Source organism: Lithobates pipiens, unplaced genomic scaffold, assembly GCF_037356315.1.
Source record: "Lithobates pipiens isolate NorthernLeopardFrog02 unplaced genomic scaffold, aLitPip1_a1.2 Scaffold_16, whole genome shotgun sequence".
NCBI lineage: Eukaryota > Metazoa > Chordata > Amphibia > Anura > Ranidae > Lithobates > Lithobates pipiens.
In genome coordinates this window covers 118,905,646-119,049,824 of record NW_027507748.1, presented here as the reverse complement: position 1 = coordinate 119,049,824, position 144,179 = coordinate 118,905,646, and the positions used below count along the sequence as shown (strand labels likewise).

At 44.5% G+C, this 144,179-nt stretch overlaps 2 protein-coding genes across 4 annotated transcripts in view; one reads left to right on the top strand and one right to left on the bottom strand.

Moving 5' to 3' along the window:
* The window catches only part of ABHD15 (abhydrolase domain containing 15), a 16,893-nt gene extending 6,918 nt beyond the window's left edge, over positions 1 to 9,975 (bottom strand). Inside the window, exon 1 of the mRNA XM_077480361.1 lies at positions 8,991 to 9,975. Within this exon, the coding sequence (XP_077336487.1) occupies positions 8,991 to 9,838 (848 nt within the window). The 5' untranslated portion in view covers positions 9,839 to 9,975. The remainder of the gene's footprint in view (positions 1 to 8,990) is intronic.
* Positions 9,976 to 44,699: 34,724 nt separating this feature from the next.
* TP53I13 (tumor protein p53 inducible protein 13) lies at positions 44,700 to 137,365 on the top strand. Of its 3 annotated transcripts, XM_077480358.1 has the most exons (9): positions 44,701 to 44,865; positions 71,137 to 71,211; positions 81,001 to 81,036; positions 89,843 to 89,901; positions 92,060 to 92,138; positions 105,864 to 105,992; positions 110,314 to 110,514; positions 120,084 to 120,960; positions 133,598 to 137,365. In XM_077480358.1, exons 1-9 carry the CDS (start codon positions 44,788 to 44,790, stop codon positions 133,705 to 133,707), a joined length of 1,644 nt encoding a protein of 547 aa, XP_077336484.1. In that variant the 5' UTR covers positions 44,701 to 44,787; the 3' UTR covers positions 133,708 to 137,365. The 3 variants fall into 3 exon arrangements, with proteins under 3 accessions (XP_077336485.1, XP_077336484.1, XP_077336486.1); XM_077480359.1 differs by lacking the exon at positions 81,001 to 81,036 and having other exon boundaries at positions 44,700 to 44,865; XM_077480360.1 differs by lacking the exons at positions 44,701 to 44,865; positions 71,137 to 71,211; positions 81,001 to 81,036; positions 89,843 to 89,901; positions 92,060 to 92,138 and adding an exon at positions 93,059 to 93,254.
* The last annotated feature ends 6,814 nt before the right edge of the window (positions 137,366 to 144,179 follow it).

Here is a 144,179-nt window from a genome sequence, read left to right as displayed (position 1 = left end):
TCTCCCCAAGGTAATACTTTAACCACTTCCCAACCGGTGCACGACAATGTACATCGACAGAATGGCACAGACAGGCAAATGGGTGTACAAGTACCTCCCTTTGAATTACCCGCGGGACCTCCGTGAGTCCGATTGCGGGTCCCGCTGACTATCGCTGTGGGGATAGCCACGATCGTCTCACGGGGAGGAAGAACAGGGTGATGCTGATGTAAACCGCATCTCCCCATTCTGCCTAGCAACAAGTGACACTGATTTCTGCTCCCTGTAATTGGAGCAGAGATCAGTGATCTGTAAAACAGCCACGCCCCCCCCCAGTTAGCAACACGCCCCCTAGGACACACTTAACCCCTACACTGCCACCTCCTGGTTAACCCCTTCATTACCAGTGTCATTTTCACAGAAATCGGTGCATTTGTATAGTCATAATGTCACAGTCACAATAAAAATCGCTGATCGCAACCATTACTAGTAAAAAATTTTTTATAAAAATGCCATAAAACTATCCCCTATTTTGTAAACGCTATAACTTTTGTGCAAACCAATCAATCGCTTAATGCCTTTAAAAAAAATTAAAAATATGTAGAAGAATATGTATCGGCTTAAACTGAGGAAAAAATGTTTTTTATATATTTTTTGGGGGTATTATAGCAAAAGGTAAAAAAGAATGCGGAGTGGCTGCCCTGCTGCATTCTGAACACAAAGTCGGACACTTGGCGCAGGAGCCAGTCAGAGAATGCTTTATATTTTCTCAATAAATGCAAGCATTCCCTACTTGGATGATTTGAAGAGGCAAGAGGTGGTGATATCATGCTTTCCACCTCGTCCAATCAGATTGTTTTGCATTCATTGAGAAAAAGGCAAAGCATTCTCTGAACAGCGATCATACTGAGCAGCCTAACTCCTATGTTCAGACTGCAGCATGGCAGGTGCTTGGCATGGGACTCCACAGCTAGTGGAGATCACTGGAGAGTAGTGGCATCCACTACAGTAATTTCCAGCTTCTAGAGAGATTCCACAGGTATGATAAATGCTTACTTACGTTGGTCCAAGCTGGGCTAGCATTTAATGCTGGCTTACATGTGGGATTTGTGAACAAAGTGGTGCAAGGACAAAAGTTGCAAAGAAGTTAAATCGGGAGTCTTCTAACTTGTAAGTAACATCGTCAGTTTCCTGTAAGTAATAATTAAACTAGGATAATAAGTGCTAGCACAGTTGAAGGTTTTACTCAGTGTCACATATAAACAATAATGGATCAACAGCTCCAGGATAAATACTGCTGTGGCAGATGCAAGCAGGTTGCCATTCTGGAAGCTCACATTAGAGATCTGGAGGAGCAAATTGCCACACTGAGTAGAACAGACAACCCTGAAAGGAGTTTCCTGCTCACTGAGCAGGTGGTTAATGAGGTTGATGTGGAGGATGGTGAGGTAAGTCAGATGTTCAGGTAGAAAGATGGATTAATGTAGCTAGGGAAGGCAAAATCTGTGTTTGAACACCAGAACATATTTGTCAAGCTGGGTGAAGATGTCAGAGCAGCCCATCTAGTAAGGGTGGTGAGGGTGATGAAGGGAAGGCCTAAACCGGGTATCTGCAATCTGGCAATAGCAGGCAGGTAATGGGTAGAATGCATCCCTTGGTTGCCAACCCTAGAACCTGGGGAGGAGTGACGGGCAGTTTTATTTTTAGTCTCAGGACATTTTAGTTTTAGTCCCATTTTAGTCTTCTGCAATTGTTTTAGTTTTAGTCGACTAAAATATCCCGTACATTTTCAGTAATTGCAATTTAGTTGTAGTCATAGTCTCTTGACTAAAATGGCATTTTAGTTTTAGGCTCATTTGACTACAATGGCTTTCGACTAAAATAGTATTAATTTAGTCGACTAAAATGTTTTGGTGGCATTTAGTGGAATCGATCGCCACTATTTTCATCCCTGCAGTACCTGAATGCTTGCTTCCCTCTCTCTCCCCAGCGGTATTCAGGGAGGAAAATACAGCCGATCCATTTCACCAAATGCCCCTCCTTTCCAGGTCTCTTTCCTATGACGCCGGTCCCCCCGTGTTCTCCATTGGCCCCTCCCCCCAGCACTGCCAGTTTCCTCCTCTTATCCCGCCAGCTGCTGCGGAGAATGTTTCAGGATAGAGAGTGAAGAAGCGTTTTCCTGTCCTACATGTCCTCAGCGGCGCCACTGAGGACGTCTATGGCGTAAAGCATACGGTATTGCTACGCTTACTACGTCACTTCCGGGTATCAGAGCTAGTGGGTTGAACGCAGTTGGAACACACTCCACAAACCCACAGCTCTGTCTACCTATGCTGAACTGAAATAAGTCCCACCCTTGCCTCCCTCACCTCCCATGCCTCCTGGTACCGAGTCGGTCAATGAAGATGAACCCATGCACTTGGGCTTCACGCATCTCTCTTTGGATGAGAGAACCCTTAGGAGGAGGGTGACATTGTGCCTTTATTGTGGCCAAGCAGGTCACTTTTTGAACTCTTGTCTTACCTGTCCAGGGAATGCTTGAACCTTGAGGTGCTGTCATGGACAGATCTTAGGTGGCATTGTTTCATCCCCAGTTATCCAGAAGCATAAGCCCCTGGTTTTGGTTACCCTTTCTTGGGCTGAGTCGTTCATCAAGACACAGGCTCTAATTGACTCTGGGGCTGCAGGCCTGTTCATTGATGCTGCCTTTGTATCAAAGCACTTTATTCTCCTGCATCTGCGTGACACTCCATTGATGCTCTTTACGGGAGACCTCTACAGCCTGCCCATGTGACTCATGAGACTGTTCCATTGCCGTAGGGGCTCTTCACCATGAGATAATCCAATTCCAAGTTATGTCCTTGCATAAGTTTCCACTGGTTATTGGTTATCCTTGGTTACAGAGGCACAACTCCCCTTTTGATTGGCTCCATGCTGAGGTTCTCTCCTGGTCGCCACAATGCAGTAAGACATGCTTCCAGAAGGTAGCCAAGGTCCTGTGCACTTCTTCTCTCTCCTCCCTGCCGGAAGAGTACCGCAATTTTAGTGATGTCTTTGACAGAAGTCAAGCTGGTAGTTTACCTCCACACTGGTCGCATGATTGTGCAATTGACCTTCAACCTGGTGCCATAATCCACTCATGACTGGGTTTACCCTTTGTCAGTCTTGGAGGATAAGGCCATGGAAGAGTATGTTGCAGACGCACTTTCTCAAGGTTTCATCAGCAAATCCTAGTCTCCTGCTGGTGCTGGTTTCTTCTTTGTGAAGAGGAGTGGTGAACTGAGACCTTGTATTGATTATAGGGGTAAGAATGCCTATCCGATTCCGTTGAATACGGAATTATCTGACTGCTTCAAGGGAGCAACGTTTTTAGGAAGCTTGATTTGAGCGGGACATACAATCTCGCGAGGATTAAGGAGGGCGATGAGTGGAAAACTGTGTTTAACCCCCCCCCCCCCGGCGAGGTTACCGAGTCTGGCTTGTGGAAGTTTTATACCAAAAGCGGTAACCCCGAGCCAGACTCGGGACCACATCGCTGTATGCAGGAAGAGGTTTACTTACCTTCTCCCTTGGATGCAGCGATGTCCCCACGCTGTTTGAGCGGCTCGTCCTCCGCTTGATTCATCACGGAGCCGATATCTCCGTTCCCTGCGAGTGTTGCGACGCATGGGGACGGAGATCGGCGTCAAATTCAAAAAGTGAAACACACAGTATACATGCAGTAAAATGTAATCTTACAGATTACATTGCTGTATGAAATTATTTCACATCCCCTTTGTCCCTAGTGGGTCTGCCCAGTGTCCTGCATGCAGTTTTATATTATAAAAACTGTTCTTTATGCCTGGAAACTGGAGATTGTCCATAGCAACCAAAACTGTCACTTTACATCAAAAATGATTTTAGACCAGCTAGAAAACAGTAAATTGTAATCACTCGCAGAATTGAGGGATATCGATTTGTGGGGAGATCCGTCATCAAATATTGAAAAATAATGACAGTGACAATTCTGCAACTGAGCAAATTTCTTTTTTTGATTTGAATACATTATTAAATATGTTTTATTATTGTTATTATTTGGTATAATTATTTTATAGTTTATTTATTATATTATAATTTCATTTTTCAAACTTTATCATACCTGGGATGTCTGCTACACTCTGGTTTGGACAGATTTAAGTGAGTTATTCCTAAGAATTACAGGACTACAATATAAAAAACCAAATTTCATGCAAAATAATGGTACCGCTTTCAGCACCTAAAATCCGAAATATTCATACCGCCAGGGAGGCTAATACCGGAACAGGCCATTATGAAGACCTCGGAATGCCTTTTGGGCATTGTAACGCCCCGGCAGTTTTCCAGGAATTTATTAATATTGTCCTCCGAGATTTGTTGCAGTTATTTGTGTTGGTTTATCTTGACGATATCCTCATATTTTCCAAGTCCCTGGAGAGCCACCACACAGTTCTCATTCTTACTGACCAGAAGATTCTCACATTCTTGTCTGAGGCTAAACGTCTCTTTTCCAGAAGGGCACGATGGGCTCTTTTCTGGTCTAGTTTAAATTACATCTCATTCTTACCCGGTAATAAGAATGTAAGGGCTGACACTTTGTCACAATTTTCCTCCACTTTCAAGATGGAGTCGGTTTCAGTTCCTGTGATTCCTCCTGATCGTATTTTGGCTACGGTTTACACCAGTCTCACTTCTCCTTTGGGTGACAAAATTCTTGCTGCTCAGGTTCATACTCCTCCTGAGAAACCTTGTGACTGCTGCTTTGTCCCAGGGAGTCTCCGTACTGCCATGCTACAGACTTTTACCATTCTCCGAAGGCTGCTGGGCACCCTGGGTAGAATCAACTCTTTTGGGCCATTTCCCAACAATTCTGGTGGCCTAGTCTATGTGCTGATTTAACTGCCTTTGTAGATGCCTGTTCTGTGTGTACTCAGAATAAGACTCCACAACGCCTTCCAGTGGGCCTCCTATAACCCATACCCAATGGAGAGAGGTCTGGGACCCACCTGTCTATGGATTTCATTGTGGAGCTACCCAACTCCCAGGGCAACACAGTTATCTTTATGGTTGTTGACCAGTTCTCAAAAAATGTCTCATTGCAGTCCACTTAACAAGTTGCCTACTTCTAAGGAACTGGCTTCCATTTTTGCTTGGAAGATCTTTCGCTTACATGGGCTACCCAAGGTGATTGTCTCGGACAGGGGTAGTCAGTTTGTGTCAAGGTTCTGGCAAGTCTTTTGTGCACAGTTGGGAATTCAGCTTGCTTTCTCCTCTGCGTATCACCCACAGTCTAATGGGGCTGCAGAATGAGCCAATCAGTCCTTGGAGCAATTCCTACATTGCTATATTTCTGACCCCCATAACAACTGGTCAGACCTCTTACCATGGCTGGAGTTTGCTCACAATAGTGCCTTGAATTCTGCTTCCCGATTGTCCCTGTTTATGGTGAACTATGTTTTCCAACCTTCCATGTTGCCTGATTATGCAGAGTATTCCTGCATTAGAGGAACATCTCTTTGGTCTTCATTCCACTTGGGCACAAGTCCAGGAGGCTTTGAGACATGCTAATGATAGGTACAGACTCCATGCTGACCGCAGATGCCTGCCTGCACCTTCCTACCAGGTTGGGGACAGGGTCTGGCTCTCATCTCGCAACCTCTGACTTCATATTCCCTCTCTGAATTTTGCACCTCTGTTTATTGGGCCTTTTTCGTCTTTTTTCACAGGATTAACCCAGTGGCTTATGTATTAGACCTTCCTTCTAATATGCGTATCTCGAATGTATTTCATGTCTTCTTATTAAAACCGTTGGTCTGCAACCGCTTTACTACCTTGAGGCCTCATCCTCAACCTGTACAGGTTGAGAACCATGAGGAGTAGGAAATACAGTCCATTGTTGACTCCTGTAGGTTCCTTGGACGCATACAGTACCTGGTGCATTGTAAAGAGTACGGTCCGGAGGAACGCTCTTGGATCTCTTCCTCGGACGTACATGCCCCTGTCATCCTCCGTGATTTCCATAGATGTTTTCCCCTCAAGCCTAGTGGTCCTCTGAGGGGGGGGGGATAATTGAGGAGGGGGTACTGTCAGGGCTGGGCTCAGCCCTTCCTTCTCTGAGCTGGCCGCTGTCGGCTAATTGCCAGCTACTATCTCTCCACAGAGACTCACCTGTTGATATCCTGCTTGTCAGTCCTGCCTACTTAAGCTGTCCAGACCAGATGATCTCTGCCTTCACCTTGGTCACATCTCTAGAGATGCTCTCCTGTGTTCCCATGAAAGACTTGCTTAGCTGACATTCCTTCTGTATCATTTCTGGTTCCTACACTCTGGCTATGTTTTGTATAAGTTTACCTTTTTTTTTTTATTAAATAAGTGTGATTTAACTTCTGTCTGCATGATTCATGGTTTCTGACATCTGGTCAGATGAGACCAAAATGTAACTTTTTGGCCTAAAAGCAAAACGCTATGTGTGGTGGAAAACTAACACTGCACATCACCCTGTACACACCTTCCCCACCTTGAAACATGGTGGTGTTAACATCATGTTGTGGGGATGCTTTTCTGCAGCAGGGACACGGAAGCTGTTTAGAGTTGATGGGAAGATGGATGGAGCTAAATACAGGGCAATCTTAGAAGAAAACCCTATACACACTATCAGATTTTCTGCAGATTTTTTCCTTCAGATTTACCAAAACCATATAATATGAGGTCAAACCTTAAAAGTTTCAATTTGTATGCAATCAGGCATGCCCTTGCACTACATGGTTTTGGTAAATCTGAAGACAAAAATCAGCTGAAAATCTGATAGTGTGTATGGGGCTTTAGAGTCTAGAAAAGACTTGAGACTGGGGCAGAGGTTCACCTTCCAGCAGGACAACAACCCTAAGCATACAGCCAGAGCTAAATACAATAATTAAAACCAAAAAAGTGTGGCGCTTTAGTTGCAAAAAACCTCAACCCACGTGGATACTTTAAGTAGCAGTGAAAATGAATATCAGCAAATGAATAAAGTAAATATGTTAGCACAAATATTGTGAACAAAAAACACAAATAAAGTCTATCAGGTGAGTACTCTTACCACTCTTCAAAGTGTGCAATGTGAATCGGAAATCCAAATGTAAAATATAAGTAAAAAGTGAAGTTCAGCCTCTGATGTGACCTTTGGAAGCATAGAAGAATGATACCACCGCCGTAGTAAGGGAAGGAGGCTTACCAGATGACGTAGACTCAAAGGGGCTTGCGCCTCTCAAGTCATACAGGCCTGTTGATTGTCAAGAACCCAATGGTAAGAAGTCCTATATATGGTATCCCGGAAAACCTCAAACCATGTATTCATCGGGGGTAATACAGCTAGAGCTACAATAGAATGGTTTAGAACAAAAAATATTCATGTGTTCGAATGGCCCAGTCAATGTCCAGACCTAAATCCAATTGAGAATCTCTGGCAAGTCTTGAAAATTGCTGTTCACAGACGCTCTCCATCCAATCGGACAGAGCTTGAGCTATGCACCCTACACTTTTCACATATTTACTTGTAAAAAATGTGGAAAACCATTTATCATTTTCCTTCCACTTCACAATTAAGTGCCACGTTGTGTTGGTCTAGCACACAAAATTCCAATAAAATACATTTGTTTTTGGTTGTAACATGACAAAATTTGGAAAATTTCAAGGGGAATGAATACTTTTTCAAGGCACTGTATGTAAAAAAAAAAGAAAAAAAAATGCATTCAGCTTTAACTGCTTTTACAAAGTGTGGTATTATCCACAAAAAAGTTGGCTTGGACTTTTAAAGTTGTTACATTCAAAAAGTATATTTGAACTCTAAGTGGTTTATCTGCTTCTTTTGGGTACATTACATTAGTGAAAGACTGCACTTTGTTCTTAACTGTCATGTTAAGAGTTTCCAGTAAAGTTTTAAACCTGGGTATTACCAGGCACATAATCTACAGCTTGGATCGCCTCTTGCACTGAAGGAGATGTTGTCGACACTCCTACAGCGATTCACCTCCCTTTGCAACAGGAGCAGATCTGCACTGCTGAGGCCCTCAACTATGCATGGAAGAAGGCGTTAATGAAGTGCACACATGGTCCACGCTAGGCATGGTGGGACCCCATACCATTACCGGGAGTGTGGGAAGTGATATGCTGAACAGGTGGAGAGGGCAAGTACTCTGTGTGTGTCTCTCATAAATGCAGCTGTGACAGTAAAGGTGTGCATTAACATGGGGATGTGAGAGTTAACTGGAGATTAGTTCAGTGTGCCAGTGTATATGGTGTTTGGTACCAGTTAAAGCGGAGTTCAACCCAAAAGTGGAACTTCCACTTGTATTCCTTCCCCCCTCAGGTGCCACATTTGGTACCTATCTTTCACAGGTATCCTGTTCCCACTTCTGGGAGCCTCAACCGTGGGTATTGGCGTCACCGTTCGGGCTACCTCATCCTCCGGCCACTGAGCCAGTAAAAGAGAGGAGAGGAACGGAGCCTTGCGCATGCACAGTAGGGTTCACTGCTGGGTTTCCTTACTCTTAATGGAAGCGGCATGCACCTGACAGCTGATGGAAACATCACCTGCAGTGCCAACATTGCTGGACTCCAGGACAGGTAAGTGTCCAATTATTAAAAGTCAGCAGCTGCAGTATGTGCAGCTGCTGGCTTTTAATTTTTGCAGCCATGGGCGGACCTCCGCTTTAAGGTACCACATGTGTAAGGTCGTGACCCTGTGTTAAGTGCCTAGCGTAGGCTAGAAGAAACCCACCCTGGGGTAAACCACCTATGTGACCCACACTTATGGCGCCCAGTGAGGAGGGGAAAAGGAAGCGTCCCCCACCTGCCCCCCACCCTTGCATATGTATTTCAAGATGTAATTTTAATTTCTGATAGTAAATCATCATTAATTTTAAATATCCTTATTTTTTGTGCCCTAAAGCATTTATATATTCATCCATGAATGTCATCAAAACAAACACAAACTATCTTTACTGGGTTTGCCTTACCTCCTGAGAATAGTTTTCTGATAAAGAAGCAGAGCCCATTCATACAGCCATGGGAGCTTGTTCTCGAACCATTCTTGGCAACGAAACACTGGAGAAATACAGGATACAGCTGTCAAATAACTAGATGAGCCGCATTCTCCTAAATAGGATAGCAGAAGTCCAGACCCCAGCCCTTCACTGACTGCAAAGAGCATGGAACCTGGATGCCTAAAACGAATATAAGTAACTGCTTCTCTCAGATCTCCCGGTTCACCAAAATCTTGTAGCTTGAGGGTTGTTAACGGGCATTCGTTTTGGCCCCGTCTATTAAATATGACAGGGTAGTACCCTTTTTCGAGAGCCTGAAAACAAAGGTTCTGAATGTTCCTTGTTAATTTTCCAAAGGGGTTAGGAATGACCAGGAGCAGTGGTGGGTTGCCTGTAGCATTTGTGCCTCTTCTCATCCTTGAGATTTGTCTTGGACCCACTACCCAATCTAAAGCAACAAGTCCACCATCTGCAAGCTGCAAGTGGTCTCTGCATAACTCCAGCGGCCTGTCGGCTGGTAGTAAGTGTTGAACAAGAGTCTGAAGATGTGGACAGCTCTTCCACCACCAGCGAATTGGCTCTTGTTGTGGCAAACGCTGGATATCTTTAAGAAACCGGTTGGCAAGAGCCGATGATTTGCATATCAATTCATACCCTCTAGGAAGGTAATCCTGGAAACTCCCAAATACAACTCCATGATAGTTATCTCCTTCACCGCCAGTTTTTTTCTTTTTATATCTTGATAGAGCTTTGCTAAAAATGCTAAGCAGAAAAACTAGGAGAGAACAAAAAGCACTCCACAAAGCTGGTACCGCAATCATTTTCTGTGGCTTCTGAGATGATGTGTAATCTTTACTGATGTGTTGTCCTTGAACTTTTCATCAACACAAACATTTTTCCATCTCCCTTACTTAGCAAGTGCTTTATTTATTTAAGTGTTTTGCTCACAATTGGTGTTGGGTTTTAGAAGAGGTTGAACTGATTGTGTGCCAGATTGTTTGAACAGTGATTCATGTTTATGTTTAAAAAAGAGCCTGCGGCTATATCCTCTGTGCCAGTGCTCTTCTGAGCCATGACCTATTAGGAAAGGTACTATTTCCTATTAATGAAAAAAAAATCATTACTGTCCAGTAAGCTGTGCTTCATTTGCTTTTCTTTGGGATCACAAAAGCAAGTTTAAAACATCTAGTGACAAGTGTGGAAGAGCTGATCACATTTTAATGAGGGCTTTGGTTTCTGCTGTACAGTGTCCAAATATGTTTAACAGCAGCAGAGTTTTTACTTGGATCTGTTAAAACAGCATGTGAATCTTGGCTGCATTTGCTGTTTTCAAGTGGTGGAAAGCTATGGCAATAGCAGACGATTTGGTCACTACATGGCCCCCCAGCACAGGCGACCCCAGTAACATCCTCCTGCATAATGATTAAGCCAAACGGCAACAAAGTTTGACTAATTATCTTAAAATGTATGTACAGTTAAAGCAGCAGGAAAGCAATCACTATTCTGTATTTGTGTTGTACTGCCTTTAAAAGAAATCTCTAGACCTCTAAATATTTGTTAGATTCACATGTGAAAGTGATCAGCTTGATCTGCATTCAGGAAAAAAACATTCTGCATACAGCTCCTTCCCCTCCCAGCCTCTCCTTATACTTACCTAAGCCCGTTCTCAATCCAGCAATGTGCATGAGAGCAGAAGCCCTCCCCACTTTCTCCCTCCTCATTGGCTCAGACACAGGAGCAGGAGCCATTGACTCCTGCTCTCAACCACAGCCAGTTAGGAGGGAGTGGGCTGAGCTGCGCTCTGTATGTCAGTGGACACACAGCGGGGCTCAGGGGCGAGCATGCACCAGTGCCCCCAAGGCAAGTGGCTTGCTATGGGATCACTTTGCAGGGGGAGGACCCAGGAGTTCCAGCGGGAGACCCCAGAAGAGAATTGGGGCTACTCTGTGCAAAACCATTGCACAGAGCGGGTAAGTACGTATGACATGTTTGTTATATATAAGATATGTCAGAGAAACCAACCAGGCTTATTAACCGCTTGCTGACATACGGCAGCAGAAGAACATGTACAGGCATATTATGTCCCTGTATGTTGCTCTTTAAGAAGTGGCTTGCGGGCGCGCACACTGTTGGTGGCGAGCTCCACGAGTGTGATTGTGGGTCCCGCGGACTCTATGTCCACAGGGATACCCTCAATCGTCTCACGGGGATGAAGGACGGGGAAATGCTTTTCCCTGTTCTGCATAGTGACACGGATCACCGCTCCCTGTAATCGGGAGCGGCGATCAGTGTCATGTCACACATAGCCCCTCCCCCACAGTTAGAATCTCTCTCTAGGACACATTTAACGCCTACAGTGCCCCCTAGTGGTTAACCCCTTCACTGCCAGTCACATTTACACAGAAATCAATGCATTTTTAATCGCACTGATCGCTGTACAAATGGGAATGGTCCCAAATAGCGCCAGAAGTGTCCAATCTGTCCGCCATAATGTCGCAGTCACGATAAAGATCGCTGCCATTACTAGTAAAAAAAAAATTTATAAAAATTTCATAAAACTATGCCCTATTTTTTAGATTTATACCAAAAATATGTAGAAGAATACGTATCGACCTAAACTGAGGGAAAAAAAATGTTTTTTTATAATTTTTTGGGGGATATTTATTATAGTAGAAAGTAAAAAAGAATGCGTTTTTTTTCAAAATTTACGCTATTTTTTTATAGCACAAAAAATAAAAAACTGCAGAGGTGATCAAATACCACCAAAAGTAAGCTCTATTTGTGGGAAAAAAAGGACGTCAATTTTGTTTGGGGGCTACGTTACAAGACAGCGCAATTGTCAGTCAAAGTGACGCAGTGGCAAATCAAAAAAAGAGCTCTGGTCTTTTGCAGCCAAATGGTCCGGGGCTGAAGTGGTTAAGTAGGATGTCTTTGCAAGATGTCTGAGGCGGTTGAGGGCTCTGCTAACAATTTACGCCATACCTTGTCATATTTTTTAGGGCAACCTCTAGGTACAGCTCTTTGCAAAAGTATTCACCCCCTTGGCTTTTTACCTATTTTGTTACATTACAGCCTTTAGTTCAATGTTTTCTTTTTATATGAATTATATGTGATGAATCAGTACACAATAGTCTAAGTTGGTGAAGTAAAATTAGAAAAATATATGCATAAAACTATTTTTCAGAAATAAAAAACTGATAATTGGCATGTGCTTATGTATTCACCCCCTTTGTTATGAAGCCCATAAGAAGCTCTAGTGCAATCAATTACCTTCAGAAGTCACATAATTAGTGAAATGATTTCCACCTTTGTGCAATCTAATTGTCACATGATCTGTCATTTCATATACACACCTTTTTGAAAGGCCCCAGAAGCTGCAACACCTAAGCACGAGGCACCACTAACCAAACACTGCCATGAAGACCAAGGAACTCTCCAAACAGGTAAAGGACAATGTTGAGAAGTACAAGTCAGGGTTAGGTTATAAAAAAAATATCAAAATCTTTAATGATCCCTAGGAGCACCATCAAATCTATCATAACCAAATGGAAAGAATATGGCACAACAGCACACCTGCCAATAGACGGCTGCACACCAAAACTCACGGACTGGGCAAGGAGGGCATTAATCAGAGAGGCAGCACAGAGACCTAAGGTAACCCTGGAGGAGCTGCAGAGTTCCACAGCAGAGACTGGAGTATATGTACATAGGATGACAATAAGCCGTACGCTCCATAGAGTTGGGCAGAAGAAAGCCATCATTTTCAGCAAAAAACTAAATCGCACGTTTTGAGTTTGCAAAAAGGCATGTAGTAGACTCCCAAAATGTATGGAGGAAGGTGCTCTGGTCTGAGACTAAAATTTTACTTTTTGGCCATCAAAGAAAACTCTGTCTGGCACAAACCCTACACATCACATCACATAAAGAACACCATCCCCACCGTGAAACATGGTGGTGGCAGCATCATGCTGCAGGGATGTTTTTCAGCAGTCTGGACTGGGAAACTGGTCAGAGTTGAGGGAAAGATGGATGGTACTAAATAAAGGGATATTCTTGAGCAATACCTGTACCACTCTGTGTGATTTGAGGCTAGGGCAGAGGTTTACCTTCCAGCAGGACAATGACCCCAAACACACTGCTAAAGCAACACTTGAGTGGTTTAATGGGAAACATGTAAATGTGTTGGAATGACCCAGTCAAAGCCCAGACCTCAATCCAATAGAAAATCTGTGGTCAGACTTAAAGATTGCTGTTCACAAGCGAAAACCATCCAACTTGAAGGAGCTAGAGCAGTTTTGCAATGAGGAATGGGCAACAATCCCAGTGGGAAGCTCATAGAGACTTATCCAAAGTGACTTGGAGCTGTGATAGCCGCAAAAGGTGGCTCTACAAAGTATTGACTTTAGGGGGGTGAATAGTTATGCACATTGACTTTTTCTGTTATTTTGTCCTATTTGTGTTTTTCTTCACAATAAAAAATAAATAGGATTTTTATAACAGCTTACCTGTAAAATCCTTTTCTTTTGAGGTACATCACGGGACACAGAGACACTGGCACACCCTAGACAGGAAGTTCAATCCCCCATATAACCCCTCCTCTTAGTGGAGGTACCTCAGTTTTGTAGCAAAGCAATATAAGTGTATTAGAAGAGGGGAGGGACCTCTGTGTCCCGTGATGTACCTCAAAGGAAAAGGATTTTACAGGTAAGCTGTTATAAAAATCCTATTTTCTTTCTCCCACATCACGGGACACAGAGACTCAGTAATTACTGGTGGGATGTCCCAGAGCAATGCTATCTGAGGGGAGGGGAACCACACAATATAGGGTGTACTCAGACCTGAGGACCCTGTACCGCTGCCTGCAGCACACTACGCCCAAAGGCGAAGTCCTCATGCCTTCTCACATCCACTTGATAAAATTTGATGAATGTATGGACTGATGACCAGGTTGTGGCCTTGCAGATTTAAGCCATGGAGGCCTAGTGATGCACCGCCCATGAAGCACTAATAGCCCTAGTGGAGTGTGCCTTGATCTGAAAAGGCGGAATCTTTTGCTTCAAACCATAAGCTTGAACAATTATTTGTTGAATCCATTTAGCAATGGTAGATTTTGATGCTGCCTGTCCTCTCTTAGGACCCTCTGGCAACACGAACAAAACATCCGTTTTGCGAACCTGAGCCGTCGCTTCCAGATAGGCTTTGACTGCTCTCACTACATCCAAAGAATGTAGTGACTTCTCTTCCATAGAACAGGGATTTGGAAAAAAGGAAGGCAGAACAATATCTTGGTTTAGATGAAAACCTGAGACCACCTTTCGGTAGAAAACTAGGATGAGGGCGTAACACCACTCTATCCTTATGCATTATCAGATACGGTTCTTTACAAGAGAGGGCCACTAATTCTGATACTCTTCTGGCAGAAGAAATGGCCACCAGAAAAATAAATTTCCTTGTCAATAGAACTAAGGGAATCTGATGTATCAGTTCAAAAGGCTGCTTCTGTAAAGCTGACAGAACCAAATTCAAATCCCAGGGGTTCAGAGGCGCCCTAACTGGAGGATTAAGGCATGTTACTCCTTGTATAAATAAAAGTGGTCAGCCTTTGCGCCGCTAAGTGGTAATAAGTGACTAAAGTGGAACAAAATCCAAAATCAGATATAATGAAACACAGATGCTGTGAAAAAGAGCCTGAGTGATATAAAGTGCAAATGCTAACTAAAAAATGCAGCAGGACAAAATAGTGAGCACAAACTATCAAATAATGAATATAAAGGGGTGGGTCCTGCGCAAATCGTGCCACTCAAATAAAATACACAAATTCAAAATAATATAAATATGTGCATACATACAATGCCGTGAAAAAAAAAAATATAGTCCAAAAAACAGCACGCATAAAAATATATTAAAAAAAATGGAAAAAAGGTTTAATGATGGAACAATAATAAAATGTCCGCTACTCAAGGCTCCCAGAACTCTCACCTTTAAACGAAGTGAATAAGCAAATCAAACAAACTCCAGGATTCTCTTATTTCATTCATAAATAATAAATAATAGCCATCAGGAAATCCAAAGGAGGGATGCAATGATACAATTCCGCCACTAGAGGGCCAGTCCCAGCTTCCAGAATAGGTGAAATGGATCTTCACTTCTATTTCACAGTGTATGGCTCAAAATAAGAGAGAGGAGGGGGAGAGAGAGAAACAGGAGACTTCCATAGTGTAGTAGTTTAAAAAACGGCAGGTAGATTTATTAAAAAGCAGTAAAGACTCTCACATTTTAATTGCAAAAACAAGCACAATCAGGAAGAGGTGGGATTGGCCAGAGGACGAACCGGAAGTAGAGTAAGGCGGGAGGAAGTTGTCATTATACCCTCTTCCTGATTGTGCTTGTTTTTGCAATTAAAATGTGAGAGTCTTTACTGCTTTTTAATAAATCTACCTGCCGTTTTTTAAACTACTACACTATGGAAGTCTCCTGTTTCTCTCTCTCCCCCTCCTCTCTCTTATTTTGAGCCATACACTGTGAAATAGAAGTGAAGATCCATTTCACCTATTCTGGAAGCTGGGACTGGCCCTCTAGTGGCGGAATTGTATCATTGCATCCCTCCTTTGGATTTCCTGATGGCTATTATTTATTATTTATGAATGAAATAAGAGAATCCTGGAGTTTGTTTGATTTGCTTATTCACTTCGTTTAAAGGTGAGAGTTCTGGGAGCCTTGAGTAGCGGACATTTTATTATTGTTCTATCATTAAACCTTTTTTCCATTTTTTTTTATATATTTTTATGCGTGCTGTTTTTTGGACTATATTTTTTTTTTCACGGCATTGTATGTATGCACATATTTATATTATCTTGAATTTGTGTATTTTATTTGAGTGGCACGATTTGCGCAGGACCCACCCCTTTATACTCCTTGTATAAAGCTTCGGACCAAAGAATGTGAAGCAAGTGGACGTTTGAAACAGAACCGATAAGGTAGAAACTTGTCCCTTGATCGTACTCAAGGCCAGTTTCATCTCTAACCCATTTTGCAGAAATTCGAGGATTCTGCCTATGACATATTTTCTGGGATGCCAACCCCTGGATTCACACCAGGAGACCTATGCTTTCCAGGCTCTATGATAAATCATTCTGGAAGCTGGCTTTCTTGCATTAATCAAGGTAGATATCACCGGGCACCAAAGCCCACGATTCTTCAGAATGTGGGTTTCAATAGCCAAACCGTTAAATTTAGCGTTTGTAAGGTAGGATGGAATACCGGTCCCTGGGATAGCAGGTCTGAACGGGACGGTAGGGTCCAAGGAAAGCCTACCGCCATTTTCACTGCATACCAAGCTCATCTGGGCCATGATGGGGCCACTAGAAGCACCGACTTTTTTTCCTACCTGATCCTGCAAAGCAGTTTTGGCAGTTGCAGAATAGGAGGAAATGCATAAATCAGAGAGAACGCATCTGTCCCGCATGCAAGAGGATCCCTCATTCTTGACACAAAGTTGTCGACCTTGTTGTTGAACCTGGACGCAAAGAGATCTACATCCGGAACCCCCCCATCTCTGGCATATGGCCAAAAAGACGTTTGGTTGGAGAGACCATTCTCCTGGCACTAACTGCTAAAGTAGTCCACCTGCCAGTTCTCTACCCCCGGAATGAAGACTGCCGATATGCATGGCACATGTCTTTCTGCCCAGATTAAGATCTGGTTTACTTCTTCCTGAGAAGCATGACTCTTGGTGCCCCCTTGGTGATTGATATAAGCCACTGCTGTGGCATTGTCGGACTGGATCCTGACAGGGCAACCCTGCAACCTGAGTGTCCAGGCTTTTAGGGCTAGATACACCGCACGGATCTCCAGAATGTTGATGGGTAAGGCCCTCTCGGTCCTGGACCATTTCCCTTGGACAATCGACTGTTACAAGACTGCCCCCCAACCACCATCTGAGGCTCCGATGCATTGTAGGGGACAGATGCATCGGAAAATCTAACGCCTGAATCTTCTTGTTCCAGGCCGATAGGATACTGTTTTGCAGTAGCCTTGAATGAGACTGAGTGTAGGGAACTGCTTCGAACGAAGCCACCATTTTCCCCAACAACCTCATACAAAGACGAATAGAAGGACCCTTCTTTGCCCTGACTACCTGTATCAGTTCTCTTATAGCACTGATCTTTGCTTGGGGTAGGAATACCCTCTGCTGGGCTGTATCTATGACCAGACCCAAATACTCTAGTCTTCTTACTGGTTTTAAAGAAGACTTCTCTAAGTTAGGCGTTCCAGGTAGTTGTTTGTGGTGACCAGATTTTGGTCCAGGTGGGCTACCGACCAGTCTATCAAGAGCAAGTCGTCTAGGTATGCTATTATCAATATACCTTGGGCCCTTAATCTGGCCAGAGGAGGGGCCAAGATCTTTGTAAACACCTGAGGTGCAGTAGCTAGCCTAAAAGGCAGAGCTACGAACTGAAAGTGGCGTTTTTCTACTTCAAAACGCAGGAACTTTTGATGTGCAGGGAAAATAGGTGCATGCAGGTACGCATCCTTGATGTCTACTGACGCCAGAAGTTCTCCTCCTCGTAGGATGGAGACTACCGATCGGATCGATTCCATGTGAAAGGACCGTATCTCTAGAAATCGGTTTAGATCTTTGAGATCTAGAATGGGTCTGACATCTCCGTTTGGCTTCGGTACCGTGAAAAGGTTTGAATAAAACCCCATTCCCTGCTCTTGCATGGGAACTACCATTATAACTTTTTGCGACAATAGTCGCTCCAACGCTAGGAGAGACTTCTTTTTCTCTGGGTCTCTGGGTACATTTGATCTGAGGAAACGAGGAGAAGGGAATTCTCGGAATTCTAGTTTGTAACCTAGTTATTGTGGAGACCACCCATTTGTCCAGAAATTCCTCCTGCCAGAAGCCCTAAGAACTTTAGTAGTCTTCCCCCCACTCGAGTGAGCGGGGATGCCCCTTCATAAGGAGGTCTTAGCGTTTTTGTCTTGAAGACCTTCTCCCCTAGGACTTCTTTTGCCCCTTGGGTTGACTCTGAGTTTTAACCTTAGAGCTTGATGGAGGAGGCCGTCGTGACTGCCTGGAGGCTGATGCCCCTGGCACTGGAGAAAGTGCCCGTTTAAAGGAGGGACGTTTACTCCTTTTCTTGACTGGTAAAAGGGTGCTTTTCCCACTAGAGATCCTTTGGATATAATTGTCCAAATCCTCTCCAAACAGTTTTGCACCACGAAAGGGAAAGCCCGCCAGGAGTTTCTTACATGGTGATTTGGCTGACCAATTTTTCAGCCACAAGATTCTACGCATGCGTACCAATCCAAGCGCAAGGCGAGACGTCTGAAGGATAGAATCTCTGATAGCATCAACAGCAAAACACAGAGCCACTGGAAGGTTAGCTAACCCCCAGGCTTGCTGTTCAGGTACAGCTTTAAGCACCTGTTTAACATGGTCTCTCAAACCTGCTGCCACTGCAGGTTGTGCTACTGAACCCGCCAAGGAGAAAACATTTTTCAATAGGAATTCCATTTTCTTATCAGTTGGATCCCTAAGCATCTGAGAGTTGTCAACAGGACAAGTCAGGCTTTTGTTTTACGGAGGATATGGCGGTGTCAACTACCGATATACCACACATCTTAGTAAATTTTTCCTCCATAGGATAAAGTGTAGAAAATTTTTTAGGGGGGAAAAAATGTTTATCTGGGTGATCCCACTCACAATAGATAATCTTTTCCAGCAAACCATGCACAGGAAAAGCATGTGCAGTTTGAGGAGGTTTCAGTGAACCCAGAGAAGAAGTGGGTTCTTTAACTGACACAGGTACGGGTAACTTAAACGTGGAACGGACCAATCCAGCAAGAATTTGCACCAACATTTTCTCATCCTGAGAAGCTGAAGAGAGCCCTTCTCCACTAAATTCCTCAGAAGTGGAATCATCAGTCTCCTCCCGATCCTCTCAGGGGGATTCCTCTCCTAATGGATAGTTCCTCACTCTGAGAGTGCTGGGTGACAGAGGGGGGCCTAGTGCGTTTTCTTCCATTGAGTGAAGATGCGATTTAAGGCCACTAATTTTTCCTCTAAACCATTTATGGTTGAGGAAAAAAACTCTTGTGTAATGTACACAGGGGCTGAAGTGCCAGAAGCAGCTGCAGCCCCTGACCCCGGTGGCTCTCTTTGGCCAGCCTCCCCGGGTCCTGCAGGGGGGAAGGTGCTGAAGAGGGGGGTCCTCAGAGCCTGAAGGGGACCCCTTAGAGCCCCTATTCCTCGGGGTACTTGTACCTCTTTTACCCATAGTGCAAAGCAACAAAAGGTAGAGGTAACACAAAAAATGTACTGACTGCTGAGCCCTGTAGTTCAGCAACTGCTGCTGTTACTTTAGACTCAGTCTGGTGCCTAAGTAAATGCTGCCTAGGAATGCCTGTGTCTCCCACATTCACATGCCTGTCAGCTCTGTGTCCTTCTATAGGCTGTGTGCATCTGAAAAAGAGTGCACTCTTTTTCAGATGCAGCCTGTGTAGCCTACTGCTCCGCCCCCCCTTCCTCCGACCACTTCCGCCCCCCGCTCGTTTTTAAAAACGAGCGTTTCCCGCGCGAGCAGAGGCTCTAACTCCTGCTGGCAAGCATGGAGGGGAGGCTGAGACAGAGGAGAGGGAAGGGCCGGTGGATGTGAGGCCGCTGTAATGGCGGTGGTGGACGGGGCGGACGGCGGCGGGTGGTGGTATATTACCGCTCTCTGCCCAGGCCTGTCTCAGCCCCGTAATCTGTGGAGGGAGAATCCCAGAAGGAAAAAAAAACCTTAACTTCATCCTTCCTGGAGCATGGCTTGGAGAAGCATAGAGCGTGGACAGCAGCAGACAGACAAGGCATGAAAAGGTATGTGCTCTTGGCAGCCCCTGGTGGTAACTACAGACATAGCATACATTTACTTAAAGTGGAGGGCCACCCTGAAAACAAATTTTTTTTTAAAATTACAAAAAAATCAAAAAAAAAAAATGAAAACATTTTTTTTTTTTTTTTACTTATCAGAAATGCCTGTTGCTAGGCACATAATCCTAATCTTCCTCTTCCTCCGCGGAGATCTTCTGTCTTCTCTCCTCGTCGCGGCGTCTTCTGGGTAATGGGTCGCGCTGTGTTCTGGGAACTATGTGTTCCAGAACACAGCGCGTCCCATTCAGAAAGCGCTGCAGGACTCGCGCATGCGCAGTAGGAAACGGGCAGTGAAGCCATAAGGCTCCACTGCCTGTTTCCCTTAGAGGGAATGGCGGTGCCGGGACCCGAGAGCCGAGGGACGGGTCGGCCTCGGGCGGCCGACATCGCGGGCGCCCTGGACAGGTAAGTGTGTTTATTAAGTCAGCAGCTGCAGTGTTTGCAGCTGCTGACTTTTTTTTAAACGGACCTCCTCTTTAAAAGGAGAAAACCTACTAGAACTAGAAAAATTCTTGAGGAGTCTCCCTTACCTTATCCAGCTGCAGGGTCTGAATAACAGACCCAATCTTCACCTCTCACGGTGGGCTCCATTAGGAAAAAAACATCAGAGACTGGGGCCCCCTTGAATAGGGGAATCTGCAGTTCTGGGCCTGTAAAGCACCCTGCAAGGAATATGTCTGAAAAAAACAAATACTGGATCCCAGGGTCCAGCTCTCTAAAAAGAGAAGCGTTATAGGTAAAACCTAGTTTCTTCGGACACGAGGCCCGGGTACCATCCAATTCGGCCTGAAAAAGACACCTTGAATGGATCCGGTCACATAGCTGGCCCCAGTAAGGATATTTCAGTGGAGCTAAGCACAGCACATCTTCACTTGTGACCAACACCAGACACTGGCGAAAAAACTGAGGTACCTCCACTAGGAGGATGGGTTATATGTGGGATTGAACTTCCTGTCTAGGGTGTGCCAGTGTCCAATCACCTAGTGATACCCTATAACCCACCAGTAATTACTGAGTCTCTGTGTTCCGTGATGTACGAGAAAGAAAAAATCTTCAAAGTTGTGGGCATGTTCTGTAAATTAAACGATGCAAATCCTCAAACAATCCATGTTAATTCCAGGTTGTGAGGCAACAAAACACAAAAAATGCAGGGGGTGGGGGTGAATACTCTTGCAAGGCACTGTATACATAGTTTTAACCAAAGCATTTGATACCGTACCCCATAAACACTTAGGTCTCGTCAGTTGTCATTGAATAGTGTGTGCAGCCAGATGTTGGACTACAGAAACATGGAGAAGGAGTGTCATGCCTTCGTTAATAAGGCTTGTAATCTTCCTTTGACTTTTTGGTTTAATTAAATTAATCTATGCTGCCATCTAGTGGCCATTTTGTATAACTGTGTTTATATCTATTTCAATGTAGTCATTAGAATAGCTGGTTAGATTTGGTACATGCAAGCCTCTGTACTTTCAATCCCATAAGGCTTTGCATCAGTTTCTTCATGCTTTTTCCCTTTCATCCTGGAAGCAAGCACATCGGCTGCTAAGTTCTGCGCTAGCCATCCGGATCCATCTTCGATATGTTTACTATTTGTGTCTTCAGCTAGACTAGATAGATAGGGAGGCACTAATTGTATGATCTTTTATTAATTGCATTTTGTTTGTATCTGTTACAGTTTTACTCTATCTTGTATCAATAAAAGTTCAAAAGGATTCTGCGCCTTCCAGAATGCATTGGTATGAGAGGAGTTATCAGTGTGCCCAAATACACCTCAGTCACGTGTAGTGAGGGGCATAGCAGTAAAACAAAGGCTTCTAAGCATGACTAGCATACAGAACACCTATAAGACAGCGGTGTTATCAGCTTCCATACAGCCAGACACCATGTCACAGACAAAGTCAGAGCACTTTGGGACAAGGTCAGAAGTTTACACCACGAACACAAGGAGGTCAGTGAAAAGCGAAACAATTGCCATTGCTCATGCAAAAGCGGAATCTGCAAAAGTAAAAGCTGACTTTGCGGCAAAGGAGGCCAAAGTAAAAGCTGTGTTTGCCGAAAAAGAGATGCAAATGCAACTTAAAGCGGAGGTCCACCCTAAAATGGACCTTCCGCTCATCGGAATCCCCCCCCCCTCCGGCGCCACAATCGGCACCTTTCAGGGGGGAGGGGGGTGCAGTTACCTGGATAATCCAGGTAACTGCACCCACTTCCGGGCTAGCTCTCTGCGGAAAGGGGTGTACGTTACGCCCCTTTCCGCAAGCGCCCGCCCCCTTCAGCAAGTGCCCCGCTGCCTGCTGGGAAACACACAGCTCCCAGAGGCAGCGGGGACCGTCCGGATTGCGCCGCGCGGCTCGCGCATGCGCAGTAGGGAACCGGGAAATGAAGCCGAAAGGCTCCATTTCCTGATTCCCATACCCAAGATGGCGGCGGCACGAGCGAGCGATCGGCTTCGGGTGCCGACATCGCGGGCGCGCTGGACAGGTAAGTGTCACTATTTAAAAGTCAGCAGCTGCAGTATTTGTAGCTGCTGGCTTTAAAAAAAAAAAAAAAAAAAACGCGGAGTCCCGGTGGACTCCCGCTTTAAATTAGAAAAGTTACCCATGGTAACTGCATTAGAGGAACTAGCTGCAGAGAAGGAGTCAGTGGCTGCTGCAGCCGAGGCCGACATCTTAGCCCCCGTACACAAGGTCGAACATTCTGCCAACCAAATCCGTTGGATTTTGTCCGACGGATTTTGTCCTACAGATTTAGTCCGAAACTGTGGCATACACACGGTCGGACCAAGTTGTCGGATTTTGCGGTTGCCAAGAATGCGGTGACGTAAGCCGTGTATGGCGGGACTAGAAAAGGGAAGTTCAGCACCACGTCCGGGATCCTTTGGGCTCCTTCTGCTTATCTCGTGTTAGTAGAAGTTTGGGGAGAGACGATTCACGCTTTTCACATTAGTGATTCTGATCGCTACTGCTTGTCTTTGCGTATCTGATAATCAGTGCGTGCAGTCATTAAGTATTTGTTTCTCATTGTGGACTATATCTTGGTATAGTACGCTTTGAAAGGCATTTTTTATTGTCTGCTTGCTTCTGCTATTCAGTTCGTTCTTTCAGGCCTTGCTGTTTATCGGTGCTTTCTGGTGTCCATTCTGACCAGCCGACCATTTTCAAACCATGTTTCGTCTACGTACTCGTCGTAGAGTTTGTGCTGTGCAGGGGCTTTGTGTTGGGGTTCTTACTTTGACACAAGCCCGGTCCATGAGGCGTTTGTGGACCAAGAATTGGTTGCGCCAGCGTCACCAGTTCTCGCACATGCCTTTGCTCCGTGAGATCCGCGAGAATAATCCTGATGATTTCAGGAATTCTCTCCGGATGACGGACCCCATTTTTCACCGTCTGCTGGCTTTGCTGACCCCTTATATCACCAGGCAGGATACGTGCATGCGGGAAGCCATCACTCCAGAGCAGAGGCTCATCGCCAGGTTGCGCTACTTGGCGACAGGGAGAAGCCTTCAGGACCTCAAGTTCTCTCCAGGCATCTCCCCCCAGGCTCTGGGGATCATTATTCCAGAGACCTGTTCTGCCATCATTCAGGTCCTGCAGAAGGACTATATGAAGGTAAGTTTTCTCCTTAAACATCACATTCTATGTATTTCATGCTTGCTAATGTCTTGCAATTCTTTCCTCATTCCCTACTTACCATCATTGCAATATGCTCTAATTCATATACTCTGCCCCTTTGTCCTCATGCAGATTTGCCTCACTGACTTCCCCACCATGCTCTTCTTGGCCCCTCAAACTATAGTCTAGTCACTTACCAATGTCTTTTGTCAGCTCCATAGTATTGCTTTCCCCTAAACACCCCCTAAAATCTCTACAAATGTTATGTGTGTGCTTCAATTCATGCAGAGTGACTTTTTTGAAATGTTTGGGGTTGTGCCAAACTCATTAGTAACCCCCCTCCCCCCAACTGCTAGCTCAGCTGATAGCAATCCTCTATTTGATGACTTTACCAAACCCAATACACACTATACCTACCTTTTTTGATGATCACATTTATGGACGAGTTCACCTAAGCATGTAGTGTAAGGGCCTGCCTCAATACTTTCAAATGCAATTTTTTTTTTAACATATTAATTATCTTGATATGTAATAGCAGAATGTCAAAATGTGCTGACATTTTATTTTATTTTTGTTATTATGACACTTCTTACCTGTCCGGTGGGCTGCCAATAGTGTAAGTAAGGAGTGGCTTCCCAAAGTATCACACATTATTTAGGCATTTAGCTCTCAATCAAGTGGAGAGGGTTACCTGTCCTAAACATCCCCCCTCATTTTTTAGCAAGGGCACATCAGATGGGGGGGGGGGGGGGGATGGTGGATGATGACTCTCATAAGGGGACCTTATACTTTAGGCTTTAAATACTCAGTTCCCAAAATGTTATACTAATTTTGACCAAAAATGTGGGTGTCTAATCTGCTTGCAATGTTGATTTGTCAAATTACTAATTTGTGTTCTTGTTTCACTACACAGTGTCCTTCAATGCCACAGGAATGGCAGACTGTGGCCTCCCACTATGCCAAGTTGTGCATTTTTCACCAACAGTGCAAACCCAAGTTCAGAGCGAGATGAGGGGACAGTCTCTTCTTCAGATAATCTTATTATGTTGTGGGTCTGCTACACACACACCTTGTTTTTGTAACTAATGTATGTAGTGCATTACTGACCAAAATCGTGCTCATTTTCAGCACCATGGCAGGAAAATGGCATGATTGTTAAAATTTACACCTCACTGGGGGTGCTTTTTACTAAAGGCACATCCACTATGCACTACAAGTGCACTGCAAAAGTACACCTGAAACTGCACTTGGAGTGCAAAGTGGAGTTTCCTTTAGTAAATCACACTCCTTCTCAGCACAAACAAAAATTTTACTACAAATACATTTTTTGCGCAATGAAAAAGGAAGCCACACATTGTTGAGAATTAAACTTTTTAATACAAGCACATTCACATGTGTGTTTAAAAAAGTTTTTTTACAACAAACCAAGAAATTGTGTGTATCAAAAACAGAGTTTAATCAGAATTTTGTTTACTTGTTGTTTTTGTGTAAACAGGCATGTATCAAACCGTAAAATACAGAACACAGGAACTTACAAAGTTCAACTTTGAAAAGTGAAGACAATATCAGACATGAGTATGTACAAACTGGGCTGATATTGCCTTCATCACATGGGGTGTGACCCCTGAAAATTCCAAATTTGGAAGATTCACACAGTGCGTCAACGTGTGCTATCTCCCATCATGGGGGATCAATGTACATGCTTTGGGGCTGCAACCCCTTCATCTCAGACACTTTACACAAAACATGTACATTGATCCCCCATGATGGGAGATAGCACATGTTTACACACTCTGTGCATCTTCCAAATTTGGAATTTCGATAAATACAACATTTTTTGTTTCAAATATCAAAAATAAAACCCTATCTAGTTTTTTGTGTTTCACACTCTCCCCAAAACATCAATGATGTTCTTCATTTTATTTTTAACATCACTGATGTTTTGCTGTATATTTTCCAAATCCCGATTGCACCCCATTATCTCCCCAATCAGGATCTGGGCACTTTCACTGGTAAAACGGGAATCTTCTTCCACATCACCTACAAAACAAAGCAAAAAAGCACACCATGTAATAAAAATATGGTGACATACATTGATGAGCTTACCGGAAGCTGTGTTCTCCAACACTCACCTGCTGTGACAATTTGCCCAACCTCCACAATCTCTCCTTCCTCCTCCTCCTCCTGCTCCTCTGTTTCTGCTTTTGGAAGTTGGCCTTCTTTGGGAGGGGTGTGGTCCCTGGTGTCCTCATACTTCCCGAGTCTTCTCTCCCCTATGAGAATGTAAACAAAGAATAATTAGCACACAGAGGGCAGAAATAGGAATCTGAAACATTGCTTGGAAGTGTTGTACAATTGTGTTTTTTGGCCGAGTTCCAAGGTGAGAACATTATTGTGGACACTTTGTTAAGCTGGAATACTTCCCTGCAGAACGATGTTTCTTACGAACGAATGAAACCATGAACTTGAAAGTGGCCATTTTAAAATGCACAACATGAAATCAAAGCACATGGAGCAGTATGCAAGCAAGAATAATGATATGAACACACGACAACTACTTACTTTTTTTAAGAACACGCTTGATCCTTAGGTACTGCTCGTGCTCCCTCAGTTTCAGGTCTGACCAGCGTTTTCTCAGTTGATCCTTATGAAGACTCTTCACAACTTTAGACATGATCTTGGCCTTTCTGATATTTGGATTTGGGTAAGGTCCATACTTCCCATCATAGTCGGTCCTGTTCAATATGTCGACCATCTCCAACATCTCTCCAAAAGACATATTTGAGGCCTTAAATCTTGTCTTCCTGGAGCCGGACGTTTCAGGCTCCGGGCTTTCCTCACTCTCCTCCTCGTTAGTGGAACTATTATTAGTGCGCACCTGCGTTCTCTCCGCCATGTGCTCTCCCCACTGCGCCAGAAGCGAAGGGGCGGGGAATAGTCTAGAAAGAACATCAGGGATGGGCGTAGTTTCACGCATGCGCACTGTATATAAAACGCAACACGCGTGTATCGTCCGTACGATCTGGGAAGAGAGTGAGGCACGGATGCGAACGTGCAAACAAAGGTAACATTTTTAACTTGGTGCTTCACTAGACTAGACTGCTTCTATATAGGCCGATGTTGGGACAAGATTAGGAGGGTTTTTAATGGCATTATTTGTATTTGAGGGTTTGTCTTGTGTTGTGTCTTGCAGACAATATGGATCCATTCCAAAACCCAAATGTTATGGGGCTATTCCTAGAACTCTACAAGGAGATGCCCTGCCTGTGGCAGTTCCACAACGAGTTTTATGCCGACATAACAAAGAGGAACGCAGCGCTGGAGAAACTGCTTTCTTTGGTGCGGATCATGGTCCCCACGGCAGACATGGCCTATCTGAATAGGAAAATTGGGGCCATGAGGATAACATATTTCAGGGAGAGAAAGAAGCACCTGGAGTCCTTGAGAGCAGGAGATACAGATGCCGTTTATTACCCCAGGATGGTTCACTTTGACAGGCTGCCTTTTCTGGTAGACCAGGGGGTACCCATGCCACCACTCAGGCCACCACTCTCCAGTCTTCCTTCAAGGCATCCTTCACCCCCAGCTAAGGCTTCCAACGTCCAACCTGGGCCTTCCAGGCAGCAACATGTGATGGGGCCCAGCTTGAGACAGGTATTGCATTGTTGAACATATTTCTTGTGTTACATTTAATGATGTTAACTAGATGTTCTTATTGATCAGTAAGTTGTGATTTCTCAAAGTGGTTTACATCTCAATAGACAGTAGTGACCAAAAATGATTTGGACGGGAAAGAAAAATGCTGGTCTCAGAATGATAGTCTGTTCTATTTGGTAACATTCAATTATCAAAAGCCAGGAGCACAAAATGGTGTGATTGATGATCAAAAAACTAAAACTATGTCCCCTTTTCATACACAGGAAGACCTCAGTCGGGGGGAGGCTGTGGCAAGTGGCAGCCAGGAGGTCAAACAACGCCCTCCTTCTCCTCCTCCTCCTCCTCCTGCCCCAACTACAGGAGCCCAGCCACCGCCTCGAAGGATGCCTGGTGGGAAGTGCCCAAGGAAGACGAGAGAGTGATGGCCTGGGTTCAGTCTGGTCTGCCAGAAGATGCAGCCTCTTGAAGATCCACATCCTGGGGACATAAATGGCATCTGAATTTCCTGTTCTCTAGGACTTCGGGACCAGACTTCTCTCCCTGAGATATGTACTCCTCAGGCCACCAATTTTTTTATATTCTAATTTGTCCATGTCTGCCCTGGGGGCCAAAGGCTGCACCAAAGTAAGAAGTTTCTCCAGCGCTGCTTTCCTATTTTTATTTTATAGCGACCAAAATAAAGTGTTTTTTTTGTTTGATGAAATACTTGTGTAATGTGTTTTCCTTCCAAAAGGCCAGTTTATTTGTGAGCAGGCAGGTACATTTCAAAAATACAAAGTGAAATGAATAACAAGGGGTACCAACACTAAACAACCTCCTGTAGATTAAAAAAGAAAAACCAAAGATTAAAAATAAAATAATGTTGTTGTGGTAAGTTTACACACAAAAAAACACCCCAAAAAAAGGAGAAATTAGCAAGTTAAAGGAGATTTTTAGGAATTAATAAAAAAAAATCCAAAAAAGAATAAACAAAATCTAAAATTGTGTAGATGTGACGATTTCAAAAATTGTATTGCTGAAATGGTTAAAAAAGACTAATGAAATACGTTCGGGAGAAGTGTGTGTGACTATGAGCATCAAAAGAAGTTCGTTCTTGCAGCATTGTAAAGAACAAGAGAATGCGCTTCATGAAAGAATTTTTAACATTGCAGCGTGACGAATGTGCTATATCGCTTACGAGCAGTAGTTTTACCTGAACGAGCGCTTCTGTGTCGGAATTTGAATGTGAGCATGCGTGGCACCTTGTCCGTCGGAGTAGGCTACACATGATCGGAGTATGTCCGATCGGACGAGTTTGTCGGAAAATATTTCCAGCAAGTTGGAAAACTTGGTCCGACGGATATTCCGACGGAATCAGTCCGATGCATACCACACACAGTCGGATTATCCGACAACACGGTCCGATAGGACACATTCCGACTGATTCTCTGACCGTGTGTACAAGGGCTTAGAAGAACTTGCAAAGCCCACCAGTGAGCGGCTCGGCAACGTACTTGAAAATAAATCCGTTCCTGACAACAGTACAGAGCGTACCTCAGAATATGTGTGGGGACACGCCGACCCAGACAACTGCCCGCTTACAGTGCCGAGAGCGGAATCAACCCCCGCCATTCACACGTGTAGCTGCGGGCTCCTGAAGAGCAAGCGCTATGCCTTTTTCAAAATTAAACTCTACCTAAGCTGCAGTTAGGTTTGGGTATTATTTGACTTCTGTGTCAGTCTGACTGGACTGTGAAATGTTCAGCCTGGCCACAGGGGGCCCGGTCTCTTCTGGCAAGCGTGGAACTAGGGTCTGGTCAGGTGTTTAAATTACTCTTTCCCTTGGAGCCAGGTCAGTGGGAGTGGCCCTCTCGCTGTGCCCTCTGGGAGAGGGTATTTAAGATGCGGACGTCACGTGGTTAGGGGTTCCGGTCCAGTATGATGTGCTGATTACATGGTCCTGGTCCTCCTGACCAGCCCCCAGGAAGACCATGGCCTGGGGTGCGGATCCACCTGACTTTAATGCCTCGGGGCTGGCTAGCCTAGGGCAGGGAAACTAGAGGAGGATTCTGAGGTGGATGGCTGCTGTCTCCAGTTCGGGAGAGACCCAGTGTACGTCAAGCATTCCAGGTGAGGACACTTTAGAAGAACACCATGTACGGGTTGTTTTTCTTAACAAGAGCCTGGAAGGGTTGAAGTTGCCAAAAGAATCCGGTCTTGTGGATATCGCCAAGCAGGCTGAAAGATCCAGGTATCCTACAAGTGTTCTAAAGCTTAGTTTCCCTACATGTTCTGCAACAACATCTGTGACAAAGACTTGTTCCCGAGTAAGCACCTTGTTGGCTGCTAGGCCTTGTGAGGGACTGTCCAACCTGAGTTTTCATCCAGTTGCGAATGGCTATTCTCTGGATGCAGTCAAAGTAAGCAAGTTCTTTAACGTTTTTGGACTTTGACATTGAGAGTACCTGAACTTCCTTTTCCAACCCTCTGATCCCAAGTTGAAAGACTGTTCAATGGTTTGAGTTTTGCAAATAAAATCCATTCAAGTGGATCCATTGTCAGTCTCAAGTTACTGGGTCATCTACCACGGGACATCCCCTAGACATGTCACAAGAAGAACGGAAGGTAACGGTAAGCCTAAAAAACCAGCAGCCCCTTTGGGGGTTAGTGCTACACACGCCTTACATCAAGCAAGAAAGTAAACCCGCACTCAGTCAGTTTTCAGCACATTCTGCATCCAGGCTATTGAAACACTACGTCACAGTTGACCAAATCGAAAATGAAGAACGACGGGTTAAAAGACACAGTGACAGTATCTATGATAACCACAACTACCCAAAGTTCCTGGCACAACAGAGCGCCCCCTGGCTACTCTCACAACGATCAAGGTATGCCAGATTTCTTTAAGTTCTTAGCACGATGTGAACTGTTAGCAAAGGGACTTGCAAAGGTTAACCAATTCCCTGAAAGCTATAGAGCATGGCGTTCGTCCTTCAGAAATGCAACTAGGGATCTTGATTTCAAGGCAAGTGAAGAAGCCAATCTCTTAGTCAAATGGCTGGGGAATGAGTCATCAGAGACATTAACATTAATTACCCAACCAATGGTCTGAGCATGATATGGGAGAGGATTGATGAATGTTACGGTTCCCCAGAAGTTATAGGAAACTCTCTTTTTAAAAGAATAGAGGACTTTCCCAAGATTCCTAACAAAGGCTACCAGAAGCTGAGAGAATTGAGTGACCTAGTGAAGGAACTCCAAATAGCCAAAGCAGAAGAAGACTTGCCAGGCCTTGCCTTTCTGGACACAGCCCGTGGCGTTAACTCTATAGTGCAAAAGCTACCTTACAGCCTTCAAAAAACCTGGGTTACACGAGGCTCCAACTACAAGCAAAGGCACAACATCCCCTTCCCACCATTCTCTTATTTAGTGGACTTTATTCGCCATCAAGCAAAGGTTAAAAATTATCCTAGTTTTCATATCTCCTCATCTGACTCTGCTTTCCCTAGGTCAAGTAAGCCTGCTCTAACCCGCAACTTCAAAGACGCACCTGTTGCAGTACGCAAAACAAGTTGATCCAGAGCTCAGAATCCAAGCAGAAAGTGTCCTCTTCACAAGAAGCCTCATTCATTCATAAAATGTGCAGAAGTTTTAGAGAAAAGACTCTCCAAGATCGCAGAACCTTCCTCAAAGAAAACAGAATTTGTTACAGGTGCTGTGCATCAACGTCTCACCTTGGGAAAGACTGTAAGGTGAGCATCAACTGTTCTGAGTGCAATAGCACAGAGCACAGCTCTACATCCAGGGCCAGCGCCATAGACTCTTACCCCCTCAACCCAGGTGGAAGGGCATGGCGGAGAGCAACAAGACACAGTACCTTCTGTAGTTACACCCCAGTGCGCCCAAGGCTGTGGAGAATGTCTGTCTAACAAATCCTGCTCTAAGATTTGTCTTGCTACAGTTTACCCCATGGGTCGCAGAGAAAAAGCAGTGAAGCTATACGTGATCCTGGACGAACAAAGCAACAGATCACTCGCCAGCTCAGCATTCATTGACACCTTCAAATTCAAGGAACCTGGCTCTTCATACTTACTCAAGACTTGTACAGGGGTAAGTGAAGAAACTGGGAGAAGAGCCATTGGTTACCAAATTGAATCCTTTGATGGTCAGACAACCCTGCCTCTGCCAACTCTAATCGAGTGCAATCAGTTCCCAACTGACAGAGAGGAGATCCCTACACCAGAGGTGGCACTTCATCACGGACATCTGAATGGCATAGCACATCTCATCCCTGAACTGGATCCCCAGGCTGAGATATCACTGCTCCTTGGGTGGGACACCATCAGAGTTCACAAGGTGAGAAAACAACTCAATGGTCCCCACTATGCCCAGAAGCTAGATCTAGGATGGGTCATCCACAGGCAACATATGCCTAGTGTGTTCACAAACCAACCAGCGTGAACTCTCTCTTTACAAAGACACTAGTAGGCGGGCGTTCATCCCTATTTCAGCCTTGCACAAACAGATTCCTCATAAGAGAGAAGCCTGCCAGTGTAATTCATTCCAATCCTTACACCGCTAATCTTCTTTGTGATGAAGACCGAGATCATTTAGGGTGCTCAGTTTTCCAAAGGACTAAAGAAGATCACAAAATTTACCCATCTATTGAAGATCATATCTTCTTGGAGATAATGAGACAGGGATTCTACAAAACCAATGAGAATGGCTCAACTGATCATAACCCCGCAGATCATGCTACAAGGTCTGTACCAGCATCCCGTCTCAAAGACGCTACATGGCTCACAGGATCACCCTTCCTGTACAAGCTGTACGTGCCTACCACTTCAGTAAGGGAGACCTATGTACTGTTAGAACCTGAATCTGACTTGGATATCCGTCCTCAGGTTTCCACACTACATACAACAATTTCTAACCAACTGTTGGGATCCAAGCTCTTCCACAAATTCTCCACTTGGAAGTCCTTACAAAGAGCCACAGCTTGCTTGGTTCACATAGCCATATCCTTTAGAGGCACCCCTACAAGACCAAGTTGTTGCAAAGGCTGGCATTACTGCCACAAGCCATATACAGTAGATGAGCTCACAGAAGCAAAACATTTAATCATCTTCTGTGTTCAACAAGAGACGTACGCAGTAACACTAGAATGTCTTCAAAATCGCTAGAACATTCCAAAGAACTGCCCTCTAAGGAAACTCAACCCCTTTATAGACAATGAAGGACTGTTAAGAGTTGGATGTATTTCAAATGCAGAACTTGATAGTGGTGAAAGCAATCCTGTCATAATACCAAATAACCATGTTGCGTCTTTACTTGTGGAACTCTACCACACACAAACAAAATACCAAGGACGTTTGTTCACCGAAGGAGCCTTGCGTGCAGCTGGACTCTGGATATTGGGAGCCAAGAGACTTGTGAGTAAAACCATTTCAAATGTATCACCTGTCGTAAGCTTCGTGGTATGTTTCAAACCCAGAAAATGGCCAACCTTCCTACAGACCGAATCAGTACAGAACCCGGCCACCTTTTATTTTCTTGAATGTACTTTACTGTTGATAAATCTTTTGTACATTGTGTGATAAACATACAACAGATTGGCTATATGTTGCAATTTGTAAAACGTGAATACAAATATAAAAAAAAATACAAATAAATACATGTAGCACTAACCCCCAAAGGAGCTGCTGGTTATTTTTGGGCTTACCCTTACCTTCTGTTCTCCTTGTGACACGTCTAGGGGATGTCCTGTGGCAGATGGCCCAGTAACTTGAGACTGACAATAGATCCACTTGAATGAATTTTATTTGCAAACGTCAACCACTGAACAGTCTTTTAACTTGGGATCAGAGGGTTGGAAAGGAAAGTTCAGGTACTCTCAATGTCAAAGTCTATAAATGTTAAGGAACTTGCTTACTTTGACTGCATCCAGAGAATAGCCATTCACAGCTGGATGAGCACTCAGGTTGGACAGTCCCTCTCTCACAAGGCCTAGCAGCCAACAAGGTGCTTACTCAGGAACAAAGTCTTTATCACAGACAGGCAGCACAGTGGTGTAGTGGTTAGCACTCTCACCTAGCAGTAAGAAGGGTCGCTGGTTCAAATCCCAACCACGACACTACCTGCCTGGAGTTTGCATGTTCTTCCTGTGCCTGCGTGGGTTTCCTCCGGTTTCCTCCCACAATCCAAAGACGTGCAGGTAGGTTAATTGGCTTCTGTCCAAAATTGGCCCTAGTATATGAATGGGGACCTAGGATTGTGGGCTCCTTGAGGGTAGGGACTGATGTGAGTGTGCAATGTACAGGGATAGGGACAATTGTAGACACTCAGGTTGAACTGGATGGACTGGTGTCTTTATTCAACCTTACAAACTATGAAACTATCATCGACGTTGTTGCAGAAAACGCAGGGAAACTAGGCGGTAGAACACTTATAGGATACCTGTGTCAGGAACCATGAATCAGACTGAGACAGAAGTACAATCAAATCACACTTGTTTATTAATAAAAAGGTAAACCGAAAAAAGCATAGCCAGATAGCCCATGTAAGCAAAAGATCTCCCGAGCAAAAATGGAAGCCAGTTCCTTAGAGGTGGGCAACTTCTTAAGTGGAATACAATGACACATCTTTGAGAACCGGTCAACCACCATAAGGATAACAGTGTTGCCTTGGGAGTTGGGCAATTCCACAATGAAATCCATAGACAGGTGAGTCCAAGGCCTCTCTCCATTGGGTATGGGTTGTAGGAGACCCACTGGAAGGTGTAGTGGAGTCTTACTCTGAGCACACACGGGACAGGCAGCTACGAAGGCAGTAACATCAGCCCGTAGACTAGGCCACCAGAATTGTTGGGAGATGGCCCAAATGAGTTGATTCTTCCCAGGATGGCCAGCTGCCTTGGGAGAATGGTAAGTCTGGAGCACTGCAGTACGGAGACTCCCTGGGACAAAGCAGTGGTCACAAGGTTTATCAGGAGGAGCATGGATCTGAGCAGCAAGAATTTTGTAACCCAAAGGAGAAGTAAGACTGATGCGAACCATAGCCAAGATACGATCAGGAGGAATCATAGGAACCGGAACCGACTCCGACTTGGAAGTAGAGGAAAATTGTCGTGACAAGGCATCAGCCCTTACATTCTTAGTACCGGGTAAGAATGAGACAATGTAATTAAAGCTCGACAAGAAAAGAGCCCATCACGCCCTTCTAGGAGAGAACCGTTTAGCCTCAGACAAGAATGTAAGATTCTTATGGTCAGTAAGAATAAGAACGGGCACAGTGGTACCTTCAAGGTGATGTCTCCATTCTTTCAGGGCTAAAATGATCGCCAACAGCTCTCTGTCACCAATCTCATAATTGCACTCAGCAGGTGACAATTTCTTGGAAAAGTAGCCACAAGGATGCATAGCGCTCTCAGAGTTAGGATGCTGAGACAGAAGGGCGCCAACTCCAGTCTCAGAAGCATCAACTTCTAGGATAAAAGGCAACGTAGGATCAGGATGTGCCAACACAGGAGCAGAAACAAAAGCAGCCTTGAAAGTCTCAAAGGCCTTAATGGACTCCGGAGACCAACTCTGTGGGTTACCGCCCATTCTGGTCATATCAGTCAGAGGCTTGACCCGAGATGAGAAGTTACCAATAAACTTCCGATAGTAGTTGGCAAAGCCCAGGAAACGCTGCAGAGGACGTAAACCAACGGGTTGAGGCCACTGTAGGACTGCCGACGGTTTCTCTGGGTCCATCAAAAAACCAGCAGTGGAAATGACATAGCCCAGGAATGTAACCTGTTCATGATGGAACTCGCACTTCTCCAGTTTACAATAGAGATTGTTCTCTCTTAGTTTCTGAAGTACACGACAGACATCTGTGTGGTGGCTCTCCAGGGACTTGGAAAATATGAGGATATCATCGAGAGAAACCACCACACACAATTGCAACAAATCTTGGAAGACATCGTTAATAAATTCCTGGAAAACTGCCGGGGCGTTACAAAGGCCAAAAGGCATTACCAGGTATTCATAATGGCCTGTTCTGGTATTAAATGCAGTTTTCCACTCGTCGTCCTCCTTAATGCGCATGAAATTGTATGCCCCTCTCAGGTCAAGCTTTGTGAAAACCGTTGCTCCCATGAGGCAGTCAAATAACTCTGTAATCAATGGAATCGGGTAGGCATTCTTAATCTTGACACGATTGAGACCCCTATAATCTATACAAGGTCTCAGTTCACCGCTCTTCTTTCTCACAAAGAAAAAAACAGCAACCTGCAGGAGACGAGGACTTGCGGATGAAACCTCCAGAAAGTGCGTCAGCAACATACTCCTCCATGGCCTTATCCTCCAAGACCGACAAAGGGTAAACCCGGCCACGAGGAGGTATGGCACCAGGTTGAAGGTCCATTGCGCAATCATAAGGCTGGTGTGGAGGCAAACTACCGGCTTGACCTTTATCAAAGACATCGCCAAAATCACGATACTCCTCCGGCAGGGATGGGAGTGAAGCGGTGCACAGGACCTTGGATACCTTCAGGAATCATGTCTCACTGCATTGTGGTGACCAGGAGAGAACCTCAGCACGGAGCCAATCAAAAGAGGGGTTGTGCCTTTGTAACCAAGGATAACCAATAACCAGCATAAATTTGGGTGAGGAAATAACTTGAAATTGGATTATCTCATGGTGAAGAGCCCCTACGGCCATGGACAACGGAACCTTCTCATGAGTCACATGGGCAGGCTGTAAAGGTCTCCCATCAAGAGCCTCAATGGCAAGTGGAGTGTCACGCAGCTGAAGCGGAATCGAGTGCTGCGAAACAAATTTAGCATCAATGAACATGCCTGCAGCCTCCGAGTCGATTAGAGCCTGTATCTCAATGGACGACTCAGCCCAAGAAAGGGTGACCGAAACCAGGGGTTTATCCTTCTGGATAACTGGGGACGAAACAACGCCACCTAAGGTCTGTCCATGACAGGACCTCAAGGTTCGGGCGTTCCCTGGACGGGTAGGACAAGACTTCAAAAAGTCACCTGCCTGGCCACAATAAAGGCACAATCTCTCCCTCCTCCTAAAGGCTCTCTTATCCGCAGAGAGACGCGTGAAGCCCAGGTGCATGGGTTCATCTTCACTGACCATCTCGGTACCAGGAGGCGAGGGAGGCATGGGTGGGACTACAAAGCTCGGAGGCAAACGTACAGGAGGCTTCCGCAAGCGCTCCTTAGGAGAAAGTCTTTTTCTGAGTCTGGAGTCAATGAGAATGGCAAACGAGATCAAGCTCTCCAGCTCAGTGGGTATATCTCGTGCTGCTATCTCATCCTTGATGGAATCCGAGAGACCATGAGAAAAAGCAGCCACGAGGGCCTCATTGTTCCAAGCAACCTCTACTGCCAGAGTATGGAATTCAATGGTGTAGTCGGCAACAGTTCTCATACTCTGTTTGATGGAGATGAGGCACTTGGCAGCAGAAGCGGACCGTGCGGGAACGTCTAAAACCCTTTTAAAAGGAGGCCACAAACTCAGGGTAACAAGACAACAGGTTTTTGCGTCTCCCATACAGGGTTAGCCCAGGCCAAGGCTCTCTTGTAAAGCAAAGATATCACAAAACCTACTTTGCTTCTGTCCATGGGAAAAGCCTGGGGCAGCATTTCGAAGTATATCTCAACCTGATTGAGAAACCCTCTGCATTGAACTGGATCGCTGGGGAAGCGGAGCAGAACCAGACATACCTCTTATAGAGGTACTACTCGAGGTGGGTGCCTGCACAGAGACTGGAGCAGCAGCAGGGACGGCCTGCGACTCAGGTTGTACCGGAGTAACCACCGTGGGGGATTCCAGGTGAGCCGTGCAATTCAGGAGCGTTTGTAACGCCAAGGCAAACTGATCCATGCGGTGATCTTGCTCATCCAATCTGGAAAAAATATTACCAAGTGGATTGACTGTATCTTCTGAATTCATGGCCTTTGCGTACTGTCAGGAACCATGAATCAGACTGAGACAGAAGTACAATCAAATCACACTTGTTTATTAATAAAAATAAAAAGGTAAATAGAAAAAAGCATAGTCAAGCATAGCCAGAGTCCAGTAGCCAGATCGGGTAGTCAGCCAGTCCAAAGTTCATTAACCAGATCGGGTAATCAGCCAGGCCAGAAGTCAGGGATCCAAGGAGAGCAACTGCAAGCAGGATAAGAAGCCAGGAGGGATGTCGGCAAGCCAGTCTTGAAACAAACAGCAGGAGATGGTTCCTTGTGATGTGACCAACGCGAAGGCAAAGGAAGAGTGAGCTGGAAGGCTTTAAATAGGCAGGTCAGACAAGCATCATCAGGAACAGCTGGTAACTGTGGAAAGAGAAGAGAGCCGGCAATTAGCCGACAGCTGAGCGGCCAGCCCAGGGGAGGAAGGGCTAAGCCAGCCCTGACAACCTGGATCTCTCAGCCTGCTTGGTGATATCCACAAGAGCGGACTCTCTCGGTTACTTCAGCCCTTCCAGGCTCTTGTTAAGAAAACCAACCTCATGCGTGGTGTTCTTCTAAAGAGTCCTCCCCTGGAATGCTTGAAGTACACTGGGTCTCTCCCGGACTGGAGACATCACCCATCCACCTTGGAATCCTTCCTTAGTTCCCTTGCCTTGGGCTAGCCAGCTCTAAGGCATCAAAGTTGGGTGGAACTGCACCCCAGGCTATAGCCTTCCCAGGGGCTGGTCAGGAGGACCAGGACCATATACTCAGCACAGCATACTGGACCGGAACCCAGAACCATGTGACGTCCGTGTCTTAAATACCCTCTCCCAGAGGGCACAGTGGGAGGGCCACTCCCACTGTGCCTGTGGGCTCCGTGGGCCACTGGTTGGGCACCCCTGCTTTAACCACTACCCGACCAGCTGCAGTTATACTGCGGCAGGTTGGCTTGGCAAATCGCCGTAGCTGTACGTTGCTCCTTTAAACCGTGACAGCGGGCGTGCGCACGCAAAGGCCCGACACGTGTCCCCGGAGCCGATGCGCATGCCTGGCGGGCGCAATGACCGCCGGGCATCCGCGTTCGCTCGTAACAAAGCGAGAACCGGGATCTGTGTGTGTGTAAACGCACAAATCCAGGTTCTCTCAGGGGAGAGGAGAGAGATTGTGTTTTCATACTAAGTATGAACACCGATCTCTCTCCTCCCCTAGTCAGTCCCATCCCCCTTACAGTTAGAACACACCCAGGGAACACATTTAACTCCTTAATAGCTCCCCTAGTGTTGACCCCTTCCCTGCCAATGACATATATACAGTAATCAATGGATATTTTTAGCTCTGTTCGCTGTATAAATGCCAATGGTTCCAAAATACTGTCAAAAGGGTCCAATCTGTCCACCGCGATATCACAGTCCCGATAAAAATTGCAGGTTGACGCTATTACTAGTAAAAAAAAAAAAAATGACATAAATCTATCCCCTATTTTGTAGACGCTGTAACTTTTGTGTAAACCAATCAATACAGACTTATTGCGTTTTTTTTTTTAACCAAAAATATGTGGAAGAATACATATCAGCCTAAACTGAGGAAAAATGTTTTTTTTTTATTATTATTTGGGGATATTTATTATAGCAAAAACTACAAAATATTGTGTTTTTTTTTTTCTTTCAAAATTGACGCTTTTTTTTGTTTATATCGCATATCTGGGAGGTTTTACCCCCTTCATGACAAGGTCATTTTTTGCTTTTGCGATATAAACGAATAAAGACTGAAAATTTTGGAAAAAAACATTTTTTTTTTTACTTTCTGCTTTACAACCTCTAATAATTTTTTTTTTTTTTTTTTAAATCTAATTTCGTCATAAGTTTTGACCAAAATATATTTTGCTACATATTTTTGATACAAAAAAAATCCTAATAAGTGTATATTGATGGGTTTGCATGAAAGTTGTAGTGCCTACAAACTATGGGGGGTATATATACTGGAATTTAATTATTATTTTTTTTATACTACTAATAGAGGGCAATCAACGACCTATAATGAGACAGAGATCCTGCATTGGGCAATCTGACACTGGGGGGGACTAACCACCAGTGACAATAATACAGTGATCATCGCTAAAACTATACACAGTCATTGTACTAATGACACTGGCTGAGAAGGGGTTAACATGCAGGGCAATCAAGGGGTTAAAAGTGTGCCTAACTGTGTGTAAAGCATGCTACCTTTTACTAATGATCTCTGTTTCTCAGAAACTGACAGATCGCTCTCTCTGTACAGAGCTTTGTTGTTTACCAACACAGAGCTCTGGGCTGTGACGATCAGCGGGTCCTGCCCAATCATTGGCCAAGACTTGAGACAGGCTCCTGCTGTGTACATTCACGGCGGGAGCGTGCAAATTCGGAAGTAGGCAGGGACATACAGGTATGCCTCTTTAACTACAGCGGCTACCCATCCACAGTACATTGCAGGCATTACATTGGTTTTAAAAAAAGAAATATGGCCAAAGCTGTTTTTGGTTATACATCGCTTGCTGGTCACAGGAGTGTATTTACTTGCTGTCGTCTGTGATCCACAATCAGCTGATGTCACAGAGTTTCCCTGGGCTCTGTAAGGATCCCAACCATATTGTCAGGATCAACCTAGCTACCTGATTGACAGCTTGCTTCAGCTCTCAACACTTGCCTGACATCCAAAGCCAGCTGCATCCACCCTGCTCCACTCCGTTGTGTTTCATCAGATTTGGTGACCCGTCAGATTTTGTAACGGAAGTAACGTTCTGCCGCTGCCATCTTGCTACACCCCGCACTTGTCCACAGTAAGGATACAGTGAGAAAGCAGAAAGCGGACATCCTGTTACACCCATGGGCGCCTTGCATTTCACAGTTATCTTTAACATTAATTTGAGCTAACAGAACACCGCTGCCTTTAAAATTCAACATCAAAACAGACGGAATTTTAAATCATGCATTTCACTATAGAAGTTCCATTTACTTTTAAAAATAAGTGTGAAATGCAAGACACTGGTAGACATGTGCAGAGTAAAATATTTCGTTTCGGAATTTCGTTTTCGTCTGAAAACTTAATTTATTTAGTTACTCCCGAAATTCGTTTTTATTTATTTTGTTTTTCGTTCAAAAATTGCATTCGTCCGAAAATCCACATGAATCACGGTCGAATCTGTCTTTGAAGGCTTATGGTGTCTGTTGAATGTATAAAGAAGATTCGACGGAGCTAGTATATAGCATACTTTAGAACCCTATTAAAGAGGAAGTAAACCCTTCCAAACAACTTGGACCTATAGGTAAGCCTAGATTAAGGCTTACCTGTAGGTCCAAGCAATATCTCCTAAACCTATATGGTTTAGGAGATATTTGCCCGAAAATGGGCACCGCTGTCTACGGCGCATGCGCCGTAGACAGCGGCGCGCAGGCGCACTAAATGCGGCAAATCCAAGAATGGATTTGCCTAATTTGTCGACTCCCGTGCGCATGCGCGGGAGTAACGTCATCGCGGCTTCGCCGTATGGCAGCGGCGGAGCTGCGAGACGCGACTCCCGTGCGTACGCGCGGGAGTGACGTCATCGCGGTTGCGCCGCTGTGATTTGTCGGAGCTGCGAGACGCCACAAGCAACATGGATGCGGCGGACTACAGGGGACAGCGGCGACTTAGCTGGCTCCTGTGTCAGGTAAGTGACACATAATGAGCTACTATGCGATGCATAGTAGTCCATTATGCTTTACCTTTGCAGGGAAAAAAAGAGGAAGTAAACCCATCAGGGTTTACTTCCTCTTTAAAGTCTATGGGACTCCAACGTTCAAAATCTAAAGTGCTCATTTTAAAGGCTAATTTGCAAGTTACTGTCCTAAAAAGTGTTTGGGGACCTGGGTCCTGCACCAGGGGACATGGATCAATGCAAAAAAAAGTTTTAAAAACGGCCGTTTTTTCGGGAGCAGTGATTTTAATAATGATTAAAGTGAAACAATAAAAGTGTAATATTCCTTTAAATTTCGTAGGGGGGGTTGTCTATAGTATGCCTGTGAAGGGGCGCATGTTTCCCGTGCTTAGAATTGTCCCTGCACAAAGTGTCATTTATGCAGGAAAAAAAGTCCTTTAAAATCACTCGCAGCTATTATGAATTGTCGGCTCCCGTAATACAGAGAACACTCATTGAAAGTCATTGATAAAAAAATAAATAAATAAATAAAATAAAAAAGCGTGGGGGTCCCCCAAATTCAATTACCAGGCCCTTCAGGTCTGGTATGGATATTAAGGGGAACCCTGCCTCAAATTTAAGAAAATATTTGACGTGGGGTTCCCCCTAAATATCCATAACCAGACCCTTCAGGTCTGGTATGGATATTAAGGGGAACCCCGCGTCAAATTTAAAAAAAAATTGACGTGGGGTTCCCCCTAAAAATCCATACCAGACCCTTTATCCGAGCACGCAACCTGGCAGGCCGCAGGAAAAGAGGGGGGGACGAGAGAGCGGCCCCCCCTCCCTCCTGAACCGTACCAGGCCACATGCCCTCAACATTGGGAGGATGCTTTGGGGGTCTGTGACCCCTCAAAGCACCTTGTCCCCATGTTGATGAGGACAAGGGCCTCATCCCCACAACCCTGGCCGGTGGTTGTGGAGGTCTGCGGGCGGGGGGCTTATCAGAATCTGGAAGCCCCCTTTAACAAGGGGACCCCCAGATCCCGGCCCCCCCCCCTGTTTGAAATGGTAAGGGGGTACAAAAGTACCCCTACCATTTCACAAAGAAAGTGTAAAAAATGTTTAAATAAAACAAACACACTTTTGAAAAATTCCTTTATTAAAAATAAAAAAATAAAAAAAAGATTCCAGCGGCGGTAATCCACTCTTGCTATCCAGCGACAGACGGTCATCTCTCCAGCGATGTCTCATCTCATCCAGCGCAGCGCAGCATCCTTCTTCTGTCTCCGTGGAGGAGACACTGCAAGGATTCCGGCGGCTGACGTTTGTTATATACGGAGGGCGGGGCCACCCGTCACCTGACCCCGCCCCCCTCTGACGCAAGGGGAAACCCGGGGTTCCCCGTGACGTATAGGTGACCCCGCCCCCCTCTGATGTAACGGAAACCTGCCTGTGTTACATCAGAGGGGTGCGGGTCACCCCTACGTCACAGGGAACCCCGGCGTCAGAGGGGGGCGGGGTCAGGTGACGGGTGGCCCCGCCCTCCGTATATAACAAACGTCAGCCGCCGGAATCCTTGCAGTGTCTCCTCCACGGAGACAGAAGAAGGACGGAGGATTCGCTGCGCTGGATGAGATGAGACATCGCTGGAGAGATGACCGTCCGTCGCTGGATAGCAAGAGTGGATTACCGCCGCTGGAATCTTTTTTTTATTTTTTTATTTTTAATAAAGGAATTTTTCAAAAGTGTGTTTGTTTTATTTAACCATTTTTTACACTTTCTTTGTGAAATTGTAGGGGTACTTTTGTACCCCCTTACCATTTCAAACAGGGGGGGGCCGGGATCTGGGGGTCCCCTTGTTAAAGGGGGCTTCCAGATTCTGATAAGCCCCCCGCCCGCAGACCTCCACAACCACCGGCCAGGGTTGTGGGGATGAGGCCCTTGTCTTCATCAACATGGGGACAAGGTGCTTTGAGGGGTCACAGACCCCCAAAGCATCCTCCCAATGTTGAGGGCATGTGGCCTGGTACGGTTCAGGAGGGAGGGGGGGCCGCTCTCTCGTCCCCCCCTCTTTTCCTGCGGCCTGCCAGGTTGCGTGCTCGGATAAAGGGTCTGGTATGGATTTTTAGGGGGAACCCCACGTCAATTTTTTTTTAAATTTGACGCGGGGTTCCCCTTAATATCCATACCAGACCTGAAGGGTCTGGTTATGGATATTTAGGGGGAACCCCACGTCAAATTTTTTCTTAAATTTGAGGCAGGGTTCCCCTTAATATCCATACCAGACCTGAAGGGCCTGGTAATTGAATTTGGGGGACCCCCACGCTTTTATTTATTTATTTATTTAGTTTTTTTTATCAATGACTTTCAATGAGTGTTCTCTGTATTACGGAGCCGACAATTCATTATAGCTGCGAGTGATTTTAAAGGACTTTTTTTCCTGCATAAATGACACTTTGTGCAGGGACAATTCTAAGCACAGGAAACATGCGCCCCTTCACAGGCATACTATAGACAACCCCCCCTACGAAATTTAAAGGAATATTACACTTTTATTGTTTCACTTTAATCATTATTAAAATCACTGCTCCCGAAAAAACGGCCGTTTTTAAAACTTTTTTTTGCATTGATCCATGTCCCCTGGGGCAGGACCCGGGTCCCCAAACACTTTTTAGGACAGTATCTTGCAGAATCTTTTCTCTCTGTCAAATCTTTTTTCTCTGTCGAATATTTTCTCTATATAATCTTGGACTAATAGAGGTAAGGTTAGGCACATTCGAACACAGGTTCTATAGACACAGATTGTTGTCAGAGTCATGTCGAATCTCCTATTCTATATCGAACTGTTGTAACAATGAAAACGAAAATAAAGCATTTATTTATGTCGGATCTTTCGTTTTTCGGATCTTGTGCTTTCGTTATCGTTTGTCAAAACGAAAACGAAAATAGCTGAAATTCGGACGAAAATGCATTCGGACGAAAACGAATGCACATGTCTAGACACTGGTGCATGTAACAAGATGTCTGCTTGCTGCCTTCGCACTGTAGCTTTACTGTGGATGAGTCAGGGGGTGAAACAAGATGACGCTTCCGTTACAAAATCTGCCGCAACCCTGCCGCTCTAGTGGCGGGGGGGGGGGGTGCGGTGACTGATGGTCACTAATCTCTGCTTAAGACCCCTTTCACACTGCCAGCGTTTTTTCAGGCGCTACAGAGCCTGAAAAAAACGGCTCGATTCACTCCAATGTGAAAGCCTGAGAGCTTTCATAGTGGGTGGTACGCTGGCAGGGCGTCAGAAAAATTCCTGCCAGCAACTTCTTTGGAGCGGTGAACTCGCCGCTCCTCCCCATTGAAATCAATGGGGCAGCACTGTGATACTGGTGGCATTTAACCCCTTTTTGCCCACACCGCTAGCGGCCAAATAGCGCTGCTAAAATGACAGTAAAGCAGTGCTAAAAATAGCGTCTCTTTACCGCCGACACTCGGGGCGGCTCTTTGTGAAAGCCATCTAAAGAAGAACCAAGCACGGAGTGCTCAGTGGCCATGTGATCATTCAGTTCTCAGTCTTTGAGCCAGTGGAAGAGAGCTGAATAGAGGTAAGTATGTTTCTTTCACATCCCTCGCCTTCAGTATATAAATGACTCCCTCTGTAAATATCAGCCTTTCTCTATACAGTGCACCAGCTGCACTCTACACACCTAATCAGCACTCTGCATGTAGGTAAGCAGCACTGTATCAGCCAACGTGCTCTCTTGGTCCCGCCCTCTCTCCACCTCCTGGGAGGAAGCGTGTCTTATGAAAACATTACACCGGGTTATGTGACGCGTTGTAATTGGTGGGTGGAGCGCAGAGTAAGCCAATGTGGTTCAGCTTGGATGGCTGTTCTTCCGCTGATTGGTGAAGACGCGGCCCGGCTGGAAAGCGATGACGTAGCGGTGACGCGGCTAGCGGCAGGCCGAGTCTCCAGGATGTTAAGCTGAGAGCGGCCGGGATGTGGCGGGTGTGTGCGCTGTGCGCTCTGCTGGTCTCCCCGGTGCCGGTACGGAGCTCCGTGTGTGATGATGGGCAGGTGAGAGGAGCCATGCTGTGCTCTGTCTGCAGCTCTGTTACTTCCCCCCCTTCATACTGCATGAGAGCTGTGTTATGGAGCGTGCATAGACTTGGGCTACAGGCAAAACTTGTTTAATTTTGGATAGAGTGATGGGTTATAACCTCTGTCAGTTCTCACAGTCTCTCCATGTCCCCTTAGGGAGCTTTCCCTTCACTTCCTGTCCCATAGCCAAAACAGGAAGTGGGTGTCACCCGAACTAGTGTCCCCATTGGAAGATTTCGCACAACTCCTGGTGACAATCCAAAATCTGGGATTTTCTATCCCCACAGGGCAAATTAATCTCCCTAACTGGGACACAGAAGGCAATATAAACCTGACAGGGGTTCTAATCCCCTCCACTCTAGCCAACGCTAAAATAAGATTTACCTTTATTTACACTTTAACCACTTCACAATGAGTGTATGTGCACATGCAGCCTCACGGATATGGATCTTTTATATGTACCACTGTGTTTTGTGCAGAGAGAGCGATCTAACACAGCTCTGATTGGCTATGATTATCAGTCACTGTAAAGCCCGCTGCTGTGCTGCTTTTTTTTTTTCTCCTCCTCTTAAATGAAGAAAAATATACATTGTATACATACGGGATACGTTATCCACTGCAAGCCTTTCTGGCGCTTTCTGTTTACATGTCAAAATCAGTATATATTTTTTTTTGCTAGAAAACTACTTGGAACACCCCCCCCCCCCCCACAAAGAAAAAAAAAATAAAAAAAAAAAAAAAAATATATATATATATATATATATATATATATATATATATATATATATATATATATATATATATATATATATATATATATATATATATATATACATATATATATACGTGTGTGTGTAATATGTATGATTAGGGCTGCGGAAATTAACGATCAATCGTTAATTTTTTTATTTTTTTTTGATCGATCAAAGTTCTTCTGATCAGTACTCGCCTCTCCGCCGGCTTCAGGGAGGTCCGTTGGATTTATGTCGATGTCTGTGACATCACCAGACACCTCCCACTTCCCCAAGTGCCTCTGTCTGCTAACGAAGGCAAAAGGGGGGGGAGGAGTCCGGTGGCGTCGATGTCCGTGACGTCACCGGACAGCCTGGACAGTGATGGTAAATATGGATGTGGTTAACTGGGATCATTCAGTGAGCTAAGTGTAGGCAATTTTTTTTTGATAACCTCCGTTTTTAACATTGTTGTCCTTAGAGGCTGATAAGCTGTGATATTTTTGCCGTGTGGATCGGCTTCTGCTGTTGCCTTGGCGGCGCTTGCTTTTGATTGATGTGTGACGTCCTAGCCATGCCCGGCTATGTCCGGCTTCGGCTGTTGCCATAACAACAGTGCTATTTAACCACTTCCCGACTGACGCATGACGATGTACATCGGTAGAATGGCACGGACAGGCATATCAGCGTACAGGTACATCCTTTTTTAAGAATGCCGCCATGCCATCACGTGCGCGTCGGTCGGGACCCTCGTGAGTGTCACGGGGAGATACGGAAGTAAACAGCATCTCCACGTTGTGCCTAGTAACAATTGACGCTAATCTCTGCTCCCTGTGATTGGAGCAGAGATCAGTGTTCACTAACACAACCATGCCCCCCCCCAGTTAGTAACACGCCCCTAGGACACACTTAACCCCTACACTGCCACCCCCTGGTTAACCCCTTCACTGCCAGTGTCATTTACACAGGAATCAGTGCATTTGTATAGCACTGTTTGCTGTATAAATGACAATGGTCCCAAAAAATCTCAGATGTGTCCGCAATAATGTCGCAGTCACAATAAAAATCGCTGATCACCGACATTACTAGTAAAACATTTTTTTTATAAAACGAACCCCTATTTTGTAAATGCTATAAATTGGTAATCGCTTATTGCGTTTTTTTTTTTTCTATCAAAAATATGTAGAAGCAAAAAAAAAAAAAATGTTTTTTATATATTTTTTGGGGGATATTTATTATAGCAAAAAGTAAAAAATAAGTTTTTTTTTTTTTTTTTTTTTTTTTTTTCCCAAAATTGTCACTCTTTTTTTATTTATAGCGCAAAAAATAAAGACTGCAGGGGTGATCAAATGCCACCAAAAGAAAGCTCTATTTGTGGGAAAAAAAGGATGTCAATTTTGTTTGGGAGCCACGTCGCATGACCACGCAAATGTCAGTTAAAGCGACGCAGTGCTGAATCGAAAAAAGCCAGCAAAATGGTCCGGTCTGAAAGTGGTTAAATAGACTGTAGAGTGATGTCTACTATAAAGTGACTGACAGTCAATATACTAGATAAGTTTTATAATTAAAGTTAAACTAACTTTCTAAGTTTTTCTTAAAGTTTATTTAAAAAGAAATGACTTGCGTCAGTGCTACAGTTTGAATTTAAAATGTATGTGTGTGAACTATGAATTTAAGTCATGGATTGTGGAAACTAACTAGTGTCGGGTGATTGTATATAATGTATACCATATTTACCACTGACTAATGCAGAGTTGCAATGCAAGATCAGCTAAAAGTAGTTGGATCTGTATGTGCGTTTTATAATTCATCGAAATTAGTCGATTTAAATCAAACACGAAAACTTTCATCAGTAACAGCCCTAAAAAAAACACACCTCCCCATTGAAATGCATTGAAAACACAGCAAGACTGCATCAATAACACACGTGTTATGTTGTTGAAACAAATTACCTTAACCACTTGAGGACCGCCGTATTGCCATTGTACGTCAGCACAATGGCACAGGCAGGCATAATCACGTACATCTACGTGATTGCCTTCCAGCGGGTGGGGGGTCCGATCGGACCCCCTCCCGCTGGATACGGCGGTCCGGTTCGTTCCAGGAGCGCTCCGTGATGAGGGGATGGCCACCCCCTCTGGATCGCTCCTGGCCAATGAGAAGCTTCCTCCCCTGTGTATTGTTTACACAGGAAGGAGGAAGTGATGTCATTCTCCTCGGGGCGGTCTTTTTGACCGGACTACGAGGAGAACAGTAAAAGTAAGTGTGCACCAACACTACACTGACATGTAGGTACACACAGGCACACAAACCCCCCCCCGATCCCCGCCCCCCCTCCCCCCCCAGTCACAGTGTCACTGAATGCATTGATCATTTCTTTACTGATCAATGCATTCAGTGTCAGTTGTGACAGTAAAAACTGTCAGGACAGTTAGTGTTAGGTCCAGGGTAGCCCCCTATCACCCCCCAATAAAGATTTAACCCCCTGATTGCCCCTAGAGTTAACCCTTTCACCCCCTTTTGCCAGTGTCACTAAGCGATAATTTTTCTGATCGCTGCATGTGTCGCTAGTGTCGCTAGGTAGCTAGTTATTTTTTTAGGTTCACCGCCAGGTTTTTATATCGCTAGGTACCCCGATATACTACCCAATAATGTTTTTAACCCCCTGATTGCCGCTAGTTAACCCTTTCACCCCCTTTTGCCAGTGTCACTAAGCGATCGTTTTTCTGATCGCTGCATTAGTGTCGCTACAGTCGCTAGATAGCTAGTTATTTTTTTAGGATCACCGCCAGGTTTTTATAGCGCTAGGTACCCCGATATACTACCCAATAATGTTTTTAACCCCCTGATTGCCGCTAGTTAACCCTTTCACCCCCTTTTGCCAGTGTCACTAAGCGATCATTTTTCTGATCGCTGCATGTGTCGCTAGGTAGCTAGTTATTTTTTTAGGTTCACCGCCAGGTTTTTATATCGCTAGGTACCCCGATATACTACCCAATAATGTTTTTAACCCCCTGATTGCCGCTAGTTAACCCTTTCACCCCCTTTTGCCAGTGTCACTAAGCGATCGTTTTTCTGATCGCTGCATTAGTGTCGCTACAGTCGCTAGGTAGCTAGTTATTTTTTTAGGTTCACCGCCAGGTTTTTATAGCGCTAGGTACCCCGATATACTACCCAATAATGGTTTTAACCCCCTGATTTCCGCTAGTTAACCCTTTCACCCCCTTTTGCCAGTGTCACTAAGCGATAATTTTTCTGAACGCTGCATCAGTGTCGCTAGGTAGCTAGTTATTTTTTTAGGTTCACCGCCAGGTTTTTATAGCGCTAGGTACCCCGATATACTACCCAATAATGGTTTTAACCCCCTGATTGCTGCTAGTTAACCCTTTCACCCCCTTTCACCAGCGATCACAGTATAAGTGTCACTGGTGACGCTGGTTAGCCAGTTAGTTATTTAGGTTCCCCGTCAGGTTTTTATATAGCGCCAGGGACCCCCATATACTACCTAATAAAAATTTGAACCACCTGATTGCCCCTAGTTAACCCTTTCACCACTGATCACCGTATAAGTGTTACGGGTGACTCTGGTTAGTTTGTTTTTTATAGCATTTTATATTCAAATCCGGAAGGCAGTGCTTGGTTTTCGGGGTCCCGTACGTGGCTAGGCTCCCAAAAAGTCCCCCACATGTGGTATCCCCGTACTCGGGAGAAGCAGCAGAATTTATTTTGGGGTGTAATTTGACTTCTGCCCATAGCATGTGTGAGCAATATATCATTTAGTGACAACTTTGTGCAAAAAAAAAAAAGTTTGTAATATTCCCGCAACTTTTGGCAAAATATAAAATATTCCATGGACTCAACATGCCTCTCAGTAAATAGCTTGGGGTGTCTACTTTCCAAAATGGGGTCATTTGGGGGGGTTTTGTGCTATTTTGGCATTTTATGGCCTTCGAAACTGTGATAGGTAGTGAGGAGTTAAATCAAAAATTTGCACCCTTAGAAATCCTGAAGGTGGTGATTGGTTTTCGGGGTGCCGTGCGCGACTAGACTCCCAAAAAGTCCCACACATGTGGTATCCCCGTACTCGGGAGAAGCAGCAGAATGTATTTTGGGGTGCAATTCCACATATAACCATGGCATGTGTGAGCAATATATCATTTAGTGACAACTTTTTGTAAAAAAATTTTTTTTTTTTTTTTTTTGTCATTATTCAATCCCTTAGGACAAAAAAAATAAATATTCAATGGGCTCAACATACCCATCAGCAATTTCCTTGGGGTGTCTACTTTCCAAAATGGGGTCATTTGGGGGGGATTTGTACTGCCCTGCCATTTTAGCACCTCAAGAAATGAGATCGGCAGTCATAAATTAAAAGCTGTGTAAATTCCAGAAAATGTACTCTAGTTTGTAGACGCAATAACTTTTGCGCAAACCAAAAAATATTCGCTTATTGACATTTTTTTTACTAAAGACATGTGGCTGAATAAATTTTGCCCTCAATGTATGACTAAAATTTAGTTTATTCGATTTTTCTTATAACAAAAAGAAGAAAATATCTTTTTTTTTCAAAATTTTCGCTCTTTTTCCATTTATATCGCAAAAAAAAAAATCGCAGAGGCAATCAAATACCATCAAAAGAAAGCTCTATTTGTGGGAAGAAAAGGATGCAAATTTCGTTTGGGTGCAATATTGCATGACCGCGCAATTACCAGTTAAAGCAGCGCAGTGCGAAATTGCAAAAAGACCTCTGGTCCTTAAGGTATTTATTGGTCCGAGGCTGAAGTGGTTAAAAACACACCCATAAGCACAGTAAAATCACATTATCGGCACCTTTTGCTCTATCGGCATAATACAGAAAACAATTTTTGGAGATGTATACTCTCTCCCTAGAGAATAAAATAATGGGTTTTGCAATTTTTTTTTTTTTTTTTGTGCAGCGTTTTCTCACACAAATTTTGGGAAAAAAAAATACGCTTTGATGAATTTTTAATGCACACAAACACAATATAATAACTAGAGGTCGACCGATGCCGATTATTTAGAAATCGCAGGGGCCAATGGCCGATATATAGTGCAGTTTTTTTTTTTTTCCTTTCATCTCATAAAATCTAAGTTGGACACCTTTCACACTGGGGCGCTTTTGGGCTAAAAATAGTGCCTGTAAATTGCCTTCAAAACAGCTCCCCTGCAGTCTCAGTGTGAAAGTCCGAGTGCTGAGGCGATGCACTGGCAGGACATTAAAAAAAAAAATCCTGCAAGCAGCATCTTTGGAGCGGTGTAAACCGCTCCTCTACCACTCCTGCCCATTGAAATGAATGGGCACCGCTGCGGAAGCGCATGCAATGCGATTTGGCAGCAGTGCTTCACAATCGCATTTAACCCCTTCCTCGGCCACTAGCTAGGTTATAAGTGCCCCGCTAGCAGCCGAATAGCACCGCTAAAATGACGGTAAAGCGCCACTAAAACTAGCAGCGTTTTACCGTCAACGCCTGCCCGCTCCAGTGTGAAAGCAGCCTTCAGTAATAAGAGATACAGAAATGTTTTTTACATTTAAACATTTATTAAACAAAACAAACCTCCAATCAGTTCACTTGTATGTATAATTTAGATAAAAAAAAAAGAAAAAAAAACACTATACATTAAATACACAAAAACAGGTACTCAAAACTTTTGGACGAAAAAAAGGGCTAACTTTACTTTTTTTTTTTTTTTTTTTTATCGGTGTATTTTTTCCCAAAAAATTGCGTTTGAAAGACCTCTGCGCAAATACCGTGTCACATAAAATATTGCAACAACCGCTATTTTATTCCCTAGGGTCTCTGCTAAAAAATATATATATAATTTTTGGGGGTTCTAAGTGATTTTCTAGCAGAAAATATAGGATTTTTACTTGTAAGCAACAAGTGTCAGAAAAGATTTAGTCTTTAAATGGTTAAATTGAGAACTTTACACAGGGAGTTCAGTCCATTGAAGAAGAAACATTGTATCTCTTTGATCCTTTCTTGGCAGACTGCCCAGAGAGGAGGAAAGCAACTTACATTGACTTCTATTACAGAAGTCTTTTGTAAGTTGATATATTATCAGCACAATCGGCCAATGGCGATTATTTAAAAAATGCCAAATATCAGCCGACCTCTAATAATAACCAATTTTTTGGGTAAATTATAAAAGATGTTACGCTGAGTAACTAGATACCTAACCTGTCACGCGTTAAAATTGTACATGCTCAAGGAATGGTGACAAACTGTGGTATTTAAAAATCTCCATAGGTGAAGCTTTAAAAGCCAGTTTAGTGTTACACAGGTGGTCTGGAGCTAGGATTATTGCTCTCGCTCTTATGTTTGCAGCGTTGCCTCACACGTGTGGTGTGATCGCCATTTACATATGTATGCAGGACCAGAGAATGTATTCAACTTTTTTCATATAATTGGTACAGGTTTTTGTCTGGGGGAAAAAAAAAAAAAGTTAGAGCAGGAGTTCGCATGCTCAAATGAAAAAATACATACAAAATAATTCAACACATGACATCACTTCTGAAGTTGAATTCTGTCACACGAGAATTTTTGTATAAAATGAAACCTCTTCACTTTCGACATGAGACTAGTATGCAACAAAAAACGGATGAAAATTTGTCCAATAATCTGATCATGTTTTTGAGGCTTTAGTTTATCTTTATAACCTTTTAAATGATTCCAATAATGTTCTCCACCATCACAGTACAGTAAAATGTTTACCTATAGCCTGCTAAGTAAATTGTTTTTTCTTTTCCTCCTCTCAGTAAAATGGGGAGACCAACATCTAGAGACTGGAAACCTTTCCACAGCACAGTTTCTGCTGAGAGAAAAGCTTAAATTTCCAAATATTGTGAGAAGAATAAATCTTTTCCAAATGCTACAAGGATGACAAGACACATCCTTGCATGCTAGAGGTGCCCTAAATACATTAAAAAAATACTTTGGAATAAAATGATGAGGACCATACCGAGAGTGCAAGTAGCCCCCCCCCCCCCCCCCCCCCACACACACACACACACACAGTTCTGATTCCAGAAACACTCTTTTTCTGCTTCTTCTGGATCATCACAAAGTGTTTCTTCATCAGCAGCATCTTCAAGTGAGGAAGTGTTACAAACCATGGGCTCCCAAAAATACACTATCCCTTCATTTATAGATAAAACGACACCTGAAAATCAGGAGAAAAGTGATCAAGCTCTTGTAAGAGCAATATACAGCGGGTAAAATGAAGTATTGAACATATCACTGTTTTTCTAGTTAAATAGATTTCTAAAGGCGCTATTGACATAAAATTTTAACCACTTGTCGGCAACAACCCATGGTATCCATAAGTTCAGAAATGAACAACGATTTGAAAGGTTCCACTGCTGAAACTAGACTGTGACATGTCATGCGATATTTGAACTGTCAAATCACATGAAAAATCATATTGGTATGAACTAGGGCTACAATGGATGCCGGGGCTGGCATGTAGGGATAAATACTTGACACTACGCTCTTTCATGTGCTCCTTGCTGCAAAGGCCAGGTATATGTTGGGGTGGTTGCTATTTTTGTACTGTTGGTTAATTGGTGAGGGGTGAACTGGATACCTTCACTGCCATTGTGTGCTTGCTGGGTTTCCAGTGCGTCACTATACCTTTAACTGCTTCACGCTGGCACCTCCCAGCCCTTTAAGAGGTTTATAACTCTGGGAGGCGGGGCTGGTCTTAAGAGCACATGATTGGCAGTCACGTGATCCAGTTAGGCACACCGCATGTGTGCTATCGGCACAGCTGTATTGCCAATGATTCACTCAAATATGCGGCCCCTCTGCAGCAAGGACCATGTGACGAGAGGCAGCATATTTGTGTGTGGCCCGCTCCAAGGGATTAAGGAGGAGTGTACTTCCTCCAGGCATACCCGCCCTTAATCTGTGTGTGTAATAATATATATATATATATATATATATATATATATATATATATATATATATTATAATTATTTATTTTATTTTTTTTTCAAATGGGTGGGGTTACTTTTCTCTTCTTTTCTGCTATTGAAGCACTGTCTCAGGGTGGGCTCCCAATTCTCCACCGATATAAAGATGAGACACGTGCTCCGATGCAATCCTTTTTTTACTTGATCAATTTTGAAAACATGCAAGCCACTGTACAGTTGCGAGCATCACTGCTCTTCATCAGGCTTATCTGACTGTGTAACATACTGCCAAAACTCATATCTTTATCCTAGACACAAGGTGTGCCCCACAGGTGTATAACCCAATTATCAAATCAATTGTACGTTCCTTAACCCCCTAATGCTACATAGCAAACAAACCAATAAAAAAATAAACGTGAACATTACAGGTTGGGGTGGTTGCCTTTTGTACAGTTAACTACTTGCCAAAACAATACCATTCTTCCCTTTTTTTTTTTTTTTTTTTTTTTTTATTCTTACATTTGTCTTTGTTCATGTTTTTGCAGTGCTGCTGATTTCCTGCAGCACAGTTGCAACTACTTCATATCTACACCTCCATGAGACTTCTTTTTTTTTTTTTTTTAAAGCAGACCTTGTAAAAAAAAATAGCAGCTTCAAAGTAGGGGGGAAAAAAGGAAATTTACTACTTGTACTTGCTACCCCCAGCCACCAATTTGCATTGTGTGATGTCAGTCCTGATCTGGGGAATGCCGAGTATCCCATATCTCCAGCACGGTGCAGAAGCAACTTCTGGTGAGACTTGGTATTTCCAGCGTTCCCTGGCATCTCCCCAGGATTGGTCTAGTTGCTGTGGGAAGAAAGAAGACAGTAGGTCAAGATTGTGTGTGTTTTTTTTTTTTTTTTTTTTTTTTTTTTTTTTTTTTTTATATGCTCTTAGAACAGGTATCCACATTTCCACAGTAGAAGACTTCCTCTCATTTCACATTCGGTGACGAGTACAATTTTGGATATCTAACGTGTTCTGTCCCATGTACAGAACCATCAGTGGATTCGTTGCCTATTGGTAAAGTTGTCCTTGGACTGAAGCCACATGATTACGTGTATCTTTTAGCAGAAGATGTGGCTTATTAACCGACTGATTCTCCTAACTTGTTGGTTTTCTCTGAAAACCAGTTTGTGAACCTCTTGTGTCCACCCGGCAGTGTCCATGTAATGGAAACTTTTCTTATTGACCTTTTCCAGCACAATACGATATCTGTAACCACTTTAGAGCTCTGCTGATAATTTTCAGAGCTTGCTTACATTTGGAATAACTTGCTGCATGTAGATTCTGCAACCCTTTGTCATGTTTTATTTCTATGCAAATCAATAATACTCACTAATGCCCTTTCACCTGTGTATTTACCACTGCGCTTCCAGCAAAAGAACCCTTCCCCACTAAGAAGCCACTTAAAATAATGTGTAATGTCTGTGTATTTGTTCCTGTTATAAATAATTGAAACCCGTGGCACTAAACCAAGTGACTATTACACCACTAAATATTATACTACAAAGTGCATCAAATGTAGCTAAAAAAAAAAAATATTAATAGTAAATAAACATTAACCACTTAAGGACCAGGCCTCTTTTTCAGATTTGGTGTTTACATGTTTAAAACAATTTTTTTTTTGCTAGAAACTTACTTGGAACCCCCAAACATTTTATATTGTTTTTTTTTTTCTAACACCCTATAGAATAAAATGGCGGTCATTGAAATACTTTTTTTCACACCGTATTAGCGCAGCAGTCTTACAAGCGCACTTTTTTTGGAAAAAATTCACTTTTTTGAATAAAAAAATAAGACAACAGTAAAATTAGCCCAATTTTTTTTTTTGTATTGTGAAAGATAATGGTACGCCGAGTAAATTGATACCTAACATGTCACGCTTCAAAATTGCACCTGCTCGTGGAATGGCGTCAAACTTTTAGCCTAAAAAATCACCATAAGAGACATTTAAAAAATTCTACAGGTTGCATTTTTTGCGTTACAGGGGAGATCTAGGGCTAGAATTATTGCTCTCGCTCTACCAATCGTGGCGATGCCTCACGTGTGGTTTGACCACCGTTTTCATATGCGGGCGCTACTCGTGTATGCGCCCGCTTCTGTGCGCAAGCTCGTCGTGACGGGGTGTTTTTTAAAACCTTTTTTTTCTTATTTTTATTTTTTTTTTAAATCAGAGAAAGCTTATTGAATAACAACAAAACATTTATTTCACCACTTCACATGCCACATCGTCCCATCCTCCTCATATATTGACACCTTATATTCTAGCTGTACCCTGATTCACCCATACAGAATCATTTACAGTGGTTGTCTAACAGTCACTGCCCCCCCCCCCCCACTCTAACTTCACTTCCCTTGCTCTTATCTCAGCATTCTGTCCATAACTAGATCAACCGGTGAAAGGCCAGGAGTATCCAACCAAAGTGCCCAGAGTTTCTCAAATTTTTCCGGTCGCCCTCTGTGTTGAAAAATTTACTTTTCCATCCTAATAGTATCCCCCATTTGGGCGATCCATTCCCCCAGTGTTGGAGGCTCGGTCGCCTTCCAATGCCGAAGAATCATCTTCGGTGCTTGGAACAGGGCCCTGGCCACGGCCTGTCCACTATTGTTCCCTATGGAAACGTCATCTAGGATCCCAAGTAGACATGGTTTCGGGTCTGAGGGTATGGTAATCTGGAACACTCTGTTAATAGTGTCCAGTACCCCTCTCCAGAATAGGTGTAGTTTGGGGCATCTCCACAGCAGGTGGATCAAATCCCTGTGATCACTTGCGCACCTGGGGCAGTCTGGGTCCTGTCGCACCCCCATCCTAAACAGCCTGTCAGGCGTGTAGTGTACTCGGAGCACAATATATAATTGAGATAGCCGCTGGGCCACATTTAACGAGCAATATTGTACTGCCTGTAGTGCCTCCTCCCATTGCTCATCCTCAAATGTACCACAATCCCTCTTCCATTTATTTAGTGCCATCTGCGGGAATCCTCCGAGGCAGGCAGTTAGGACCATAGAGTAAGTTCTGGAAATAAATCCCTGGAACTGTTAAGTTAGCCATAGATCGGAAGATCGGGGCCGGTGAAAGAGCCCACGGGGTCCCTCCCACCTGCGCCTTCACTGCATGTTGCAGTTGTAGGTAGTAGAAAAGCATGGACTGCAGTAGGTGAAATCTCTCCCTCAAATCGGGGAAGGTAGTCAGCCTCCCTGCTGTAAAAATTTGTCCCAAATGCGTAACCCCGTGTCTCCTCCACCAAGCACCACAATCCGGCAGTAGTAGCTCCTCATAGTGCCTATTCTCCCATATTGGGCTGTACTCAGTGAAGCCCTCCACCCCCTGTATTTGTCGTAGTTTATTCCAGATTTTCTGCATAAGAGCATAGGTGGGCAATCGTTTGTTTGATTTTGCATAGGCCAAGGCCTCCATTCCCGAGGGTACATCGCCGTGGCCAGAGGCCAGACACATCAGGGCCTTAACTGGGTCCAAGCATATGGTCTCCTCCTCTCCCCCTGTCCCCCCCCTGCATAGCCCTTGCTATATGCTGTGCCTGTGCTGCCAGGTAGTAGGCCCAAGGATTAGGGAGGTCGAGGCCCCCCCGCCTCCTTGGACCTTTGTAGTTGTTCTAGTTTAATCCGTGGGGGTCTATCTAACCAAATGAAAGCTCTAAAAATTGAGTTAATAATGCAAAAGAATTTAAGAGGGATTACCATAGGGGTATTGTGCAGAATATATAGACGTTGGGGCATAAAGATCATCTTTATCAAGTTGACTCTTCCGACCAGTGACATCTTAAGACGGGACCAAATTTTAGTTTTGTTTCGAATTCTATTTAAAAGTGGGGTAGGTTAAGGGAAATATAGTCAATAGGTTCAGACGTGACCTGTATACCCAGGTACTTCATACCTGTGGACACCGGCACGCCATGTATTATCCGACCTCCACTGTCCGGATTGGCATCCAGCAGCAGCAGGGAGGATTTGGTCCAGTTTATAGTCAGTCCTGAATAAATGCCAAACTTTCCTATTGTCTCCATAGCCTCCCGCAGGCAATCAGATGAGTCTCCCAGAAGTAGCATGGTATCGTCTGCGTATAGCATGATTTTTTTTTTTCCTGAAATCTCCCATCCTGGAAGCCTCGTATCCTCTGGTTTGCTCTAATCAAGGATGCCATGGGTTCGATGGCCACGGCAAAAAGGAGGGGCGACAGTGGGCACCCTTGCCGAGTGCCCCTGTGCAGGGTGAATGGGGCGGAAATATGTCCCGCCTCTCTGATAGTCGCCCGAGGGGAGCAGTATAATAGCTTCACCCATGACAAAAACCCTTCGCCGAAGCCAAACTTACCCATGACAGCCCATAAATATTCCCACTCCACGCTGTCAAACGCTTTGTGGGCGTCCAGAGAGAGCAAGGCCCTGTCACCCACATTCTCTCCTTGTGTTTGAAGATTTAGGTAAAGCCTACGGAGATTAATGTCTGTAGACTTTTGGGGCATAAAACCTGCCTGGTCCGAGTGTATGATGGAGAGATAACCCCATTCAGTCTCAAGGGCAAAACCTTGGCCAGGAGTTTGATATCACTCTGTAAAAGTGATATCGGTCTATATGAGCCCGGGTCTAAGGGGTCTTTACCTGGTTTTAGGAGAAGAACAATGTTAGCCCTGGTCATGGAGTCAGGCAGGCTCTGGCATTCCCTTGCGTAGTTAAGAACCCTCAACAGGCGGGGCAGAATTGCCTCCCCATATTGTTTGAAGACCTCCATTGGGAGACCGTCGTCCCCTGGGGCCTTTGAGTTCGGAAAGAGCCTAAGAGCCCCTTGCAGTTCCTCCAGACTAATTGGAGAGTCCAGGAGTGCTCTGTGAGAGTCGGAAAGTTTAGGCAGTTCAATTCCCTGCAGGTAATCCCTTAAGTCAGTGGTCGAATAAGTCGCCCTGGATTTGTACAAATCAGAGTAAAATCTCACCAGTTCAGCCATAACCTGAGTTTGGATGTTTACCAGCCTCCCCCCCCCCCCCCCCCTCAGTGCGCAACGCTCCAATAGACGGGGACATCTGGGAGCCAATTTTGGCCAAAAGGCAGCCCGTTTGCTCTCCCTCCTCATAGAAGGCCTGCTTGTTGAAAAATCTTTTCCTGTCAGCTGCTTCCCTGGAAATCCGGGTAACCGCCTCCTGCGCGGCAAGCCACGCCACCCTAGCTGCCTCAGAGGGGTCGGCAATGTAATCTGCCTCTAGTCGACTTACCAGTCGTTCTGTCTGCTCCCTGATAGCATGTAATTTAGATTTAATTTCCGTCACCTCATTGATCATGAGTCCCCTGAGATACGCTTTAAACGTCTCCCATGCAAGCCTTAAATCAGGGTGGTCCTCATGTCGTCTCCAAAACTCAGATGTCAGTCAACACCCTGTCATGAGAAGGAAATGGATTAAGCCGAAACGCATTGAGTTTCCATGGTGCCCTCGGCAAATCCGTGGCCAGCTTGGCAAACAAGGAAACCAATAGGGGCGAATGATCTGATATACCCCTCGCCAGATATTTAATGTCCTCCAATAAATGTGTCGCTTGAGGTGAGCAGAGACGCAGATCAATTCTCGACAGGGAGAGGTGGGTCTTCGAAAAACAAGAAAATTGTTTCTGTAGTGGGTTACGATTGCGCCACGGATCAGCCCATCCAAACTCCTCTGTAAACTTCCGCAGTGCTGTTCGAGCCCTCGTGCTGGAAGCCGCCGGAGGCAGATGCTTTTCCATAACTGGATCCATGTAGCAATTGAAGTCTCCCACAATAATAAAGGGTACATCCGAGTGGCCCAATTGATACATCAGCAGGACCCTCGTCACCTCTGTCGTGAAAGGAGGTGGCACATATACAGCAGCAATTATACAATGCAATTGGTAAATTTTACACAGTAGTATCACATATCGTCCCTCAGCATCTATCAATTTGTCCAACAGTTGAAAATCTATGGCCTGATGCACCAGCACACTCACCCCCCTGGAATACGAGGTGTGAGTGGAATGGAATGCACTACCCACCCAGGAAAATCCCAGGCAGGAGATCGTCTCCGGCACTAAGTGAGTCTCCTGCAGTGCATAAATGGCAGGGGAGTATTTCTTAAGGATAGTGGTTACCATAGATCGTTTCAGAGGATTCTGAACGCCCCTAATGTTCCAAGACAACAAAGATACAGTACTCATTAAGATAATCACTCATAGACATGATAGGGTAAGGCATCGTGTGTACCCTAGGCGCTTTAGGGTGTGCATATGTGTGGGGCGCCAAGTGTGACAAAATCGTGATACCTGAGTTCCAATTGAAGGAGTCCGCTGTGGCATGAAAGGCGAAACGGCATAAAACACAGTTCCTCCTGTACGCCTGCCGGTTCCTACTCAAGCTGAATCTGCGGCAAGAACAGATCAAAAAAATAAGAATCATAACTGCTAAGCAAAAAATCTCCCAGTCCCCGTGGGTGCATAGAGGGTAACACTCTCCAAAGAGTGAGAGTGGTCTCTCCAGCCGACAGAATAGGGGGTAGGTATCATTCGATTGAATGGGGGAAAACCGAGATAAAGGGTATACAAAAAAACGTGGGTTGAACATACCCAAAACTCCAAATGTCTCTGGTTAAACTACTAAATGTTCCAATCCAAAGTGCTACTTAACTGTATTCAAATTAACTTCACTTGCTCTCATCGCTTGTGGAATAACAGTAGGTAATGGCTTCCCAGCCCAATTGTGTGATGATAACCGCTATACGATCGTGCTTAGATGGAGGTCTGGTCAGTCTCCTTCTGCTGCATTTCTTCCCGCTTGACTGATAATGTGTTCGTTGGCATCCAACCACGCGGACGCCTCGGCAGCCGCCTCAAAAAAGTGGGATTGGCCCCCCGCCGTAATCTGCAGTTTCGCCGGGAACAACATGGCGTATGTTGCTCTAAGCCTTTGCAATTGTTTTTTAACATCAGTGAATCTTGCTCTGCGCTTCTGTATCTCCGCCGAGTAGTCAGGATAGAATGATGTGCGTGCCCCGTTATATTGGACATTGCGTCGCTCTCTTGCCTGGCGCAGCACTATTTCTTTATCTTTAAAGTTAAGTAACCTGGCTATCAGTGCGGGGCGGGTGCCCTGGTGGAAGGGGCCTGGGCGGTACCCTGTGCGTGCATTCAACCGAGTACAATGGTGTGAACACATCTTTCCCAAACACCTCCAATCGCCATTGTGCAACAAAGTCTGTGGGGTCCCTACCCTCTGTCTTCTCGGGGAGCCCCACAATACGGATATTATTCAGTCTCAGGCGATTTTCAATTTAGTCAGATTTAAGTTCATTTGCTCTAGCAATCCTGGCTGTAATTTGCGTATATCTCAGCAGGGGTGTCAGCTTGTCCTCTATCTCACTGATGCGGCCTTCCGCCGCGGTGGTGCGCTCCCCTTGTTTTCTGTAGATCATGCCTAATAAACCCCAGTTCTTCCTTCAGACCACCAAACTGATCCTGCAGAGTATGAACTGAAGCTGTGCATCACTGTACTGCCCTTAGTATGTCTGCTACGGAGGAGTGAACTGCTTCCTCTCCCTCATCCTCCTCCATGTCACGAAGGCTCTGGCTGGGGGACGCTACAGGGCCCTGTGCGTTGCTCCCCTCCTGCTGAGTGTGAAACACTGCAGGGGTGGCAGACATGTCCTCCCCACTCCCCTAGGCCGTCTGGGACACTATTTTCCGAGCGTAGTATAGCATGTCCCTCGGGGGGGTCTTTCACTGTGCTTGTAGGGGTCTTAGGAACCTTACCAGAATCTTTATGCTTCTCCTTGCCACGAGCACGCTGTGAGAGAGGAGCTGCGGTGCCATGTTGGGAATCTGTGTCCCGGCCTCCTTGTGTTTTCGGGTCATCATGATCTCCACAGACCTTGGCAGCGACTCCAGGCACACCAGTGGGGACCCCTGTGCTGAGTTCAGCCCGATTTTCGGGTGTTTTAGCTGGCTGGGAAGAGGATCTTTGCAGGATCAGTGTGGGAGCTCCGTGATGCATGTCCTCTCACATGCCGGTCTCGGCCACGCCCCCTTCTTATTTATTTTAATTGATTTTATTTTTACACTGTTTAACCACCTTCAGACCGGACCATTTTGCTGGTAAATGACCAGAGGTCTTTTTACAATTTGGCACTGCGCTGCTTTAACTGGTAATTGCGCGGTCATGCAATGTTGTACCCAAACAAAATTTGCGTCCTTTTCTTCCCACAAATAGAGCTTTCTTTTGATGGTATTTGATTGCCTCTGCGATTTTTATTTTTTGCGATATAAACATAAAAAGACCGCAAATTTTGAAAAAAAAATGATATTTTCTACTTTTTGTTATTAGAAAAATCCAATAAACTCAATTTTAGTCATACATTTAGGCCAAAATGTATTCAGCCACATGTCTTTGGTAAAAAAAAAAGTCAATAATTGTATATTTATTGGTTTGCGCAAAAGTTGTCACATCTACAAACTAAGGTACGTTTTCTGGAATTTACGCAGCTTTTAGTTTACGACTGCCTATCTCATTTCTTGAGGTGCTAAAATGGCAGGGCAGTACAAAACACCCCCAATGACCCCATTTTGGAAAGTAGACACCCTAAGGAAATTGATAAGTGGCATGTTGAGCCCATTGAATATTTTATTTTTTTGCCTCAAGCGATTGAATGACAAAAAATAATTTTTTTTTTTTTTTTTTACACAAAGTTGTCACTAAATGATATATTGCTCACACATGCTATGGGCATATGTGAAATGACACCCCAAAATAAATTCTGCTGCTTCTCCTGAGTACGGGGATACCACATATGTGGGACTTTTTGGGAGCCTAGCCGCGTACGGGGCCCCGAAAACCAAGCACCGCCTTCAGGCTTTCTAAGGGCGTTACAGTTTTGAAGGCCATAAAATGCCAAGATGGCACAAACCCCCCCCAAATGACCCCATTTTGGAAAGTAGACACCCCTAAATTTAGGGGTACACTAGTGAGACTAGGTAATAAATGGCGGGTGCCCTGAAACTATAAAAAAAATAACTAACCAACCAGCGTCACCTGTAACAGTTATATGGTGATCACTGGTGAAAGGGTTAACTAGGGGGCAATCAGGGGGCTTTATGCGGTAGTATATGGGGGTCCCGGGCGCTATAAAAAGCTGCGGCGAACCTAAATACCTACCTGCCTAACTAGCGTCACCTGTGACACTAATACAGTGATCAGAAAAACGATCGCTTATTAGGCTGGGTTCACACTGGAGCGATGCGGGAACGCCATGAATCCGCGGCGGGTTCCCGCATCGCATGCCTCCCGGCGGCAGTTCACACTGCCCTATGCGAACTGCTGGGAGTGTCAGTGAAATGTTAATGACACCCCCAGATCAGTTCGCATATCGCAGTGCGATCTGCAAACTCGGATCGCATGGTGTGAACACCCATGCGATCCGATTCTGCTGCAGGCCAAAAAAAGGGTCCCGTGCGAATTTGCGGCGGGTGCGACACAAATTCAGCCATACTATCTGTATGGCTGAACTCGAATTCGCACAGAGATCGGATGTGATTTGCACTGCAGTGCGGTGCGAATCACATTCGTTCTCATAAACCGCTGCAATGTGACCCCAGCCTTAGTGACACTGGCGACGGGGGGTGATCACGGGGTTAAACCTTTATTGGGGGGGTTAGGGGGGCACATTAGACCTAAAGGGGGCTAACCCTAACTGCCCTAACAGTTATTACAGTCACAAATGACACCAATGCAAAAAAAAAAAAAAAAAAAAAAAAAAGCAATTGGTGTCACTGTGACTGGGGGGGCAGGGGTAATTGGGGGGTGATCGGGGGTAAAGGGGGGGTGTGAGTGTGCCTGGCATGTTCTACTGTGTAGTGTAGTGCTTGTGCAACTCACCGATGCTCTCTCCTCGGTGCCGGAACGAAAAATACCGACACGGAGGAGAGATTACATCACTTCCTCTCCTGTGTTTACATTACAGGAGAGGAAATGATGTCACGGGACATTTTCATTCGTCGGGAGCGATCGCGAGGGGGTGGCCATGAATGAATGGCCGTCCCCTCATCCGGGATCGCTCCCGAACGAATACCGACCGCCGCAGGCACCGGGCGGGGGCCCGATCGGGCCCCCGACCGTCGGGCAGGCAAGGACGTACATGTAAGCCCTTATGCCTGCCCGTGCCATTCTGTCGACGTACATCGTCGTGCGGCGGTCGGCAAGTGGTTAAAAAAAAAAAAAAAAAAATCACTTTTATTCCTATTACAAGGAATGTAAACATCCCTTGTAATAGAAAAAAGCATTACAGGTCCTCTTAAATATGAGATCTGGGGTCAAAAAGTCCTCAGATCTCATATTTGGACTAAAATGCAAAAAAAAAAAAAGACATTTAAAAAAAATTATACCTTTTTAAGAGGTATGGGCGGAAGTGACGTTTTGACGTAGCTTCCGCCCTCCTATGGTATAGAGATGAGTGGGGGCCATCTTAGCCTCACTCGTCTCCATACCCAGCTAGGAAAAGGACCCGATTGCCTCCGCCGCTACCGACAGCTCCGGTAAGCGGCGGGAGGGGGGTGGCACCTCTCCCGCTGCCGATAGCGGTGATCTCACGACGAATCCGCCGCAGAGACCACTGTTTATTGTATAGACGACCGGCGCCTGAAGAGATGTATATCTCGCTTGTGGCAGCAGCTGCTACCGTTGCCGAGATATCCCTCTTCAAAATAGGACGGACATCCGCGTGCGCTGGTCGTTAAGTGGTTAAATAAAAATAAATAACCCAGTGAATACGTGATAGTTCACACTATACATTTGCACTCCTCAGGGAGTATTGCAGAGCATATGCAGTGTTCATACAATGTTGCAAAAGTCCGTGAGTCTCCAAAACATATTTCACTTTAACAAGCAATATTGATCAGTGTTTTTTTCTTTTCTCTCTCAAACCGCCTTTCCTTCACCACACTGCTGTGAAATGTGATTCCTCTCCACGCCTCCTCCACACACTGACATGTTTCGTCATTCACTTGACTTAATAATGGAAAGCCATGATTAAGTCAAGTGAATGACGAAACATGTCGGGGCGTGGCTACTAGGTAACTGAGAGTGAGAGGAACCATCGGACGGCTCACGTCTATCTTCACCAAGTTGCTGGCGAGGCCAAAGAGCGGTGATAGAATTAAAGAGTGTGTCTCGCATTCCCTGGGTCTGCTAAAAATCGCCAATGCTTTGGCAATCAGCTGTGTTAAAGTGTGCTGTGGCTTGACTTATTTGGCATGGTTACAAGTTTTTAAATGTAAGTGTAACTTAAGAGGATCTTCTTATGTGTGATTAAATTTTTTTTTTTTTTTTACGGTACCACGCTATGGGAGCATTTCCTTTTTTCTATTTCATGAGAGCACTGTCTATGAAAGTGTCAATTGGGTCAGCTTTTCTCCCACTGAAGTGAAGGATTATATGCCTGTCATCCACATCCCTGCAAAAAGGGTTTGGAAAGCACTTTTGTGCCAAACACGTTGAGTGTGAGGCTGATTTAGTCGGTGAGTTAATTAACATAAGGGGTAGAGGAATCACATTTCACAGCAGTGTGGTGAAGGAAAGGCAGTTTGAGAGAGAAAAAAACACTGATCAATATTGCTTGTTAAAGAGGAAGTAAACCCTGATGGGTTTACTTCCTCTTTTTTTTTCCCTGCAAAGGTAAAGCATAATGGACTACTATGCATCGCATAGTAGCTCATTATGTGTCACTTACCTGACACAGGAGCCAGCGAAGTCGCCGCTGTCCCCTGTAGTCCGCCGCATCCATGTTGCTTGTGGCGTCTCGCAGCTCCGACGAATCACAGCAGGGCAATCGCGATGACGTCACTCCCGCGCATGCGCACGGGAGTCGCGTCTCGCAGCTCCGCCGCTGCCATACGGCGAAGCCGCGATGACGTCACTCCCGCGCATGCGCACGGGAGTCGACAAATTTGGCAAATCCATTCTCCGTAGACAGCGGTGCCCATTTTCGGGCAAATATCTCCTAAACCATATAGGTTTAGGAGATATTGCTTGGACCTACAGGTAAGCCTTAATCTAGGCTTACCTATAGGTCCAAGTTGTTTGGAAGGGTTTACTTCCTCTTTAAAGTCAAATATGTTTTGGAGACTCAGACTTTTGCAACATTGTATGAACACTGATATGCTCTGCAATACTCCCTGAGGAGTGTTTAAATGTATAGTGTGAACTATCACTTATTAACTGGGTTATTTATTTTTATTTAATGTTTATTTACTATTAATATTTTTATTTATGTATACAATTTTTTTTTTAGCTATATTTGAATTTGATGCACTTTGTATTATAATATTTAGTGGTGTAATGGTCACTTGGTTTAGCGCCACGTGTTTCAATTATTTATAATAGGAACAAATACACAGAAATTACATATGTTTTATTTCTGCCTGTGACTCCATTGTAAAGATTTGTCATCCTTGTGACACCAAGAACAACCATGAGGAAAATTGGGTTCACTGGGACAAAAATTCACAGATTGGGGTAAATGGGGCTTACTGGAACAGAAAAGTACAGATGCTTGATTGAATTTACTGGAACAGAAAGGCGCAGATACAGAATGGGGTTTACTAGTACGGGGAAGGTACAGATGTGGAATGGAGTTCACTGGGACAGAAAGGTGCTGATGCTGAATGGTATATTCTGGTCTGACTGGAATAGAAAAAGTACAGATGCATAATGGGGTTTAATATACAGTGGTGTGAAAAAGTGTTTGCCCCCTTCCTAATTTCCTGTTCCTTTGCATGTTTGTCACACTTAAGTGTTTCGGAACATCAAACCAATTTAAATAATAGTCAAGGACAACACAAGTAAACACAAAATGCAATTTGTAAATGAAGGTGTTTATTATTAAAGGTGAAAAAAAAATCCAAACCATCATGGCCCTGTGTGAAAAAGTGATTGCCCCCCTTGTTAAAACATACTATAACTGTGGTTGTCCACACCTGAGTTCAATTTCTCTAGCCACACCCAGGCCTGATTATTGCCACACCTGTTCACAATCAAGGCATCACTTAAATAGGAGCTGCTTGACACAGTAAGGTCCACCAGAAGATCCTTAAAAGCTACACATCATGCCGAGACCCAAAGAAATTCAGGAACAATTGAGAAAGAAAGTAATTGAGATCTATCAGTCTGGAAAGGGTTATAAAGCCATTTCCAAAGCTTTGGGAATCCAGCGAACCACAGTGAGAGCCATTATCCACAAATGGCGAAGACATGGAACAGTGGTGAACCTTCCCAGGAGTGGCCGGCCGCCCAAAATTACCCCAAGAGCGCAGCGACGACTCATCCAAGAGGTCACAAAAGACCCCACAACAACGTCCAAGGAACTGCAGGCCTCACTTGCCTCAGTTAAGGTCAGCGTTCATGCCTCCACCATCAGGAAAAGACTGGGCAAAAATGGCCTGCATGGCAGAGTTCCAAGGAGAAAACCACTGCTGAGCAAAAAGAACATCAAAGCTCGTCTCAATTTCTCCACAACACATCTTGATGATCCCCAAGACTTTTGGGATAACATTCTGTGGACCGATGAGACAAAAGTGGAACTCTTTGGAAGGTGTGTGTCCAAGTATATCTGGCGTAGAAGGAACACTGCATTTCATAAAAAGAACATTATACCAACAGTAAAATATGGTGGTGGTAGTGTGATGGTCTGGGGCTGTTTTGCTGCTTCAGGACCTGGAAGACTTGCCGTGATAAAAGGAACTATGAATTCTGCTGTCTACCAAGAGATCCTGAAGGAGAATGTCCGACCATCTGTTCGTGTACTCAAGCTGAAACGAACTTGAGTTCTGCAGCAGGACAATGATCCTAAACACAGCAGCAAGTCCACCACCGAATGGCTGAAGAAAAACAAAATGAAGACTTTGGAGTGGCCTAGCCAAAGTCCTGACCTGAATCCTATTGAGATGTTGTGGTATGACCTTAAAAAGGCCGTTCATGCTCGAAAACCCTCTAATGTAACTGAATTAGGACAATTCTGCAAAGATGAGTGGGCCAAAATTCCTCCAGGACGCTGTAAAAGCCTCATTGCACGTTATCGCAAACGCTTGGTTGCAGTTGTTGCTGCTAAGGGTGGCCCAACCAGTTATTAGGTTTAGGGGGCAATCACTTTTTCACACAGGGCCATGATGGTTTGGATTTTTTTTCACCTTTAATAATAAACACCTTCATTTACAAATTGCATTTTGTGTTTACTTGTGTTGTCCTTGACTATTGTTTAAATTGGTTTGATGTTCCGAAACACTTAAGTGTGACAAACATGCAAAGGAACAGGAAATGAGGAAGGGGGCAAACACTTTTTCACACCACTGTAACAGATTGGGAATGGGGTTCAGTGAAACGGGTGTGTGTGTGTGTATGTATGTGTGTGTGTGTGTGTATATATGTATATATGTATATATGTATATATGTATATATATATATATATAATATATATATATATATATATATATATATATATATTTTTACACACACTTCTATTATTGCATTTAAAGCAGAGTTCCACCCAAAAATGGAACTTCCGCTTTAAGGGAAGGTGACCCCCTGTCATGCCACATTTGGCATGTCATTTTTTTTGGTGGGGGAGCGGTGTTCCCTGTTTTTCAGAGAGTCCCAGCTCCCACTTCCGACCGATGCACTGGAAGGGAGATCGCCTTTCCCCCCCCCCACTCAGCAATCATCTGGGACACGTCACAGGTCCCAGATGATTGCCCGGGCCAGTCGCGGCGTGACTTGCGCATTGGGTGCCCGGCTGTGAAGCCACAGCTGGGCGCCCACAGTTACAATGCCAGCACTGCTCAGTGGAGGGGGAGATGAGAGGGACTTCGTTCCCCCAGATCGCTGCACCCTGGGACAGGTAAGTGTCCAATTATTAAAAGTCAACATCTGCAGTATTTGTGTATTTTAATTTTTTTTAACCACTTCAACAAGGACAGTGTACGTACACAGGGACGGTGTAAAAATAGTGTACTTACACAGGAACAGTGTAAAAATTAAAGTAAAATAAGAAAATAATTTTTTTCTTTTAAGCGCCTCGTCCTTCTGAGCTTGCGTGCAGAAGCAAACTCATTCGCAAGTCGCGCCTGCATATGTAAAATGGTTCTCACATGTGAGTTCACAGAATCACTGCGATCGTTAGAGCGAGAGCAATAATTCTAGCACTAGATCTCCTCTGTAATGCTAAACGGGTAACCTGTAAAAAAATAAAATAAAATTGTGACACTTATGAAGATTAAGTACCGTAGTTTGTCGCCATTTCACAAGCGTGCACAATTTTTAAGTAGGTATTAATTTACTCCACTTAAAGAGGGGTTCCCATTTAAAAAAAATATTAAAAGTCAGCAGCTACAAATACTACATACTACTACAATGCTAAGAATCGGTAATCAGACACTTACCTGTCCCAGGGTCCAGCGATGCTCCCCCTCCGTTCGGCGCTGGCATTGTAACTGTGGGCACCCATCTTGGACCTGTCACATGTCCCAGATGATTGACAAGGGGGAGGTGGCAGAGCGGAGCCCTTCCTGCACCGAGGGGAAGTGATGTCACGAGCCCAGATACTGAAGGAGGCAGACTTGTGGAACATCACTTTAATATCTTTTACGTTATATAAAAAAATGGGCTAACTTTACTTTGGGTTTTTTTTCTTTTTTTTTTTTTCTTTTTTTATAAAAAGTGTATTTTTTTTTTTTTCGCAAAAAATTGCTTTTGTAAGACCGCTGTGCAAATACGGTGTATCAAAATATAACAATCTCCATTTTATTCTTTAGGGCTCTGCTAAAAAAAATATAATGTTTGGGGGTTCTAAGTCATTTTCTAGCAAAAAATACTGATACTTACTTGTAAACAACAAATATCAGAAATGGGCTTAGTCCTTTAAAGTGATCGTAAGGCAGGAGTGCCCAACCTTTTGAGGAGCGAGGACCACTTTATCGACTTGGTAACCGCGGGATGGCAGGTCTGTGTCCACTCTGCATATGTAGCGCAGACACGGATGCAACCCGCTCTACCCTAAGGGCCCTCTGATCCACCAAACAGATCCCCTTCTGTGTTTGTGTTTTTTTTTTTTTGTTTTTTTGGAGATCCAATTGCAGATAGGCGGGTGTAAATGAACACGAGTCCGTTTTACATCTGCCACTCTATAGAGGTGAATGGAGAGTTCGTTTTGAGTCCACCTGAAAAACAGACAGGCGGACCCGATCGGACCGATCATGTGAAAGGGGCCTATGGCTGCTTTCACACTGATGCATAGCGGTTTACCTGCACCTCAACTGACCTCAATCTTCACTTCTTCCTCAGGATTCCTGCAGCTGGCTGGTATTGCTGGTGGGTACTGATGCTAGTAGTGATGACTGGTACCAATGGGGGGGGTACAGATACTGCTGGTGGGTACTTCTGGCAGGTACTGGTACTGTTGGTGGGTACTGATACTGGTGGCCGCTTTCCCAGATCACGGGTTCCTGTGTCCCGACCTGCCGTCCTTGAGCATAATTGTGACAGAAGCTTGCAGCTGCAGTAGAGGGCAGAGCCGATGCTTCCTGTCACAGGTGGAGTACATCTGGTATCACTCCGCCTGTGAAGGAGCCGGCGCTATACAGGAAGCATCGGCTCTTCCTTTAGCAGCGACTCCCGTTCTTTGCACTAATGCTCGGAGATGCCGGGTTGGGAACGTGCGATCTGGGCTTGCTGACCCGCCATCTGAGAGCAAGACATGGCGGGCCACCGGCTGGGCACCCCTATTGTAAAGGTTAGGGGTTGTTTTGTTTTTTTTGTTTAACAGACCTGTTCTGTGCAATGGCACTCCTGGCTCCTCCTCTTCATCCTCCCAGACCCCCCCCCCCCCACGGAGAGCCGAATTCCAAGGGGACACCCTTGCAGGCACTCTCATCTTTCACATAATACAAAAAATTGGGGTAACTTTACTGTTTTATAGTGTTTTTTTGTTTTTTCTTTGTTTTTGTTTTTTTCCCCCAAAAAGTTGCGTTTTGAAAGACCGCTGTGCAAATAGTGTGAGATAAAATATTGCAACGACTGCTATTTTGTTCTCTAGAACCTCTACTAGAAATGTATTAGCGTGTGTGTGTATGTATTTGTCTGGGGGTTGCAAGTAATTTTCTAGCAAAAAATACTGCTTTTAACTTTTCAGCAACAAGTGTCAGAAAAAAGGCTTAGTCTTTAAGTGGTTAAACTGACTTCATTTGCAGACCGAAGTTCTGTATCTTTTTATCCCTCAGCGCTGAGGCAATGTTGTGATGAACTTTGCCAGAGAATGGTTCTGCGCTTGTTATATGAATCGTGGAAATACTGGATTAAGAGCGTGTGGGGGGTTGAATCGAGTGTAAAAAAGAAAAAAAAAAAATGTACAAACTCGATTGTGCAGCTCTACATCCTTGAATACAAATTTCACTAATAATTTAAACAAGATATAAACCTAGGCTAAGAAATGTGTAATAGTGACTAGATATATTGGCATTTAAAACATGGCTTTTTCTTTCTTTCAGTCTAATATCCACTTGGACATGCCTAACGAAAGTGTCTATTCATGTCCCGGGGCCTATATTCCACCTTCCAGTCAGGTATGAAGACTTTAGAAATCTGCCAGAGATTCCCATCTGTAAAACGTTAATTGATTTAAACTAGTTTGTGATGCCATTATTTTCTAATGTCACCCTAGAGGTGGTACGATGTTCCCATGTACACATAGGCTTTGAAAGGAGTTTAGAGGCAGAAAATAACCCACTGCCAGTGCGTCCAGGAGCAACAGAGTTTTGGCAGAAAAAACACTTGACGCGTGTTAAACGTCCTGTGTGCATGATGCCTAAATGGCATTTTTGTTGCGGGGGATGCCTAAATTCTGACTTGTATCTTCGTGCAGTCTTCTGGGAAAATCAGTAAGCCAATCACACAAGCAGGAAATTACATTTCTGGGGGGAGGGGGGGTTGCTGGCTTTCTTACACCCTCTGCGTACAGAATGCCTCCAGGTGGCCATATTGTATTTTTCAGAAAATTTCAGCGCTACAGATTGAACAGGAAGGGTCATTTTTTTTTATTTTTTTTTTATTTTTTAATGACATCTCATGAAAAGTGGAGTTTGCTTGAATTTTGAACAATGTATGGTCCTGCTGCCACCGATCTGACGAAAATCGATTGTTCAATTTGACTTTTCTTGAAGGTGCATGTTACAAATTATCTAGACAGTGTCTGCATCTAATCAAATGCATGCATAGTTCAGGTATTCTGACATGTTAAAGTGGTTATAAAGCCACTTGTAATGTTACAACAATCCGATCTGTTGGGTAACAATGTGTGCCCCACTGTAAGCCGGTATCTACCTTATTTCAGAGAGTCTCCCGACGCTCACGTAACCGGCCGCTTATCTCCTTTCCCCGTCTGACAGCTGCAGCAGGAGGGGCCGAAAACGCCCACTAACGTCAGCCGGTAGGAGAGAGGCGGCCAGTCACGCGAGTGCCGGGGGTAGATACAAGGTAGATACAAGGTAGATACAAGGTAGATACAAGGTAGATACAAGGTAGATACAAGGTAGATACAAGGTAGATACAAGGTAGATACAAGGTAGATACAAGGTAGATACAAGGTAGATACAAGGTAGATACAAGGTAGATACAAGGTAGATACAAGGTAGATACAAGGTAGATACTGGCTTTTTGGGCACATATTGTTACCTAACAGAGCAGATTGTAGTAACGTTAACCCTATTGCTGCCAGGTCTGTACGTTGTACGGACCTGACAGCGAGGGTATCGCACACAATCCAGTGGCTGCAGTCACTGGGATTGTGTGTGTGAAACTGACAGGCAGACTCCTACCTGTCATGTGAGAGCATTCAAGCGGCTCCACTGCTGCACCCCGCCATGCTTTCCGGCCTCTGCTTGCCCATCGGCGGGCCCAGGAGCTCCATGGCGGGTGGAGGGGAAGGAGAAGAGGGGTCCACTCTCCTCCCCTTCTTTCTGTGATCCGGAAAGTGATATCTCTGACGTCACTTCTGGGTAGAGTTTATCTGCATTACAAAACATTCAGTGGAGCACAGGGGAGACATATAGGGTCTTTTAGACCTGCATGTCTAGGTAAAGAGAACCCGTCAGCTAAAAATCATCACATAGGGGACTTTATTTCTCAAATTCCCACCCCTACATAGACGCACATATGAACGTAAACGCATATGTGGGGGGTGCCTAAGCATGAAAACATTGATTGCAATACACGTGTTATATATCGCTGCACGCGCCAGAGGGGGAGCAATAATTCTAACACAAGACCTCCTCTGTAACACTAAACCGATATCTTTAGGATACTTTTGAAGCTTCGACTATAGAAAATATAGAGTACTGAAGATTGTTGCCATTTTACAGGCACACGGAAATTTAAGGTTGGACATGTTGGATATCTATTTGCTCAGCGCAACCTCATCTTCTTCTTCCTTTTTTTTTTTTATATATATTTTACCAGTTTTGGGTAGTTTATTGCGTTTGTTTGCCCTAAATTTCACTTTAGTTTGTTTCTTACAAAAATTTTGCATTCCCTAGACCTTTACCGTAATAACGTGTGATGTGAAAAAAATTGGAACTACCACTATTTTATTCTCTAGGGTGTCTGCTTTCAGAAAATATATAATGTTTGGGGGTTTTGCGTAATCTTCAGGCCGAAAAATAATTCTTTAAACTAGTATGCAAAAAACGCAAAAATGGCTCTGGCCGTGAAAGGGTTAAACTGTTATGAAAGCAGTAGGAGACAAGTATCAGGGAGCGTATGGAGCTGACTGGCAGGGAGAGGGGAGAGGACACAGGAGAGCTGCGGATGACTGAGGCATGTAAACTGACCAGTGTCAGGGCTCAGCAGCCATGATAAACCGTGGTCAGTTTACAGGGGGGGGGGGGCAGGATCAGATAGGTATTTCAGGTGATACAGAGGGCCAAATTGCACATCAAACACTGCTGTATAACCTGCTTCAAGGTAACAGGATCCAGGAGGTTACAAACACTTTAAAGCGGAGGTCCGCCCCCACTGCAAAAATTAAAAGCCAGCAGCTACACATGCTGCAGCAACGTTTCATAATAGAACACTTACCTGTCCTGGAGTCCAGCAATGTCAGAAAAAAGAAAGGAAAAATCGTACAATATTCCTATACACAATTACCAAAAAATAAACTTTTAAAATGAAAGAAATTCAATTCACATTTCAATTCACATGAAGGCTGCAGTTCTATTATATACCAACTATATAAAAAATAAATAAACCAGAAAAGTATCAACATGAGTGATCACAAACCTTCCCCCTTGGGTCTAATATCTCAACAGGGGAGTTATGTCAACTAGTCACAGCACACAAAAGATATGGCAAAAAATGGTGAGAATTAAACCCATTAGACTTAGTGAAAAGGTTCAAACTTCAATGGCCTACTGTGATAAACAAACATACTATACCATGTGCTGAAATTATGTATACAAATAAAATATAAAAAACAAAAACCTGTGAAAAAAGGCAATAGACTAAATGATTCATATACAATAGTCCTCAACAGAGTCCAACTGCAAAAAATCCAAATTTGCAAGTCACCACGTGGCGATTAAGTGATTGAAGAAAAAGTTTTTACTCCAGAATTCTGTTATTGTGAAGGGTGCAGCATTTCACCACCACCAAAAACCAAGATGGCTCCTTACCAGATGCTTTAAATTGAATTGCATGTAAAAGTAAGGGGGATGCGGCGTCGAGATCGAACGGGGCTGTGTGCCTGGAGGCGGCTGTCGTGGGCTCGCTTAAGGACCTGCAGGAGCTGGTTTACAGGGGGGTGGCGGCGAACACGGCGCTCCCCGGCCCGACGAGGACGACGCTCAGGGTGTGGCGGACGGCTGGGCGAAGGTTTGCGAGACCGAATTGCTGGTCTCCGGCCCAGCCATTGTGGGGCAACCCGAACTTACTTTAGGTCGATCCTGGACCCGCAGGTCTGGGTGCGCTTCGGAATACGTACGCTGGGGGACATCTTGTCGCCGGGAGGGCTACTTCCTTTTGCTCGTCTGGCAGAACTGCACGCCATGCCTGGTTGGATGTATTTCAGATACATCCAGCTGCGCCATGCCGTTAGAGCTCAATTTTCTATATCCCCGACCTTACAATTCACTCCGCTTGAGGAATTATTCACGGGGGAGGGCCCAAAGAAACCCCTTTCGGATGTGTACCGGGTGGTCTTCCCAATTGATCCTACGAGGCTGACTCTGCTCTGGAGTAAATGGCAGGTTGACATCCCTGCTCTGGAGAGGGAGGATTGGGAGGAATGCCTGGAGAGGGGTACTAAACTGGTTATATCAGCGAGTGATAAACTCATCCAGACGAAATTTCTTCATCGGGTGTACCTCACTCCAGTGCGTTTGTCCAGGATATATCCCAATAGAGACCCTCATTGCCCCAGGTGCCAAACTGAGGTTGGAACATACCTGCATATGTTCTGGGAGTGTCGACGGCTGGATGACTTCTGGTCAGGCATTTTTGACCACTTGAATGTCCGGCTGGGGTTAGGGGTCCCTCGGACCCCTGCCCTAGCCTTATTGGGCATCCATCCGGATGAACACACGCCTTACTACTCGAAGCTGTTGACCTCCTATCTCCTCTTCTATGTGAAGAAGGTGATTTTGTGCAAATGGCTCTCGGTTCGCCCCCCAAGTGTAGCCCGGTGGGAACGAGCCGTTGACACTGCCCTCCCGTTATACAAACTAACATACCATAATCGGGGTTGTCCGTGGAAGTTTGACAAAATCATCTGGCTCCCATGGACTTCCGGGAATGCCGCTTGAGGATCGTGTGGGGATCATGGCTTTGCCTGCCCCCCCGTTTTGTCGGGGCCTGGGTCCCCCCCCTCCCCCTAATTGGTCCCCCCCCCCCCGTCCCCCTCCCTCCGCTCTCCCCTCCCCCCTCTCCCGCCCGCCCGGTGCTTACCATGACGGCCTAAGTCTAACTATATGTATATCTCATGTAATGTGTTTGGTGATGGGTGATCTGCTCTGAGACTCACTGTAGGTGTAATTGTTTATCCCTTTTCTGCTGTATGACACTCTGAGCTACAATGTTAGTCTGTAATTGCTTGGCTGTACAATTGAGTTGTTCCTCTGCCTTATTCTGTTTGTATCCTGTCATGATATCTTTGAAATAAAGCACTCCTGTTTTTCAAAAAAAAAGTAAGGGGGATTGTACACACTCCTCTATCTTCCAATGACGGCGGATCTTTCAAACTGCGGTTCAATGTCATAGATCCCAATTCATGTTGACCAATAATCCGCCATAAGAAAAAAACGCTCCAATAGTGTAAAATCACTAGTTTAATAAAAAAAAAAAAAAAAAAAATGTAAAATTACACTTACAAACATGTGGCAAGATATGGCTTATTCGGGTGGGTAGCGCCGGCCGTGCGCACACCTCCACACACGTATCCTCTCCAAATCGTACGAATAAAATTTTCAAGCCAATACCAGCGTGTCACGTCGCCCATCAGCTGTCGGGTGCTGCTGCCGCCATTGCCAGGGTTCTGATGAGAAAGTTCCCCCTGGCGGATAATGGGGCCCCCCCCCCCCCCGTACTGCACAGACGCAGCGCTTGCACAGTATGAATCACAAAGGAGCCACCGAAAAAAGTCGAAGCTGAACACCTGTGAATCCGATGTACACAGCTCCTGTAACAGGGCCCCTTGCAAGCTTGCTTCGCTCACCACGCTTTGGGCACGGTCTCGCTGCGCTCGGCATATTGATATTCTAACTCTGTGTCCTCTTGGATGGTGGGTCTTGTACCTGGACTCAGAGCAGAATGTAGTGCACAGGCGCCATGTAGAGCTGACGATCAGCTGTTCATCTCCGGAGACTTTGGTGGCTCCATAGTCGTTCATACTGCGCAAGCGCAGCACATATACGGTAAAGGAACCCAGTAGTGAAGCATTTCATCTGGGTCCTTACTGCGGATGTACGAGGCACCCGTTGTGCTCTCCTACTGGCCTGGTGGGGGGGGAGGAGGAGGAGGAGGGAGCCGAGCAATGGCGTAATACGTCGCGGCCCTGACTGGTGGGTCTACCTATACCAGTGATGGCGAACCTTGGCACTCCAGATGTTTTGGAACTACATTTCCCATGATGCTCCACTACACTGCAGAGTGTCTGAGCATCATGGGAAATGTAGTTCCAAAACATCTGGAGTGCCAAGGTTCGCCATCACTGACCTATACTATACTGACATTATCAATCTCATTATAACAAGAATTGCCTAACTCCCAGCCTAGCTTTTGAAGCACATATTATCTCATGAAAGATTCAATTACATATCGCAAGGGATGCCATATTCCAAGCCATATGGTAGTTGTAACTTAACCTCCAGCTCTGTGTAGGTCTCTGGCTAATACATCTGAATATTTACAGGAGCGGGTTAAAGTGTGTGTGTGTGTGTATATATATATATATATATATATATATATATATATATATATATATATATATATATATATATATATATATATATATATATATATATATATATATATATATATATATATATATATATATATATATATATATGTGTATATGTGTATATGTATGTATGTATATGTATGTATGTATGTATATATATAATATATATAATTTTTTTTTTTTTTTTTCATGAACCGTGTTGCCATAGTAGCAAGGAAAAGAGATTCCAGAACCAGACATAAAGGAAACTAAGAATTCTGCATAAGGCTCCATGCACACTGAAGCTCAAAAAAGCTATTTCTGGACGCCAGATTGCTGGCAGAAAACGCTGGTTGAAAAACCTGCTTTTAACAGCGTTTTATACTAGCGTTAATGAGCGTTTTACAGCGTTAGCGTTAATGGGCGTTTTTTATAAAAATACACAGAGGACACTCCAAAAATCCCACAATGCATTGAAAAATAGAATGCCGAACACTAATGAACGAGCGTTAATGAGCGTTAATGAGCGTTTGTCGTTTTTTGCCGCTGAAAAACGGCACTTTGAACGCGAATTTCTGGCGTTCAGAAAAAAGCCCATAAACTCCACTGCTCATTAAAGCTGAAAAACGTCCATGTGTGCATGGACACATAGGCTAACATAGAGTGGAGTTTATGGGCTTTTACAAAAAACGCCCAAACGCCAATAAACTGCAGTTTATCAGCTTCAGTGTGCATGGAGCCTAAATGTCAGATGGAGCATGTTTTTAACTCCCCGAAAGTTGTATTCTTGGTTATTATAAGTTATTCCTGGTCTTTGTGATACAGTGACATACAGTCTTGGCTAAAAATATTGGCACTCCTGCATTTCTGTCAGATAATGCACCACTTTGCCCAGAAAACTGTTACGATTACAAATGTTTAGGCGTTTTCATGTTTATTTTGTATTGGTATGACACAAAAGTGGAGAAACAAAAAGCCAAATCTGACACATTTCAAGCCAATTCCAAAACAGACTGGACAAAATGATTGGTACCATCTCAAAATTGTTAGAAATAATTGCATTCCAAGTTTGTGATGCTCCTGTAATGCATAACTGAACTCGCTTGTATCAATTAACAGGTGCTGACAATATAGAAATCATACTGGCAACCAGTTAAAATGGTTATAAATTGAGGATTTGAGAACAAAAATTGTGGAAAAATGGACAATCTCAAGGTTACAAGTCCATCTCCAGATACCTTAATGTTCCTGTGTCCACTGTGCACAACATTGTCAAAAAGTTTACAGCCCATGGCACTGTAGCTAATCTCCCTGGACGTGGATGAAAGAGAAAAATTGATCAAAGAGTTTGCCAAACTTCCCTGAAGAAACCAAATTTATTTTGGGAGAATGTACTGTGGACAGACAAAACAAAATTACAGCATTCTGGTAAAGCCCATCATTCTACTGTTTTCAGATAGAGAAAGAAATGAGGCCTTTTAAAGAAAAGAATACAGTCAAACATGGAGGAGGTTGACTGATGTTTTGGCATTATGAAATCTGAAGACCATCAAAGAATTCTTGAGTGCAATGTAGGGCCCAGTGTCAGATAGTAGCGTCAGAGGTCATGGGTCTTGCAGCAGGACAATGACCCAAAGCACATGTCAAAAAGCACCCGGCAGTGGTTTAAAACAAAGCGCTGGAGAGTACTGAACTTGCCAGCAATGAGTACACATCTAAAACCCATAGAGCAGGGCTCAAAATTTCCAGTCCTGAGCTACTAGCCAGGCCTTAATGGTTACTCACCACCAATTGCCCCACCCAACCTCTACCATGCCCCGTCCCTAATCCCGCTCCTATACACAACCTCAAATTCTCATGAAATGACACTTAAATGTTTTATGCAGAATTAACCACTTCCCGACCAGTGCACGACGATGTACGTCGACAGAATGGCACGGGCAGGCATATTGGCGTACATGTACGTCCAATCTTCAATGCCGCCCTGCCATCGGGAGCGCGCGCGCCGGCTGCGCGCTCCCGCGCTGGTCGGGACCCCCGCGAGTCCGGTCGCGGGACCCGCGGACTCGATCGCCGCGGGCATACCCGCGATCATCTCACGGGACGGCTGAATGGAGGAAATGCCGTGTAAACAGCATTTCTCCATTCTGCCTAGTAAATAGTGACGCTGATCTCTGCTCCATGTGATCGGAGCAGAGATCAGTGTTCACTAAATGAAAGCCCAACCCCCCCCACAGTTAGTAACACACCCCTAGGAACACTTAACCCCTACACTGCCACCCACTGGTTAACCCTTTCACTGCCAGTGTCATTTTACACAGGAATCACTGCATTTATATAGCAGTGATTACTGTATAAATGACAATGGTCCCAAAAATATGTCAAAAATGTCCGATGGGTCCCCCACAATGTCGCAGTCACAATAAAAATCGCTGATTGCCACCATTACTAGTAAAAAAAAAAATAATAAAAAATTATTAATAAAAATGCTATAAAACTATCCCTATTTTGTAAACGCTATAACTTTTGCGCAAACCAATCAATAATCGCCTATTGCGATTTTTTTTATTTTTTTTTATTTTTTTATTTTTTACCAAAAAGAAGAATTTTTGTTTATAGCGCAAAAAATAAAAACCGCAGGGGTGATCAAATACCACCAAAAGAAAGCTCAATTTGTGGGAAAAAAAAGACGTCAATTTTGTTTGGGAGCCACGTCGCACGACCGCGCAATTGTCAGTTAAAGCGATGCAGTGCCGAATCGCAAAAGTGGTCTGGTCTTTGACCAGCAAAATGGTCCGGTCTGTAAGTGGTTAAGTTACACAAATATTAACAACAACTTTATCACCCATGTCCATCAATACAGCGTGACCAGTGCCCGCTAACGCAGCCTCACCCGTGTCCATCATTGCAGCCTCACCCGTGCAGAATAGGGTGGCCGGATCATTCTAGCGTGGAGGAAGAGGAGAGCCGGCTTGATCACAGAGCGGGGTTTGCATGCTGTATCAGCTTACATTACAATTGCAGTCCACGCGCCGTCACACACAGCCCCGCCCTCCTGACCCCGCACCTGTGAGAGACAGAACGCCGGTCCAATGCCAGAGCACGTTCTGTCTGTCACAGTTACGGGGTCAGGAGGGCGGGGCTGTGTGTGATAGCGCGTGGACTGCAATTATAATGTAAGCTGATACAGAGCATAAAGCCGGCTCTCCTCTTCCTCCACGCTATAATGATCCGGCCACCCTCTCTGTTTCTCCACACCCCCCACCGGTCCCAGGCAGTCCATCCCCTCGCTAAGACCTACTTTTCCACTCGCAAAATGCTAGTAGGAGAGTGGAAAATTTGAGTGCTGCCATAGAGCACCTGTAGAGGGATCACAAAACAGCACTTGGGAAAAGGAACCCTTCTAATCTGAGAGACCTGGAGCAGTTGGCGAAAGAAGCGTTTTCCAAATCTCCAGTAAAGAGGTGTAAAACTCATTAATGGTTACAGGAAGCAAATGATTTCAGTTTTTTTTTTCGATGGGATGTGCTACCAAGTATTAAATTGATGATGTCAATAATTTTGCCCAGTCCACTTTTGGTGTTTTGCATGTGTTTTGCATGGAATCTGTCAGATTTGCCTTTTTTGTTTCCTCACCTTTTTTGTGTCTCATCACTACAAGCAAAAGAAATAAACTTCTGGGCGAAGTTGTACTGCAGGGGTGCCAATATTTTTGGCCATGACTGTATGTGTGGTGCGCAAACAGTTTTTCAAGCCCTTATCTTACTGTATGTTTGACTTTGTCTTGCCTTTTTTGTTTCTTAACTTTCCTATTGGTATTGGGCATTTTGGATAAAAAAAAAAAACTGCTAATTCTATCAACATTGTCGATGTGGTTACAGGGCCATACATTTATTTGACTTAATGCTTCTCTTTTGTTCTGTAATAGGTGTATCCAAGTATAGTTACCAAGTATAAAGAGGAGGTAAGTCGCACAGGACTGTAAACTAATCCCTGCCTCATACTGGGCTAGAACACCTTCATGCTGAATTCCAGGCAGAAAAAAAAGAAAGTTACATAGTTAGTGAGGTTGAATAAAGACACCAGTCCATCCAGTTCAACCTGAGTGAGTATCTACAATTGTCCCTATCCCTGTACTTTGTACATCACACACTTGCATCGGTCCCTACCCTCCAGGAGCCCACAATCCAAGGTCCCCATTCATATACTAGGGCCAATTTTGGACAGAAGCCAGTTAACCTACCTGCATGTCTTTAGAGTGTGGGAGGAAACCGGAGTACCTGGAGGAAACCTACGCAGGCACAGGGAGAACATGCAAACTCCAGGCAGGTAGTGTTGTGGTAGGGATTCCAACAAGCGACCCTTTTTACTGCTAGACGAGAGTGCTAACCACTACACCACTGTGCCACCACCAAGTTGATGGATAGCTCCCCTATAAGGCCTCATGCACACTGGACATTTTTACAGCTGCTCCTAGGTGTCGGGCGCTTTTTTTTTTTTTCTATGGCCTAAAAACGCCTCTCCATGTTATTCTACAGTGCCTTGAAAAAGTATTCCTACCCCCTTCAAATTTTCTGTTTTTTGTCATGTTACAACCAAAAACCTAAATGTGTTTTATATAATAGACCAACACAAAGTGGCACAAAATTGTGCAGTGGAAGGAAAATGAGAAATGATTTTCAATACTTTGTATCCCCACCTTTTGCTGCAGTTACAGCTGCAAGTCTTTTTGGGTAGATGTCTTCCAGCTTTGCACATCTAGAGTGAAAATTTTGCCCCGTTTTTTTTTTCTTTGCAAAATAGCTTAAGCTCTGTCAGATTGGATGGAGAGCGTCTCTGAACAGCAATTTTCAAGTCTTGCCACAGATTGTCAATTGGATTTAGATCTGGACTGAGCCATTTTAACACATGAATATGTTTTGATCTAAACCATTCCATTGCAGCGCTGGCTGTATGTTTAGGGTCATGCTGGAAGGTGAACCTCCACCCGAGTCTTAAGTCTTTTGCAGACACTAACAAGTTTTCTTCCGAGATTGCCCTGTATTTGGCTCCCTCCATCTTCCCATTAACTCTGACCATCTTCCCTGTCCCTGCTGAAGAAAAGCATCCTCACAACATGATGCTGCCACCACCATGTTTCACGGTGAGGGTGGTGTGTTCAGGGTGATGTGCAGTGTCAGTTTTCCGCCACACATAGCGTTTTGCTTTTAGGCCAAAAAGTTCCATTTTGGTCTTATCTGACCAGAGCAACATGTTTGCTGTGTCCCCAACATGGCTTCTCACAGACTGCAAACAAACTTCTAATGGCTTTCTTCTTGCCACTCTTCCATTAAAAGCCAAATTTGTGTACGACTAATAGTTGTTCTGTGGACAGATTCTCCCACCTGAGCTGTGGATCTCTGCAGCTCCTCCAGAGTTGTCATGGGCCTCTTGGCTGCTTCTCTGATTTAATGCTCTCCTTGCCTAGCCTGTCAGTTTAGGTGGACAGCCATGTCTTGGTAAGTTTGCAGTTGTGCCATACTCCTTCATTTCTCTATCGTTCATTGAAGGTCACAGTCACCCACCTTGACCTTAGGGTGTTATCACCCCTTTAGGAGAGGACTAGGCAGAAAGTGTTAAAAACAGCAACACTTGCACAGTACCACCCAGGGGGCGGTCCTGCTGGCTATAACCCCCTCGCACTGCATCCAGCAGCTCCAGTTTTTTTTTTTTTTTTTTTTTTTTTTTTCTTTCTGCCTAGTATAGGAGAAGGACCTGGCTCCCGGTGGGACCATTGGTCCTGGGATTTTTTTTGTTTTCTTCTGCATTTTTGATTCCTGTGATCTACAATCAACAGCTGGGCTGGGTGACTGGCTAGATAATATAGATCCTTGTAGTCTCCCCAGCCTGGCCATCGAGCGTGAGCAGGCTCCAGCTATGTGCTGGGTTGGCCACGACATGCCTCATCTATTCCAGGGGCGGCCGGTGAGCTATATTCTCTGGGGCACAGGTATGACCAGACTACTGCTGTCTGTGTCATTGTGCTGGCACACCATTGTGCCGGCAGCCACCCCGTACTGCTCGGGTGATGGGTCTGTCTGTGGAATGCGTCCAGCAGCTTCCTTCAGGAGGGTTAAATATAGTTCCACCTGTCTTGGCAGAATGGAGCAGCTGGGCATTCCCTGGGAGGTCAACTAGGGGGTGTCTCACTCTCAATTTTCTTCTCTCCTTGTCCTTTCCCTCCTCCCCATGCTATGGGCCGCTGTTTGTCTGGGCACATGGGGGTGCGGTGCACGTACCTGGTCGGGGGTCCTCCAGGGTGTGGGTCCTGGCAGGGGGCAGCTCTGGGTGTTGGGGGGGCCCGCTCATCCTCTTCCCTTTTTTATGGGCCACGGTGGGTGTCTGTGTGAGCCATGTGGGGAGGCTGCCACTCGCTCCGCTGCCATTTTATGGTAGCCACAGCTGTTTTTTTGCCTGCTGCCATTTTCTTGGCACTTTCAGACTTTTTTACAGAGGCGGCCATTTTCTAGTAGCCTCAGGTGGTTTTGCCTCTAGCACTGGACGCTTGTTTTCTTCTAGAACAGCGCGCTTCCACACCGACACCTCATCCATGGCACAGGGGAGAGCGGACAGCAGCAGCAGCGCAGTACCTGGGTGGTGAGTCATGCGGGGGGGCCCCTCAGTCTGTGCAGCTAGGAAGGTGGACTTTTGTGTGCCTTGCCTTTGGTCCCTAAGTGGTGACAGGCGAGTGTGGGTCAGCATGGCATCAGAAGCTGGTGCTTCTTCCCCAGACATCCCTGTGATTGCAACTGGTTCCCCTGCACCTGCGGTGCCTATGGGCGCTCTGTTGGTGGTCCTGGAGGCCTTTGTTGCCAGGGTGGAAGTGGCGTGCGGGCGCAAGGGGGGTAAAAAACCCACTCCCCCCACAGTCTTCTGGGGAAAGCGCTGATTCAGACTCGGGCCCCTGTGACTGGCACCCCCTGTTCTGATGTATCAGAGGATGCGGACCAGGGCCGTTCGGACAGTGAGGATGACTCGGTGTCCGGGTCAGCACAGGAAAAGGTGCTTCTATGAGCACTTATTACAGCAGTGTGGGATACCCTAAAAATGGATGATACAGCGGGGACATCTACATAGGTGTCGGTCCTTTTCGGGTCCCACAAGCCGGCCCGCACGTCTAACGTGTTTCCTTACCTAACTTATTTTGATAAGTTTATTTACAAGGAATGGGGAAAACCGCAGCGGGCCTTTTCAGTCCCGAAACGCATGGCAGTGCATTACCTCTTTTGAGGAGAGTTTCCTGAAGAAATGGACATATCCGATTGTTAACCCCCCCGGTATCCAGGTTAAATAAAGTAACCACGATTCCGGTGGAAGGGACTCCTCCTTTCAAGGACCCTGCGTCAGAAGGGCAGAGGCAGTTGCCCGGTCCATGTTTACCGTGGTGGGGGTCAGCATGGCGGCAGTGTTAGCCACGGCCCTGCTATCGCAGACACTAACTGAATGAGCTAGATTGTTGCACTCACCGTGGAGAAGCAACAGGCTTCCCCGGTCTGCGTGGAGCTGGCAGAACAGTTGGTGCAGGGCCTTAAGTATGTCTGAGATGCAGCCTTGGAGCCCCCTTGCTCTCTAGAGCTTCAGTATCAGCAGAAGTGCTACGTCGCCTGATTTGGCTGAAATGGTGGTCTGCGGACCAGGCATCTAAGAAAGCACTAGCGGATTTGCCCATCCAGGGAGAGAGGCTATTTGGAGCCTCGCTGGATGACATTATTAAGAATGGTACTGGGGGTAAGTGTACGTTGCTCCCACAGTCCAGGAAAGGTAAGGAGCCACGACATAGGCAAGGCCCCTCCTTTTCCGCTCAGAGTTTCGTCCTCCCGGGTCAGCAGGTAAGCGCTCCCAGTCTGACAAGGTGCCTGCTGAGGGACAAAAGCATCCCCGGTTTTGCAAGCCAAACAAGCCTGCGAACAAATCTGTTACCGCATGAAGGTTTGCCCCCGCCCGACTCTTGTGTGGGAGGTCACCTTCGGGAGATTGCAGCTCGGTGGACCTCCATGCTTTCCGGCCAGTGGGTCTGCAAACTGATTTTCTCAGGGTACAAGATAGTTTCTTTCTTGTCCGTCACAGATTTTTTTTTTTTTTTTTTTCCCCTCCAACCTTCATCTTCTGGCTCGTCGGGAGGCCCTGTTTGGGGCAGTACAGGACCTGCTGCTGTACCTGTACCAACACCGGAAAGGTTTTAGGGGTTCTACTCCAATCTGTAGTCCCAAAAAAGGAAGGGGTCCATCCGGTCCTGGACCTCAAGGCCCTCAACAGCTTTGTGAAAGTACAAAGGTTCAGGATCAAAATCAGAATCAGTTCGCTCAGAGGTCGCTGCACTCCATCTGGGAATTTCTGGCATCCCTGGACATCAAGGACGCATACTTGCATGTCCCCATATGCTTCGAGCATCAGAGGTTTCTGCGGTTTGTGGCCGGGGATGAGCACTACCAATTTGTAGCTCTCCCTTTTGGCCTGGCATCAGCACCGCGGGTCTTCACCAAGGTGCTAGCCCCAATTTTGCTGAGGCAGCAAGGGATCGCAATCATGGGTTGCCTGGACGACCTCCTTCTGAGGGCAGCTTCCGCCTCAGAATTAAGGGTGGAAGTGGCAATCGCCATGCAACTGCGTTTTTGCATGCGAGTCCCTGGTCTCATGGTAGCCACTTTCGAGGCGGTACCGCATGCTCAATTCCACACTCGAGTCTTGCAAAAGGAGATCCTGTCCAAATGGGAAAAATCTCCATCGTCCCTGGATTGTAAAATTCGGGTGAGTCAGCTAGTCAGGGATTCCCTGCTCTGGTGGCTGAGGTCGACGGCACTTCGGTCTGGGAAGTCTATCCTTCCTCTTCATTGGACGGTGATCACAATGGACGCCAGCCTGACCGGTTGGGGGGGAGTTTGGGGCATACAGTCAGCCCAGGGTCAGTGGACCCAGGAGGAATCCCGCCTGCCGATTAGTGTTCTGGAGCTTCGAGCAATCAGGCGGTGCCTCTCCACATGGTCACGGAGGCTGTAAGGGCGTCTGGTCAGGATCCAGTCGGACAACGCCACAGCGGTGGCGTATGTCAACCATCAAAGAGGAACAAGGAGCTTGGCTGCAGCACTGGAGCACTGGAGGTCGATCACATCCTGCGATGGGCAGAGCAGCACGTGCCGGGTCTGTCGGCTGTGTAACATTGCTTGCTTCAGCCACAAGGTTTTGCATGTGACTGTTTAAGGTTGCAACTCCTCCGCTGAGGAGCTCTGGTTATGGGTGGAGTTATTGTTGTTTTGCTGTTCCCACTCCTTGTTTTCTTTGACACTGCTTGGGGACGTCCCTAAGGTCAAGAAGAGCTGCTGTGTCTGTCAATAAACAGTAGAGAAAATAGTATTTTTGTACTCCCCCCCGTAAAATCCTTTTTCTCTCCAGTTCGTTGACGGACACAGCACCCACCCCTCCTATTTATGTTTGTACTGCTTTTGACTAACAGCTTCTGGATGCAGTGTGAGGGGTTATGGCCAGTAGGACTGCCCCCTGGGTGGTACTGTGCAAGTGTTGCTGTTTTTAGCACTTTCTGCCTAGTCCTCTCCTAAAGGGGTTATATAACCCTAAGATCAAGAAGAGCTGCTGTGTCCATCAATGAACTTCAAAGAAAAGGATTTTACGGTGAGCACAGAGAAAAATTGTATGTTAGTGCAAATAAAAAAAAGTATTTGCACTAACATACAATTTTTCAGGACAAGCTTTCGGTGTATGTGCAAATAAAGTTAAGTATCACGGACGGTACTCAATTTTCTCTGTCACAATTGCACTAATACGGCTACAATCACATTAAGTACGGTGAGCACAAAAATCCTATTTTTTTGGATCATGGATAGAACCGTGCTCCATGAGGTTTGGGTAATGTATATATATTTATTTTTTAATTATAATATTATTTATTTTTATTTTTTTTGTTGTTTTTTTTTTTTTTTTTTTTTTTTTTATATATAACCTAACCCTGCTTTAAACTTCTCCACAAATTTATCCCTGACCTGTCTGGTGTGTTCCTTGGCCTTCATGATGCTGTTTGTCACTAAGGTTCTCTAACGGACCTCTAAGGATTTTATTTAATTTTTTTTCCCTCAGTTTAGGCCGATACGTATTTTTCTACATATTTTTGGTAAAAAAAAATCGCAATAAGCGATTTATTGATTGGTGTGCGCAAAATTTATAGCGTTTACAAAATAGGGGATAGTTTTATGGCATTTTTATTAATATTTCCTTTTTTTTTTTTTTTTTTTATAATTTTTTTTTTTAGTTTATTTTTTATTTTTTTACTAATAATGGCGGCAATCAGCAATTTTTATTGTGACTGCGACATTATAGCAGACACATCGGACATTTTTGAGACCATCGTCATTTATACAGCAATCAGTGTTCTACAAATGCACTGATTCTGTGTAAACGATACTGGCAGTGTAGGAGTTAAGTGTGTCCAAGGGGTGTGTTACTGTGGGGGGGCGTGGCTGTGTTAGTGAACACTGATCTCTGCTCCAATCACAGGAAGCAGAGATCACTATCATTTGTTGCTAGGCAGAATGGGGAGATGCTGTTCGAGTCCACGGGACCCGCAACCGGACTCTCTGGGGTCCCGACCGGCACGCAAGCGCTGGCATGGCTGTAATTTCAAAATAGATGTACCTGAACAGGAAAAATGTAAACCGCGCTAGGAAAAATAGTGTAAATTAACAAACTAACAAAATAGGCAGCAGCAATAAATGCGATATGGCATTCAACAGTAGTAAAGTATATATAAAGCTGCGCCAACCCTCTAATAAATACAATGTCAAATAAAAAATAAATAATAAAATATAAAAATAAGACTGATACAATTATGCAAAAAAAAACTCAAATAATGTGTAAATAACAAAAAGGGCCAACAAATGGCAAAAAGAGAGAAAAAAGTCCAATCTAAGAAGAGTTCATAAGTGAATCCAAATAACGGACGTTAGTGTTCTTAAATGACAGCACCACAGTGGTTCAACACTTTCCAAAGCGCGTGAAGTGCCCGTCACCATATGTTGAATGCGCTTACCAGAAAATATATGAAATGAAGCATATATGAATGGTCGGTGGATAACATCCAGGTTAACCTTCCTCAGCTGGGTCAGCACTCCATCTCTTAGCGATATTTCCAAGATAGTAATCTGTTCAGTGGTCTCGATAAAAAGCACTCAGAGGCCCACGGAAAAGAAAGGGACTGACATAGCGTAATAACGTAGGAACAGTTTAATAAATAAAAGTATTGCACTTACAAGTACGTAGATAAAACACAGCATATAGGAGCAATGTAAAAAGCCGGCCGGCAAACAGGAGCCCGTCCTCCTCTCCTACAACGTGGTGGCGTCACTGCGTGCCTTCCCAGACGCGTTTCGTCATACCTGACGTTGTCAATGGGGACCTCATGTATGACGAAACGCGTCTGGGAAGGCACGCAGTGACGCCACCACGTTGTAGGAGAGGAGGACGGGCTCCTGTTTGCCGGCCGGCTTTTTACATTGCTCCTATATGCTGTGTTTTATCTACGTACTTGTAAGTGCAATACTTTTATTTATTAAACTGTTCCTACGTTATTACGCTATGTCAGTCCCTTTCTTTTCCGTGGGCCTCTGAGTGCTTTTTATCGAGACCACTGAACAGATTACTATCTTGGAAATATCGCTAAGAGATGGAGTGCTGACCCAGCTGAGGAAGGTTAACCTGGATGTTATCCACCGACCATTCATATATGCTTCATTTCATAGATGTACCTGAACGCCAATTTGCCTGTCCATTCTGCCGACTTACATCGTCGTGCACCGGTCGGGAAGCGGTTAAAGGGGAGGGCCACCCTGAAAAACAAAAAAATGTTAAAAATTACAAAAAATCTAAAAAAAAAAAAATGAAAAAACATTTTTTTTTTTTTTTTACTTACCAGAAATGCCTGTTGCTAGGCACTTTATCCTAATCTTCCTCTTCCTCCTCCGCGGAGATCTTCTGTCTTCTCTCTTCGTCGCGGCGTCTTCTGGGTAATGAGTCGCGCTGTGTTCTGGGAACTGTGTGTTCCAGAACACAGCGCGTCCCATTCAGAAAGCGCTGCGGGACTCGCGCATGCGCAGTAGGAAACGGGCAGTGAAGCCATAAGGCTCCGCTGCCTGTTTCCCTTACAAGGGATGGCGGCGCCGGGACCCGAGAGCCGAGGGACGGGTCGGCCTCGGGCGGCCGACATTGCGGGCGCCCTGGACAGGTGAGTGTGTTTATTAAGTTAGCAGCTGCAGTGTTTGCAGCTGCTGACTTTTTTTTTTTTTTTTTTTTTTTTTTTTATAACCGGCCCTCCGCTTTAAGATGTAGTAATTGGATTTGGGAGTGGAAAATAGAAGAGGGCAGGGGGAAACGCTGCTAAATGCGCATTAACGCCAATGCAAAACTATTCTAAAAGCATGTTTTATTTATTTATTTTTTTCAGCCGCTTTTTCCTTGTGTTGATACTAGCTTTGCAGCTCGTATATATTTATTTATTTTTTAACACCCTCTGTGCGTGAGGCCTTAATATTAGTTACTAAATCCACATGTCACACCCAAGAGCCACTGACACTGTAGCAACCGGGTTTTGTGGTCTCTGGAGAAAAAGTCCCAGCACCCAAGGCTAACTGCTTTTATATCAATGTTGCTTTTTTCCAAGTTTTACTGTGTGTAATGGCCTAATTTGTTTCTGTAAAATGTTCATGGACATTTCTGCTGTCTTGCAGAAAACGTATCCTGCCTGTATGGACGTGGTAATTAACCACACATCACCTATACCAAATAGGTAACTCAATGCTACTCATTTCTTAGTGATCCTAAAGTCTTGTGTGTGTTTATTTTTTTTATTTTTATTTTTTTTTGTTTATAGATCACACAAAAAAAGGTATACATGCCTGCTCTGTGCAATGGTTTTGTACAGAGCAGCCCAGATCCTCCTCTTCTCGAGTCCATCACCGGCGCTCCTGGCCCCTCCCTCCTGCTCCCACGGCAAGCAGCTTGCTATGGTGGTAGCTGAGCCGCTGCTCTGTGCTTCCATTCAGACACAGATCTGTGGCTCAGCCCTGCCCCCTCTTTCCTCATTGGCTCACTGACTTTGACAGAAGCAGGAGCCCAAGGCACCCACTTCTGTGTCTCAGCCAATCAGAAGGGAGAGTCCTGGATTAATTGAGATGGGGCTCAGGTAGGTAATAGGGGGGCTGCTGCACACAGTTTTTTTTTATCTTAATGCATGCATTAAGATGATAAACAAACATTCTACCTCTACATCCACTTTAAAGTGGAACTATAGGCTTTTTTTTTTTTTTTTTGGATGGTGTGAGGGAGGGTCATAACCCGTGTCAGTTTATTTTTTTGGGCATCTGTGTCCTATTGGGAAGATTTCCCTTTACTTCCTGTCTCATATCCAAAAACAGGAAGTGAGAGGAAATTCCTGCAAATTAAGGGGATCCCTTGGGTTGCCCCAGATCACCATAACTAGTGTCCCAGTTGGAAGTTTTCCCCTCCTATTACTTTTCTGGGGTCAACCCAAAATTTTAAATTTTCTTTTACTTTCACTTTCAATAGTAATGGTAAACAGAACAATTAAAGATGGTGAATCTTCCTAATGGGGCAAAGGCCACGGTAAAAACGGACAGGTGTCTAACCCCGCTCTAATCTATCCAAAACTAAAACAAGTTTTTCCTTTTAGTTGTCATTTTAGATCAAGTCATTACTACATACAATGTAAACCCTCTGCATGCAGCTTTCCCTGCAGCCCCCCCCCCCCCCCCAATACATACTTGAGCCCAAGGGGCTGGGGAGTAAGCACACGCGAGTGTCCCTATAGCAAGCGGCTTCCTATGGGGGCACTCGGGGTGGAGCTAGGAGTGTGGCATGGGACCCCAGAAAGAGGAGCAGGGTTGCTCTTTGCAAAAAACATTGCACAGAGCAAGTAAGTATAACAGGTAAAAAAAAAAGAAACTTTATCATAACTTTAAGCCATTTTACCAACTTTTTAAATCTGATCAGATTTGGCTAAAGAAATCCTTGGTGATCTTGCCATGAAGGCCCTTGTTCAGGCACTTCCTGTTATGTGCCATCAGTCTCCCTATTTTGGCTCCCGTGTTGTCAAACTGTCCACATGCTCCCCTGGCGGAGTCTATATGTTGCTATGCTGACAGACAATGAACAGATATGGAGGGTTCTTTACGAAAGGCAAATCCACTTTGCACTGCAAGTGCAAAGTGCACTTGGAAATGCAGTCGCTGTAGATCCGAGGGAGACATGCAAGGAAAATGAACAGCATTTTAGCTTGCACATGATTGGATGATAAAATCTTCCCCTCATTTCAGATCTACCCCTCAGATTTACAGTGACTGCACTTGTAGTGCAAAGTGCGTTTGCTTTACGTAAATAACCCCCATGGTCTGTTACTGCAAGGAAGCCATTCCAGAGCAAATACATCAGTGGCTAAGTGGTTAAGAATCCTGAGGTGATACATAGTTCTTGCATGCAAAATAAACCCCAAAAACGAATAAAAGATGAAAACTTTATGGAAAAAAACATTTTGTTGATGCACCGTGCTTTGCCAAAGTAATTGTTGTCTAGTAATCGTTTAATTCTACTTAAAAGAAAATTTAAAATGTGTTGGACATTTACAGACTGGATATGAAGAGTGATTTAAGACCAATGTTGCTTTGCTGTTTTTTTTAAATTCTTAATCTTCATTAAAATCTGTATTAATGATTGTTTTTAAATGAGTTACTGCACAATACCTTACTGAATATATTTGTTTCTTTGCCCTCCTGTAATTCTCAGTTTTTCATTTTCTATAATCTTTCACCCCCTTCCCCTCTCTTTTTTGCTCTGATTTTTATGCAAGTGAAAACAGTGTTTGTCCTGTTTTTTATTATAAGTATGAAATAAAGATTGAAGAGCAAGTCTGTATGTTTCTTTATTTGTAGTGGAGTTCATCGACCCATAGAAGCGAAGTATGGTGAATACATCTACTGCCCGCCTCAGAGATGGGTACATAATCTGCAGGTCAGTGTTTTTGGTAGACCGCATGATTTATGAGAGCATCAAATTAGATTATTTTCATAGAGAACCTGAGTGGGATGAATCTGGATGCTATGGGCTTTTTTTTCTTTCTCGCAACACCCAGCTTTATAACCAGCCTAAGCTTATATGTGTGTGGGGTGTGGTTTTTTTTTTTTTTTTTTTTTTTTTTTATATATTCGGTTAGCCATAAAAAGTAGCTCAAAGCAGTTCTAAGACCCCTTTCACACTGGGGCATTTTTCAGGCGCTTTAGCATTAAAAAAAGCGCCTGTAAAGCGCTTGAAAGAAGCTGCAACTGCAAACCCAATGTAAAAGCCCGAGTGCTTTCACACTAGGATCCCTTTCACACTGGAGCGTTTTTCAGGCGCTTTAGCTTCAAAAAAAGCGCCTGAAAGAAGCCGCAACTGCAATCCCAATGTAAAAGCCTGAGTGCTTTCACACCGAGGTGCTGCGCTGGCAGGGCGTCAAAAAAAGTCCTGCAAGCAGCTTATTTTGCATCGCTTTTGGAGCGGTGAATACAATGCTCCTAAAGCGCCCCCTTCCATTGAAATCAATGGGAAGCGCCTGTAAAACGCCTGAAAAGCACTATTGGCAGCAGCATTTTGTGGGCACTATTAACCCTTTATTTGGCCACTAGCAGGGGTTAAAAGCGCCCCAATAACGCTCGAAAAACGCTGGTAAAACGCTGCTAGTTTAAGCGGCGCTTTACGAGCATTTTTCGGGTGCTGACATTGTGAAAGGGCTCTTAAAGCACTTGGGCTTTCACATTGGGACTGCAGATGAGGCTTCTTAAAAGCGCTTTACAGGCGCTTTTTTTTTTTTTTTTTTTTTTTTTTAACGCTAAAGCGCCTGAAAAACGCCCAGTGTGAAAGGGGTCTTAAGGTTGAAGGTTCTCTGCATTAAGGTACAAAAATCCTTCTGAGTGATGACCTTCTTTTATACCTACCTGAGCCGATCTCGATCCAGCGATGTGCCCGAAAGCAGATCTCTCTTTGCGTTCTCTCTTTGCGTTCTCTCTCATAGGCTCAGAGACATGGCTCTTGATGCTGTCAGTTACAGCGAGTGAGAAGGGGCAGGGCCAGGCCACACACCGAGCACAGGTTGGGACCAAACCCCATTTACCTGCATGTCTGTGTTCCTAAACGTGTTGATGGATATAAGGTCCAGTTTTGCTATCCTGTGACATAAAATAAACATTATGCAGGATATACATACATACATACATACATACATACATACAGGCAAAAAAGTATTTAGTCAGCCATCAACTGTGCAAGTTCTCCTACTTAAAAAAGATGAGAGAGGCCTGTAATTGTCATCATAGGTATACCTCAACTATGAAAGACAAAATGTGGAAACAAATCCAGTCAATTTTGTCTGATTTTTGAAAGAATTTATTTGCAAATTTTATGGTGGAAAATAAGTATTTTGTCAATATCAAAAGTTCGTCTCAATACTTTGTTATATATCCTTTGTTGGCAATGACAGAGGTCAAACGTTTTCTGTAAGTCTTCACAATGTTGTCGCACACTGTTGCTGGTATGTTGGCCCATTCCTCCATGCAGATCTCCTCTAAAGCAGTGATGTTTTGGGGCTGTCGCTGGGCAACACAGACTTTCAACTCCCTCCAAAGGTTTTCTATGGGTTGAGATCTGGACACTAGTTAGGCCACTCTAGGACCTTGAAATTCTTCTTACGAAGCCACTCCTTCGTTGCCCAGGTGGAGTGTTTAGGGATCATTGTCATGCTGAAAGACCCAGCCACGTTTAATCTTCAATGCCTTTGCTGATGGGAGGAAGTTTGCACTCAAAATCTCACGATACATGGCCCCATTCATTCTTTCATGTATACGGATCAGTCGTCCTGTTCCCTTTGCAGAGAAACAGACCCAAAGCATGATGTTGCCGCCTCCATGCTTCACAGTAGGTATGGTGTTCTTTGGTTGCAACTCGGCATTCTCTCTCCCCCAAACACGAGTTGTGTTTCTACCAAACAGTTCTACTTTGGTTTCATCTGACCATATGACATTCTCCCAATCCTCTTCTGGATCATCCAAATGCTCTCTAGCAAATCACAGACGGGCCTGGACATGTACTGGCTTAAGCAGGGGGACACGTCTGGCACTGCAGGATCTGAGTCCCTGCCTGCCTGCATAGTGTGTTACTGATGGTAGCCTTTGTTACATTGGTCCCGGCTCTCTGCAGGTCATTTACTAGGTTCCCCCATGTGGTTCTGGGATTTTTGCTCACCGTTCTTATGATCATTTTGACCCCACTGGTGAGATCTTGCGTGGAGCCCCAGATCGAGGGAGATTATCAGTGGTCTTGTATGTCTTTAATTTTCTAATTATTGCTCCCACAGTGATTTCTTCACACCAAGCTGCTTGTCTATTGCAGATTCAGTCTTGCCAGCCCGGTGCAGGTCTACAATTTTTTTTGTTTCTGGTGTCCTTCAACAGCTCTTTGGTCTTCACCATAGTGAAGTTTGGCATGTGACTGAGGTTGTGGACAGGTGTCTTTTATACTAATAACAAGTTCAAACAGGTGCCATTAATACAAGTAATGAGTGGAGGACAGAGGAGCCTCTTAAAGAAGAAGATACGGTACTTTGAGAGCCAGAAATCTTGCTTGTTTGTAGGTGACCAAATACTTATTTTCCACCATAATTTGCAAATAAATTCTTTCAAAAATCGGACAATGTGATTGTCTGGATTTGTTTCCACATTTTGTCTCTCATAGTTGAGGTATACCTATGATGATTACAGGCCTCTCATCTTTTTAAGTGGGAGAACTTTCACTTCACAATTGGTGGCTGACTAAATACTTTTTTGCCCCACTGTGTGTGTGAAAAACAAAAAAAAACTAATAAATATATATATATATACACACACACACACACACACACACACCCCCACGTTTTTGTGCCTAATAGACTTTATTAAATCATTTCATGTGACAGCGCTGAACAAATTACACTTTGCTACAATGTAAAGTATTGAGTGTACAGCTTGTATAACTGTATACATTTTTTGGCTTCTCAAAATAACTCAACACAGTAATGTCTAAACCGCTGGCAACAAAACTGAGTACACCCCTTAGTGGAAATGTCCAAACTGGGCCCAAAGTGTCAATATTTTGTGTGGCCACCATTATTTTTCAGCACTGCCTTAACCCTCTTGGGCATGGAGTTCACCAGATCTTTACAGGTTGTCACTGGAGTCCTCTTCCACTCCTCTGACGACATCACGGAGCTGGTGGATGTTGGAGACCTTTTTTCTCCTCCACTTTCTGTTTGAAGATGCTCAAAAGGGTTTAGGTCTGGAGACTTTCTTTGCCAGTCCATCACCTTTTACCGTCAGCTTCTTTATCAAGGCAGTGGTCTTCTTGGAGGTGTGTTGTAATACTGCCCTGCGGCCCAGTCTCTGAAGGGAGGTGATCTTGCTCTGCTTCAGTATGTCACAGTACATGTTAGCATTCATGGTTCCCTCAATGAACTGCTCCCCAGTGTCGGCAGCACTCATGCAGCCCCAGACCATGACACTCCCACCACCATGCTTCACTGTAGGCAAGATATATTTGTCATATGTACTCCTCACCTGGTTGCCACCACACATGGCTTGACAACATCTGAACCAAATAAGTTTATCTGTGGTCTCGTCAGACCACAGGACATGGTTCCAGTAATCCATGTTCTTAGTCTGCTTGTCTTCAGCAAACTGTTTGCAGGCTTTCTTGTGCATTATCTTTAGACGAGGCCTCCTTCTGGGGTGACAGTCATGCAGACCAATTTATTTAAAATTTTCTTTCAAGAAATCTTTATTCAGAGACAATATATACATACAGAATATCAGGCAGTTGACACCTTAGATACAAAAAAAATTACATAATGTGGGCATGAAAAGTATATTGAGTGGAATATTTCACAACCCCATCGTATGACTCACAGAACCGAGTCTGTACCCCCACCCTCAAGTCCGTCCCCAACTATCTCTCAATCTATCTCTTCCAGCCTTTACTTTGCACCTCATCTGTCAATGTCTCCTTTTTGAGTCAACCCACTTAAAGCAAACCTTTCTAAATTTCTTAGGGGCTCCCCTGGCCTCGTACATCATGCGGTAAAAAAGGATGTCGGCATGCACAACTTTCAACCACATGCCTAACGTCAGTCGTTCCCTGTGGATCCATCTCATAGCTATAATTTTCCTAACTCCAAAGTACAGCATTCTGAGGAAGAGCTTTAGTGTGCTCATTCACCTTGGTCAAAAATTCGAAGAGATGCCTCAAGGAAGAACATATATTGGGAAGGTCAAAGTTGTCTGCAATAAATTCAGTCACCATAGACCACAGTGGTCTCACCTTGGCACTTTCCCACACCATATGAGCAAAAGAGCCATCTGCCCCCAAACATTTATAGCAAGTAGCGGAGTCTCTCCTGTGCCTACGGAATAGTCTGACCGGTGTATAATACATCTGATGGAGGTATCGTCGCTGTATCATCCTGTTGAAGAGATGACAGAGCCCAGATAAGTATTCAATGCCTCCTGCCACAGCTCCTCTGACAATTCCGGTATAAACATTTTCCCATGAGACCTGGCCCTCGCTATCAACCCGGAGTCCCCTGAGCCCACCTCCCTATATTATTTGGAAATTCTTTTGACCGGGTCAGGTTCCCCCAGGGCCCTTTCCAGTTAGGTATTCTGTACCTGTTCTTCCCCTATACTAAACTGTGCCACCGCCGCATGCCGCAGCTGAGTGTATCGAAAATGCCAGGTTCTGGGTATCCCAAACAGTTCCCTCAGCTGAGCAAAGATACACAGCATCCCTTCCTGAAATATGTGGTGAAGATACTTAACCCCATATTTAGTCCATACTCTCCCATCCTCCAGTTTTGAAAATTCCTTGTGGGTTTCATTATACCACAGAGGGTTATTAGGTGATTTCCATAGGGATACATCTTTCTTTTGGTGGGCGCAGATATTAAATATCCATCCAGGCAGAGCCATCACCGAGTCCACACTTCTACTCGGCACTCCCTTCCTATATACCATTTTCAGAAGAGTCTCCTGTGAAGTGGCCATCACAGATTCCAGCAACATAGTAGCATTAGGGATCTGAGGAAAATATCTCCAATGCAGGTAGGACAGCTGTGGTGTAATAGGCTTGTAAGTCGGGAAGGCCCAGTCCCCCTATTGTAACAGGCAAATTCAGTACGGCCATGGACACCCTGGGGGCTTGAGATCCCCACAAAAATCCCACAACAGAGTCTATGTTCCCGAAGACCTGCTTCAACATATAGACAGGTGAGATTTGTACATTCCCTCAAAAACTTAGGGAGAAAAATTATTTTACATTTAATTGTACCAATCACTGTAAGTGGTAGCTTCTGTCATCTTTGCACCTTCTCCCGAAGAGCTCTTATACTCATGTCAAATTTGGCTCCAAAAACCTAGAGATGGGGAGCTGTATCTGAATCCCTAGATATTTAAAGGATCCCGACAGCGGAATGGGGCAGTCAGTAGAGGCGAGACAACTTGGCCCAGTTAATCCTGAAGCCAGAGAAATCCCCAAATTCCTGAATCGACCCAAAGGCCGCTGAAAGCCAGGGGCCCGGATCCTGCAAATATAGCAGCATGTTATCTGCATACAATGACACGCGTTCCTCCAGCTGCCCCAACCGGAGGCCAGAGAAAGCATCGCTAGATCTCAACTTAGTTGCTAGGGGTTCTATGGTCAGGGCAAACTGGAGTGGAGACAATGGGCACCCCTGGCTAGTCCAATGAAATATAGAGTAAGGCTCCGAGATGATACCGTTAACCTATACTCTAACCAATGGTTCGGTGTATAGAAGTTTTGCCCAGGAGATGAAAACTGGGCCAAACCCATAGGATTCCAGAAGCAGAAACCGCTTGTTCTGTCTGATCTGCATTCACAAGCTTTATTATTACCGTCTGTAACCTCCCCGCTATAATTTTGGCTAGTATTTGTGTGACTCCTACCATCCGATCTCGCTGATAAATGTGGACACAAAACCTAGGGTGCTCCAACCCCCTCCATATTTTGGGGTCAGGACCACCAGGGCCTCTCTCTGGAAAGTGGCAGTTTACCGTCCAACCTGGCCACTTCAAACACTTGCAACAGTCTGGGTGCCAAACTATCATAAGTGTCGTGCCACTCTGAAGGGAGACCAGGAGATTTCTGGGGAGCAAAAGAGGAGATTGCCGTCATCTCCTCCATAGTAAAATCTTTTTCCAGAATGGTGCTGTCTTCGCTAGTCATTACTGGCAGATCAATATTTGATAACTAGGTCTCCAATGCCCCCCCCCCCCCTCAGAGGTGCACGATGCATACAATTCCCTGTGCAGCCGTGCCTATCACATACGAGATGCATCTCATATCTTTATCCTCTATCCTTTATATCTCCTCTCCGATTGGGCCAAATATGCACCGCCTTTTGAGCAAGTCTGAGTTTAGTGGGCTGATCTGTCGGGGGGCACGGTATTCCCTAGTTTTCCCCTACAAGTCCAGCAATCCCTCCCTGGCCGGGGTCCTAACATATTCTGCCTCCGCCAGTGACACCTTATAGTGATCTATAAGCTTATTCTGGCAGCCCTGTATAGCAGACATGATCTGTGTAATGGATGGCTCATCCACCCCATCCTTCTCCCAGCCTGATCTCCTGGTATGCTGCTCCAGCCTGTCCAAAGATCTCCCCCTCCACTTTAACTGTGCCCTCTGGGGTCTAGGTCTCGCCTGATCACTTGCAGGGAGATGCAGGCTGTTCTGAGGCTGCGTTGCTCAACAGCAGGGGCCATTCCTTCACATCCCTCTTGGCCACTGTGCTGCAGCTGAGTGTCGGGGTCTTGGCAATCTTCTTTTCTTTATTGTATATCACTGGACACAGAGCCCAGCACTTAATGGGTTATGGGCCATCTTCAGGTGTTGACACTGGTATACCCAATCAAGGAAGTTCACTCCCTATATAACCCCATCAGTTTTTTTCGCCAGTGTCTAAGGTGTTGGTCACGAGTGAAGATGTGCTCTGAGGAGCTCCAGGAGGGATCCATGCTGGATTTAAATAACCTCCCCAGCTGGATCCATCCAGGCCACAGGATGGTACCTGGGCCTTGAGGGCTGGGCTGGACGTTTTGGTCTTGCTACATTACCTAAAGTTGTTCCTGAGGGTTCTATACAGGTCCAAAGGAGTGGAACCCCTATAATAAAGGACCCGGACTTTGAAGGTTACTAACACTGCCGCTGTGATGGGTGAAGTTTGGATCTGTCTGTTTCAGCAGATCCTGCAGTGAGGAAAAGGTAAGGAAGAAGTTTAGAAACGGCAAAGTCCACGTATGCCTCTTCCTTTTTTTTTTTTTTTTTTTTTTTCAATATGAAAACATTGTAATGCCTTAAAATCTCCTAGAGGGAGTAAAGATACACATACCTTATTACGTTTCTCAGCAGCTCTGTCCAGCTACAACAGCTTGTGTGGTCCCAGTTACACGAAGGTCTTGGGTTCCTTAAAACCTTCACTGCCTTTTTTATGCATTTCCTGTACATGTAAAGATCAGACCCATTCTAGATCTAAAAGAATCTAAATCCAGTTCCTAAAGATCCCTTCCTTTCTATGGAGTCGATCAGGTCAGTCGTTTCTATCCTACATGGAGGAAAGCTTCTGGCGTCTATCGACATCAGGGATGCATATCTGCATGTCCATATATTTCCCGCTCACCAAAGGTTTCTGCAGTCCGAAGTAGAACAGCAGAATTCCCGTTTGTAGCCTTTCCCTTCGGGCCAGCTACAGCACCCCGAGTGTTAACAAAAGTGCTAGCCCCGCCTCTAACCAGGGTAAGGGTACAAGGCATAAACAGTCTTGGCATACCTAGATGATCTATTGCTAATAGACCAATCAGTGTTCGGAGTAAAGTGTACGCATTGCAACCAGTTACCTGGAAAAGTCTGCGTTGCATTCTCAACCTAGAGAAGTCTCCCTTAAAATGGCTAAAAAAAGCTGGAGTATTTGGGTCTGATCATAGATACAGCCCAGAAAAGGGTGTTCTTGCCCAGGCAAAAAACAACTCCATAAGAGAGTTGGTGCCGAGGGTCAGGTCAAAAGGAAATCCCTCCAATTGGCCTTTGCATGAGGTTTTTAGGAAAGATGGTGGCTTCATTCAAAGCAGTTCCCTATGCCCAGTTCCATTCGAGACTGTTGCAAAACAGTATTCTATCTGCTTGGAACTAAACAATCCAAGCTTTGGACTTGCCAATGCGGCTGTCCCCAACGATGTCCAAAACCTCAGCTAAAGATTCTGCAAAAGGGAAAATCCTTCAGTCCAGTTATCTGGAAAGTGGTAATGACAGACTCCAGCCTTTCAGGATGGGGAGCAGTACTAGAGAAGACAACTGTCCAAAGACAGTGTTCAAGAACCGAAAGAGCCTTGCCCATCAACATCCTAGAGATTCGGGAAGTGCGCCTGGCTCTGAAAGCCTGGACTTCTAGGTTAGGCTATGTCTTATATCAATCACCAAGGGGGCACCAGGAGTCTCTCAGTGCAGAGAGGGGTGAACCATATTCTATTGGCAGTCTTCATGCCGGCAATAGAGAATTGGTAGGCGGACTACTACGTCAGCAGATAATTCCCAGGGGAATGGTTTCTTCACCCCGACATATTTTCGGGCTGTTTGTCAAAGATGGGGGACGTTGATCTCCTAGCGTCCAGTTCAACATAAAATTAGTCAACTTTGTCCAGAACAAAGGATACATTTGCATGCAGAACAGATCCATTGGTGATACCGTAGGATCAGTTCTCACTTACCTATGCATTTCCCCCTATTCATTTGCTGCCGCAACGTCTTCTTTTCAGGATCAAGCTGGAAAGAAAACCGGTAATTCTGGCAGCACCATCGTGGCCCAGAAGGTCATGGTATGCAGAAATATTAAAGATGGCAGTGGAGGATCCATGGTCCACTAAGGCCAGACCTGCTCTCACTAAGGCCAGACCTGCTCTCACAGGGGCTGATATTCCATCCTATTTTACGAACGCTAAATTTAACGGCCTGGCTATTGAAATCCACATTCTGAAGGAACGTGGGCTTTCCGGGTCAGTTATCAGTACTTAAATTAATGCAAGGAAACCAGCTTCCAAAACCTATATATTATAGAGTCTGGAAGGCTTATGTTTCCTGGTGTGACTCCAAGGGTTGGCACCCTCGGAGATATATCAAGGCAGAATTCTTGCCTTTTCTACAATTAGGCGTTGAGATGAAGTTGGTCTTGAGTACTATTAAGCCTTGTCGATTTTATTTTAAAGATCACTTGCTACGCATTCTTTAGTCCGTGGTTTAATGCAAGGGGTGATGAGGATTAATCCGCCAGTTAAATCACCTTTAAGCCCTTGAACTTTGTTTTGTCAGTGTTACAAAAACGGCCATTTGAACCGATACAGCATATTCCCTTTGTCCTTCTGACAAGGAAGCTTGTAGTTTTGGTTGTTCTATCCTCAGCAAGGAGGGTTTCGGAATTGGCTGCTCTTTCTTGTAAAGAGCCATATTTGATTATTCATGAGGACAAAGTGGTGTTGCGCCCTCGTCCAGACTTTTTACCAAAAGTCGTTTCAGATTTTCACCTGAACCAAGATATTGCCCTGCCATCCCTTTTTTTTCCAAAACCATGTTCCAGGGAAGAGAAGTCACTACATTGTCTTGATGTGGTGAGAGCAGTGAAAACCTATTTAAAGGCAACTGCTCAGATTCTTAAGACTGATGTCTTATTTATTCTGCCAGAAGGTCCTAAGAAAGGACAGGCAGTGCCGAAATCCACTGTTGCTAAGTGGACTTGGCAAGTTATAATTCAAACTTATAATTTAAGGGGTATGTTTCCTACTTTTCAAGTTAAGGCGCACTCTACCAGGGTGGTTAGTACTTCTTGGGCAGTGCATCACCAGGCCTCCATGGCTCAGCTCTGTAAGACCGCAACTTGTTCTTCAGTGCATACATTCATAAAATGTTATCAGGTGGATGTAAGGAGCAATGAGTATATGGCCTTCGGGCGCATCACTACAGTATAAGTCCTCAAGTCTGGGGGTGGTACCCTGCGGGTTGTCTCTCCCTCCCCTCAAGTAGCATTGCTATGGGATGTCCCATTAAGTAATTAAGCTCTGTGTCCCAAGATGTACGACAAAGAAAATAGGATTTGTATAACAGCTTGCCTGTAAAATCCTTTTCTTGGAGTACATCATGGGACACAGAGGTCCCTCGCCTCTTTCTGAGGTTTAAGTACATTGCTTTGCTACAAAAACTGATGTGTTCCTGGAAGGAGGAGGGGTTATATAGGGAGTGAACATCCATCCTGGATTGAGTATACCAGTGTCAACACCTGAAGGTGGCCCATAACCCATTAGGTAATTACTTGGGCTCCGTGTCCCATGATGTACTCAAAGCTAAAGGATTTTACAGGTAAGCTGTTATAAAATCCTATTATTGTTGCCAGCGGTTTAGACATTAATGGCTGTGTGTTTAGTTATTTTGAGGGGACAGCAAATTTACAGTTATACAAGCTGTACACTCACTGCTTTACATTGTAGCAGTGTTCTTTCTTCAGTGTTGTCACATGCAAAGATATAATAAAATAGTTCCAAAAATGATTGTGTGTGTGTGTATATATATATTGTAGTTATAGTGCACATACATTATTTTTTTTTTTTTTTTTATCTATCTCTACACACCCTTGTTTAAAATGTCACGTTTCTGTGATGTAAATATTTTCTGAACTTAACGTGACCTATAAAATGTACAACTCAGTACAGAACTGAAATCTTTTAGGTGGAGGAAAGTAAAACTAAAATATTGTTTGCATAAATGTACACACTCTTAAACTAATACTTTGTTGAAGCACCTTTTGATTTTATTACAGCACTCAGTCTTTTTGGGTACGAGTCTATCACCATGGCACATCTTGACTTGGCAATATTTGCCCACTCTTCTTTGCAAAAAAAACACTCAGATCTGTCAGATTGTGACAGCATCTCCTGTGCACAGCCCTCTTCAGATCACCCCAAAGATTTTCAATGGGTCTCAGGTCTGGGCTCTGGCTGGGCCATTGCAAATCTTCAATCTTCTTCTGGTGAAGCCATTCCTTTGTTGATTTGGATGTATGCTTTGGGTCATTGTCATGCTGAAAGTTGAAGTTCCTTTTCATGTTCAGCTTTCTAGCAAAAGCCCGAAGGTTTTGTGTCAATATTGACTGGCATTTGGAACTGTTCATAACTCCCTCTACCTTGACCAAGACCCCTTTTCCAGCTGAAGAAAAACAGTCCCAAAGCACGATGCAGCCACCACAAAGCTTCATGTTGGGTATGGTGTTCTTTTGGTGATGTGCAGTGTTGTTTTTGCGCCAAACATATCTTTTGGCTTTATGGGCAAAAAGTTCAACCTTGGTTTCATCAGACCATGACACATTTCCCACATGCCACATTCCGGGCTTGGATGTTCTTCGTAAGACAAGGCTTCCGTCTTGCCACTCTACCCCATAGCCCAGACATATGAAGAATACGGGAGGTCGTTACATGTAAGAAACTATTGGGCATCTAAACAACCACAACATGCATGTATATACAATGTAATATTGTCATAAAAGCACACACACACACACACACACACGACTTGTGTCTTTTTTTTTTTTTTTTTTTCAACCTTACCGACTATGTAACTATGTACCACAGAGCCAGTACTTGCCAAATATTCCTGCGGCTCCTTTAATGTTGCTGTAGGCCTTTTGTCAGCCTCCCTGGATAGTTTTCTTCCTGTCTTTTCATCAGTTTTGGAGGGACGTCCAGTTCACTGTTGTGCCATATTTTCTCCACTTGATGACTGTCTTCACAGCATTCCATGGTATATCTAATGCCTTGAAAATTCTTTTGTACCCTCTTGACTGATACATTTAAACAATGAGATCCCTCTGACGCTTTGGAAGCTCTCTGCGGTCCATGACTTTTGCTGTAGGATGTGACTAGGAAAATGTCAGGATAGACCTACTAGAACAGGTGAACTTTTATTTGGGGTTAATCAGAGGCACTTTGAATTATGGTAGGTGTTTACTGACACCTATTTAAGATTTTGATGTGATTGCTTAATTCTGAACAAAGCTACATCCCCAGTTATAAGAGGGTGTTTACCACATTGCAGTTGTACAGTTGTACAGTTTATAGGTCACATTAACCATTTCCGGACCAGCTCGGCTGGGCAAATCAACATTGCCTTATGTTGCTTTTTCTTTGGCCACTAGGGGCATGCGTGCCTGGAGCTGATGCGTGTGCCCGGCAGGCGCGATGACCACTGGGCACCCGCGGTCGCTCGTGACAGAGCGAAAACCGGGATCTGTGTGTAAACCTTCTCCTAGACAGTCCCATCCCCCCACAGTTAGAACACAGTGAGGGAACACGGTTAACCCTTTGATTGCCCCCTAGTGTTAACCCCTTCCCTACCAGTGACATTCATACAGTAATCGGTGCATTTTTATATCACTGATCGCTGTATAATTGTCAATGGTCAAAAAAATGTCAAGTGTCCAGTTTGTCCACCATTACTAGCAAAAATGCCATAAATCTATCCCCTATTTTGTAGACTCTATAAATTTTAGTAAAAAACATAAATAAAAAATATGTAGAATACATATCGGCCTAAACTGAGGACATTTTTTTTTTTTTTTAAATGTGGGATATTATAGCAAAAAGTAAAAGATATATTGTGGCGTTTTTTTTTTTTTTTTTTTTTTTCTCTTTTCAAAATTGTCACTCTTCTTTTGTTTATAGCGCGGAAATAACGGCAGGGGTGCAAAAAAAGAAAGAAAGCTCTATTTGTAGGAAAGAAAGGACATCAATTTTGTTTGGGTACAGCGCCGCACAACCGTGCAATTGTCAGTTAGAGACGCAGTGCCGTATCACAAAAAATGGCCTGGTTATTGAGCAGCCAAATCTTCCAGGGCTGAAGTAGTTAAAGGTGAAAAAAGTTGAAATTATTTTATTTTTCGAATATTTTTACTTCACAGAAACCTGAAATTTTAACAGGGGTATGTCGACTTTTTATATCCATTGTGTGTGTATGTTTGTGTACATGCACACTAACTATATTACCAAAAGTATTGGGACACCTGCCTTTACACGCACATGAATTTTAATGGCATCTTAGTCCGTAGTGTTCAGTATTGAGTTGTCCCACCCTTTGCAACTTATAACAGCTTTAACTCTTCTGAGAAGGCTGTCCACAAGGTTTAGGAGTGTGTCTATAGGAATGTTTGCCCATTTTTCCAGAAGCGCATTTGTGAGGTCAGGCACAGATGTGGGCAAGAAGACCTGGCTCGCAGTCTTTGCTCTAATTCGTCCCAAAGGTTGAGGGGCTGAGGTTGAGGTAAAACCTTGTGGACAGCCTTCCCAGAAGAGTTGAAACTGTTATAGCTACAAAGGGTGGGCCAACTCGATATTGAACCCTACGGACTAAGACTGGGACGCCTTTAAAATTCACGTGCGTGTAAAGGCAGGCGTCCAAATGCTTTTGGTAAGAGTGTGTGTGTGTGAGAGAGATGTATAGATATACATTTGATAAATGATCATGAAATGTAAGTAATTTTTATAGTTATTTACCTTGAAAAGAAAGGCCAATGTACTGCAGTAACCATGGCTGAAGCATCATTTAAAGTCACATGACCGGTTTGTTTCCCAGAATGCAGGTGTGGCCTTCCTCTACCATCCTTGTGTGGACCCTCAGCTGAAGGAAGTCTTATCATTTGTGGCAAGAAGCTGTGTTCCCAGACATATAATCACACCTCTTCCAAGCCTGTCTAGGGAAAGGGTAAGAGTCCTAACCATAGTAACTGCTCCAGCTTTGTTCTGCACTTGACAAGGCAATGCGTATGCTCTAGAAATCTAGTCTGTATATGCAGCATAGCATGCTTGTTTAATCCTTTGCATTGTGTAAAAACGGTTTTATCCTGTATGCATAGATCCTCCCCCTGCTGCAATGTCTAGCTTGGGAAAGTCGGCTAACACAGGCAATGGCAAACCTGCACGTGCTCAGTTATGTCTTTCATGCTGGAGAGAACGGTTACTTGTTCTCAGAGATAGCCAGGTCACATGATATTGGCATCACGCTTGTGGGCATGTATACAGGTTGAATTTAAAAACTCCACCTCCTGAACTCTTAGTACTAAAGAAACTCTGCAGTTTATCATGTAATCGTGGTATACAGATCAGAGAAAAAGGTATATAGTGGCAATATTAATGTAAAAAGATGATTTATAAGCTGTGGGAACTGTAGGGGGGGGGGGGGGGGGCAGATTAACTATTTTCATATTAGTGGGTTTAGTAACACTTTAACTTATTGTGCAAATTTTAAATGTGTGTTTTTTTTTTTTTTTTGTTTTAAGTTTTTATTTATTGCTTTTAACAAGTATTCACAAGACCCAACGGGCCACACACAAAAGTAAACTATTTTACATTACTTCAGCATTGACTCTCTCCTCCTTCCAGACCCTCACTCAAATAACACCGTAGTAATAAGGCCCCACCTGTTTTTAGTAACTGTCAATGGAATGTAATGATATGTCTGACAATTACATACATGTTAAATCTTACTACAGGTGTATTCTATTAGGTGCCACTCAATCCACTATTGTAGTTTCACTATTTATCCAACTGCCCCATACCTTGTCAAATTTCTGTGGTATGCCCCTACTAATGTATGTAGCCTTATATAAAGGTGCAGCCCTATTAACCACACCTTTCCACAATGATGTAGATGGAGGATTGGGCTTTTTCCACGATAACACTATCATTTTTCTAGCGTAGTATTTTAGAATCGTCAGCAGAGTACGAGTTACTCTCTCTTTGGGGCTAGATTATCTACCATTCCCAAAAGGAACACCTCTATCGTGGGCTGTATAGGAATGGCTGTTACTTCTGTTATGCATTCTGTGACCCCCCTTCCAAAATGTTTGAGCAACAAAAGATATGCATTAAATCGGCAGTAAGGGAAATGCACCACCAGTGTCCAGGCGACTGGGTAGGGAACATCCTAGCCAATCTAGCTGGAGTAAGATATGTACAGTGCAAGAATTTAAATTGAATTAGTTTGTCCCTAACCGAGACCAATTTAGTAAAATTAATGTCGCATATAGTCCCGGTCCATCTGTGGGAACACCTCACCCCACACCGCCCTACACTTTGCAAGGAGATCTCCTCCCTCACCAAACAGTTGTTTATATATTGTAGACAGGGCCTTGTCCAAATTGTCCTCCCTCATTAAAGATTCTAGATCACTCTATTTTAGGGTAATACTCATATCTCCAAATTGGGTTTGTATGCATGTCTGAACTGAAGAAAACGGAACAAGTGGGTGTTGGGATGATTAAACTTAGATTTCAGGGCATCAAACTGCAAAAGTTTCCCGCTACCCACTATGTCTTCCAGCGTCTTAATACCAAATTTCGTCCAGATGATTGGATCAGGGTACTCACAGAAGTGCGCTAGTTTGGGGTTCTTCCAAAGCGGTGTACGAGGAGAAATCTCAGAAGCGTTACTCATCTTGGTCACTGCTACCCATGCCCTGCAGGTTGCATGCATCGGTATTGTGAGCCTATATGGAGCTCTTGTTACCCCGATGCGGGAGATGTGTCAGCGCCTCATAAGAACCGACAATAGCCGCCTCTAATGTATTGGCAGTGTCATCCTCAGGTAGAGGGAACCACCTGTGCACGAATACTAGCTGGCCCACTACGTAATACCTGTGAAAGTCCAGGACCGCTAGTCCCCCTTGTTTCCACAGCAGTTGTAGCACCCGGAGTTTAATTTGGGGGGGGGGGTGTCGCCCCTGCCACATTAAAGACGTTATGAGTTGATCTATTTTTTTGAATATATATATCTCAGTAGCCAAACAGGGGAATTCCGGAAAAAAAAAAAAGAAAATATATATATATAATATTATAATATACCAGAGGTAAAAATTTTATTTTTCACCAAATTCACCCTACCTACGAGTGTCAAGGGTAGATTCTGCCTTGCCTGCAGTCTGGATTTTAGTTTAGTCAAAAGTGGATCGAAATTCAAGGTGATAAAGTCTGATACAGAGTTGTAAATATGTAACCCCAGATATTTGATTACTTCCACCCCCTGTAAAGGACAATCTGGGGTAATCTCACATCTAGGGGATGGCGTCCTAAGGGAGAGAATCTGGGATTTTCCTGAGTTAACGTTCAGACCCGAAAAATGAGCAAAGGAATTAATGATGTCTAAAGCTGCCGATAAGGAATTCTTGGAGTCTCGCAAAAAAAAAGAACCATATAGTCTGCATAAAATGCAGTTTTTTTGGTCAAATTACCCACCTGAATCTCCTGTACCTCAATGGCTCGCAAAGGCCGCCGAAAAGGGTTCTATCATAATAGAGAAAAGACCCGAGGATAAAGGGCATCCTTGGTGGATGCCACTATGCATTGGAAAAAATTCGGATAACATATTTAGCTTTATGGCTGCTGTGGGGGCAATAGTATAGAATGTCAATCCACTTTCTGAACTGGGGAACGAAACCGAATACCTCTAGTACCACCCTCATGTAATTCCAGTCCACGGAATCAAAGGCCTTTTCCAGATCCAGAAAGACCTACTTCCCACTGCTGGAACTATCTGGGCCCAACTGTGAAATTTAAACTTTTTTTAAAGTTTTGTGTTTTTTTTTTTTGTTTTTTTCTTTAAAAGGAAACTGTAAATCCTTTTGATCGTTGTGTAGGTGGTGATTTTTGGTATTATACCAGGACTATAAATTGCAGTGGTTATCTAAGGTCAGGGTGGAAAATGAGCAGTTAAAAGCCAAGTACTGTCCCAAAATAGGAAGGCTCATAATTACTAACTATAACCAATGCATACAAAAGATGAAAAGGGAGACTTCAGACCATGCCGCCTGGAAAATGTACAAAGTTCACATATTATGAACATGTTCAAGCATAACTGCATCTGTGATCCTTCTCTGGCCAGTCCCTGCCCTGCTAGAAAATACAAGATACTTGCATGTAGACACCATTAATCTCAAAGGTGCAAACGTATCGTGAAGGAAAATAACCAGAAATGTGCTGGTTTACCCCAATTTCAGGCAGCTGAACAGTGTGAACATGTATTGATAGAGAGATAGATCTATCTATCCGTGTGTCTATGAGATATGTGTGTGTGTGTGTGTATGTGTGTGTGTGTATATATATATATATATATATATATATATATATATATATATATATATATATATATATATATATATATATATATATATATATATATATATATATATATATATAATAATGTATGTATGTGTGTGTTTTAATAGTGTTGTTTTTTTTTATTATAAAGTCCAACACTAGATAGTCTTACCAACAGGGACAATTGCTTAGTAATATAAGTAAGGGATGGGAAGTTTAGGCACACCTTTTTATTGCTGTCCTTGCCTTCCTGTCGGTGTACAGTATTTCTCTAATCTTGTTCAGGAATTATAGTAAACAGGAATTTCCCCACAAGGACTATAGGAAGCCATAAATACCTGTTCATCTTTTTGCTTGACATGAAAAAAATATTATTTGGAGTGGAGTAAGAGCGTGCTTACTTGTGAGGCAGCTCTTGCTGCCCCTCTGAAATGCAATGTGTGACAGGTGATGCGGAGTCGCTATGCCTGATTTTAACCCTGTAAGAACTGCAATACCACTCTGCGATTGCATGTGTCTTGTTTTGCAACGATGACCCCCCTGAATGCGATCTGCTGTTTAATTTCTGCCGCAGAGCTCAGCATTGCATTCACAGCATGGGTACAGTCCTGAACAGGTGCATGTTTTGTGTTCAGGTGGACAGTCGGGGACAGTAAAACTGAGGCTCAACTGCCTAGTTTCACCACCCACATGTGTGAATGGGCCTTGCGTGTTTTTCCTGTTCTGTTTGTATTGAGTTTCAGTACCTGAACAGCCAACAAGCACTTGGCACTGGCCCCATGACTATGTCAGCAGTGCAGATAATTGTTCAGTGATTGTCTTAATACATTTACAATGCAATTAGATTTTTCTTTTTGTTTACTATGAATGTGTATGATGGTTTCCACATATAAAGTCCTTGGTAACGTGGTGTCTTTTTATTAATTTTTTTAGCCCATTGCCCTGGTCACTTGGTGCTCCACTCTGGAGATGTCTCGCATGAATATGACTGAGATAAGGTATTGGCTGAAAGAAAATATTCCCCATGAACATCAGTATGAGACAGCACAAGTTGGAGCCTACCAACATTTACTGATCAGGCCGTCCTTAATTTCAACAGACCGTGCAGATCTCTGTGGTGAAAGGGATTTTCAGGTAAACCATATCATTTGACGTTGCACTGAAATACATGTTTTGACATTTGGTTTCTGAAATTGGAATCTGTCATTTTAAAATGCATACCTTTATATACCCAATAGCATTTTTCAGGATTTTTTCAACCAGAAATCCCTTACTTATTAGTAATTTTAATCTAATAACCACTTCCGTCCCGGGAGGATTTACCCACTTACTGACCAGGCCATTTTTTGCGATGCAGCACTGCCTCGCTTTAACTAAAATTGCTTGGTCGTGCGACACTGTACCCAAACAAAATTGATGTCCTTTTTTCCCACAAATGGAGTTTTCTTTTTGTGGCATATGATCCTCTGTGGTTTTTGCACTAATAAACAAAAAAGAGCAACAATTTTGAAAAAAAAAAAAAATTTTTTCTTATATTCACCGACCTACACAGCTCCTCTTAGCCATTGGGTTGTTTGACCTATTACTAGGAGATACTAAGCATTAGTTGTAACACAACACTCAGAACTCTTAGTCCTGCCCAGGGAGCGGTCCCTTGGACAACAACCCTCCAGTCTGCCAGACAGACCTCAGTTTTATTTTGCCTAGTGAAGAAGGACCTATGAACCCTGTGGGCCCATCGGTCCGTGCTTTTTTTATGTAGAAGCGTGATTTTTGCGCAAGATGAATAATCCTTTGATCTACTATCAACAGCCGGCTGGGTGACAGGCTGGATACCCTTATCTTTGTAGTCTCCCCAGCCTGGCCATCGAGCGTGTGCAGACCAGAGCTCCGCGCTGGCTTCGGCCACGAAGAAACCTCAGCTCCAGAGGTGGTCGGTGAGCTTTTATGCTCCAGGGCGCACATATGATGAGCGCAGGCTACTGATGTCTGCGTCAGTGTGCTGAGGCCAGCAGCCACCCTGTACTGATCAGAGAGTGGGTCTGTAATGGAATGTCTCCCAGCTCTTCAGGATTGGTAAGTACAGCTCTCCCTGTCTCGGTGGGGCTGAGCAGCTGGGCATTCCCTGGGAGGTCGATTCGGGGGTCCCTCACCTCCCTCTTCTCTCCCTGTTCTTATCCTCCCCCCCCCGTGGGGGATGCTGCAGGTGGCTGCTGAGCGGTGTGTGTGTGCCTATGCAGGGGCTCTCTGGGGGGCTCTCACCTGGGTTGGGGGGGGGGGGGCTGCACTGCCTAGCAGTGTCCTGGGTCCTGTTATTCATGCCCCTGGAAGGCATCTGTGAGGTTTTGCTGATGTCTTGTATGGCGTTGTATTCACTGCCATAGTTTTTTCTTCCTGTACCTCATGGAGCTGCTGGCGGCCATTTTAGGTGTGGAGGGCAGCATGCTTTCCTGGGCTTCAGCGGCCATTTTCCTAGTGATCCCCTATACAGGACACTGTTGGCCATTTTCTGGAAGCCTGAACACGTTTTTTCAGTATTTCTCTAGCAGCAGCATGTGCTCATGTGCTCGCACAGCCATTTTCCCTGTGTTTTATGTCTTTGTACTGGACGCTGGGTGGCATTTTATTGAAGCCTGAGCACATTTCAGAGCAGTTTGGCGCTATTTGCAGTGGCTGCCACCGACACAGCTTTTGTTTCCTCTGCACCTGGGAGCCCACAGGGACTACAGGCACTGCTCGTGGGATAGCGCAGAACTCCTCAGGGAGGCGAGTCCAGCAGGAAAGAGCCCCTCAGCCAGGGTGGGACTGTCACTGTCTTAAGTCCCATTTGGGTGGCAGACAGGTTAGGGTCAGCATGGCTTCAGAAACTGGTGTTTCTTCCCCCGAAATCCAGGCAATTGCAACCGGGTCACCTGGACACTGCGCATTGCCCATGGACACCCTGACGGCGGTCCACAATTCGTTTGTTGCCAATATGGAGGTGCTGCGTTCGAAGAAAGGTGCACTAAAGCGGCCCCAGCTACCCCCCCCCCCTGTCTTCTGGGGAGAGTTCTGTCCGTGCTCGACAAAGCACTTGTTGGAGCACTTATCACAGCTGTGCGTGATACCCTGAAGATTCAGGAGCCAGCAGATCCCTCTGCTGATGTACCGGTCCCTTTTGGGTCCTGCAAGCCAGCACATTCACCTAAGGTGTTCCCGTATCTGGCTTATTTTGACAAGTTCGTTTACAAGGAATGGGGTCGCCCGCAACGGACCTTTTTGGTCCCCAAATACATGGCGGTGCGTTACCCTTTTGAGGAGAGCCGTCTCAAAAAATGGTCGGCTCCTCCGGTCCTGGACCCCCCAGTATCCAGGTTAAATAAAGTAACCGCGATCCCGGTTGAGGGGACTACTGCATTCAAGGATCCCACGGACAGGAAGGCAGAGGCAGGGGCTCATTGCTTGTTTACGGTTGTGGGGTCAGCCGTGTGACCAGTACTGGCATCCGCACTTGTGTCGCAGACATTGACTGAGTGGGCAAAACATTTGCACAGCGAATTGGGAGAGCAACAGGCTTCTCTTGTCTGCGTGGAACTAGCAGACCAACTAGTGCAAGGCCTTAAGTACATCTGTGACGCGGCCCTGGATACTCTCCCTCCTGTTATCTAGGGCTTCAGTGTCAGCTGTGGTGCTGAGGCGCCTGATTTGGCTAAAATACTGGTCTGCTGACCAGGCATCCAAAAAAGCCCTGACAGATCTTCCCTTCCTTGGTGACCGGCTCTTTGGAGCCTCCTTGGATGACATTATTAAAAATGCCACCGGTGGTAAGAGTACCCTACTCCCCACAGGCCAGGAAGGCTAAGGAGCCACGCCGTAGGCAAGGGCCCTCGTTTTCCGCTCACAAACTGCTTTTTTGTCCGCCCGGAGCTTCGTCAAAACGTCCCCAGCCTGACAGGATGACCACAGACGGCCAAAAACCTCCCTGGAACCGCAAGCCTACCAAGCCTGCGAATAAAAGTGCTACCGCATGAAGGTTTGCTCCCACCCATGTCTCGGGTGGGGGGTCGCCTTCGGGAGTTTGCAGCCCGGTGGTCCTCTCGGTTATCCGACCAATGGGTCTGCAATCTTATTTCTACAGGCTACAAGATAGTTTCTCTCTTGGCCGGCAAACAGATTCTTCCCCTCCAGCATACCCGTGTCCCCGGCTCACCGGGAGGCCCTCTTGGGGGCAGTAAGAGACCTGCTGAATCGCGCGGTGGTTGTACCGGCTCTGGAATTGGAACGCTTCCAGGGATTCTACTCAAATCTGTTTGTGGTTCCCAAGAAGGAAGCGGTACGTCCAATCTTGGACTTAAAAGCCCTCAATCACTTTGTGAAAGTGCAAAGGTTCAGAATGGAATCAGTTCGCTCAGTAGTCGCTGCACTCCATCAAGAGGACTCCCTGGCATCCTTAGACATCCAGGATGCGCACCTGCACATACCCATATGCCTTCGGCATCAAAAATTTCTGCGGTTTGCAGTCGGGGAAGTCCACTACCAGTTTGTGGCTCTTCCTTTTGGTCTGGCATCAGCCCCCCGACGGAATTAGAGGAGGATGTGGCGATCACCATGCAGACCCTGCAAGAATTTGGGTGGCTGTTGAACCTAAAGAAGTCGTTGATTGTACCAACCCAGCATCTGGAGTACCTAGGCTTGCTGCTGGACTCCATGGAAGCGCAAGTGTTTCTCCCTTCAGACAAACGGCAGACTCTCAGATCAGCGGTAAAACTGCTTATGAACCACAAGTGGTCATCGCTCCGCTTTTGCATGCGAGTACTGGGACTTGTGGTAGCATCCTTTAGAGGCAGTACCTTATGCCCAGTTCCACACCAGAGTACTGCAGAAGGAGATTTTGACAAAATGGGACAAATCTCAGTTGTCCCTGGATCAACAGATCCGAGTGAGCCACTCAGAGACTCACTGATCTGGTGGTTGAGGTCCCCGGTGATTCAGTCCGGAAAATCGTTCCTACCTCCCTGAAGTGAACAGTGATCACAATGGGCGCCAGTCTATCCAGCTGGGGTGGAGTGATGGGGGTTCAGTCGGCTCAGGGCCTCTGGTCGATGGAAGAATCCAAGTTGGCGATCAATCTGCTTGAATTGAGAGCAATCAGGCTGTGCCTCTTCACACATCGATGAGACTGCAAGGGCGTCCGATCAGGATACAGTCAGACAACGCCACTGCGGTGGCATACGTCAATCACCAAGGGGGAACAAGAATCTCAGCCGCTGCATGGGAGATCACTCGCATACTTCAGTGGGCAGAGCGTCACGTACCGGCCCTGGCGGCCATTTACATCCTGGGAGTGGAGAACTGGCAGGCGGACTATCTGAGTCGACAGATGCTGGACCCAGCAGAATGGGCATTGCATCCGGAGATATTCAGGTTACTGTGTCTGAAGTGGGACACACCAGACGTGGATGCCAAGATTCGTGTCCAGGACAAAGATCTGTGGGCAGACGCGCTGGTGGCTCCATGGGATCAGTACCAACTGATCTACGCTTTTCCTCCACTGAAACTGTTACCACGTATCTGAGAGTGGAAGCCGAGGGGATCCCAGTGATACTGGTTGCCCCAGATTGGCCTTAGCGTCCTTGGTACGCAGACCTGGTGCATCTGGTGGCAGACGCTCCCTGGCGACTGCAGTTGTCAGAGGACCTTCTGTTTCAAGGTCCGATTCTCCATCCTGCTTTACCATCGCTGGCTTTAACGGCATGGCTATTGAGAGCTAGGTGTTGAGGAACCGGGGTCTGTCAGACTCTGTGATCCAAACTATGTTAAGGGCACAAAAATGTTCTTCTCGGAAAATATACCATCGTACTTGGAAGGCCTGCATCTCGATGTGTGAGGAGAAAGAATGGTATTCACGCTCCTTTTCTATATCCAAGATCCTGCTGTTTCTTCAGCAAGGAGTAGACCAGAAATTGGCATTAAGCACCATTAAGGGGCAAATTTCAGCCTTGGCTGTCTTTTTTTCAGCGACCCCTGGCGTCTCACACCTTAGTGAGTACCTTCATTCAGGGGGTACGACATGTAGTCCCTCCGGTGTGTCCACCGTTGCCCCCGTGGGATTTGAACCTGGTGTTTGTCAGCGCTTCAAAAACCGCCGTTTGAAAATATCAGGGAGATTCCCCTGTTGACTCTTTCCCAGAAAGTGGTCTTTCTAGTGGCCATCACATCGGCCAAGAGGGTTTTGGAATTGGCGGCCTTGTCCTGTAAGTCGCCCTATCTGATTATCCACAAGGATAAGGTGGTGTTGCGTCCGCAACAGTCTTGTCTACCGAAAGTGGTCTCGGCTTTTCATATCAATGAGAACATTGTACTACCATCTCTGTGTCCTAAGCCAAAGTATCCTAAGGAGGTGGCCCTTCACACTCTGGATGTGGCTCTGAAGGTGTATTTGTCTGCAACGGCTCCCTTTCAGAAGTCAGATTCACTTTTTTTCGGTGGCTGGTCCCAAGAAAGGCATGGCGGTCTCGTCGGCCACCATTTCCAGGTGGATCAGACAGATTATAGTACAAGCCTACGCCTTGAAAGGGCAGGTCACGGCCCTTTCCAGTCACGGCCCACTCCACAAGGGCAAATGGAACGTCTTGGGCCTTCCAACATCAAGCGTCTGTCGCTCAGGTGTGTAAAGCGGCGACCTGGTCGTCTGTCCACACGTTTACCAAATTCTACAAGGTAGAAAAGATCAGTGCTTCGGCTGATGCCTGTTTTGGCCGCAAAGTTTTGCAGGCGGCCATATAGTTGCAATTGAATATGGAATATATATTTCCTTTTTTCATGGTTTTTCGATAAAAACACAGTACCGTTAAGTTAATGCTATAAAACATTTCCCCCCAAAAAAAGTAAAACAAATTTATTCACCAGTTTAGTCCAGTGTGTTATATATATATATATATATATATATATATATATATATATATATATATATATATATATAATAAAAAAAATCCCAATAAGCGTATATTGATTGGTTTGCACAAAATGTATAGTCTACAAAGTATAGATTTATGGCATTTTATTTATTTTTTACTAGTAATGATGGCGATCAGTGTTTGTTTTATTTTTATTTTTTTATTTTTTTTGCGGGACTGCGACATTGCAGTGGACAGATCGGACATCTAACTGATGTTTTTGACGCTTTTTTGGGAACCGTTAACATAATTACAGTAATCGGTGCTAAAAATATGCACTGTTATTTTAATAATGACACTGACAAGGAAGGGGTTAACATCAGGGGCGATCAAAGGATTCCCTGCAGGTGTTTTCTAACTGTATGGAGGACTGTGTGACTGGGGAAGTGCACAGATCCATTCTCTTGCTTAGCAGAAAGGCAGGATCTGTGTGAATCGCCCCTGTTAGAACGGAGATCTACCTTGTTTACACATGCAGATCCCCCATTCTGTCACTACGGGGAGCAATTGTGGGTGGCCGGCAAACAGAGTCCGCCAGACCCGCTGATTGGCTCCCCTGCTGGCACCCACAAAAGTGAGTTCCTGAGCGAACGTACACCTATGGCGATTTGCGGGATCGTGCCACCTTGCCGCAGTATAATGATGGAGGCTGATTGGCAAGTGGTTAATGACAACAACTTTATTGAAAATGAAACTGTTCCCAGACTATGGACATGAAATGAAAGTTGCAGGAATCTGGTCTCCTGCAGCAGCTGTTGCCATCTGAGCAGCTGGCTGCAGCCACAGCATCTTTGACAGGTTGGCACACACCACACGTAATTGCTGGCAGTGCAAACAGTCACGAATAGCTGTGGCCACCGACCTGTCCTTAACCTCCCTGGCGGTATGATTCAGTCTGGAATTAGGTGCTGAAAGCGGTACAATTATTTTGCATGGAAATCTGGCTTTTATTTTGTAGTCCTGTAATTCTTAGGAATAACGCTCTGAAATCTCTTCAAACCAGAGTCTAGCGGACATCCCGGGTATGATAAAGTTTATAATGTAATAAAGAATAATAAAAATTATTCAATAATGTAATCAAATCCAAAAAAAAATGAAAAAGGGACATGTTTTGGTTGCTATGGACAATCTCCAAATTACAAGCAGTAAAAAACAGTATTTATAATATAAAAGTGCATGCAGGGCATTGCACAGACCACTAGGGACAAAGGGGGGGTGTATTTTTTACTACAGCACTGTAATCTGTAAGATTACAGTGCTGTGTGTCTTTTGTGTCTTTTTACATTTTTGAATTTGCCGCCGTTCTCCGCTCCCGTGCGCCGTAACGTCGCAGGGAACGGAGCTCGGCGGCATTCGGCACTGTGAATCGAGCGCAGGACGGCTCGATCACACAGCGCGGCGGACATCGCTGGATCCAGGGGACAAGGTAAGTGACGTTACCTGTGTCCTCCCCTGCATCGAGCGGTGCAAGCCCGAGTCTGGCTCGGGGTTACCGCTATTGTAATGAAATTCCCAACCCGAGCCAGACTCGGGATTACCGCTAAGGAGGTTAAAGAGTATAAGCTCAGCTAGCCAATCACAGGTTGCAAAAACAGCTGCATGATTCTGCAGACTCCTACTACTTGCATTCACACGAGGCCAACTCGCCGGTGTAAACCTTGCCTAATGATTCAAGAGCGTAATTTCTTTTGCTTTCTAACACTTCAGAGAAATCGGCTGTGTATTTTCACAGACTGGTAGGTTGCCAATATTCTATTCTCTTTGCCCCTGTTGTAAATTTTGAAAATTAGTTTTTCTCCACAATTTTTATAGATGGACATGATTGAGGGCTTCATTTTAAAGTGCCTTTTCCTGCTCGTTCAGAATCTGTAAATGCATTGGTGTGCACAGGTTTTAGGACTGTAGATATCACTATATATATTTTAATTTTTAATAAATATTTAATATTTAAATTCACTTTTACTGCCTGACAGACATCCACAGAGATTGCCTGCCCCTTGGATGATACAGCAAGAGAAAAGCACATGTCGACCAGGTTTGGGCAAACTGTACAGTGCGTCCAGAAAGTATTCACAGTGCTTCACTTTTTAAAATTGCACTGATTACTGTAAAAATGTCACTGGCAGTGAAGGGGTTAACACTAGGGGGCAGGGGAGGGGTTAATGTGTACCCTATTTTGTGTTCTAACTGAAGGGGCATGGGACTAAGCAGGGAAACTAACAGATCGCTGTCCATACTCTGTCAGATCTGACAATTCCCTGCTCAGAGAACCAGCAACTGTGTGTTTACACACACAGCTGCCGGTCCTCCGTGTGCCCCGAGCGTACGTGTCCCCTAATGGGCATTTGTTACAGATGTAATATAACGGCGATTTGCGCAGCCGAACAATGCTGCCACAGTATAACTGCAGTGGCTGGTCGGCATGCGGTTAAAATCTTTGCAAATTTTATTAAAAATAAAAAAACAACAAAAAATCACATGTACATAGGGATTTACAGCCTTTGCTCAATACTTTGTTGAAGCACCTTTGGCACCAATTGCAGCCTCACGTATTTTTGAGTATGGTGCCACAAGCTTGGCAGAACTATTTGTGGGCAGTTTCTCCCATTCTTCTCTGCAGGACCTCTCAAGCTCCACCAGGTTGGATGGGGAGCATTGGTGCACATCCTTTTTCAGATCTTTCCAGAGATGTTCAATTGGATTCAAGTCTGGGCTCTGGCTGGGCCACTCAAGGACATTCACAGAGTTGTCCCATAGCCACTCCTAGGTTATTTTGGCTGTGTGCTTAGGGTTGTAGTCCTGTTGGTAGATGAACCTTTACCCCAGTCTGAGGTCCAGAGCGCTCTGGAGCAGGTTTTCATGAAGGATGTCTCTAGTCAGGATCAAGGGAAAGATGAATACAACAATGTACAGTCTCCCAGTTCCTGCCACTGAAGAACATCCCCCACAGCATGATGCTGTCACCGCCATGCTTCACTGTAGGGATTGTATTGGCCAAATGATGAGCGGTGCCTGGTTTCCTCTAGACATGGCGCTTGCCATTGAGGCCAAAGAGTTAAATCATTATTTCATCAGACATGAGAATTTTGTTTCTCATGGTCAGAGTCCTTCAGGTGCCTTTTTGGCAAGCTCCAGCCGGACTGTCCTGTTCCTTTTACTGAGGAGTGGCTTCCGTCTGGCCACTCTACCATACAGGCCTGATTGGTGGAGTGCTGCAGAGATGGTTGTTCTTCTGGAAGGTTCTCCTCTTTCCACAGAGAAAGGCCATTCTCCCCCGATCCCTCAGTCAAAGGCTTTACAATACTCATGTACATGGGATTTTTATAAAGTTACAAAGATTTCAAACAAACTTCTTTCATGTTGTCATTCTGGGATATTGCTTGTAGAATTTTGAGGAAAATAGTGACTTCAATTTGGCATTAGGGCTGTAACCTAACAAAATGTGGAAAAAGTGAATACTTTCCGGAGGTACTGTATGTATCCACTATGAGTTTTGACTGGTTGACTTCTAATATGACAACTTCAGTGCCGAAACTAAGGCACATTGGGGTATGTCCTAGATCAGCCACTGGAAATACATATTGGGTATAGTATTTTGCCTCAAACATTTGCCTACTGCTTTGTTTAGGACTAAGTAATAGGCTTTCTCATTGTTTGGCTGTTTAAGGAACTTTACTCATAGTAGGATATCTTTTGAGCAAATTGTTCTCTGTTGTGGGAAACTTGTATTCATAATACTATTATAAATTTTATCTGTAATACTTTCAGATGCTAAATCGTTTTCGGAGCCATAGAGGACGGTCAGTTTGGCATCTGTTGCGGAAAAGGAGAAGATCTGAGGTATTACCAACCTCTGTGATCCAAGATACAGCATCTTCACATATATCTACCAGAATTTCCTTTAGTACACTAGCTGGTCAACACATAGACAAAACCATTAGAAACCACAGTACAGTGTCACAGCCTGCAGGAACCAGTGGTTTATCCTCTTCTACCACCTCTGTTGTAGGCTTTATACATGACGCACACACTCAAAGTATAAAAGCTAGCATTCATAGTCAGGAGACCAAGTATAATGACAAGGACATGTCAAAGCTGCCAGTACAGAAGGTCATGCCTACCCCAGTAAACCAGTCTATTGTCTTACCTGATAATGTGACCCAACCTGTTGGGAGCAATGTATCTCAAGATACTGTTAAGGAACAGCCATCGCAGCATTTAGTCAAACCTGAAGACCACCCTGATGCCTCCCCACAGAAAGAGACTACCATAAACGTTGCACCAAGACTTGAAACCACTGAACAGTTGCATCATCAGCTTACTGATCCAAAGCTTTCATCGACTGCTGCTGAGAAGAAACAATCAGGTGAACAGAAGCAGGAATGCAACTGTCAGCGTGATGCAGTTGCCGAGTTGCCAGCCAAGGCCCAGACAAGGTTGAGTAACGGCCAACATAAGTTCAACGAGGGGTTTGTTTCTACTCCTCGAACGCAGGAGGCTACTTGGGCAGCGGCATCTCTCATCTTTCTCTTTTCCCTACTCACGTTTTCAATCTTGTACACCCAAATCTATAAGAAGTTCCGCAGGAGCCAGAGCCTGTACTGGTCATTGGGAAACCACTCTGAAGAGAAAGAAACTGTGTCATGTAAGTTTTCTCCTAGATTTTGGTGGATGATTTGTTGCTGAAAAATATACATCTGGTTTATTGAAAAACTTTTCTGCCAGTGGTAATTATAATGTGCACCTTGTTTGATTGAATCTGTGCAAACACAGCATGGTTAAAATTAACCTTTTAATGAAGGAAAAAGGGAGAATTAAATATCTGATCTCTCTTTAAAATTACTAGTTGCCTGGCTGATTTGTTTATCCGGTGTAAAACCACCTGAATCACTGACAGGGAACAAAGTACATTAGGATTAGAAAAGTTAAAGTTCTATATCATAGTTACATAGTAGGTGATGTTGAAAAAAGACACAAATCCATCAAGTCCAAACTATGTGTGTGATTATATGTCAGTATTACATTGTATATCCCTGTATGTTGCGTTCGTTCAGGTGCTTATCTAATAGTTTCTTGAAACTATCAATGCCCCACCCGCTGAGACCACCGCCCGTGGGAGGGGATTCCACACCCTTGCCACTCTTGCAGTAAAGAACCCTCCTATGTAGTTTAATGTTGAACCTCTTTTCTTCTAATTTCAATGAGTGGCCACAAGTCTTGCTAAACTTTCTTTTGTGAAAAAGTTTTATTCCTATTGTGGGGTCACCAATATGGTATTTGTATATTGAAATCCTATCCCCTCTCAAGCGTCTCTTCTCCAGAGAGAATAAGTTCAGTGCTCGCAACCTTTCCTCATAACTAATATCCTCCAGACCCTTTATTAGCTTTGTTGCCCTTCTTTTTACTTGCTCCATTTCCAGTACATCCTTCCTGAGGACTGGTGCCCAGAACTGGACAGCATACTCCAGGTACGGCCAGACCAGAGTCTTGTAGAGCGGGAGAATTATCATTTGATCTCTGGAGTTGATCCCACTTTTAATTCAATCTTATTTTATTCAGAAAAAAAGGATGAGAAAGAGAAGGTTAACAACACAAGCAGTAACAAGATACACCAACATTATGCTTCGTATATGCCTGAACAAAAACATGTCTATGGTACATATAAATGGATTGAAAGCATGTAAATAAGGCCTACCAGGAAACCGTTAATGAGACCAATCCATGTTTGGGGGAGAAGGGGAAAAGGAAACTAGAGAAGGAAAAAAAAAATATATATATATATATATATATATATATATATATATATATATATATATATATATATATGACACATACATACAGAAAGAGTAAAATAAATACATCGTATAAGCTAAAGAACCTTTCGTCTTCAGTACTGCCAGGGGGGTTCAAAGCTGACCCCTGCGCAGAACTCCGGACGAAATTATATAAAAATCTGCAGGAAAGATATTACGTAGGGTTCTTACACCAGTTCAGGAACACTAGATAAGTCGGAGCCATGGTACATTAGCTAGATGTATTCCTAGGGGTGTATGGAAATATATAAAAAAGAATCAGGGACATAGAAGAGGGGGCATAGAGATGGGGGACAAGAATCATTCCATCATGGACCCAGGGCGACGCCGTCCAGGCCATGTTCAGCCCAGGAGATAAACTCAGAGGAATATCGGAACATGGACCAAGATGTCCAGGTGAGAGTAAACTGTTAATTTTTACCACATTCCTCTGCCAACAGACGTTCCAGGTCCCTTATGCGGTCCACCTCCATAGCCCAGTCCCCAAGGGAAGGCATGGTCGTCGATCTCCAGTGACGGGGGATCACTACCCTGGCCGTCGCCAGGAAGTGTCGTAAAATATATTTTTTGATGGATTTTAATGTACCAGGGAGTATAGATAAGAGAGCCACCTCAGGTGAGGGGTGTATAGAGGTCGCCATCAGCTTACAGTAAAGTTTGAATATCTGTTGCCAGTACTTTTGTACCGGAGGGCATTCCCACCATATGTGTAGCATGGTTCCCCGGGAGCTAAGACACCGCCAGCAGGTATCTGGTACTCCCCGGGTTGAAATGATTTATCGTCGATGGGCATCTGTACCATCTCGTCACCAGTTTAAATCCCTTTTCCTGGGTCTTAGTGGCGAGGGATATTTTGTGCGTCAGGATAAAGCATTTCTGCCAGTCAATAGGAGAGATAGGGTGTTGTAGTTCTGTCTCCCAGGCCGCCGTAAACGGCGGGAGGTCAGGGGAGGAGATATTGAGCAAGAGGGAGTGGAGTTGAGACAGATCCCACTTCTAATGCATGCCAATATTCTGTTTGCTTTGTTAGCAGCAGCTTGGCATTGCATGCCATTACTGAGCCTATCATCTACTAGGACCCCCAGGTCCTTTTCCATCCTAGATTCCCCCAGAGGTTCTCTCCGCCCCAGTGTATAGATTGTATTCATATTTTTGCAACCCAAATGCATTATTTTACATTTTTCTACATTGAACCTCGTTTGCCATGTAGTTGCTCACCCCATGAATTTGTTCAGATCTTTTTGCAAGGTTTCTACATCCTGCGAAGTTATTGCCCTGATTAGCTTATTATCGTCCGCAAATACAGAGATTGAACTGTGTTTACCCCATCCTCCAGGTCGTTTATGAACAAATTAAATAGGATTGGTCCCAGCACAGAACCCTGGGGGATCCCACCACTGACCATTCCGAGTACTCCCCATTTATCACCACCCTCTGAACTAACCCTTGTAGCCAGTTTTCAATCCATGTAATCACCCTACGGTCCATGCCAATGGACCTTATTTTGTACAGTAAACGTTTATGGGGAACTGTGTCCAATGCTTTTGCAAAATCCAGATACACCACAACTACGGAACTTCCTTTTTCTAGCTGGCAACTCGCCTCCTCATAGAAGGTTAGTAGATTGGTTTGGCAAGAACAATTCTTCATGAATCCATGCTGATTACTGCTAATGATACCGTTCTCATTACTAAAATCTTGTATAATAGTCCCTTATCATCCCCTCCAAGAGTTTACATACGGTTGATGTTGGGCTAACTGGTCTGTAATTCCCAGGGATGTATTTTGGACCCTTTTTTAAATATTGGTGCTACATTGACTTTTTTCCAGTCAGTAGACTGTCAGTAAAAATTAGGAACAATGGTCTGACAATTACTTGACTGAGTTCCCTAAGTACCCTCAGGTGCAAGCCATCTGGTCCCGGTGATTAATGTTAAGTTTCCCAAGTCTAATTTTAATTCTGTCCTCTGTTAACCATGGAGGTGCTTCCTGTGATGTGTCATGAGGATAAACGTTGCAGTTTTGGTTACTGAAGCCCCCTGATTTCCCTCGTGAAGACTGAGGAGAAGAATAAATTCAATACCTTCACCATCTCCCCATCCTTTGTAACCAGATGTCCTTCCTCATTCTTTATGGGGCCAATATGGTCTGTCCTCCCTTTTTTACTGTTTACATACTTAAAGAATTTCTTGCAATTTTTTTTTTATTTTTGTTTTTTTTTGCTCTCCTCCGCTATGTGTCTTTCATGTTCTATCTTAGCTGCCCTTTTGCATCCTTACATTTCTTGTTGCATTCTTTATAAAGTCTGAATGCTGATGATGATCCCTCAACCTTGTATTTTTTGAAGGCCTTCTCCTTTGCTTTTATATGCATTCATTTTATATGCCATCCAGGACTTTTGTTCGCTCTTTTAAATTTATTACCCAATGGGATGCTTTGGCTAATGCCCTTATTTATATATTTAAAGATTTATTTAATACATTTTTAAGAAATAAAATATTTATTTAAAGCAAACACATCTCTCCTCCACGTTCTTTGTTCCTAAGATTTTATCCAAATTTATGCCTTCTATTAAGGATCGTAGTTTAGAAAAGTTGGCTCTTTTGAAACTCAGTGTCTTTGTATTCCTCTTATGTTTCCTATTTGTGTGATTTATACGGAAGCCAGTTGACCTGTGGTCGCTGTTCCCTAAATTGCCCCGCATTTCCACATCTGTGATCAGGTCTGTATTGTTGGTAATCAGTAGATCCAGTAACGCTTTATTTCTAGTTGGTGCGTCTACCATCTGACTCATAAAATTGTCCTGCAAGACATTTAGGAACCTGCAAGCCTTAGATGAATGCGTGATTCCCTCCGTCCAGTCTGTCTGGATAATTAAAATCCCCCATTATGATAACACTTCCCATCCTTGCTGCTAATCCAAATTATGATAGATCTATCTCCCCTTTCTTCCTCAGGTTGGGGGTCTAAAGCATACTCCCAGTATTATTTCCCCCTTAGCTTTATCCCTTTGGAGCTCTACCCATAAGGATTCCACCTCCTCCCTAGCTCCCTTAGTGACGTCATCTCTCACATTCACTTGTACATTATTCTTGAATATCTGAATAGTTGTTCCAGGTTAGTGATTCAAAGTATTAAAGCAAAAAGATCTGCATGACAGCCAGACTACTTGTAATAGAAGACTCCATGTTTCTTTCTCCAAATAACATTTTATTATTGTTTGTATTTGTGATACAGTATAAAATAGTACATAATTTCAAAGGTGCATATCTTAGTATACATTGTTGCTTTCAGGTGATTACTCCTGAATACTGATGTTGTGCTTAAGGACAGTAGTATACTATTAACTAGCTTTATCATATTTTTTATTTATTTTTTTTGTCAAATATGCATCGCTGATTCATTTAATAAACTGTAACATTGTGTATGTAGCTGTGAGAGTCACAAGGATTCTCTATATGAGGAGAAGGAGGGGGGTAAGGAAAAGAGGATGCAGAGAAGTCATCAAAGTATGTTTATTACCTGGTCATGGTGGATCCTCCCGAAGGTGCCACAGCTCCCAGACCCTATTATGACCCTAGCCGCCATTTTCTGCATCAGTTCAACGTCCTTGATTCTGGCGTAATGGGCTTCAGGAGGGGGGGGTACCGCCATTTTAACTGAAGCGATCTGCCCTAGGAGGGAAATGGGGTGTCTTCCACTGAAGCAGTAAGGATCTGATTGAGCGGAAGCGGGGGGGGGGAATTTTTTCTTTGTATAGGGTAGTGAATTTTGGGGCGATTACGGTCCCCAAGTACTTCAGGGTAGTTGTTTTCCAGTTGTAAAAGAAGTTGGTTTTTAAAAGTGTGATCTCTGCTTCGGGAATGTTAATAGGCATGGCCTCTGATTTGGATGCATTGATTCTATATCCCAAGAGGGCTCGATAACCAACTGTCTAGTTCCATATGCCGGATAGGAAGGGATATGTGGGGTTGTCAGAGTGAGAATGAATACTGGAAGAGTTATTCCTCTAGTCCCCTAAATCCAGTGTGAGAATGTCAGCGAAAAGAGAGATTTTGAACTCCTTGCCCCTGACCGATATGCCCCGTATCCGGGTTGTTCCAAATAGAGGCGGTTGGGGGTTCAACACATAATGCAAATAGCAGGGTTGAAAGTGGGTACCCCTGTCTAATGCCGTTTGCCACTGAGAGATGTGGAAAGAGCAAAGGGGGTCATAACTTGAGAGGAGGGGTTGGAGTAGAGATGTCTGATTGCCTGCATGAAGGGCTCCTGGAATCCTATGTGGTGTAATGTGGCGAACAGGAAGGGCCAACCTAAACGATCAAAGGCCTTTTTGGCATCCAGGCTGAATAGCAAGGCTGACGAATTCTCCCTGTTCGCCACGTCCAAGATCTATCACCTTTTCTGGTGTTGTCGCCAGCCTGTCTAAGTGGGATGAAGCCCGCTTTATCCTTATGGGTCAGAGAGGGAGGGACCATGTTCAGGCGGGTTGCAAGTAGTTTTGTGAAGATTTTAAGGTCAGAATTTAGTAGGGCAATAAGTCTGTAGTTGGTGCATATGGAGGGGTCTTTGGTTATGGAAATAGGGGGATAAAGGAGCGCTGCATGTCCAGTGTAATGGGGGTGTCCTGGAGGAAGGCGTTGAATTGTTTGCGCAGGTGAGGGAGCAGTAGAGGGAGGGTTTTATAGTATTCGTAGGGTAATCCATCTGGACTTGGGGCTTTGTGAGATGTTAGAGATTTATTAGTTCTATTTCCTCGTCGGAGAGCTAAGCATTGAGTGACAGGTCAGAGGGTTGTAGATGGGGGGGGGATCTTTGTGGGGTGTGATAGCGGTTGGCCCGGTTTGTTCTTAATCTGGTGTGGGGTCTGCATGTGGGAATTTTTGCGTAGCTTCTTAGCTAGGAGGGAGTGTGCCTTGTTCCCTTTGTCATAAAAAATTAGTTTCAGTCTAGTAAGTGCTTTTTCAACGCCGCCTAGGGCTACTTCACTGAGGGTTGCGCGTAGGTTAGTTATCTTTTTAAGGAGGGATATTGTTGGGGTGTGTTGGAGTTTACGTTCAAGCACACGTTCCCGCTCTGCCTGCACTTCACTTCGTGTTCATTGCATATTTTTTTCATCGCTGAGGACAGTGTCATGCACTTACCTCTGAGGACTACCTTGTGGGCTTCCCTAAGTGTGGGGAGAGACACTTCTGGGGTGTTCTCCATAAAATAGAGTTTGAAGGTGGTGTTTAATTCTACCCATGTGGGTTGGTGTTGGAGAAGGAATGTATTTAGGGAAAACGGAGAAGATACCCAGCTCCCTCCTTCCTATTTCTCAAGGAATGTATTTAGTTTCCCCGTTTGTATGATTTATGGTTGGGAGCACCTAAGTCTAGCGTGAGCAGGATAGGGGTGTGATCTGACCAAGAGATAGGAAGTATCTGAGCTGTGCGTGTTATTCTGAGTGTGGTGTTATTAACGAAGAAGTAGTCAATGCAGGAGTGTGTGCGATGAGGGCTGAGTAGAAGGTATACTGCCGATCGCCTGGGGGTAGAGCCCTCCAGGCATCAAAAAGCATAATATCTACAGATTTGTCGGCGTATCTTTGAGTCCCAGAGGGCCCGAGATGGGGATGCCCGGGGGCTCACCACATGGCGATCAGCAGTTACCACAAGGATCCCATGATTTGATTGGAAAATGCGGGCATATACCCTGGACAAGAAAGCTGTGTAGTTTAGTGTTTGGGGCATATAAGGCACAAAAAGCGACACCTTGTGTTTTGCCAGAGTCCTTGTAGTATGATATAATAACCATGAGGGTTGCAGTGCTGAGCCGAGCAGGTAAAGAGGGACCCGAGCTTAATAAGTATGGCAACCCCAGCTTTTTTAGGAGTACACGAGGAGAGGAAGATCTGGGGGTAGTATTTGGAGGTGAATGCAAAGGAGCCCCCTTTGTCAAAATGGGTCTCCTGGACCAGTATAACATCCGCTCCTGACTATCTGAACTATCAGACCTTAGCCATGGTATTGGGTATAGGCAAGGGGATGTTTGCTTACCTGATGCAGATGTGGAGTTTTCTGAGGCTAAGGAGAGGGCACTCTTTGGGAGGAGACCAAGGTACTCTTTGCGTATTGCATTGCAGGCTAGATGATGACTAGAGAGGGAAAACAAAAAGGAGAGGCTGAAAAGAAAGGAAGACAGTTAGTGCAAGATATCAGGGGAAAAAAGGAGCAAACATTATTATTAAACCTTGGTAGGCCAACGGGCCTAGATTCAGATGGTTTCTCAGGTGCCTCCCTGACACCATACCAAATGGATGGGCCGGGAGGGGGCGGAGGGGAGCCCTCAACTGGTCAAAGAAAACAAGTGAACTTCGATTAGCTCTAAGCTATAAAACGGGGGGGTTTGTAGGTGTGTGAGAGAACACTTTCACTCTCTAGTCTCATCCGAGACATGCCCTTGGAATAAGCTGAGGGTTAACGCTGGGGCACCTTGGGGGACTATAGGCTGAAAAAAAAATATCAAGACAAAATTGTCCAGGGGTGATTCATCTGCAGAGTCTGAGTGTCTGGGTGTTGTGATTTGGAATTGATTCATCTCAGCTGCTTTTGTGCTTGGCGGATCTGCGGGGAGTGTCCGTGTTCCGTGGATGGATAGACGGGGGGTACTTTCTGCAAGGCTGTGGGTGGTGTTGGTGGTGAGGCCACTAAGTCCCAATCCGGTAGTTGGGGTGTTTGTATCCCCAAGATATTGCAGAAGGGGTGTAGATCTTCTGGGTATCTTAGTATGGCAGATTTGCCTTGGTTTTTTGCAGTTAGACTGAAGCGGGGGGGGGGGGGTAATGGTTTCTTCTTGAAATGTGTGAAGCACGGTGATCCAGGATAGGTCGGGATATAATTGTATCTAAACCCTGTCAAATGTCACTTTACGTGCCAGGGGGGCCTGCCTCATGATTTTCTCTTTGAGAGGTGAGGAACTAATTCTGCATATGATGTCTCTTGGTTTAGAGGTGGCTCCTTTGGGTCGCAGGGCTCTGTGGGCTCTGTCCATTTCTGTTTTGCAGGTGGTTCACTGAGTAGGTTATTGAAAACTGTCTGCGGGATTGATTGCAGGTCTTCGGAGCCCTCTGGTTCAGGTATGCCCCTCACACGAATGTTTTTCCGGCACCCTCTGTTGTCCAGGTCTTCTACGTGTCATTGCATGCCTCTAAGCAGGGAACAGTGGTCTGCCCCCTGGAGTTGGGTCCTATGAACGGCCAATAGTGCTGATGGGGTAATGGTGAGCAGAGTGGTAGAGGTTGGGGACTCGTGATGGCCATGTCAGAGGCTGGGTGTGATTGTAGTGTTGGAGGGTCCCATGGTTCCGACCATGTTGAAGCCTACATTTGTTGGGGGGGCCAGGGAGTGGGCCTTTTTGGGCATATGTGGGTTTTTGAGCTGATGTGCTCGGGTCCCTTGAATGGGATAGTCTGTGTGCTTTGGGGCGGGGGGTGTGAGGTAGCAGCCATAGCCCAGGGGGCTGCATGAATGTCTGCAGGCTCTTGAAGCCCCCGGCTGGAGGGGTATGTGGGGCCGGGTAGTCCTGGGAGAAATTTTTCCAGCCTCGGAAATGCCTCGGAGCACTCTGTGTAGTGCTGGATGGGGGGGATCAGACATGGCGGTCTGCAGCCCACATGGCGGGCCTCCGGGAAATTGGGGTAGTTTGGGGGGGACTCACTGCTTCGGTTTGTGAGGTGGGCTCCATGGGGTCTGTGGCAGCCAGCGGGGGACTGTGGGAGTCCGATGCATGAGGGGAGCTGATGGTGAGAGCTGTATGGCGCTCCGGGAGCAGGATGCAGAGGTGTCCGGCGCCATCTTGTCTGCCCCGCCTGGTGGCATGTCTGGAGGGAGAAAGGAGCGGAGGTCCGTGGAGGTACCCGGAGGGGGTTGCGATGTACCCTCCTGGCTTTGTACGAGTGGAAGTGCCCATGTAGATGTGGTGGATCGTCCCTGAAAGTACCATTTATGCTGTGGGCTGAGAAAGCTGGGAGATCAGACACCCATCCAGGTCGGCTTCCGGTCACGCTTCCCTCCGTGTTTTTTTCAGTGCAGGTTTCTTTGAAATGGTCACCTACTGAAGTTCTCTTGCCTACATTTTTTAAACTTGCATAAATCCAGTTGTCAATGCTGGAATAAGCAGTGTGCTGCTGGCACTTGGAGTCGCCACAATTCTTGGGCATATACACTACAGGTCAACCTGGGGGTGCTGTCCCCTGAGTGACTGTAGCCAAGCAAGGATAGTATAGTAAAAGTGAATGGTGCAGGACAGGCCCTGTTCATAATACTTCTATAAAATGTCTCATGTCTAGTACACATGATCAGAAAAATGGATGAAAAATACCACTTTCGAAGGGACTGTCTGATAATCTGATTTGGATCTGGAAATGAAAAAAAATACAATGCAACACATATCACTTCCAAAGTTTGTATTCTGTCGAACGAGTACCGTATATACTCGAGTATAAGCCAAGATTTTCAGCCCCTTTTTTTAGGCTGAAAGTGCCCCCCTCGGCTTATACTCGAGTCACCGCCGTCTGCCTACCTGATCTGCGTGTCGTGCAGACAGACGGCGGCCATTCCACTATTCAAAAGCCGCGCCTCCCTGTCTGTGATAGGCGGAACACTCAATTTCCCAGCAGTCAGTGTTCCGCCTATCACGGACATCCGCTCATCCTCATACTACGGACGAGGATGAGAGGATGTCCGTGATAGGCGGAACACTGACTGCTGGGAAATTGAATGTTCCGCCTATCACAGACAGAGAGGCGCGGCGTTTGAACAGTGGAATGGCCGCCGTCTGTCACAGACAAGGAGCAGAGGTGTGGCTTTTGAAACCTGGCATGGGCGCCGTATGTTTTTTATACATGCAGATCGGTGCAAAATGGCACACAGAGGCTGCAGAAGGACAAAGAGGCTGCAGATTGGCACAGGTAGGCTGCGATGGACACAGGGATGGACACAGGGAGGTATGCAGCTGCAGATGGGCATTGTTGACCCTCTTTTCCACTCTTTTAAGCTGTAACAGTAGCTGCTGCATGTCTCACCCTCGGCTTATACACGAGTCAATAAGTTTTCCCAGTTTTTTTGTGGTAAATTGGGGGCCTCGGCTTATATTCGGATCGACCTATACTCGAGTATATACGGTATTCTCTGAACTTTGGTAACCTCTTCATTCTTGAGATGAGAATTGCATGCAAAAAAAAACCCCCATAATTCGCCCGATGTTCTCTTAGTGTGTACGAGACTTTAGGGTGACATACAAAAAAGAACCTTTAACATCCTTCCAAGCCCTTTAAAGTGAAAATGTGAAATTATACTTAGCGCTGGTCCAACATCTCCATAAATTAAAAAAATCAATAATGGATAAATAATGAATTACAAACCTATATAGTGCCATCAAAGTCCATCTGTGCAAAAAAAAGTGTCCACACGTGTTCAATTCATGCTAGTGAAGATTGCAGTGACACTTTGTGCTCCCCTCCTGGGTCCCCACTCACCAGCAATACGCCTTTAAACACAGGGTCTTTTGTTTTACATCAATGGTAATGATGTCTCTTTTCAATAGTGATCCTAGTTGTAACTCCACATCTGTGGCTTGGATGTTATTTTCATTAGTCCAATAGCCCAATCTCCATCAAGCTGAAGTAAGGTATGGTGTATCAATGGAGAGAGAAATGTGCATAGCGTAATAGTGCCAACGTTTTTTTATTAATACAATTATATGCACTTACATCAAAGTAAAAGTATCAGGGTATAAAAACGTTGCGTTGGCATGGTGCCAACGTTCACACCATCTTGTATAGTATGTCCCCGCTTTACATACATGCTGATAACTTAAATACTTGGTAAGCACCCCAGCTGCGGTGAAACTTCAAATCCCCTTAAGCCTCTCTGCCTTTGAGAGTCATGCCTGTGACTGCCAATGCCTTACAATCTTACAATGCCTTATGGAACTTGTAGTTCCACAGGAGCTGGAGTGACTAGGTTTCTTACCCCTGTACTCACCTGTAAGAAATGTGTGTCAGAAGCTCAGTTACTGCATGTGTTTTAAAGATCAATGGCTAAAAGTATTGAAGGCAGAAACTGCCAGGCAGCTGGAATTTTGCAGCAGAAGCTCAACAGTGGGGACTGCCATTGCTGACCACTTCTTTAAAAAGTACTAGCTGCTTGGCTGTGATCTGTTTGATATTAGAAAAACCTTGTTTGAGCATGGCAGCCAGCATTTTTAGGAGGCCTGCAATGGTAGCGGGTATTGGACTACATGGTCGTGGACTCCATGCTTCTTAATTGCCTTTGGATGAAAGTTTTTCACTATAAGGACTATGAAAGACTTACTATTGGACTGCATTCACACAGACGTTAAGCCACACTGCATCCAAGTGACAAGAATCAGATTCCTGTAGCTGGGATCGACGGCAGTGTGCGGAGAGCTGCGGGCACTAAGCCTGTACGATGCAGCGCTAGGCTGTCGTTGGCCACTGCTGTTGACACAGCCAATGATTACCTCCAGTGGCGGAGGTTGGATGCTATCTGTACACAGCTCTTAATCCAGTCTCAAGCATCTATAGATTCTTGCCGCTGGGATTTGCAGTGTTGCTCAACGCCAGTCTGAATGCAGCCTAACAGGCCAACTGAAAGTGGAGGGCCACCCTAAAATAAAAAATTGCATTAATATTCTTTAATATATATATATATATATATATAAGTTTTTTTTACTTGCATGCTGCTAGGCAGTCTTCCCAATCTGCCTCTTCCTATTCTGTGGCGCTTCCTCCTCTTCGGCAAACGGCCCCGTTGCCACCTGTCCCAGAAAACAACGGGGCCATTCACAAAGCTGCAAGGCTCCACTGACTGTTTCCCTTTTAAGATGGAGGCGATGGACGGATCGGCATCCGGTGGCCGACATCGTGGGCTCACTGGACAGGTGAGTGTCCCTGTTAAAAGTCAGCAGCTACAGTATTTGTAGCTGCAGACTTTAAAAAGAAGAGAAAAATTGCGGCCGGAGCACCACTTTACACCAGCATGAATGACATATTATAATATGTTTCCCTAAGGCAGTGTTTCTCAAATCCAGTCCTCAGGCCCCCCCAACAGGTCATGTTTTCAGGATTTCCCTCAGATGAAACGGCTGTGGTAATTGCTAAGGCAGTGGAACTGATCAAATCACCTGTGAAAAATAATGGAAAACCTGAAAACATGACCTGTTGGGGGGGCCTAAGGACTGGATTTGAGAAACACTGCCCTAAGGTATGAGGTGCAGCAAGCTTGTTCTTTCATATGTAAACGACAATTGATTAATTGCAATTTTCTTGCACAAGGTGGGGGTGGGATGGCTTGCTATCAAGTTATTCTGTGGTTTGCCACCTAATGTTTTGCTAAACTTGTAAGCATGTTGGTATTTTTATACTGGATAAATATAATAAGCAGATATTGTGTTTCTTCTTAACAGCAATTATCAAGAGAAGACTTGTACAGGGTCACAGCAGGCGCAAGAGATGGTTTGGAAAGAAGAGGAGCCCCACAGTGCTGTATGAAAGTCTAAGTGAGAGTTCTGATTAGAACATGATCTTCATCAGATTATGCGTCATGATGTGATGGTTAATGTCACAACACATTGTACAGTGGGCCCAACACTGATACATAGGGACCTTTTTATAGCAGAGAGTGGTATTGCTCTCCACTGCATATTTCAGAGTTTACTGCACTTTTCATATATATGTCCTTTCTAAAATGAGGACGCAGTGTAAGGCCTGTGGTGTAATATGGAGTTTTCTCTGAGAGAATTTTTTTGATTGGAAGTGAAGCTAGTCGCATAGCTTTTACAGGTCACATGACTAGACCTTGATTCTCCCATGTGTGCCCGTTGTGTTTTTTCTTTTAAACATGTTGGTATGGTTGCTTTATAGGTTAAAATGGTTCTAAAGGCTCAAAGTTTTTTACCTTCATGCATGTTATTCATGAAGGTAAAAAAACCTGAGTGCAGCAACCACCCATAATACAGTACTCACATGAGCCCTATCATGATCCAGTGATGTGCACCAGAGCCTCAGCTTTCCAGGGGCTCATTGGGTCCTCATTGTCGATCACAGCCAATGAGAAAAGAGAGGGGGCAGATCTGAGCCACGGCTCTCACTGTGAATGGACACTCAGAACAGCGGCTCAGTGAGACTGCTTGGGTGCCCTTATACCAAGCTGATTGCTCTGGGGGCAGATTGCGGGTGGGAGGGGCCAGGTGTGCAAGCGGGGGGACTCGGGGAGAAAAGGATCGGTTCTGTTCTGTGCACAACCACTGCACAGAGCAGGTAAGTATAACAACATGTTAGTTTTTTTTTTTTTAAAGAACTTGCATTTAATATCACTTTAAATGGAGTCAAGGAAAGTTGGGCCTAATCTGTGCACCTTCATGTTTGGCAACCTACAGCTTTTATCATTTTAACAAAGCAATTGGCTTTGTAGTTTGGCTCAAGTTAAAGCTGTGCATCTGTTGCTGTATGATCTAAAGGTGTGTGTGTTGTTATTATTATTATTATTTTTTTTTTTTTGAATGATCAATTCTTTTGACTTTCGCCTTCGGTAGTTTATCACAAAAATCTCCCCAATGCAGTTCCAGATCCCATAAGTGACTTTTGTAGTGTAAACAATTACTAAAAGTGAAATTACACTTTAGGGTCCATTCACACTAGAATGCAGTGAGGGAGTGCCGTGTTCCTGTGCAGCTTCCTGAACTGCATTCCAATTGCACTGCCCTTGGGGTTTGCTGTGCAGATCGTAACACCCCAAATGCAGGTTGCAAATGCAGTGCGTTTGCCCGCTCTGCATCTCGTGGTACAAAAGTACCATGCGATGCGGTAACCATGTTTCAAAAAGTAGTGCATGCACTACTTTTTGGTGCAGTGTGATTTCAGCCCATTTAAAACTGAGCTGAAATCGCACTGTACAGAACTGCATGTGAATCGCACAGGAAATGCACAGCATTCCTGTGTGATTCACGTGCAGTTTCTAGTGTGAATTGGCCCTAAGCGTCCAGGAGAACTATATTCAAATTTGACATTCATATAAATACAGTGCTGGTGTTATCCCACGGAGAACACAACAGCTTCGTGGGAGGGATTCCCCTGTAAACACTGTCTGTGCTGACGGAGAAATCTAGCAAATTTCTTTCATGGGTTCCAGAAACTCTGTTTCTGGCTGGTCTAAGTCAGATTGTAAGCAATCGGGTGCTTTATCTTTACCGCATCTAATCTCTAAAATTGGAATATCAGTTTTGAGTTGACTGAAGATTTAGGTGGCAGTAGCCAAGGTTCTCCTACTGATAGCTTGACTCTTGATGATGATTAATAGATGATGGCCTTGACTCTCCCACACTGTTCTTTCATCTCTTTGCTTAACACGTAAGAGATGAAGGAAATAGCAAATGTAAAGGTCCAATCCCAGTTTAAAAAAAAAAAAAATAGGCTAGGAGATTTAAAAATAATAAATGCAGCATTTTCTGCAATACTGCATGTTACCAGCCCGTCCCACACACAAACTCTGCTGCCAGCTTTTGGTCCTCTTCCAGGTTGATTGATGCCAAGCATCATGCAGCCCAGTTCCTCTGAGCCCAAATTGTCATATACACACCATCTGATGGTGTTGACACATTGGCCCTTGGCTCACAAGTAATACTGCAGAGAATAATATACACTTTGCTGTAAGCACTGTTTTCTGCAGCATAGGGATCCACCCGCTGTCCTCCGAGGAGGAGGCTTGTGGTCCATGTTACCAGCCTGAAGACTGCTACAGAAGGTATGTGAAGGGAGGGGGTGGGGGTGAATCGAACATCTGGAGATGGGCTTTAACTTTGTCCAGCACTTTTATTTTAGCGTTTAGGGCACTTTCACACTCGCAGCATCTGGGCGTCGGCAGTAAAGTGTCAATATTTTAGCAGCACTTTTCGGCCTCCAGCGGCCTAAAAAGGGTTAAAAGCACTGGCTTTGATTCCTTGATTTCAATGGGCAGCGGTGTATTCCCTGCTCCTAAAGCGCCACAAAGAAGCATCGCTCCAGTGTGAAAGCCCTGGAGTGACAGGAGTGGTGCTTTGCGGGCATTATTTTTAGCACTATAGCACCTGTAAAGCTTCTCAGTGTGAAAGGGGTCTTAATCAATGAAAGTTCTAATTTCTTCCATGGCTTCACTGTAAAAAAAAAAACACCAGCACAAGTTTCCTCCATTATTTCACTCCTGTCCTTGTTAAACAAGCCTTTATATGGCCTTCTCTTTTCTTGAGAATTTCTAGGTGCATTTTCTACACGGACGAGCTCAGCATTGATTCCTGTGTCAGTTACTCTTCGTCCAGACACATGAATGTGAGGAACATCATGCTCTTCAAAAGGGCCCCCCATGTGACTGATAATGGTTCACATACAAACCTTTTCTGGGCTAATAGCAGATTCATCAACACCTGGGTTTTTCAATTTAGACTTTACAGTGCAAAACTAAAAGTCTTTACTGAAATCAGTATGACTGTGTCCAGTCTATTTGAGCTGCAGTGGCTTATAACCTTAAAGGGACTGTACAGAGGTGGCTCTTATCAGTAGGGAGCTTTAGAAGGGGATATTCTTTTAAATCACCTTGAAGGTGAAGAAGTAATTTCAGGTTCAGCATGTTTTTGAGAAAGGCCCAGCTGTCAGTTATTTACACAGCCCGGCTTTTCTGACGGTTCTGTAAAAGGACCAATGTATTGTAAAAGAGCCTCTAACGACATTCGCAACTGGTGTATATAATTTTGATGACATACAAAAATACTGTTTTCACCCTCTGAACAACTGCACATAGCTGAAATATCATCCAGCTTGCCAACTTGATAAGGGGAATAGGGCTGGCAGATGCCTATGGTGTAACACCAGTAGCACATCAACATTGCCCGATATTTTCAGTTGCAGTAAGCTTCTTACGTTTTCTTTCGTTAGGCGTTCTTAGTGGCTCTTTTATATTTATGGTCTAGTGATACTTTCCATTACAGCACTGGTCTCTCTCTGTACCAGAGAATCGTACATTGCAGTCACTAGAGGCTTTCTTTAGGACATTTGTAGCGTTGCATTTAGCAACAATTTATAAATTACAGTATATTTTTGTACTGATGCCATTTAAGTATGTTCTTTGTTTTAGTACATATTTTTTTATCTACGTAATCTGTAATTTACCATTTTAAATCCAATAAAAACGTATTTTAAAAAAAGTTTTATTTTATTCACGGGTTTAGTTTCTGTTCAGTAAAGGGGGAGCAATGTGGCAGGAAAGCCCACAGTAATACAAGCATGAATTCTGTCAAATGGTAACTATTGTGGTCTAGGGACATATATTTTTTAACTTTATACGTTAAAGATGATTTATTTAGCAGCTTCCTAAACTTCTTCCATAATGGCTGAATACCAAATTGTTGTAATGTCTGAAAATCTGATACTTTCCTGCCTCCTGCAAATTCCTATTGGCCAGTGATTCTGTATCATGGGGGTGATGACTGAACTTTAAAGCAAGGTCCACCACTACTAAAAATGTTTGAGCTTTGCCTGCCTGAAATGGCCATAACGAGGTTTTGGGAGGCTGCTGCTGGTATGGCTGCTTTATGCCCTTATAGTTTTTTATCCGCCATGCATTATTGTGCCTTTTGCCAGCCTGTATGGTGCAGACCTGCAAGGTATATTCTCCTAATTTATTAGAATAATGGCTACATGCCAGATACTTTTTTATTTTTTTTAAAAAAATTTTTAAATAGTGTGCCAAAGTGAAAATCGTAGATAATGTGTCAGTGTGCAGTTTACCTTGTATGCTTGAGCCCAGCTTCACACTGAGCTGCGAGAATGATGTCAGTCCCGATTTCGGCTGTAATTTCAGACATCTGTGTGGGTTTCTGCACAGATGTCAATGTAAATCGCAGCCCGAAATTGCAAAAAGCAGTACAGAAACTACTTTTTGAAATCTATGCAGCACCGCAGATGCGGCGTCGCACCGATAAGTGGGTCATGCTTTAATAATCCCAATTCATGAGTCCATTTGATCTGTCAGCATTCCCAAACAACATTTACAATGCTGTGAAAAAGTATTTGTCCTCCTTTCTGAATTTTTTTATTTTTATATTTTTGCATATTTCGCACACCTTAATGACTCCGATCATCAAAAAATTTTATTACACAAAGATAACCCGAGTAAATACAAAATGCACTTTTTAAATGATGGTTTCATTTATTAAGGCAAAAAAGCTGTCCATACCTGGCTTTGTGTGAAAAAGTCATTTGCCCCTAAACCTAATAACTGATTGTGCCACCCTTGGCGACAACAACTGCAATCAAGCGCTTGCGATAACTGGCAATGAGTCTTTCCCATTGCTGTGAAGTAATTTTGGCCCACTCTTCTTTGAAGAATTGTTTTAATTCAGCCACATTGGAGAGATTTCCAGCATAAACGGCCTGTGTAAGGTCATGATATAGCATTTCAATTGGATTTAAGTCCGGGCTTTGACTAGGCCACTCAAAAACCTAAATTTAGCTTTGTTTAAACAATTTGGAGGTGGACTTTCTGTTGGGTTATGCAGCAGAAAAATGATCCAAAACACAAGTGCACTTGAGCTTGAGGTCACGAACTTATGGCCGGACATTCTTCTTTAGGATTTTGTGTTAGAGCTCAGAATTCATGGTTCCATCAATTGTGGTAAGTCGTCCAGGTGCTGAAGCTGCAAAGCAGCCCCAGACCATCATGCTACCACCACCATGTCTGACTGTTGGCATGATGTTCTTGTTATGAAATGCTGTATTCGTTTTATGCCAGATGTAACGGAACGCACACCTTCCAAAAATGTAAACGTTTGTCTCAGTCCACAGAATATTTGCCTAAAAGTCTTGGGGATAATTAAGATGTTTTTTGGTATATGTGAGATGAGCCTTTGTGTTCTTTTTGGTCAGCAGTGGCTTTGGCCTTGAAACTCTCCCATGGATGCCATTTTTGCCCAGTCTTTGTTATTGTTGAATGAAGAACACTGATCTTACCTGAGGCAAGTGCGGCCTGCAGTTCTTTTATGACTTCCTGGATGAGTCGTCGTTATGCTCTTGGAGTAATTTTTGTAGGCCGGCCACTCCTGGGAAGGTTCACCACTGTTCCAAGTTTTCTCCATTTGTGGTTAATGGCTCTCCCCGTGGTTCACTGGAGTTCCAAACCCTCAGAAATTACTTTGATTCCCTGCAAAGGTAAAGCATAATGGACTAATATGCATCGCAGTGTAGCCCATTATGTGTCACTTACCTGACACAGGAGCCAGCGAAGTCACCGCTGTCCCCTTGTGTTTGACGCTTCCATCTTCTCGGTGGGTCTCGCTGCTCCGGCGCTGTCATTCGGCGAAGCCACGATGACGTCACTCCTGCGCATGCGCACGGGAGCCGCCACTTGCGGCATATCGCCGTTGACATCGGTGCCTGTGTTTTGGCAAATATCTCCTAAACCGTGTAGGTTTAGGAGATATTTCTTGGACCTACAGGTAAGCCTTAATCTAGACTTACATGTAGGTCCAAGGGGTTTGCAAGGGTTTACAACCACTTTAAGCAGATATGTTATATATAGAAAAAGTAAGAAAAGTTAAAAAAAATCTTGTCATCTAAAAGATAGGCAAAGATTTGATGGCCTCTGGGTAACAGATTCATTGCTTTGTTGGAGTTGTTTGACATATAGAATACAAAAAATGCATTGCCCTTGGGTTCTTCTAAAATACTTTTTGATATTTATTGTGAAAAGGTTGCCAATAAAAACTTGACCACCAGTCCCTTTCTGTCGACAGCTGTTTTGTTGTGCAACATGCTTTCTCAATCCATACAGGGCTGATCCTTTTCCCATGTGTGCATACTAACAATAAAAAAAGTAGATCCTAGGAATTTGTCGAAAGCTTGCCTGCGTACTTTGCTTTCATCTTCTGTTGTTGCCATCTTGCTCTTTCTAACCTTTGCTCAAAGCTGCAGCTGTAAAATACACTACTGTAATAGAAGGAGGCTGTTTAGCTGGCCAAATGATAAATCTCGACATAAGCACAGCACAGCACAGCCCTGCCAGAGAACAGCCAGATGGATGACATCTCTTTCAGTTATGGAATACAGTGATGTCCTCCTTTTACCTCCAGCCTGCTGAGTGGACAGCGAAGAAGCAGTACCAGCAGCCTGATGAGTTCATCTCCCTGCTCATTCTGCTGTATCATCCTATTAGCATGTTTCTTGTCCGTACGTTATGCATTCACTGGGTCCTAGTCCACACAAATACACACATCATTCTGAGTGCTGTTGTATAGGAACTGTGATCAAGTCACATTCAGATGCTTTCACCAGCTAGCTGAATTAGAGGAAATGCATATAATAGATGCAGAGCTGCATTCATTTGGTCTATTGCATCTACTTGCCTGAATTAAGTTTGAACTCCCCAAGTAAACAAAGCTGTGTAAAAAATGCAGTATATGCTTATAGTAAACCTATATTGTGGGGGAGAAAAAAATAAATAAACACTACCCTTCTTAGTGGCAGGAGATGGGTTCATGTGCATTCTACAGCTCAGTCTGCAATTTGTATGCAGAATAAATAAATACAGCAAGTAAAAAGTATTGAACAAGTCACCGTTTTTTTAGGTAAAATATTTTTAAAGGTACTATTGTTTAATACTATTGATATCCACTTTTTACCACATGTCGGTAAGAACCCATGCAATCCATACATACAAAGAAAAACAAGTAAGTTCAGAAATGAAGTTGTGTAATAAAATGGAATGACATAGGGAAAAAGTATTGAACACATGAAGAACGGGAGGTGTAACAACACATGGAAAGCCAAGACACGAGCTGAAATCTGAGTAATTAGAAAACAATCATGCCCCTTGTCAGTGCAAATTATTATCAGCTGGTTTAGTCTCAACGGATGGCCTATAAAAAGGTGTCTCATTACCAAGGTGTCACACAAGAAACCTCTCTTGATGGGTAAAAGCAAAGTGCTCTCTCAAAAACTGCACAAACTTATTGTTGCAAAATATAATGATGGCATTGGTTACAGAATGATTTCTAAACTTCTGAATGTTCTGGTGAGCACTATAGTGGCCATAATCCAGAAGTGGAAAGAACATAATTTCACCATAAACCACATGATCGATTTCAGCTGATGTCTTGGCTTTCCATGCCTTTTTTGCACTTCACTTTCTTCATGCGTGCAATACTTTTTCCCTGTGTCAATAGCACCTTGAGAAATATATTTACCTAGAAAAATGGTGACATGTTTAATACTTATTTCACCTGTGTGTGTGTGTGTGTGTGTGTGTGTGTGTGTGTGTGTGTGTGTGTGTATATATAGTAGAGTGTGTATTTTTTTTTTATACACACAGTCATGTCAAAAATTATTGGTATCCCTGCATTTCTGTCAGATAATGCACCACTTCACCCAGCAAATTGTTGCAATTAAAAATGTTGAACATGAGAATGCTTAATTTCTTTTTCTTTTTTGTATTGGTATGATGCAAAAAAAGCCAAATCTGACACATTTCCGCTGCTGACACAGAAACATTTGAAATGTGCAGATTGGAGTTTTCCAAAACTACCTGATGAAGCCAAAATCCTTTTGGGAGAATGTGCTGTTGACAGAAGACACACAATTTCAGCTTTTTTGCTAAAGCCCATCATTGTACTGTTCTCAGAAAAAGAAATGAGGCTTTTAAAGAAAAGAATACAGTCAAATATGGTGGAGGTTTGCTGATGATTATTATTTTTTATGTAATCTTTATTTTTAGCAGAATAAAAAGATACAAATGACAATAGTTCTGAACATTTTTGAACTATAAAAGAAAAACGTACTATACATAAAACTGGTGTGAACGCTATCATTTCGTATGCACCATATCAGTACATGTCAAACTTTTCTTACCAAGAAGAACATCGCAAGACTAACCCATATTTTGACCAAGACAGGCCTAGGCAATGTCAAGTCAACATTAAAACATTCCATTAGTTGTTGTCCTGTCCACTAGGAGAGGGCCAATGTGGTTCTATCGCGCAGACCTCTGGTGAAGGAGGGGGACCTAGTAGGCCTCCAGCAGAGGTCCCACCTTAAAGCAAGCTAATGCAGGACAGAACACAGACATAAGCCCCCTCCCTAAGACCAGAAGGGGGAGGGAGGGGTTGCGGCTAGAAGGGATGTCTCTTTTGATGGTATAACCAATAAATGCTGCCACTGATTGTAATTGTGACAGACCCATTCAGAACAATAACTTATTTGAACAAAACAAAAAAGAAAGTGAAAAAATACATTTATAGTAGAGAGGAAGGGGTAAACCCTCTCCCAGGACATGTACCTGTACTTCAATTAGAAAAATGTTGATGGATGCATTGCTCACACCAGCGATCATTGCTGCAAATGGGAAGTACTAAAGAAATAACGGTCTGTCTGAGGTTATGGGAAAATCTAATCGGGTAAAGTGCAGTGTCTGGTATGTTCAAGGAGGGATGGTTCAGCTAGCTCCAATAATGCCTCCAGGCTAGACGAGGCATGCCCTGGATCAGAGGTGTGTTCTGACCACAGTGCCCATATACAGTTAAACTGTTCCTTAGTGCCATTACATGTTGCCACCCATTCTTCAGCTTCCTTAATCTCTTGCACCTTCTATATCCACTCCTTGGCTTGGAACACGTGCATGCTTCCAATAAACTGGGAGCAAGCGTCTAGCTGCATTTAGAAGATGCGGCAAGGTGCTTTTCTTGTATTGGCTAACTGGTAGTGGAGGGATGTGAAAAAGGAAGTGTAGTGGAGAGAACGGAATACCCAAGCCCAATATGTCCTTTAGGTGAGTTTTGGCATCCTCCCAAAAGGGTCTGACCACCACAAGTGTAACAGCATTCCACGGTGGCCACAGCCACTCTAGCAATGGTCAGGGACGGAGGGATAGATCCGTGACAAAGCAGCAGGTGTCCGGTACCAGCGAGTCAATATCTTGTAATTTGTTTCTTGAGTTCTAGACTCTATGGAGCTAGAATGAGTGAGCTCCAACCAAATGGTCCAGCTGTGTCCCAGAACACTTAATCCCCAAGTTCCTTTCCCTTTCCCATTCCCTGATGTAAAGTGGTTTAGTGACAGAGGTGTTGTCCAACAGTTGATAGAGTTCGGAGACCATGTGGGGGATAGTCTCTTCTGCAATAAAGAGAAGTTCAAATGGCGTAAGTCTGGAAATATCCCTGATAGGATGTCCCTGTGTGGCAAAAAAAGTGATGAAGTTGAATATGGCAACAGAAATCCATTGGGAAGCCACTGGGACGGGCCCTAAGGGCTTCAAATATAGGGAGTCTACAGTTTTCCAGGAACTTGCCACAGCTGACATTTGTGTCATCTAACGAGCTTCCAAAGAAAGATCTGTTCCCCTGAAGCAAACCAACAGAAGCCCCCGAGCGGGCCAGGGGAAATTCGGGGGGGGGGGGCGCCCCAGAGAATGTATGCAACTAAGTCGATCCCAGACTTTAAGAGCCTGAAATGTTAAAGGAGAGGCAACTTCTGGCAGCCACAGGGTGTATGCCAAGTTCCTTCCTGCTAAGCACTTTTCCAGGGGAACCCAAAGCCTAGACCGGGTATGGAAGTGCCAATTTAAAATTCGCTGGTGAACAATAGCCCTGTAGTACCATCTGATATCGGGCACGGCCAATCCTCCTGTCTTTTTTGGGCGCCTCAACACTTGCATTGCTTTTCTGGGTCTCTGCATTCCACACAAAGTCAGTCATTATACTTGTAAGTGTTGCAAAAAGGTGTTAGATAGGGGCACAGGCACCATTTGCATATAGAAGAGTATACGTTGGAGAATGTTCATTTTTTTTTATAAACGGGGGAATTGCGCTTGTAGACTTGTTGCCAATGGCGAGGGGATCGCAATCGGTAAGATCTCAGATATGAAATAATTCATTTCAAAGTTAGAGTGCTCTGAAACGTTGACGCTCCTTCATGAGGTTTGGCAGCAAAATCAAGGGCTCCGTAAGATAGAACACATCATCAACTTGTGTT

Coding starts and splice junctions, on each gene's coding strand:
- TP53I13 (XM_077480358.1), top strand. CDS start 44,788: ATGTGGCGGGTGTGTGCGCTGTGCGCTCTGCTGGTCTCCCCGGTGCCG. Junction 44,866..71,136: donor CCGTGTGTGATGATGGGCAG/GTGAGAGGAGCC, acceptor TCTTTCTTTCAG/TCTAATATCCACTTGGACAT. Junction 71,212..81,000: donor ATATTCCACCTTCCAGTCAG/GTATGAAGACTT, acceptor GTTCTGTAATAG/GTGTATCCAAGTATAGTTAC.